Consider the following 144,179-nt stretch of genomic DNA (forward strand, 5'->3'; position numbering starts at 1 on the left):
ACTGAAGTTGACAATGTAAATGAAGCAGGAGCCTGTGTGTGTGTGTGTGTGTGTGTGTGTGTGTTGGGGGGGTGAGAGAGAGAGAGAAAGGTGGTAGTAGTGGTGGTGATGGTGTTACTTAGAAAACATGAATCTTAACAGATGTCCCACTGATCTGCCTTTCACTTTCCGCTCAGCTTTTATGCAGAGGAGCTTTGGCAAATGTGATTATCTACACTTACTTGGTTGAGATCAAATGGTTCAGATAGCCATATAGAACTTCAATAACAAGAGCGTGTAACAAAACCTGAAAACGTGTGTGTGTGTGTGTGTGCGCGCGCGCTCGCGCGCACGTACTTTGTGGGGTGTCCGCTTTACCTTCAATCTGGACTGAGCTGAGGGTGACGGAGAAGGGTAGAGTCCTAAGCGTTACTTAGCCAGATTTCAGCTTTAACAAACTACAAAGATTGAATCGACAGTGAGCCTTTCTCCTTAAAGGAGAGGACTTTTCCCCTGGGGAGACACGGCCTCTCTTTCACTGGGCTTCTGCTTTTCTTCTGAAACACTTTCATAATCAAGTGACTTTCCTTGCGTGGGTGCCTGGGGACAGCTGATTTTTCTCCGAGGATAAAGAAAGTTACATATTGATTGCTGTTGCTCCGGGTATGTTTGCACCAGCTCCGGCTGAAGCGGGCGCGCGAGCGCCCTCGCATTCACACGCACTCGCTGAAATACACATTACATCCCCCCAGAAACACACACACACACACACTCTCCACGCGCGCGAATACACACACACACACACACACACACACATCCCTCTGCACCACATTCAGACAGATCCACAGCAGCCAGAAGATCTGTTCTTCTCTTGTTTGGTGCCTGTGTGTGTGTGTGTGTGTGTGTGTGTACAGAACTCATCGGGAAGACCGCAGCTACCTTATTCTGCAAGCACGCTGCGATTCAGGTTCCTGTATACATGGAGAAAAAAAAAAATAATAAATCGCTATCAAACTTTTTTTTTTCCTTTTCATTCTCCTTTTTCTGGAGGAAGACGGTGGAGAAGCTTCTCCCGTTAGTTAAAGACTCGGGAGACCCGGCTACCAGGCCGTAGGCGCCGCGGTCAAGGCGGAGCGTGGGCCTCGGCTAGCCGAGCTGGTCTCCCATCTAACTGATCTAATCAATGACTCTGAAGAGCTGGGGCTCCTGGCTCCGCCTCCGCCAGTCTCTTTGCCGCCTCCTATTGGATGTGGTCCGAGGAGGCAGGGCCTTGTTCCTCACGCGGATTGGCTGGCAGGGAATCAGTATCAATGTTTAAGCGGCGGCGTGAGGTGAATAGAGTCAGTCAGCAAGAGGCGCTGGGGAGAGAGCTGGGACTGCGAGCCCGGCGGATGCGGCAGCGGCGGAGGGCGGCTGGGGAGACGCTACTCCAACTGTTGAATTTTCACCTTTCATTTCCTCCGATGCTTTGCTTGCGGAGATGGATTTATTTGCTTTGAAATCCGTACGTCTTTCGCAGGCTATGAGCTGATCCTGACAGGCACCAGATTAAAAGCGACCACCCGTGACAGAAAAGGAGGAAAAAAAAAAAAAAAAAAAACCTCCACAACGGACTGCACAATTAACTATGCACACCGGTGCTGGACTTTGTGAATAGAGAACATTGAGAGGAAAATCATGAACTATGATGCGGGGCTAAGCTGTGAACAGTCACTGGAATCCTGATTATTTTTTTCTTTTTCTTTTCTTTTTTTTTTCAAGACTCTGAAAGATTTGGGGGTTCCTCACGCCTCGTCAAAAGGAAAGGTGTTTTTTTTTTCTTAAACAAATAAATTAAAAAATAAATACACCTAGCAAAACAGACGCCTTGTTTTCCAGACCCTCGGACCCCGGCAGAAAGAGGTAGAGTAAAAGTGCTGCTGGATTCAGCTACACCTTCTTCCCTCCCTCCCTTTCCTCTCGCTTTTTCTTTTCCTCCAAGACATGAATCTGGCTTTTCTTTCTATAGAGTGAGTCAGAGAGAAAGCGTTAGGAAGAAGCCGCAACTAATGTCTGTGAAGGGAGGACCATGAGGCGAGAGTGAATTCGATTCGTTCCACTGCTTCTGACTCATCGGGCAGATCGGAACACCTGCATTTCTGGATGTGTCATTCCCGTATGTCGAGGCGCCTCGAGAACCCGAAATAATGTGTAGACAGACCTGTGCCTAACATCCCCTCGGAGGTCGCTCTCGGGGGTGGGGTGGGCGCCCCTGGCTGGACCGCCGCGGCCGCAGCTCCTCACCCCTGCCCTCCTCGAGTCGCCCAGAGAGACTGTGTGAGAACGAGACTGCAGAATGCATCACGCCAAACCTTGATGTGTTTCTTTCATCCAGCCCACTCCTACTATTAAAAAAAAAAAAAAATTGACGGGAGAGGGGGAGGGAAACAAACAAACAAAAAAACCGCACTTTATTCGCTTCAGATATTCACCACTTTTATTCCTCGCCAAGGTTTTCCTTTCTAGATGAAGAGGACTGGGAGGCAGGGCCATTGGAAGGAGATGCTGAATAGAAAGAAAAGAGAGGCACTTGACAGCCCAGCCCTGTGAATGCAGAGACTGTTTCCCTTCTAGCGAGAGACAGGGAGAGTGTGTGTGCGAGGACTGGGAGGGTGGCTCCCCCTTCCTTTTTATTCCGCCTCCCCCTCCCCCCTTCAAATCTGCACATCCAACCATGAGTTGCCTGTTGATTTCCTTTCGCCTGGGAAGAAAAGCAAACTGGAATTAAACTGCATCGAGAGAAGTCCTTGCTCTCGCGGAGAGAAGGGGATGGTAGCGGCGGTTACTGGCTTGGCACAGAGGAATCACACAGAGTGTGTGTTCTACGAACAGAGGCGGAGAGAGCTATATACGCCCCCCCCCCCCCATAGACTCACGCCGCAAACGCTGATCTGGCTGTGGCTTTCCTGACTTCGGGGGAGAGCCTTTTCCGAGGAAGAGAGGGAGGAGCCTGGTGGAGGGAGGAAACTACAAATCGGGACACTAGTTCTTTGCGCTGCATTTCCTCCCCTCCCTTTGCTCGGAAAGGAGAGAGAGGGAAAAAAAAAAAAAAATACGCTTGGCTAGGAGATGCAGTCCGCGGCCGCCTCTGCCTCAGCCAGCAATGCAAGATTAGATCTCTAAATGCAGCAAAACACTGCCTGAAAACCGAACAGCCCGCGAAGCCAGCAGACATTTCACCGGGCTCCGGCGAAGCTTCAAAATATATCGGATTCTCTCTCCGTTGCTCCTCGTCCCCATCAATTTCATCACTGGAGACGGGAAACAAGTAAGGATTCCACTTTCCCATCTGCCTCAAGACACACCTCCCCGCTCCCTCCCCCACCCGATGTGAAGAGTATTCCGGTGGCTACCGCGGGAGTGGATTTGCAGCGCCCTAGCGGGAGCCAGGAAAATCTACCGATTCTTCACCACCCCCTTCTAGACGCGATTTCCATCTTATCGCTGGCCTCATCGCTCAACTTTGAGTCGCCCCTAGTCCCGGCGGAAGAGACAAAGCCCCGGGCTCGCCCCTAGCCGCAGGGAGCCGCCGCCTTGCTCCGTGCCCCTGCAGCTTCGCTGCGCCGCCGCTTCTCGCCCAGTGCGGATGCTGTAGATCAACAGGTTCGGGGAACTTGAGCGGAATAAGGAGACCGCCGGGTGCCGCAGCCCAGGAGCAGAGGGAAGGAAGGACCCACGGACTTGTGGCTCGTGTCGCGCGCGCACGCTGCGCCCGAGCCCCAGGCTGGCGCGCTCCCACTCGCTCGCCCCTCCAGTCCGGCTGCTCCTGCCCCCACCCCACCGGTCTGGGATGTACCTTTCCATCTGTTGCTGTTTCCTCCTCTGGGCCCCTGCCCTGACGCTCAAAAACCTCAACTACTCGGTGCCGGAGGAGCAAGGGGCCGGCACGGTGATCGGCAACATCGGCAAGGATGCTCGACTGCAGCCGGGGCTTCCGCCCGCAGAGCGCGGTGGCGGTGGCGGCGGCGGGCGAAGCAAGTCGGGTAGCTACCGGGTGCTGGAGAACTCAGCGCCGCACCTGCTGGACGTGGACGCGGACAGCGGGCTCCTCTACACCAAGCAGCGCATCGACCGTGAGTCCCTGTGCCGCCACAACGCCAAGTGCCAGCTGTCCCTCGAGGTGTTCGCCAACGACAAGGAAATCTGCATGATCAAGGTGGAGATCCAGGACATCAACGACAATGCCCCCTCCTTCCCCTCGGACCAGATTGAGATGGACATCTCGGAGAACGCAGCGCCTGGCACCCGCTTCCCTCTCACCAGTGCACATGACCCGGACGCCGGCGAGAATGGGCTCCGCACCTATCTGCTGACGCGCGACGACCACGGGCTCTTCGCGCTGGACGTCAAGTCCCGCGGCGACGGCACCAAGTTCCCAGAGCTGGTAATCCAGAAGGCGCTGGACCGCGAGCAGCAGAACCACCACACGCTTGTACTGACCGCCCTAGACGGCGGCGAGCCGCCGCGATCCGCCACTGTGCAAATCAACGTGAAGGTGATAGACTCTAACGACAACAGCCCGGTCTTCGAGGCGCCCTCCTACCTGGTGGAGCTGCCAGAGAATGCCCCACTGGGCACCGTGGTCATTGATCTGAACGCCACCGACGCCGACGAGGGTCCCAATGGTGAAGTACTCTATTCCTTCAGCAGCTATGTGCCTGACCGCGTAAGGGAGCTCTTCTCCATCGACCCGAAGACCGGCCTGATTCGTGTCAAGGGCAACCTGGACTATGAGGAGAATGGGATGCTGGAGATCGACGTACAGGCCCGAGACTTGGGGCCCAACCCCATCCCGGCCCACTGCAAGGTCACTGTCAAGCTCATCGACCGCAACGACAACGCGCCGTCCATCGGTTTCGTCTCCGTGCGCCAGGGGGCGCTGAGCGAGGCCGCCCCGCCCGGCACCGTCATAGCCCTAGTGCGGGTCACTGACCGGGACTCGGGCAAGAACGGGCAGCTGCAGTGCAGGGTGCTGGGCGGAGGGGGGACCGGCGGCGGCGGCGGCGGCCTGGGCGGGCCCGGAGGTTCTGTGCCTTTCAAGCTAGAGGAGAACTATGACAACTTCTACACGGTGGTGACTGACCGCCCGCTGGACCGCGAGACCCAGGACGAGTACAACGTGACAATCGTGGCTCGGGACGGGGGCTCGCCTCCTCTCAACTCCACCAAGTCGTTCGCTGTCAAGATTCTGGACGAGAACGACAACCCTCCTCGTTTCACCAAGGGACTCTATGTGCTGCAGGTGCACGAAAACAACATCCCAGGAGAGTATCTGGGCTCCGTGCTTGCCCAGGATCCCGACCTGGGCCAAAACGGCACAGTGTCCTACTCCATCCTGCCCTCGCACATCGGCGACGTGTCCATTTATACCTATGTGTCTGTGAACCCCACCAACGGGGCCATCTACGCCCTGCGCTCCTTTAACTACGAGCAGACCAAGGCTTTCGAGTTCAAGGTGCTTGCTAAGGACTCGGGGGCGCCCGCGCACTTGGAGAGCAACGCGACTGTGAGGGTGACAGTGCTAGACGTGAATGACAACGCGCCGGTGATCGTGCTGCCCACGCTGCAGAACGACACGGCCGAGCTGCAGGTCCCGCGCAACGCTGGCCTGGGCTACCTGGTGAGCACCGTACGCGCCCTAGACAGTGACTTCGGCGAGAGTGGGCGCCTCACCTACGAGATCGTAGACGGAAACGACGACCACCTGTTTGAAATCGATCCCTCCAGCGGCGAGATCCGCACGCTGCACCCCTTCTGGGAGGACGTGACGCCAGTGGTGGAGCTGGTAGTGAAGGTGACTGACCACGGGAAGCCCACCCTGTCGGCGGTGGCCAAGCTCATCATCCGCTCGGTGAGCGGCTCCTTGCCCGAAGGCGTTCCCCGGGTAAACGGCGAGCAGCACCACTGGGACATGTCGCTGCCGCTCATCGTGACTCTAAGCACTATCTCCATCATTCTCCTAGCGGCCATGATCACCATTGCCGTCAAGTGCAAGCGCGAGAACAAGGAGATTCGCACTTACAACTGCCGCATCGCCGAGTACAGCCACCCGCAGCTGGGCGGGGGCAAGGGCAAGAAGAAAAAGATCAACAAAAACGATATTATGCTGGTGCAGAGCGAGGTGGAAGAGAGGAACGCCATGAACGTCATGAATGTGGTGAGCAGCCCCTCCCTGGCCACCTCCCCTATGTACTTCGACTACCAGACCCGCCTGCCCCTTAGCTCGCCCCGGTCAGAGGTGATGTATCTCAAACCGGCCTCCAACAACCTGACTGTTCCTCAGGGGCACGCGGGCTGCCACACGAGCTTCACCGGACAAGGGACTAATGCGAGCGAGACCCCTGCCACTCGGATGTCCATAATTCAGGTAAGAGACTTTTAGCCTAACTGGGACTTGACTTTATTGCTGGTTTTTGGAGCTGTCCTGAAACCTTTGGAGCAGGACAAAGCCACACTGCTAGCAGCAGTGAGTGGAAAACATTTTTAAGTGAACATGGTTTACACTTTTGCCACCACGTGTACAACATATTCGATACATAACCCCTCCCATGTAAATAGTCTAAAATCTAGAAGGTGTGAATGTCTTACTTTTGTTGCATTTTAAAGTTTATTTTTGTAGGCTTTAAATGTTAGCGGTGTTCACTATTTGGAGTTTATTTTACATTAGTTTTATTCATGAGTCTACATTTCTCTCCATAACAAAGGATTCCCAGAGTAGGAAAGAAAACATTTTAGTTAAATTTGCTTTTTAGTTCTGTTTAAAAAACCTGATGCCAGAAAGGAAAGAAATGTATACTCAAATACTCAGAAGTTAACTTTTTCAAGAACAAAAACAGCAACTAGTCAGAATTCCAGAGCCTGAATCTGAGCTAAGTTTTCAGTCCTCCACCAGAAAAGTAAGTTTTATATTTTAAAAAGCGTTTTAAAGAATATGAATCTGATTTATTTTTTACAGCAGAAACTGCATCATGATGTCTTAGCATAGTTTAAACTTTTAATATGTGAATTATGCTCTGGAGCTCTTTCAAAAGTTTGAATGAATGTGGGCTCTGGACCATTACCTAAGACAAGTTTATATTTATTTTGTCCTGATCTGTTTCTTGGAGTCATTGAGGAAAGAAAAGAGTGCACCAGAAGGTCACAGACTCACTTTATATGGTTGAAAACAGGAAGCAAAGTTGGCAGTAAAGGCACCTGATGCACCAAAAAGAATTTCAGGATGCATTTAGTTTGTATACCGTGTATTTTCAGTATGTCTATGTGGTATTTAATATATTTTGGATAGTATAATGCAAAGTTATTGACATATTTAAAAAAAAATCCTAGATGACTGACCCATCATGGACATAGATTCTAACAATAGTTGGTGACTGTACTTTGTGTAGTCACTCCCTAGCTTCTTTTATCCACTATTAAGTTGTGTCACAGAAAAACTTAATTCTTGCTTATTATTAATGCATGTTGCTACAAATTACTCTGGATGAGCACTACTTGAAATTCAAAATTGAGTTTAACTAAAAGTGACACTTTGGGAGGAAGATTAGTTTGGGGCAAATGAAGATAATTGGTTCATAATTTTATGCTTTGAAAAGCAAATACCTTTTAATGACACTTGACTCAGTAATGTTTTTATTATTAAAATGAAGAGTAAAATTTCATAACCTTATCCTTTCTAACATAAGGATAGCAAATGCTAAAAAGTTAGTAAAACGTATTTTCTTATAATAGTATAATGTCCTTGTAAAACAGAGTCTTCTACTTGATGCTACTGAATACTTAAGTATCGATTGTAATATTAAATCCCACTTTTAATGGTGTCTACTGTATACCAGTAATCATGATTTTTTTGATGTCTATAAAAGACTGAGCAAGAAATATATCCCTTGAAAAATATTGTGGTTTCTGTGAAAGTCTTTCTGTGACTGCATACTGGCATTTATGATAATCTCTTTAGGGAGGTATGTTGAAGTATGTATTTATAGATCTTTTGCAGTCATTTTATATATATACATATGTTAAATACCTTCTTTCTATTTTCACCATTGACAGTTACAAATATATAACAGAGTTAATGTTTAATCTTCCATTTCAAGTGCTTTCAGTTGAATTCTTATTTAGGTTCCAATAAAAATGAAGTTGGTACAGTAGAATGTCAGCAAGCCTGGTTCCTCGGCCAGATTAGTGAGGAACAAATTTGAACGGAAGTACCCAGAAGGTTTCAAGGGACAGGGGTGCCTATATTGTATTTACACCATGCTGTTCTTTAAGCTCTTCGTTGCTGGAGGAATGGATGATGGTGTTGGTGATGATGGTGATGATGATGATAATGATGATGATGATGATGATGATGATTCCTCTCAGCAGTGAAACCTAAGCCAAAGCGAATCTTACACGTGCAGGGAAAGAGACAGAAAATTTTAAAAGAAAACAAGACAAACTTCCTTGTCATTCCCTTTCTTCTAGAATCTTAATCCATGCCATAAAAACACAGAAGAACTTTCAGTTTTAAGTTCTTGACATTTTTTCCAAGGTGACTCAATGTTGCATATTGTTCCTGCCCTAGAAATATCCTTGATTTAAACTATCAAAACAGGCACTCCTCTTCCTCTTCTTTTTTTTTCCTACTGAATTTTTGCAGTCTTATAAAGAATGCTTTGTAAATTCCTAATATGTTAATTTCCTCTTAAATATATATCAGGTTCTTCTCAGTACCCATTGTTGAGAACAGAATAAATTAACTATAGTGACCCTCCTTTCCTCTTTCTCTTTAAACTAGCATGCTGCAAACACTTTGTGCTGAAGTGACATGCTTAAATTCAAGTGCTCAGGTATCCATAAGCGTGTTTTGAAGTGCATGTATTAGTGTGTATATTTAACACAGCCTGCTAAGGAAACACACTACTAATCTCACTTGTACTTCTGAAAGTAGTATTTTAATCCATGGAGTGCACTTGCACTTGCACCTACTAAGTCTGCTTTAGCTTTATTTTCCAGCATGTTTGTGCTGTTTAGAAGGTGCACAGTGTATTTCTATTGATGGAGTGAAACATATTTCGTCATTGTTTTGATATACACTGGTATGAAATTTAAGAATTTCAGGATGTAGAAAACTCATATTGCAGCTTAAATTAAGATTTTTTTTAAAGTATCAAATGATATTGTGTGAGTCACAGGGTCTAAATTTTAAGGTTAAAATCTAGTTTCTTGAGAATAAGAGTATTTTTATTAAGTGAATTCAGAATAATCATGTAAGCTGGTTACACATGTAATCAGTATGTAGAAATAGTGGTTTGTGAGAAGAGATTTTATTTCAGGGTTTCTTCAAGTTTCTCAGATGACGTAAAGTCAGTCTGCGATGTGTTTAAATAATAGACTAGTGATTAAAATATCTTCAATAGTGTGAGTCATAATACATTGTTATAATTAAACATTTTATTCATTTTAAAGCTATAACACCGAAATTGAAAAGTAGGATCACAGATTTTGTGGTAGGTAAGGGAAATAGAGAATTATACAAATTTATAACAGAACTTTTCATGGGAGTAATTTTCATGTGAATTATTTCGTATGTTAACATGAGAATCTAAAATCAAGTAGAGATCATTACTAATTGTCACAAGTTACTGCATATCAAGGCTTATCAAGAAATATTTGTTCAGTCTCGGAGTAACTTCTCAACAGGTGTTTTCAACGAAGGCCTGGCTGAGAAGAGGCTGGGGACTTCTTCACTGTTGGGAGAATTTCCAGTTTTGTTTGAACATCTGTGTTTTCAGATTTTTTTGTAGCATTACTGCAAGTCATTTTAATATGAACTCATAGAAGAAAATATATTGAGCCAGCAGAATAAGATCTACTAAAATAAATTTAAAAAAAGAACACATTCTCATGCGGTGTTTTATAGTTCAATTTCAAAAGATTCACTTTAGGATTGACTTTAGACTTTTTATACTACAAAGAGAAAATCCTTTTGATATATGTGCATGGCCTTTTCAATAAAAAGGAATTAAATGCATGGTAAATACAGTCAATCCAAATATATAAAAATGAGATTGCAGCATAGAGGACCAAAGTAGCATAGCATAGAAAATAAACTCAGTATTTTAGAATGTAAAGGTGAAAGAAAAAGTATATCTTTACTAGCAACATTATCCGTTGTGTGTCTTTAGTCCCACATCTCTAACGCAAGAGATTCTTGATGATAGGGACTCTGATGAGCTCCCAAGATCGTGAACTTTAAAACTTCATATTCTAGCATGTTAGGATTTCAGTAACAAATATAAAATGTGTGAACATTTTCTTTCTTCATATATAATTTTGAGGTTAATTTTCTGCAATGTTGTTCTAAGATAGCACATTTTGATTAGTTACATGCTCTTATTTTCATAAACACTATATACATCTCTTCTTATAAGGGGAATGATGGGCTAACTAAGGAAGGGGATGTCTCCTATAGCAGGCCTCCAAGAGTGTCTTCTCCACTTGTCTTTTTTTTTAATTTTTAAAAGATGGAAGGATTAATTTCTGCTTTAACATGAGTACATAACCATAGCACGTTTTTTGTTTAACCATATATTAAAAATAGTATAAATAAGGTACAATAAAGCTGAATTAAAAGATAATCAGCCTCAAGGTGTTTTGAGTGTCTTTGAAGAAGAGTTTAAAATTCAAATTATTATCATCATTTTTAATGCGCTGTTACTTTTATTCTTAGTTTTGTGTGCACCTATGAAAATCTCAGCTCCAATGTGAATTTGGATGTATTTGCTTATTTTGCAATAAATGAAAACACAAAAGTATATATTTTTTAGAAACCTGAGAACCTTATTTTTATGATTAGTTGATACACCTACTCAGAGGTAATAACCTCTACATCCATTAGTTTTTAGTTTTCAACAAAATTTTCAAAATGCCAGCCAGGTAAAATATTTCATCATCCTTTCACCAAGATGATAATTCATCAGTCTTTTAAAAATGTAGGAGTAGGATAATTTAAAAAATTTTCTGAGCGCATAAGTGAGTTTATAATTTTACTTAAGTTCTATGAGTGAATTTTATAATTTCAATAAATATTATCATATCCAAGTCTAAATGGAGGATTTTGGAATTTTAATCTCGTCATCTTCATTTTATCTAAGGTTGTATGTGATCATGGAAACTATCACATCATAGAAAAGCATGTCCTAAAATTCCAGTCTTAATTGCTTGAACATATTTTTTAGTCAGGAAAAAAATTTCCATGTTCTAAAACATTATCAATCACCTGTGACCATATTGTTCAAAACACATTCAAAAAATTAAAAAACAAACAAACAAACATAATTTCCAGAAATTTTGCTTAATGAAGTTGAGGTTACATATTATTCACTTTTTTACAATGCATATAGATTTATATATGAGGTTAAAATAAATTGGTTCCCTGAAAATAATCTCAAATACCTCATTAAAGGATTAAGAAATGCACGTATTTTAAAATTTAAAAAAACTTAAAAATCTACAGATAAGTATTTAATACTATTTACAGATATAATATTTATATTTTTTAATGTTTCATTACCACTATCAGGCTTCAAAGTTTTTACTGTCAGTGCTGCTTATGTAATACAATGTAATAGAAATATATCTATAAAAATAAAAGTTATAAATTAAGAAAATATTTTGTTAAAATTATTAAAGGGTTTATGTATTTATTGCAGTGAAAGTTGGCTCTGCATATATTTATGAAAATGTGAATCATAAAACTTCTTGGCAAAGTTAAAGTATGTGTATTCGTGCATCTATCTCTTTTCATATCATGTATATAAATACTCAAGCACAGATATTAGCCCATTTTATACTTGTTTAGTTCCAAGGCAGTGCTCTTCTTTTAAAAGATGAAGTAAGACCTTCCTTTTTTCTCTGAAATATGGTAAAACTTGATGATTGTGCTGTTTTCAAACTTCACACATTTTCAAATTCCTTGAAGTAGAGCCAGTCATTCTAGAGCAGAGAAGAAGTTGAGCAATGACTGGCCTTCAGTGGACTATTGGCTGGAGTTTAGGTAGATGAAGAGAAAAAATTTTCATCCAAGTTTCTGATTCTTTTGGAAGGATGGTGGGATGGTTGGAGATACTGTAAGAATATACATCTTGATCCTGGTGACAAAACAACCTCAGGAAAAAGATGAGGCCGCTAGAACCGTGTTCATGCCAGATTAGGAAGAAAAACTTAACTCCCTTATGCTGAGAAGCCTTGCAATATACTCAATAGTGGGTAAATTCTTACAAATGCACCTGCTAATTATGATATTAGTCATTGCTCCAGAATGTATTCCCCTCAGTGATACTTCTGTTTAATAAATCCCACAGGGCATTATCTTAAAGTCATATTTTAGTAAAGTCATTAGGGAAGGCTTTTTTTTTTTCTCATGTACTGAATTCCTTTAACCAATGACTGTATATTTGTTAGAGAATGGCATGAAGTTCATTTTGCCCATCAATTTGAAGATACTGTGACTTCTGCCACCCACCTACAATACACTTTTAAAGATCATCAGGCCTACACTAATCTATTGTCGACCTATGTTAGCAAAGGAGACGTGACAAGAGTTTCCTTCAGTGGCACACAGTATTTTACGGTTAGTCATAGCTTTCACCACCAGCTTTGACAGTGATATATTGCTATCCTCTGGTCTCCTGAAATAAATTATCTATAATAAAGAAGTCCTTAATGACATCAACATTCCCAGCTGTGACTAAGCAGAAGTTTGCCTGTGCTTCCTTGCTACTGTAGAAATTCAATATTTTTAAGGTAAAGCCAAAAAAAAAAAAAAAAAGACAAAAATACAGATGCAAAATTGTGGCTGTGTGGGTGGCAGCTTTCCCTTGTATGCACAAAGTTCTTCCAGTGATAGACTGTAAAATTGGTTTCAGACAGTGTTTGAGAGAATCTATTGATATACATGTGACACACTTCTTTCCGTTCTGGTCTTAGTGACATTCTGATTACTGGTATTTCTAGGCCCTGCCCTGGATCTATTCCAGGCAGTTTTATTGTAGTGAAATGGCTCTTACAGTTCATTGAGCATCTAGCATAACTGTGCTGAATATGATTGGCGCGTTTGCATATATTTATTCAAAAAATAAGGCAGTTAAACAGCATAATTATGGGAAAATGAATCATAACAATAAAAGACCATTTAAGTTAACAAGCTTTGTGATCAAAGGATAAATACAGGTTGGATAAATGAGACTTTAGATGTAACTAATCTACATAAATAGACTTTGGTTTGATTAGAGGAATGGAATATATTAAAATAATTTAATAGTATTAGAAATGCATTTTGTTTTAGTCATTTTGAAATATTTAGAGACATGTTATTTTCTTTATATTTCTACTCAATAATATATTCAAGAACCATATCTATATTGGAAGCAAAATGGGCAAGGTACAGATTCAATATAATCATGTAAGCTTTTTTGGCTCTGGAATCCACCCTGTCTGAACAATATTTATTATTTTTTAAACTTGTGTTTTTGATTGATTTTTAATTAGTGGAACACATTAAAAGAAGCATATAAAGGACAATTCTTGTTTACTTTCTTTATCAGGTGAAAGCAGCCTTTGTAGAATTTGAAAGTGAGAACATTAAAACTCTATTTCAAGTTTTCAAAGCTGTACCTTTATAATTGTTTTTGTAGATACATATTGTTTTTAAGAGACACTGGCTACATGTTTGTAAATTATATTAATACATAATGTAGATAATGACTTTATATTCAGAAAAATTTTATTGTTATTTTAGTGGCATATATATTTTTTTAAATAACATATTTAACTTATAAGGTGACTAAATAATTTCTTTCTAACAAGTATGGTTCTTTAGAGATGTTTTCTTCAGTTTCTTTTGGTGGTTACTTTTAAAAAATGTAATTTAGGCATAAGTGAGCAATTGATATACCTCTTAGAGTATTTCTGCCTGAATCATTAATAAACCCTCTGAACAGTGATTGGATTACAATTACACCTAGGATTTTCATGCCATGCAATTCAATAAAACTCAAGTTGAAATATACACATATTTCCTAAATTCCAATAGCTTCCTTTTATAAAGTGACAATGCAACAGGTATTTTATTATAGGCAGAAATGACCACAGTGGCTTAAATAGCTTTCTTATTTCTATTGCCTAATTTTATACTGTCTGCGTCTTAGACAAATTCCTCAATATTTTATTTGCAGGATGAACACTTTCATCAGTTTTGAAACCTAAAATGATAGTTTTTACCTTCAAGATATATTTCTTTTCTTTTCAATTCACAGACCCTAGTATAAAAGACTTTGCTTAAAGCCGTTTATTTTATTTTTCACACAGCATAATTTATCAGAGTAAACTGAGATTTTTTTATGACTGAATATTCAATAGATTTTTTGCTATTTCACCAGAGCAATTCTTATATGCAGAACTGATATCTATAAAAGAAATTCACCTATAATTACCATGAGAAGCATTTTCTTACCAGAGTTTACATTGGACAGTATGTGCTTTTTTGCCAATATCTCCTTTTCAGTAGATGATATGACAATAAGAAATTAGAATGTCTGATATAAAAAGTACTTAAAGTCTCAGCAAAAATTACTAAGGAAAAAATGTTACCATTTAGTATTGGGGAGGGGAAAAAGAGAGTTAGTTCCAAAAGGGGTTATTTTCCATCTCAGACCTGATAATTGCTTAATGACATATCTTTGTATAAAGAGTTGTCATAAAAACTTTCCAAACAACCTTAAAGATAACTTGCTTTGATTTCCATGGTTCTGTCAGCAAAAAATGGAATATTTTCTAAACATTGGTAAATTTATTGTGGTGTCTTCTTGGAACACAAAAGTCTTGCTTTCTATGTTGTTTTTGCAGTTTTGCATCTATTTCAAAATAGTTCATCCCAAATCAACTTACTGCATTAAGAATGTAAATAAGGGGCATTATAAGTCAAGAAAAATAAAAGAGAATTCAATCATTTATCTTTATTATTATTATCATTAAGATGGAATTAAAGACTACATACAAACTTACCCTCATGTAATTTCAAGGCAAGACACTTGATTGATTTATTTTTATTATTATTTTAAGCTTTGTGTGACCTCCTGTTACATTAATGAATTTTGTTTTGTTTTGTATTAAGTCAGTGCTTAATATCTAATTTTAATCTTGGTTGATTAAATCCGAATTTCCTGATTAAGAAAGTTTGGAGTCACACTTGACAATTGGAATCTTATTTGGCATGGTATGCCCGGAATACGTTTGCAGTTTTTAAAAACAATGGTATATGTTGATGCTAATGCATGAATCTAACTGTAGAGAAAGATAAAGTGTTATTGAAAACGTGTGTGTGTGTGTGTGAAAAATAACAAACATTTTAACACAACACATAGATTGAAATAAAAAGTTTATAACTTTGCACTTTTAGCATTGGCAGATACACGGATAATAGTAATTATTAGCTACATTTCCAGATCCTGACCTTCTAGGAAAGCTACTATTTATGTCTAGATGATAATAAGGCAGGAAATAAGTGAATTATCCTATTACACAAATCCCACTCAGAGCAATTTCTAAGGGTTATTGGCAAAAGCCTATTCTACGGTGTGGCCCTGATACCAGATGGGCCAATACCAACAAATGAAGCTATATGCCTAAGTGGAGAGAAACTAAAAACTAAAAGACAAGAAATACATTTAAGGAGAATTTCTTTTTTCTGATTTTGAGCAATAGACTTTCTGCATTTTTTTTTTTATAATCAAGACAATTACATAGTAATTTGGGTTAGAATGCATGCCCAGTTCCCCATCTCAAAACCCAATTTGTTACCACCTGTGGCTATTTCTATTAAAAAAAAAAAAAAGAAACATAATTACTATGAGTCTCAGCAGTCTTAGAGTAAATTTTTGCAATTACAATACCTCCCTCGGGCAGATGTGTGAAAATGGCAGATTAATTCCTGCCAGGATCTTTCTGTTCCTCGTACATTTTTAGGTTTGGTGTTGCCTGCTTATTAGAGTGGCTCTGTTTGCTCTGGTTAAAGGTTATGTCAGTGTTTCCACAGTAAATCTCTAGAAATGAAGATCCACAAGTCAGCCATTAAATTTTGCCTTAGGCGAAAGTTGACATGTAACGTTTTAGCAAAGGGGTAGATAATATTTTCCATCACACTCCTCTGTTGCCTGCTTAAGTTTGAAGTACATGGTAGTAGGACCACTTGGCCGTGTCTAAGAAAGCAGGACAGACTGGAAGTAAAAAGAAAAGTGCAGTCATTTGAACCATAAAATAATATTTAATCAGCAGAAGTCAGTGCAAGTATTTTTTCTTCTATGCTTGAACCTAAGGCTACTTAATGCATAGGAATTTTAAAAAGCCATGATAAAGATATTGAGACTGGATGAGAGGAGATTTAACACCCATTTCCATTCATTCTTTCTTTGATTGTGGTACATAGACTTTGTTCCCTTAAAGAACAAATTGATCTACACACAAAATAATGAATATTATTAAATCTCAACAGTTTTAAAACTCTGGATCAATGTTATAACTATCGGCAAAGCTAATTTGTCAGTTAGCAACTTAAGTAGCTGAATATTGGAGGACAGAGACCATATCCATCTTGTTTGTCGCTGTCATTGAGAGAACTTAGCATGTTTTCTAATACATAGTAAGGACCTAAAAATATGGATTCTTTGTAATCCTATGATCACCAATCAGTTATGAGCTGGAGTTTAGATTCAAACCTAGAAATTACAGAGGTTAAAATCTAAGATATTATTTATATATAAAAATGCTGGTAAACAATTTATTTGAAGGTGGCATGTTTTGATAATTTTTATTTATAATTGTTACCTTCTTAGTAACTACAATGAAAATTCTTATACAATTCTATTGATACTATTACAAGTTCATGGGAAAAAAGTGATCAAAGTTCACAATTATGAGTATCAAGCTTTCAGTGAATTCGTTTATATATATATGTACACATGTATATGTATATATACACACATATGTATATATGTGTGTGCATGTGTATATTATATATACACACAGTATATTTAGAGCAAATGGTGTTGGTAAGAGTATTTGTCTTTTGTCCTATTCCTTAATATGCTTTATAAAGTATTAAAACCATAGAATTCAAACGTTATGTCTCTTTGTTAAGGTTTTAAGAATTATACAGTTCTAGTAAATTATTACCAAAAAATGTGATTATTTTATCTATGGGACTTTTTTAATGAAATGAAATTACAGATAAAGCATAAATAGTAATTTTTGGATTATTTTTATTTGTATTTAATAATATATAATTTTATGATTTAATCACTTTCATATCAACAATTCACCATCTGATAATGGGAAAAGGATATCACTAAGGGCAATGATCAATGTGTATAATACTAGTAATCCAACCTACAAAATTTTTCTCAAAATTTCAGAATTTATTTCATGTAGGTGGTATGACATTTTTATGCACATATTGAGGAAACATAAGCTAAGCATTTACATAAGCAGTATGTTACCCATTTCAGTATTGTTATTTAAAACACATATACAACCTGCAGGGTTGTTCAGTCCATAATCAATTCAGTTAATAAATAACAAAATAATTTTAAAAATTCTTAATTGAAATAATTTACTACCTTTAAGCTATTCTGGGACTTAATTACTATTTATCTGAATTTTAAACTTTAACTGCAAAATCCATATCAAACAATAAGGAGGTCTGATAAAGTTTTCAAGCAGAATGAACTTTCAAACCATATTAAAAATTTAATTATCTCCACTGCCAGATAGTTGAGATACAGAGTGAAAGAAAAAATAATAGGAAGGAACATTGAAATGCAAATTTAAGTTTAGGATTTATTGTCAGTTAACACTCAAAAATAAGAGAAAGGCTTTCTGAAAGATTATAGTGTTAAATGTTATATAAGATAAACCAATAAATAGCAAGTTCTCAGAGGGGACATTTATACCCACATTTATCCAAGCATTATAGTTTGAGCCCATCCATATATTTACTATGAAATACTTGGCATTTTGGGGAAAGAAGGCATAGCAGCAATGGGTGCTGCTGTCTCCAGATGGGTCTTGCTTTCCTGTCACTAAGAAAAGCCTGAGTACTGGGAGCAGATAACCTCTCAGTAGATCAGAAACTGGGCCTATAATCATCCATAATCTGTCTGAATTTTACTCATTTCTCTGAATGTTCTTTCCTTGACCTATCATACATGCTTTCTTTTAAAAGGATACAGCTTAGAAATCTATTGGAAATGTGACTTCTAAACAATGTTGGAAAAGCTGTAAATGTCCTACAAATATACCAGGATTTGTGCATTTATATTAGTCTTCACATAAAACCATAGAATCTGAAAACGTATTATTTGTTTAGAAATTTCAAAAAGCTGTTTAGATATTTAAAAATGATCAAAGTACATAGTTTGAAGCAAAAGGAAGGGAATTATTATTTGTGTCTTATGCTGGCTTGTTCTACTTGTTTTCTTCTTATTCATTTCATCTGGTCTCTTTTCTGTGATATCCATTCAGAAAATATATTTTTACAGGGATACCTTAAGAACGTTGTACATTTACATCTAATGTGAATATTTTTAAATAATGCAGACATATATATATATAGATAGATAGACAGATATAGATATAGATATAGATGAGCCCGTGGTGTTGTTTATCACCTTAAGCTATTTAACATATTTAACTATATATATGTACATTCAGACCTCAGATGCCCATAGTTGATTCCTATAGTGGAGCTATAGCGGGGTGAGTTGAATTTGAGAAGCGTTGGATTAAATAATATTACCTTTAGCATTATTAAAATGCATTTAATACATGAGAAACTTTTGTTTGTTAAAATAAAAAGCTTTTTGGATTTTCTTTCATCTAGACTTTAAGAGATAACATATTGATTTCTTTTATATAAAAGCAATGAAATAAACATTATCATAATTCCTTACTTTTGTTCTTGGGACAAGAATGTGCTCTACTGAGATATAGTAGAGATAAAATCCTCCATCTGCCATTCCTGTAAATAAAACATTTATTTATTTATTTTAAGTAAACTCTGTGCCCAATTTGGGCCTTGAACTCACAACCCTGAGATCAAAAGTCTAACACTCTACCAACTAAGCCAGCCAGGTGCTCCTAGAGCATACTGTTTTTTTTTAAACTACTTGATAAACCCTCCTTATATATTAAGCCTATGCAGGTCAGAGAAATAGACTAATGTATCAGTTTATAACATAAGGAAAGGAAATTTATAGTTAAACTTATTCAACAAATACCTTTGAACTAACAAGTTTCTCAGTGAGCCTCAGTAAAGTTGGGCTTCATTTTAAGTACTCGTCATTTGACTAGAGATGTCAAATCTCCCAGGACACATCTGTTATTTAATGATATTAGAGTTTGGGTTTTGTTTGGTGTTAAGTGTAGGATGGTGATGGAAAGGCACTAAGGGTGGGAAAGGAAAGGAGCACTGATTCAATATCCCCAGGTAATATGATATGAATAATTGGAAAATGGAGATATCATTTCAGTTGGTTAATTGTAATAAACCTATTATCTTGTTAGAGCATTAAGGTAGAATCAACATGTTGGGAAACAGATAAAAGGTGCATGAAAGCATTTAAAATTCAATCATTAGGTTTCATTGCACCCATCTGCTCCCAGGAAATATAATTGGAAATTTGATTCATTGACCTTTAGCTGCCATTTTGAACCACAGTTTCAAAATCTATGTTTTCAAGTTGGACATTTGAAGTTAATTTGATAAGAGCCATATTCAGTACATTTTTAACCCAATTACCTCTTTGAACAAAATTTGAAAAACATAAAATCAGCCCTAATGGGCTGGTGTATATTTGACAAAGAGTCAGCATAGTTATTTAATCCTGGATCTGGTTAAACCAACTGATGTTCAAATTCATTAAGGTTTCGATTAACTGGAGGGACTGCTGAACTTTTTTACTGTTATTTTATGCACGAACTCCTGCTTCTCATTAATTATTCTCTGGGTCCATATTATACTACTTTATGCTTACCACATCCAATTACTCTAGAACTATATACCATGACCCAAGGAAAGAAAGCAATATTTAGTACTTCAGGTGGTTTTCCTGCATTTAAAAAATTGTTGCACCTCTCTCGAGCTCTTCTGCCAAAATAAATGTGATGCCACAGAACCTTCCCAAAATATTTCTTATGTCTTAACTCAGATGAGTGATACATAATACAATTATATGCCTAACATGAGAAATACATCATGTAAATTGATCATTATTTCTTGTCAGCATTTGTGTACTGCTCTGCTCGCTGAAGTTCATGTAACTTGGAAAAGAGTCCTGATTAGACAGGTGTTTCTTCAGCCTATGGGATCAAATTTCCGAAATATTTATATAGTGATGAGCCAGATGTACACAGCTTAACCTTATAATCCCATTTCATAGCTTTTCCAAATACTTGGAAACTTGTTAAGGAGGGAGCTGATTATTTTGGCAGCATATCTCCATTAATAGGATTCAGATCTTCCTTGTTTACAAATCAGTGCTGCTAATATAATCTAGTATATTAAATCAACAGGGAAACTGAAAAAGTAGAATCCATCCAAGGGCTAATTGACAGGGAAGTCTTTTCTAAAGCTTGTTAATGTGTTTTTTATTGACTTTCTAATATCAGAACACACATAGCACAGGTGAATGATGTAACTGTTTGGGATACTGTGCTACTATCAGTTTGGAATGAAGTAGTTATATCTCCAACTCTTTGTGCTTTTATTGTAGTCTTGATATAAGCCACATAAGACCATGCATCTGCCCTTTACAAATATTCCTTTCAATATCATCTCAACTGGAAGGCTTAGTGTCATTTGACATGTGAAATTATTTTAAATGCACTCATCTTTTTTTTTAATGAATAGAGGCAATACAGAGTAATGTAATAATGTGTCATGATTTTCATTATGCTTATTTATTGGTTCTGCAATAATAGACGGAGAGCTTATTGTTATGCTTTCAGCCTGAGCTATTTATGTACTGTGCTACTAGGTGCACCATTTCATATTGTGATGTTCTGTCCTCTTAAGAAAGGGGGTATCGGGAACCTTAAATCAAATTAGACTACAGGAAGAGTTTTATACCTTGCCTTTTTTATATTAAGTATATGGCTTTTATAAACTACCTAACTCTGCTTGAATAAACCCATGCTCCTTCACAGACAGGAAAAACCTATTTTTCAAACTATATGTGACAACCTGATTCGGTTTTCAAAAGAAGGGAGGAGGAGGCAAGCTATCAGAAAAAAGAAAAATTCTTTTTTTTTCACTTCTTTCTTGGGAAAAGCTATCTACTTTGTGTTTTATATTAATACAAAAATGTGTCTAATGTACATACAAGCAGGGCACATAATACTTTTTTCAAAAAACGTAGAATTAAGTAATGTATAAAGAAGAGTTTCTCAAGGACAATTGAAAGGTAAATATATGAGATTTTTGGACACTTGGTTTTGTGCTCCATGACAGATATCCTAAAGATGAAGCTACTCCACTGGGACTGTGCTTCTAGACCTGTATAGTTGAGATTCTGGCTCTGCTAGTCTATTGCCTTTTGGATTTCAGCTCCTCTAACATTGAACTGGAATTTGTAGTCAGCCTCTAGGGTTGAATTGGCTACATTTGATTGCAAGGCCAGTTACTTCTTTCCTATTTGATTTTCACCAAGTCAATAGTTTCCCTTGAAGAGATTTTACTCTTGGGAATAACAGCCATTATTATAAAACTCTTATATGCAAAAAATCAAAATTTTTGCATTAAAATAACTTCAGATCTGCAATAATAGACGGTTGGTTGGTTCAGTAGGTGTGTCTTTGAGTTTCTTTCTTTTTTAAATTTTATTTCCCAAAATTAAATGATTATGTTTTTATTTATTTATAGTCACTATAGTCATTTATCATATTTTTAGCCATATTTTGCATTTTAATAATTTTTACTGCAAAACCTCTGCTAAAAAAACATACCTAAAACAGCACCTGGTGCATTGTAAGAACTCATTACATATCTGTAGTCTGAAAATAGAGAAAGTTACATTTATTTTTTTATTTTTAAATTTTTTATTTTTTATTAACATATAATGTATTATTAACCCCAAGGGTACAGGTCTGTGAATTGCCAGGTTTACACACAGAAAGTTGCATTTAAAAAGTTATAATTGCTGGGCACCTGGGTGGCTCAGTTGGTTAAGCAACTGCCTTCCACTCAGGTCATGATCCCGGTCTGGGATGGTGTCCCACGTGCGGCTCCCAGCTCCATAAGGAGTCTGCTTCTCCCTTTGACCTTCTCCCCTCTCATGCTCTCTCTCACTGTCACTCTCTCAAATAAATAAATAAAATCTTTAAAAAGTTATAATTGCTTATGATTAAGTACTCAGAGGTAGCTATTGCTGACCTTTTGTTGTTCAGATCCACAGTCCCTTCTCTAAATACAGATCCAAAAGACTCAGACCTGAACTGATTTAAGACTATTTTTAACCTTTACTAGTTCCACTTAGTGTTAATATGAACATTTTTTTATTGAAGACATATTAAAATGTTTAAATTTGAGGTATTGTACCATTCTCTGCTGGGATAGGTAATACATGACATGTACAACAAAATGTCATTCTGAAATATGAAAGAGTTTGGGATTACAAAACGTGTCTTCTAAGTGCCAGGGTTTTGAATAAGGGTTCATAAACTGCTCTGTCTTCCCATGCTGTTAGGTACACACATAAACATGACACACAACTAGATTTTTTACAGGTATATATTAAACATAATATCTTAAGCTGCTTTTTGCCTAAAATTATATAAATATATCACAGGTAGACATCATCCCATGCCAATGATGGAGTTTCATACTACCTTAACAATGCTGGAATTCTGGGCCAATTAATGGGTAATTCATTTAATCAGTTACTCCCTGATTGACAGTTTGATGCTTTACACTGAGATTCAATTCCCAAGGTTCTTGGTCTAAAAAGAAAATATATCTATCTGTAGATATCTATCTATCTATCTATCTATCTATAGATAGATAGCTTTTCTATATATCTATATCTGTATCTATATCCATATATATCTATATATATATAGCTTTTCAGTCCAGAACAGGTTGCTTAACTTTTTTTTCCTGTTTTCTTATTAAGTGTAATATTATTTTGCTACTCATAGAGCTGTCATAATCAAAATTCAAGATGCAATATGATTATGCATAAAAAGGATATAATCAATACTAAATGTTGAATAAATATTAACACATAGTTATTGTTGTTAATAGCAAATGACATAAAGCACTGAAGCAGTTAGGGTACTGATTTGCAGGCATATTTTCCATAAAAACAATATTTCAGTTGGCCCAAATGTTAGCAGTTGTTTAAGAGTACAATTTTATTCCATAATATGTACAATATTAAAAATTAATTTTACTAGGATGCTAATTTATTTTATCATAAATTTCCACTTTGACCTCTCTAAACCAGGACTGGTCACCTTTGCTTTAAATGTTAAGTAGAAAAAAAAAAATAAATGTTAAGTAGACATTTCAAAAAATGACCAATTTTTGGTAGACTGTCTTTTTTTTTTTTTTTTGGTAGACTGTCTTCTGAAGAAATAATTTACAGATATTTTAAACTTCTTATACTACCAAAGTAAACTCTGAAGTGGAAAGATGTTATTGAACTGTGCTTTTTATGCACGGAGACCTTATGGGAAGAAAACTCACACCAGGTAGAAACTGAAGAAAAGTTTGCACAAAAGAACTGTTGTAATGAATGCCAGAAATGTAGAGACATATGATAACATCTGATTTCATTTACACTTCTTTTCATGTGAGAAAACTGAAGCACAGAAATGTTACTCACATATATACAGCTAGCTAGGAATAGAGAATTAGTGTCATCTGACTCAGAGTTTAGGATTTCTGTTCCTATACCAGTTGGGATATCATGTTTGACATACATTTCTACTGAAGTATCTATGGAGTATGAAAACATTGTATAGCATGAATAATCGCTACTCCGAGTTACTGCAACTTACTTCCTAGAATGCAGGTCAATTTGGAAAAATAATTCTTTAGGCCTCTGTATACTAAGCTTCAGGAACTGTGCTGGGACCTGTGTACGTATGGCACATTGCCTCAGGGTCTTTCAAAGTGACAATCGGCAGAAGCTTCAAGAAGTTCTATAAGTTGATCCTATAGAGTGAAAATATTTCCAAATTTTGGAGACTCCAGAAGCAGCCCAGGATCATCAGATTTAATTATAGAACTGGCTTTGATTCTTTTATTTGAATCAAAGTTGACCAGTAGAGCTAATTGCTTTTATCTTTGTTTAAAATGATTCAGAGCTGAACAATTATAGGAACAAAGCCATTCAAGGGGGTGTGACCTGGTATCAGTACTCAGTAGGGAGCATTGATTAACAAGCAGTATTAGAATGAAAGTAATAAATCTGTAAAATACATCAGACAGTGATAAATAGGCTAGAAAGCAAAGCATAATACATACAAAAGGAAGATGGATCATTATAGAACTTGCAGGTTTTTTATTTGAAATAGTGCAAAATTTTGAGTGAAAAGAAACTTCTTCCTCTTACTTACTCATATTGGGACCTCCGTCTAACCTTTCATGAATTCCACAGGCCTCAGTTTCTCTATCTGTAAAATAGAAATTACAATGGTTCTAGCTGGTGAGGTTGAAAGGAAGGAATAGATTTGGAGGGGTTGAGAAACAATGACAAAAATCACCCTGTAAAATACATAAGGAAGCACAGGAGATAAAGGACCAAGAACAGAAGTGTTCTTTTTTTCTGGGAAGGAACAGGTTACTTACTCTTATTCTAAGTACACTCTAGAGGAACTTGTAATACACTTCAGGAAACTTAATGTGTTTAAGTGCATTTTGTTTTCAGGTGTTCCCGTGATGGTACTGTTTCCATAGTTTTAAGTAGTTTGGAATTGAATATAAACATGCTACAAATCACCTAATACTGAAAACCACTTGAAAAAAAGATATAAACAGTTTTTCAATCGGGCACCTTCAAAATGCAAACTCTGTGAGAGAAGTCTGTCCCACAGAGGATGAAAATGAATTTTGGGTTTTGTTTTTTCCCCCTAAACTATGACCTAATAAAACAGAGTGTATATGTGAAAATGCCTCATTAGTATTTTATCTGCAGGAGTGAATAGAGTAAAAATTGTAATTAAAAGGTTAAGAACTGAGAGTTTTTCTAAGCCAGGAGCCTGCAACTTTTTCTGTTAAGAGTCATATAGTAAATATTTTGGGGTTTATGGGCCATACAGTCTCTGTCACAACTACTCAACTCTGCCATTGAAGCATGAAAGTGGCCATAGACAACATATAAATGAAAGGGCATGGCTGAATTCCAATACAGCTTGATTTTCAAAAACAGATAGCGGGCCAGAGGCCAGGGTTCACCAACTATTTTTGTAAGGCATTACTAACTGTTAACATCTCTTAATTTCTTTCCATTTGTGTATCTTTTAAAAAAACTATACCATGTAAATTATAAAGTCTCTAACAAGATCAAGGTATTTGTCCGTTATTTCAAAATTAGATATGAAAGAATGAAAGCCTATTATCTCTGAAATGATTGTGTAGGTAAGACTGCTGCTTTTACCCAACGAGAAAAAATTCTTAGAATTGAAGTCTCCAAGCAAAGAAAGCTGGGGATACTTGAATTAGGTATTAAGTGTCAGTCTGATAAAGAGTAGAGATAGTTCATTTCATTTTGTGCTAATGTTTAATTAAAAATCTGTTAACATTAGTAAAGACACTTGGCTTTATTCTAATTTCAGGAATGAATGCCAACCTAAAATAGACTCTTCCCATTGAATCATACATTTTGAATGTGCTACTTCTTCCTATATTTCAGTAGGAAAATGATAAATATTCTAGTATTCTAATACTCAAAATTTGATTAATAATTAATTTTTTCTTCAAATTTAGGAATGCCTTTTACTTTCTAATAGTCCTTTCTGAGGACAGGTCTTGCAAATTTCTTGTATATTATCTCCTAAATTTTCATAATTGTATTCTCACATTACTCTTGTTTTTCAAGCCAGAAATTCAAATACAATGAATAATTTTTTTGAAAATTTATAATTGTATATGATTTTTGTAATTTTGGAAAACATAATAAATTATCTTTGAAACCCATGCAAAAGACCGGGGACTTCAAAATTCCTCCAAAGTATTTACTAATTACTGTAAAATATATGGGTTGGTTAGCTGGTTGCCTGCATCATTGTCCCTAAAGAGTTAAAAATTCCCTATCGAGACTTAGAAGAAGGAAAAAAATGAGAAAGGTGTTGCATCACTCAATTTCACCTTGAATTCCTTCTATTTTTTTAAATCCTATTAGGACCTGGAATATACCTATACAGGTGATTATTTGAAAGGTAGATGCAAAATCAGACAGGAACCTGATCTTATTGATAATTTTTTCATTAGCAAAATGAGTTACCTGAATAATTGACTTTATCTTATGATTAAAAATTTAATATTTGGGGGAGCAATCTGGTGAACTTTGTGTATCAAAATCAATTCATTCATAATGTTTTTAATTTGAGTGTATTTTGAAAAAATAAGCTGATGAAGTGGATAACAGGCATACAGTTTGGTTCACCTTTTAAATTAGTTCTTGTTTTTTGGTATTTACATAATGATAGACTATAAGTAATACCTTGAATTTCTTTTGCACTTTAAAAGGTAAGTGTGCGGAAGTGCCTATTTTGGCAATTTATATATCTGTCATGATGGTAAGTAATCATACAGTTAAGCCTACTGCATGCATTAGAATATTTGGTAATAAATGGCCATAATTACCTTTTTGTGTTATTGGCCAAAGGAAAAGAAATCTGGTTATTGGAGTTATATAAAATGTTCAGCTATTCAAATAATTTAACATGCAAGTCTAGAAAGTAGAAGTGCTGACTTTTTCAATGAGTTGTCTTATTATTAGGGGTGTTAGTAGAATTTTTCTTTCTTAGTATGTAACAGTAATTTTTCAATTAGCAATAATCGCGCCTCGGATAAACCTTATTGGCTACGATACTGCCACTGCATAACAGTAATTTTTAAAAGCACTTCAAGGCACGTTACATTAATTTCTCATTAACAATTCTGAAAATATTGGGATGGAGCCTTATTTTTCTCTGTTTTTAAGAGAGGCAGTGCAGCAATTGACTGGTCCTAGCAGTCACCAGCAAGGGTTATTGTTCTGCAATGGATTGGTTATATGATGGGTAACTTTATGAAAGTTAGTTAGCTGTAGTTTATCTGTTAAAGAAACCATGTAGACAGTAACACTATTATGTCTTCTAGGTCAGTTGGAAAGAATGAATAATAAATATCACTAATACTGTTTTGTAGGTCCTAATATAAGACAGAATACTCCAAGCCTTGTATCACAGAAAGTGCACAATAACACAAATTACATAAATTTAGATTCAGGGCAGTATGATTGTCCATATTAGCTAAATGAATTGGACTGAAAACTGGTTTGAATCTAAATAAATCAATTTATGAAAACTTCCTTTTATTTGTTAGCAAGTTCTTTAACCCTAATAAGATTTTAAGGAAATGCATCTTGCAGAAGACTCAGCATTCATGGGGATAGTAAGTAAAATCATGAGTCACCAATCTGTTTCCCTCCCTTTCCTCTCTTTCTCTTCGTATGTCAGAGTTCTAGAAGTTCATACTTCTTTTTTTTTTTCCAATTTATTTATTTTCAGAAAAACAGTATTCATTATTTTTTCACCACACCCAGTGCTCCATGCAATCCGTGCCCTCTATAATATCCACCACCTGGTACCCCAACTTCCCACCACCCCCCCCCGCCACTTCAAACCCCTCAGATTGTTTTTCAGAGTCCATAGTCTCTCATGGTTCACCTCCCCTTCGAATTTACCCAAAAGCACATACCCTCCCCAATGTCCATAACCCTACCCCCCTTCTCCCAACCTAGAAGTTCAGACTTCTAATGAATGTTCATTCATTGGCTACATAGACCTTTGACCGTTCAGAGAATCCAGTTGTAGGTATTCCCTCCAGTGGGATAATCCTTCCATATTCTTTTTTTGTTTTTAAGATTTTATTTATGACAGAGAGAGATAGTAAGAGAGGGAACATAAGCACAGGTGATCTGGAGAGAGAGAAGCAGACTTCCTGCGGAGCAGAGGGGCCCTATATGGGGCTAGATCCCAGGACACTGGGCTCATGAGCTAAGCCAAAGGCAGATGCTTAAAGACTGAGCCACCCAGGCACCCTTCCTTCCATATTCTTAATAAAGATAGAAAAAAAAAGCATGATAGGAGGAAAGCAGAGGAGAGTCTTCTAAGACAACATATCTGGCTGAGTACTAGCAAAAACCAACCAAAATAAGAAGCAGAAAGGAATTAACTCCCGACCTCCCTCCCCCCTCCACCATTATGACCACTACCATCACTGGAAGAAAAAGAAAAAGATTGAGTATTAGTTAGCATTGAAATGGAGAGGCTGATTGTACTGAAGAGAATGGGTTAATTGGAGATGTTGAAGTTAGCAACTCAAATTTTGGATTTTTTTCTCCCTAAGACATCAACTCATGGCATAACTCTATGCCATTGCCAGTGAGAAAGCATATCTAAGATTCAGTGGCAACTTGGTGGCCTATGGCCTCCAGGCTTTAGCAAATATGAAAAAGAATGTACAGTATTCTTTATTTTGTGTGCTTTTGTAGATAACAAATAGCAACTCCTCTTACCTTTTGATTATTTCAATTTTCTTCTTTCTTGTCAAAGATGATTTTCTTTAAAATTCAAAATGACATAATTAAATTCTGGCACACAAGTTATTATTGAAGTTATCAGTATCCTTTACAAAAGAGTTAACATTTGCAAGAGCTTTTAATATGTAGCCACATAACTTTAAAAAAATCATCTCAGTCATCCTAATTGAGCTGTAGACTTAAAATGTTCTCTTTACAGGATGTGGCTGTTCTTGTCCTCTCATTTTTAATTTAAAGTAATGCTAGTTTTTGCTAAATGTGGTAAGAATTTCTCATGTTTTTATTATGCCTTTGGTTGCAAAACACAAATGTCGATCATACTATACTTATATAAAATATATTATTTTGAAAATCATTGATAAGTACAGTTATTGCCATACCTCATGCTCTTTGAAAATTCCAAAGCCATAGGTGCTATCAGATAACTTTATAAGTGGTGGCTTAAAATGCTGTTGCCTACTTCAGCAATGTAGAAAGAACCACACCATATATTCTGTTGAAGGCAAAGCTATCAGAAGCAATGTCGGTATGAAAAGGCTTAAAGTGAATTATTCACCTCTTAACTCTCAGTTGTGTTTAGTGTGCTGCAAAGAGAATGCTCCCTATCAATGTGAAAAGCAGTGCCTTTGAAATAAGGAAAAAGTTCAACTTGTTTGACTTTGTTTTCAACCCAATGGCATCAATATATGCAGTGAACTTTATGTGCCCAATTGAAAAGAATTTTGAAAATTCCACTCCCCTGTACTTCTGAAACAGGATAACACAGATCATCTTAGTATAGCTGAAGCTATAATGATATGATTTAACAGCATACTACACATCTAAACCCAAATTTGTTTGTGAGAAGTAAATTCTCTCTTAATGAGGACTTCAAAGAGTTAAGGACATACTTTCGTTTTTCTTTAACAATTCCTATTCTAAATCAACATTTCTAGAATTAAAACTTTCTTCATTTTTGTATTGCAATCTTTGGGAGATCCTTCTGGTATTTGACATACCTGTCTCTGCTTTCTAGTATATTACAAATTTAAAAATATAATGTTGACACAAATATGTAAAACTTGTACAAACACAAAGTATAAATATAACATTATATATATTTATACTTTGTGTTTGTGGGGTTTTTTAAGATTTTATTTATTTATTTGAGAGAGAGAGAGAGATCACAAGTAGGCAGAGAGGTAGGCAGAGAGAGGGAAGCAGTCTCCCTGTGAGCAGAGAGCTTCATGTGGGGCTTGATCCCAGGACCCTAAGATCATGACCTGAGCCGAATGCAGAGGCTTAAGCCACTGAGCCACCCAGGTGCCCCGTGTGTCTGTTAAATATATATATACATGCACTCTGTCAGTAGAGTATACAACTCTTGATTTCAGAGTCACAAGTTCAAGTTGTACATTTGGCATGGGGCCTACTTGAAAGAAGAAAAAAAAAACTGTTCCTTTGCAATAAATGCAATAATGCAAACTTCATTTGAAGTATTTATGTTATGGCTGGGAATTGTGTGTGTGTGTGTGTGTGTGTGTGTACACACACACACACACACACACACACACACACACACACAATTATTGAGGTAAATGCTTTTAGAACCCGGTACAAAATGCTGCATCTTTTCTTCTTCAAGTGTCTAATCTGCTGTCAGTCCTATTTAATGTATTTTTCATTTCAAATATTGTAGTTTTCACTTTTAGAATTTCCATTTGGGTGTTTTTTTTGTATCATCTATTTCTCTCCTTCAGGCCTAAGATGAAGATGATACAAAGGGAGGTACTGAGGGCTCAAAATTTAAGGAGACACTTATTCTCAGGTTCATGCTTTCATGTTCTTGACCATATTTTTAATATTTGAACATATTTTTAAGATTCTTTTTGGTTAATTTCATCATATTTTTCATGCCTGGATCTGTTTTTTTGATGTTCCCCTAGCCATGGATTATATTTTCCTAGTTTATTGCATACCTTATCATTCCTGATCAGATGTCAGATGTTGTGAACTTTACATTGTTGAAAGCTGGATTTTTAAAATATTGCCTAGGGTCCAAGCTAAATGTACATTTGTGGAGTGAATTCACCCACTGATGAGACTCAAAGGTCTCATCTTTGATAAACGGGCACAGAAAGGTGAAAGGATATCAAGGATACCAGTGTTTCCACGCCAAGGATTCTGGAAATGCCAGAGCTGTTTGGTTTGTCAAGAATTTTCTCCATAGGAAATTTCCTGACTGCCCCATAACTCTGTAATGGGATATATAAGAGAATACTGGAAATTAGCACCAAGGTATTTTGTATGTATTTATCACAGTGATTGCCCTAATCACAGATTGAATTCTAGAATCTACTGAAATAGCATCTAGGACGGTGAAAACTAACCATACGATCCATTTTCCTAATGCTTGAATTTTTTTCCTCTCTTCCTTTTGCAGGAATACTTTGGGAAATAGAATTCTGGTATTTTTTTCTTAGAAATTAATTAGAAATGAGACTCAGAGTGATGAGGTCTTTATTTTTCTCATCCCACAGTTTTCTCATTTTTTAGAAATCCAAATATTGTTTAAAATTGCTCAGACTTAACACCCACTTATCATTATTTCATGATTATTACAGTGCTGCATGGAAGATTTTTTCTAATGCAAAAGTTATAACAAGAATTATATTTGATAACTGAGAAATTTTCATATATTGTCTCATATAAAATATAAAACCACACATTTTAAATAGTATATCCTAATTTTGCCACCAAAGTTGCAAAACCACTTTGAAGATATTTTGCATATACTTTGGTACATCTTAGACACCAACCATTTCCTATTAAAATGTCTTCAGAGTTTTTACAAAGGTACTCTGTTCATTTCCAAATGCAGAATCAATTCACAAGGCATTTTCTGAATTTAGAAACTCACGGTTTCTGAGGATGGATCCCAGTTCTTCACAATGTAGCCATGTTTCTTTCCTGCACTGAAATTTAAAACAACAACAACAAACTGTTCCTTTGTTGGGGTGCTTGGCTGGCTCTGTCTGTAGAGCATGCAACTCTTGATATCAGGATGACAAGTTCAAGTTGCACATTGGGCAGGGGGCCTACTTAAAAGAAGGAAAAAAAAAAAGCTGTTCCTTTGCAATAAATGCAGTCTGCAAACTTCATTTGAAGTATTTATGTATGGCTGGGAAAATGGGAACTGCACACACAAAAAAATCTTCGAAATAAACGAAAATTTAGCTAAATAATTCATATTAAGGTGGATGTCTTAGACAACTTTTGCTTGGGTTTGCTAGTGTGGCTAAATAGATCTTTATATCTTGAATCCATTTGTAGTCTGTCCAAATTTCTACATAGATTTTAAAGTTGGCTTTATATCATTTTAAAAGACAAAGTTCAGAAACAGTGTTTATTGAAGATACTTAATAAAAGAACTTGTAGTTTTATAATATTCTTTGAGATGGAAGAATCTTCAGTATATATGACACTCAGATATCACTTTAGTGTAATTTGCCATTACCTTTTATTAGAATATAGTAATGAAACTTTTTTTGAGTGTAGAGTTCTGTGTATTTTTAATCATGTACATATAAAAGCTTCATGAAACCACCACCATAATCAGGATATTAAACAGTTCTATCACCCCAGAAAACTTCCTTATGCTATATCTATAGTCAACTTTAAACCTTGGCATCTCCTGATCTTTTCTTTGTCATCATTTTTGCTATTTTCTTTTTTGAAAAGTTTTATAAATAGAATCATCCTCTATGTGATTTTTCGAGCCTGGCTTCTTTCACTCACCAAAATGCTTTTGAGATTCATCCATTTTATTACATAAGTGGTTTGTTTTTTTATTGCTAAATAGTTTTCTATTACGTGCATGTACCATAGTCTGTTTATCTGTTCATCTATTGAAAGAAATCTGGGCTGACTCCCGTTTTGACAAAGAGAGCTCCTGTAAATATTTATGTACAAATCTTTCATGTGAGTCTAGTTTACATTTCTTTAAAGTAAATACCAAATTGCTGTGTCAGTTTGGTTCTTTTTTTTTTTTTTTCTATGGATTATGCTTTTTTGGTATCATGTCTAAGAACTCTGCCAAATGTCAGGTCACAAAGATTTTTTGCTAAGTTTTCTTCTATAGTTTTATAGTTTTACATTTACATTCAGATATATGATCCATTTTCACACACACACACACACATACACACACACACATGTTTATATATAAATGTGAGGTGTAGGTTAAGGTTCATTTCTATTGAATTGCCTTTGCAACTTTGTCAAAAATCAATTGGCCTTATTTCTGTGGGCTACTTATGGGCAGTCTCTTCTCTTCTATTGATCTCTGTGTCTTTTCTGTCTACAATACTATACTGTCTTGATTAGTGTGGCTTCTTAGTAAGTCTCAAAATAGTGTGATTCCTTCAACTTTATTCTCCTTCAAAATTATTTTGCCTTTTATAGTCACTTTGCTTATTGTTATAAATTTTAGAATCTCATCTATATTTACATAAAATCATACTGTAAATATGAATATTATTATTTTAGGTGTATAGATTGTTTGAGGACCATTAACATCTTTACCATGTTGAGTTTCCACTCCATTGACACAATATATCTCTTCATCTATTTAGGTCTTCTTTGATTCATTTCATAATTTGTGCCATGTTCAGGGTATAGATGCTGTACTTATCATTTGAAAATATTTATTTGCTAAGCGTTTGAATCTTAGGGAACTATGCTAAATATATTATTTTTGAAATTTTGATTTTCTATAGTTCGTTGCTAGTAAATAGAAATATTGATTTTTGTGTTATGACCTTGAATATGGCAACCTTAGCTTACTTATTGTTTCTAAGAAATTTTGTTTGTGATTCGTTTTGATTGCTTTTTATTTTTTGCCTAAACAATATTATTTGTGAATACAATTACTGAAAATTTTCTCCTTCCTTTTTAATTTACCCTTCATTTCTTTTTCTTGCCTTATTGAACTTACTGGGTCTTTTCATACAATGGTGAATAAAAGTGGTGAAAGCAAGGGTGAAAACTTTTAGTGTTTCACTAGTAAGTTTGGTGTTAGTTTTATAAATATATATATATATATATATATATATATATATATATATGTATTTCCCCCCCCTTTGGTAGATGCTTTTTATACAGTTGAGGAAGTTTCCTTCTCAGATTTTGCTATGAATTTTTATCATTAATAAGTGTTGACTTTTGTCAAATGCTTTATGTATTTTTAAAATTTCTATTTTTACTATTTTAATGATACAAAAATCTATTTTGTCTCCTTTTACTATTCATTTTCAACTCAACTTCCTTAGCCACTTGTAAGTGGTCATATCAAATTAATCAACTTCCACAAATAAAGAACTTACCCAATTTCAGCCAATATGGTTCAGTTTCAGTAGGTGCTTCCTTTTGGTCTTCCTCATGGATGTTTATATTTTTTAGATCATAATTTGTTTTCTAGAGTTACAATAGGATGAGCCAATTGTAGGATATATAAATATATATTCTGATGTACTTTAGGAATAGTTTATTATTGATTACTGCTGACAAAAAATTCTGATTTTGAATATCACTTATAAATTGACTATAGTCTGCTGAGTACTTTTGGAGATATACACGAAGGCAAATAATCAAAGAAACCCTTCATATCATGCAGACCCACTTTGTGTGTCTCTCTAAGTGATTACTTGCTTATTCATGTTTTCAGTACAAAGGAAAGTAAGGAAAATCTAAGTTTTCTGTTCAGCAAACAAAATAACAATAAAACAAAAAGTCAAACTAGGAAGGTAGACTCAGTTTGATAAGATACTTTAGATCTGTTTTGTTATGAGTGAATAGTACTAAAAAATCCCACAGCCTTTGTCTTTTATCTTGACTGAAATAGATTAAAAAGGTCATCACATTAGTTTTTAACGTGTTTGTTTTGGAACTTTCTGTAATGACCTACCAACTCCAGGTACTTTGAAAAAAAATAATAAACAAATTATATGTTTTCAAGGTAAAAGTTACTGCCTTCAAATTGAGTTTGAAGGGAAAACATTAGTTTGTACTATTAGTTTGTATGGAAGAGGATAGTTTTCAAGAATTACAAATACTCACATTTAATTACTCTGCTGAAACCTAAAATGCCACAAGTGTCTGACCTCAAATTTTACTTTCTTCCTAGATTTAAAAGTTAAGATTTAGGGCCGCCTGGGTAGCTCAGTGGGTTGGGGGCTCTGCCTTCGGCTCAGGTCATGATCCCAGGGTCCTGGAATCAAGCCCCACTTTGGGCTCTCTGCTGAGCAGGGAGCCTGCTTCTCCCTCTCTCTCTCTGTCTGCTCTCTACCTACTTGTGATCTCTGTCTGTCAAATAAATAAATAAAATCTTAAAAAAAAAGTTAAGATTTAGATATGTGCAAGCTAGAAATAAATTTTTGAGTACATTATTGGAAAATATCTTAAAACCCTTCTATTTCTAAATTAAATGATGCTGTGGTACATATGGCTTTTGTTTTGGGTCTATTTTCATTTTTCTATGCAAATACATTTATTTTATATTCAGATTAGTTTAAATGAGTTTTCTGACACCCTTGGAGCCTGGATAATGAAAATGTTATTTTCTATATTAAAACCAGTGTGGTTTTTATAGTGAGTTAGTTATATGTTTATTAAAGGCCAAATGGCTATTTCATTATGATAATTATAAACACACAGAACCTCTCACATTTCTACCTATTTTACTGGATAAATTCAGGCATTATTAGTAAACTTCTGCTATTCTGCTACTGATTAAGGTACAAATTTTTAAAAGTTGTACTTTGTGAAATTCTACAATAATAAACCAACCTTTCTTCTTTTTTTTTTCAATTCCTTTTTACCTCTCTTCACCCTCATTCCTCCACAGTATATATACCTTTTTCTCTCTTTCTCCTTTCTATTTTTCTTTTACCTTTCTCCCTGCTTTATTTTTATCATCTTTCTTTTCATCTAAAATCCTTTTTTTAACGACTTCCTCTTGCTCAGTATTCATCAAGCACCCCGATTCATTCATGCAAACACACATATACACGTGCACATGCACACACACACATAATTTAAAAACAGCTCTTCATTCAGTGGGGAAATGTATTGTATTTCTCAGTTTAAGTCCTGTATTTCATCAGAGCTGTTTAGAACTTTAGCAATAGGCAAACACTTTCAGATACTGTCCCTATTAGAACAGAGGAAGGAAAGTTTCCCGGTCTGTCTTCATATGTCTAAATGAATAGGGATCCATAGCCTGTGATGCTCCACCTAATTAAAGCCATTAAAGTCACAAGGTTACTTACAATAGCACTTATAAAAACTAGAGTTTCCACTTTCACTTTACATTTTACTCTCTCCTTAATACCCAGGATTCTGTTTTTCTGAAGTATTCTTTTTTTTTTTTTAAAGATTTTATTTATTTGACAGAGAGAAATCACAAGTAGGCAGAGAGGCAGGCAGAGAGAGAGGAGAAAGCAGGTTCCCTGCGGAGCAGAGAGCCCAACGCGGGGCTCGATCCCAGGACCCTGGGATCATGACCTGAGCTGAAGGCAGAGGCTTTAACCCACTGAGCCACCCAGGCGCCCCTGTTTTTCTGAAGTATTCTAAGATATTCATGGCTTGGTCTTCAACTGACAACAATAATCGGTTACATGCATGTTTTTGACCAATTTAGCAGATCTTATTAAGTTAAAATGCAGAGTTTTTAAGTAATTGTAGTTTTTTTTTAAGATTTGAGAAAATCTTCATTTATAAAAGCATAATATTAAGCATAGAAGAAAGACAGGTGGCAATATACACATCTCAAACTCGTACAAGAGCAATCAAAGTTCCTTTGAGAGTTGTTACCAATAATTGTAACATAATGTTTAATTTAAACCCAAACTATATTTTAGAGTGCCTGGTTTGGCATTTGACATGGCCATGAGACAAGGAATGCCTACAGTCCCAATGGCTAAGAATGACCCTAAGCCTACAGCAACAAGAACATTGAGACCTCAGCTTTAAACACAACAGACTAATGTCTGCTAACAATCTGAAATAACAGGAAAACAGAAAGAAACAGATCCTCTCTTAGATACCCCAGCCAGTATCTTGACTTCCCTGGTGAGACTCAGAGCAGAGTAACTAGCTGAGCCCACCTAACTTCTGACCTATTAAAACAGTGAGATAATAAATTTGTGGGTTTTTTTTGGTCACTAAATTTGTGGTAATTTGCTGTAGCACCAACAGAAAACTAATACAGGTCTAATGGAGAATTCAGACAATTACACATTTCTATACTTTTTATTTGCTTTCTTTCAGATCCTTCCAATATGAAAACAGAAATACATTAATAGCTTTGTACCTTTCTAAGTCAACAAAAAGAAAATTCTGGTGTAAATATGTAGTTTTAAAAATTGGAAAAATTCTTTTGCAAACATTTTGCCCCAGTATTTTTTTGCTACTATTATTTAATTTAGTTTAATTCAATTTATTTTATTTTTTTTTTTAAGTACGCTCCACGTCCAGCATGGAGCCCAACATGTGGCTTGAACTCATGACCCTGAGATTAAGACCTGAGCTGATATCAAGTGGCACTTAACTGACTGAGCCACCCAGGTGTTCCCCCAAGCCCCCGCCGCCACTACTGTGTTTACTAGAATATCGTTATCCTTAAGAATTGGTAGTTTGCCATTATGAAAAGAAAAATGAAGGTGCTTCACAGAATCTAAAAATTAGTAAAACATGTTAATGAAACATGTCTACATGTAGTTGCTACAAACTACTAGTTAAGGTGGATTAGAAGTGAGACATGTATTGACCTTATTTACCTTCATCTTCACACTTTGATAAAGGTCAGTTGAACAACAACAGAAAAAGATTATAGATTAAGAAATTCATGAGGATACTTCCTGTCCCCAAACTTTTAACAGTGAAACTTAGATAGTACTTTAAGCTATTACTCTTAACATATCTTTTTTTTTCTCCTTCCAGTAATATTTCAAGAAAGCCGCAAAATCAAATTATTACATGGGAAGAAAAAAGGGTCCTGTTAGTTTAAATAAGCTTTATTTATAAGGAAAATACATACTGTACTAATTAAGCCTTACCTTGGGCCCTCTTCTTCATGAATTGCATGCTCCCGTGTCACTGATACTTGCATGGTAGATGATGTTGTATGAATCCGTGGCTGCTTCAGAGCACAATGGTGTGATATGAAGTGATGCAGAAAACAGGAGAACCTTTGTCGCTGAGTCAGCTGCAAGAAGAAGTGATGTGTATGAATGTACAGTATAGGGAGATCTATGAAAGATCTAGTATCTTTCTCCCAAAAGACTCTGTTCCGTGATACAAGGAGAATTCAGTTCTTTTTGGCAGACCTCCACATCAGTTTGGAAGCAGTAAAACCACCACAAAAACAAGCCTGGTTTCTCAATGTCTTTACTCTCAATATTTTAAGTAACATTTTATTTCTTGCTTTCATTTTACTTTGTTTTTAATAACCAGAAGTAATACCCATTTCCACTGCCTGCTTTGAGTTCAATGCCGTAGTAAGAATGTAGATGAGAATGAATTATAGAGATGAGTTCAGCCATATGTGCCGTGCTTGTAATTGTTATTGGCAAAATTTGAAGTAAATGCCCTGTATCTCTTAATTGAGGAGTGGATGACTTTAAGTGATATTACATCAAGGAGGGCATAGAATCCCAGCAGATGATGTAATTATGTTTAAAAATGAGTATTATTAAATAATTCACTCTTTTAATATGGAGAAATTAGGTCATTTTTCCACTCCTCCCACAAATGTTCGATCTTAATATCTAAGTAATGAAACAACACAGACTGTGTTATCCATCCTCGTGGTAACAGAGAATGCCAGTTATGACAGGCTCATTGTTTACTTTAACAGGTAATTTGTGGACCGGAATCATTTAATTGTTCTGAGTACATAATTACATGTCAGCAATTTCCAATTTAATTAAAATGTACAAATCTGAAGATTAAGGGAATTTTTGAATTATTAATCATTTTTCCACTAGGAAATCTTGTTGCTCTGCAGGAGATTTGTCCAGTGTACAACTATACGTATTTTTTTCCTTCTCTTTCGCAGACAGACAATTTTCCCGCAGAGCCCAATTACATGGGCAGCAGGCAGCAGTTTGTTCAAAGGTAAGGCCTATTAAATAACTTTCTCGGCTTCCCCATTTGCATTCATGTCAAAATTGCTTTGCAAGAGACTACATTTCAGATTCAGACTCCTAGAGACAACACTTTCTCTTCTTTTTCTTTATATGTATTTCAGTAGCTCCACGTTTAAGGACCCAGAAAGAGCCAGCCTGAGAGACAGTGGGCACGGGGACAGTGATCAGGCTGACAGTGACCAAGACACTAACAAAGGCTCCTGCTGTGACATGTCTGTTAGGGAGGCACTCAAGATGAAAACTACTTCAACTAAAAGCCAACCACTTGAACAAGGTGAGTGAAGCCTTCCAATGCTTACAAAGTGTAAAGCTTAAGCAATCATTATAAACCTATTAGTACTGGAGTTGCAGTTTATCACGCTGGAATGGACCATTGATAATAAATCAAAAGAAACAGCAAATCCAGATCTTGTCCCAGACAGAAAGCAGCTATTCAATTCCTCAGTAATAACAGAAAAAGGAAGACCATGGATATTAGTCTGTAATCTTAAAATGAGAACTTGACCAAAGTCACTAGATTGTTCTTATCTTTATGGACATTTCCTAACCTTTTCCATTTTGTGTTTATCAACAAGGAAAATAGGGCATATTTAATTAGGTATGCACATCTTAATATACTAGTTTACAAGATAAAATTTAGTAAATTCACCACATTTAGGTAAAATGAAAACCTGATTGGAATTTTATAGCTCTTAGCAAGGTTTATTTTTAGCTTGAATTTTAGCCTCAAAGTTGTTATTCAAGAGTCAAATTACAGCGGAGCCAAAGTTTTGGCTCCTTTTTTGGATTTACATCTAAATCTGCAGGGATGTCAAATAAACACGTACTTGTTGGCCCTGATAGCGATATAATAAAGAAACACTTCTTAATAAATACATATATTTTTTTCTAAAAGTCTATCTTCAATTTTTTTTGTTTTATTAGTTTTGATTTTTATCGTTTCAAATACAAAGAAATATTTGCTAATGATTCACCCAAAGAATGTAAGACTTAGACCCTGTGATTGTGAATAGGTTTTTGTGTCTTATCATTATAAAAAAGGAAAAGAAAAACTGGATAAATCAATTTCAGAATTACAAATGCATTTATATTTGTTAATACTAGTTCTCAAAATACTAATAGTATTTAAATATTCTAATGTTTATTATTTCAGTTTTTTAATGAGAAACTACTTGTCTTAAGATATTTATTGGTTGACAATTCAGAGAAAATACATTTTGCCTGTAGTGCAGTCTGTCATATCATACATACTTCAACACATATCATGTCTATTGATTTCTCAGATCATATTGAAATTTTAATACACACATTCACACATACATAAATTCAATGCAGACATAAATGCATATGTTCAGTTTAATACATATTTAAATTTCTGTACTACAGTTATGCTGTTTTTTAAAAGTTGGCCTCCCAAAAGGCCTTCTTTTGATAAGTTTTAACTGCCAAATATACCATAGCAACTTTTTGTCTAATAATGCAACATTATGTTTTAAATTTTCAATAAAAGGTATTTGAATGCTTATGGAATATTTATAATTCCTATAAATTTGAATATTTACTTGAAGTAACTTAAGTGATCATGATGGGTTTTGATTATGTCATATTTAATATGTTAATTTTTTAGACAAAGTTTAAATAATGGGTTGTTGGATCTTAATATGTGAATACAGAACCTAACATAGATTCATCTATGTGTGTAATAAAGTGACTGACGGATAATGCACTGGCTACTTTTTGTAAAGCCGCATAGAGTAAGTAAAGAGTTTTGCCTTTATTATATTTTCGTGAGAAACTCTGTTAACCAAAAAAAGTTTATATGCTGTTCACATTAACTCTTTAAATTTTTTTAACCACGTGAGTGATGTATTTGATGTGAAGGGATAAGGATCCTTATAGAAAAAGAAAGGGGTTTTATTCATGTCTGAGATGTACTTTATACTGAAAGTCTGTTTTTTTCAATTTCGGTATCAGAAAATAATACCTTAAGAAGGTGGCTGTTGTTCTTAGAAGAAAGTACATTTGGCATATATTTTAGTTAATGTTACACATGAAACCATTGCTAGTGTAAGAGTGGGAATGCTAATGCAAATGTCTCCTCTAAAATGAGTAGTTTCCACACATCCTTATTAATAAATATGGGAAAGCTATTAGGAATCTGAAAGCCACACTTAGACAATCTGTAATAATGAATTACAGGAGAGATATTAACTTCTACTTTAAAACATGATTTTGGAGGATTAACTAAAGTAGTATTTCATTGATTTGTTGACTGTTTATTAATTCATTTATTTAATAAATATCTATAAATCCTTATAGTACATGAGGAGAGTTAGATTCTTTAGGAACATCAAAAATAAATTTGAGTAAAATTTATCTCCAAAAATAAATTTGGAGTGTGCCTTCAAAAACTGTATGTAACAAGTAGAGATGAGAGATCTCTTTCCTTCTCCTCTTTCTCTGTCTCTTGTCTCTCTCCCTCGCCCCCTCTCTCATCCCTCTTCTCTCTCATTTACCTCTGTCTGTCATCTTCTCTATCTCGATGTCCATCATCTATATCAACTTTTTTCTTTTCCTTCCTTCCTCTCTTTCTTCCTCCTCTTTTTTCCTCTTTTCTTTCTTTCTTATCTATGTTTATATCAATATCCATTTACCTATCTAGATTGGAGGAGGACATTAGCATTTACTGAGTTTTTACTATCTACTGTAAACAGTGCTAGCTGCATTTCTTTCTTTTTTTTTTTTCCCAATTTATTTATTTTCAGAAAAACAGTATTCATTATTTTTTCACCACACCCAGTGCTCCATGCAAGCTGTGCCCTCTATAATACCCACCACCTGGTACCCCAACCTCCCACCCACCCGCCACTTCAAACCCCTCAGATTGTTTTTCAGAGTCCATAGTCTCTCATGGTTCATCTCCCCTTCCAATTCACCCAAAAGCACATACCCTCCCCAATGTCCATAACCCTACCCCCCTTCTCCCAACCCCCTCCCCCCAGCAACCCACAGTTTGTTTCGTGAGATTAAGAGTCACTTATGGTTTGTCTCCCTCCCTATCCCATCTTGTTTCATGGATTCTTCTCCTACCCACTTAAGCCCCCATGTTGCATCACCACTTCCTCATATCAGGGAGATCATATGATAGTTGTCTTTCTCCGCTTGACTTATTTCGCTAAGCATGATACGCTCTAGTTCCATCCATGTTGTCGCAAATGGCAAGATTTCGTTTCTTTTGATGGCTGCATAGTATTCCATTGTGTATATATACCACCTCTTCTTTATCCATTCATATGTTGATGGACATCTAGGTTCTTTCCATAGTTTGGCTATTGTGGACATTGCTGCTATAAACATTCGGGTGCACGTGCCCCTTTGGATCACTACGTTTGTATCTTTAGGGTAAATTCCCAGTAGTGCAATTGCTGGGTCATAGGGCAGTTCTATTTTCAACATTTTGAGGAACCTCCATGCTGTTTTCCAGAGTGGTTGCACCAGCTTGCATTCCCACCAACAGTGTAGGAGGGTTCCCCTTTCTCCGCATCCTCGCCAGCATCTGTCATTTCCTGACTTGTTGATTTTAGCCATTCTGACTGGTGTGAGGTGATATCTCATTGTGGTTTTGATTTGTATTTCCCTGATGCTGAGTGATATGGAGCACTTTTTCATGTGTCTGTTGGCCATCTGGATGTCTTCTTTGCAGAAACGTCTGTTCATGTCCTCTGCCCATTTCTTGATTGGATTATTTGTTCTTTGGGTGTTGAGTTTGTTAAGTTCTTTATAGATTTTGGACACTAGTCCTTTATCTGATATGTCGTTTGCAAATATCTTCTCCCATTCTGTCATCAAAAAAGAGAGCTATAGACCAATATCCTTGATGAACACAGATGCAAAAATTCTCACCAAAATACTAGCCAATAGGATTCAACAGTACATTAAAAGGATTATTCACCACGACCAAGTGGGATTTATCCCAGGGCTAGCTGCATTTCAATGTTAGCTTATTTAACCTCCAAACTCTAAAATACTTACCATTTTTATCTTGCATTTAAGAAAACTGAGCTTATGGGAAATTTATTAATTTGCTCAGCAGGTTGGAATATTTTCCTCGCTCTAGATATAGCCAAACCTTGTGTCTTTTCTACACAACTTTGTCTCCAAATGGTAAAATTTGTTCAAAGAGACAATCTGATCCACTTCTATGACTAGATACCAAATAAATATTGAAGAGTAAGTTAAAACCCGAGTTCATGTATGCAAACCTTAGGGGAGAACATCAAAATAGCTCATATGCATTGAATGAATTATTCAGCACTTAAAACTTATTATCCTATTTATTTTTCATTGCATTTATAAATAGGTAAGTAATGTTACTCTCACATTTAGTAGATATTAAGAAATTTTCTCAATATTCTATAGCTGTAAGTAGTGAAATCAACATTAGAAATAAAATGGCATGCCTTCAGATACCCCCTTCACTTACCCAGGGGTGTATACTATTCACATAATGAACAGTTTACTCAGAAATAATTTTAAAATGTTTGAAGAAGCAATCAGACATTGTCTTGGTCAATATACGCTGTTATTTTATTTGAAAAGCATCATGAGAAGCAATGCCAAACTAATTCAATGCACACTTATAAAAAATAATTTTCTTTACAGATGAAGGATGATGACAGCCGTCTTTAAGCAATTATCTCATGTCAGATTTCAAATATTAAACCCATTTTTAATACCTTTAAAATCTCCTAAGAAACAAAAGTAAATTTCCTCTTAGCAGAAAGAAACCAAAAACTAAACAAAAAGAAACCTGCTTATGAGTCTTTTTCTCTTCTAAAAATTTGTAGTAGTGCCTTGACACATTTCAATTTAAAAAAAATCAGTAGCATATTATAGTTTACATTTTTATATTAATTTAGTTGGCTTCTTTCTTTGTTTAAATTTTTTCTATTAAGAAAGATAATGTTCTATTTCTAAATCAAAATATTTCTTTAACTTAGAAATTAGAATCAATTGCAAGAATAATCTTCACATTTTCAATGGAAATTTCTGTGCTTATAATGGTTTTCCTTTGCAAAAGACTTAGGCCTTTGAGATTTTATATTATTAGTTTAAATATTACTTTTTTCTTCTCTTTTGCACAGATTTTTCCCATTAGTTCTGTTCCTGATTACTGCGTTTTTTGCTTCTATCAGCTTAATCATCCCAAATATACAATATTAGTATATGTTACTCATTATTTTAACAAAAATATTTGAAAGGGTTCAGTAGTTAATTGAAAGAGTGATATAGGGCACTACAGCTGGGGATAGATTTAAGGATTTTATATTAATAAATCCTCTAATAGAAAGAGGTTATTTTAGTTTCTCTTAGTGGAATTTAAAAGATTCTTAAAGAATGTTTTTAGTTTCTTTCTATTTGATTGCATTTTTGTACCCTTCTTCTCTATTTGTCAATTAGATTTTCTTCATGCTCCCTTTGTCAAATATTAGGTAGGTAGGTAGGTAAAACAACCCACTCTGACTTCTTTAAAGAAGTGCCTGTATCTCTGAATTTCTGTCCACTACAGAAATCTGGTAAAGTATTTTGCTTGTTAGCAATAACTTCTTCTTCTTTAAAAAGATTTAGTAAGCCTTCCCTAAAATTCAGTAGTCTGTACTGTAGTCTGTACCATTTCCCAAATAATACATGTGCAGTGTTCAAAATGCTGTCTGATGATTTCTCTGAACTCTCTAATGCTGGCTTAGGGCTGTTCTCAATTTTTTCAAGGATAATCAGTCTTCTGCTGTCTTTATAGTTGACTGAAACCAAGTTCTTGAATTGAAGCCAGACACTAGTGGAATAGCATCGCACATTTTAAGTGTTGACAGCCTTTGCTGCCACGGCAGGGGAAGCATCACCATCCGGGAGTCTGAAGCCCCTTCTAGGTAGCCAGCTTTTAGTCCCTTCCTCTGTAACTGGATTCCAGGACTTTCTGATCCTCAGGAGTTGCTTCCTTCAAATTCTTTCTCATTTCTCCTTTTATTTAATTGCCTTATAATTTCTTTCTTTCCTTTTTTTTTTTTTTTTTCCTATTCATTTCTGTGCCTCTGCAGTCCTACTCTTCCACTAGAAAATCTGACTTCTTAAATTACATTCTGGGTTAAAAACGTTTCACGATGGAATCCCTGATTAAAATCTAATAAAAATAAAATCAATGGAAAGTTGAGAATAATAGAAATACTAAATAAGCCAGGTTTGCTCCAGTGAATTCAGTTTTAAAGCTAAATTACATTCTTAAGGGTTGCCTTCCCACTTCCCAGAGGACATTCTGCAAAACTACAAAAACTAAAGCTAATGGATTTTTGTTGTTGTTGTTGCTCTTTTTTTTTTTTTCAAGTCAGTGCTTGAATTTTGCTTGTGGACCCCATATTCAAACAGGATTAGGCTAGTTTAAAGGACTGCTGCAGTATTTGTTATGTGATTTCACTTTGGTGAGGCTCTGAGCCCCACTCTTTCACATCTCCCTCCCTAATTTACTGCATAATGACTGCAATTTCACCATATTTCTAATTATGCCTGGAAAGGAAACAGTTTAAAGTTTCCACACCCTATACTTTGCTGTGAAGGAATGACTTAAAAAAGAAGTAGTAGGGAAATGGGGAAATAAAAGGTGAAGCGCTTGTCCACCAAAATGGGGGTGAAACCATGCAGATAGGATTTGGGAAGGGCTTATTGAGGCAGGATTAGGAACACCGAACACAAGCTTGACCTACTTTGAAATTTCACCTAGAACTGACCAGGAGTAGGAAAGTAACAGGATGGTACTTTTATGTTCAAGCTTCCAGTCTGTTTTTTTTTTTTTTTTTAAATTATTATTTATTTATTTATTTTCAGAAAAACAGTATTCATTATTTTTTCACCACACCCAGTGCTCCATGCAAGCTGTGCCCTCTATAATACCCACCACCTGGTACCCCAACCTCCCACCCCCCCGCCACTTCAAACCCCTCAGATTGTTTTTCAGAGTCCATAGTCTCTCATGGTTCACCTCCCCTTCCAATTTACCCAAATTCCCTACTCCTCTCTAACACCCCTTGTCCAGTCTGTTTTCTATGCTGCACTACAGTTACTGCAGCTCTGACCCTTCCAATACATCAGTGTCTTTCCCCAGACCTTCCCATAACAGGCAATAGCAAATTGCTTCTTCGAAAGTATGGACATTGACGTGATGGCGACATCCATCCTCTCAGCAGCCATCTCGCAATCTCTGAAAATAATTTTTAAAAGAAATGCTGCTGTAAACTTAATTAATAGTCAATTTGTCTTAGGAAGGAAATGGAAAATTACTTCCATATACGGGGCGGCTGAAAAGGAACTGTTGAATATTTAATGCCAGGAAGAAATCATTTACAAATTTTTAAAGACACTGCTGCTTTATGATTCAAATATATGGCATTTAAGAAATTGTATTATTTGCCAAGAATTATTCTTTTCAAGCCCAATAAGTTTTTATTGGACTGCATTTATTTGAGAGTACCTTAATACCAACTTTTACACTCTCTTGTGCTGTTTTAGAACTTGAAGAATTCATCTGGCTTTACATTTGACTGGATAAAATATTCCCCAAACTCTGAGCCACTTCAGTTTATTTTTGATTACCAAACTTTGCAAATGTACCATAGTTCACCTAACTTTAAAGTTTCAATGACATCTCTTTTTCTCGTATGCAAACATCTGCTTCTAGAATTCAGCAGCTGCTATCATGAAAATAGAGAGATTTTATCACCCTCACATTTGTTCTCATCGTAAAGCCTCCCTAACAAGTGTTGCATGATTTACTATAGACTCAATGTGATTTTGAGATTCTCTTGCTTTTAGTAAGCACAGCAATGACTTTTGCTAAAACACTCCAATTTGGGAATGTTGGGGCAGTATTTCCCAAACTTTTAAAAACTCATTTTGCCTTGGGGGCAGGGACACCCTTCCCAGCCTTAGAATTACTTTATCTTTCAAACACTTGAATACAGCTGGAGGTTTTTCCTTTAATGGTTTTTTAGAAGGACAGTATTTTTTTCACTTTTACAAGTAAAACTCTGTAGTAATATTATGAACACTTCTATGAAAATTAGTGTATGCCCGTAACCTGTGACAATCTAGAATGGTTATCAGTTCATCTGTTAATTAAGAACTTTGAGAAAATAATGTTAATAGGTCTTAAGCGTCTTCCAAATATTTTCCATTATTTCACTTGAAACTCATGCTCTACTATTGCAGGTTCTCTGTTCTTTTGAAAGCTATATTCAAAACCCTAGAGTAGAAAGATTCCTGAAGTGTAATTCCCATTTTGTAAGAAAACAGACAGATTCAATGACTTTTTAATCAAGTCTTCAGTTAGAGGCAGAGGTAGCACTAATTCTAGGTTTATAATCTGCTGGACTGGAGCTCTTTGCATTTTTTCATACCATTCCTCTAACACATAATAGAGAGACTTTCGTGTCTCCAAAAAGGTATTCCAGATTTGTCATCACACTTCGTTGCCTTATGAACCTAAAGATGTAAGCACTTTATGCTTGATTCTTTCATATATATTGAATAGATAATTAATATATTTATATGTTATATATATTGAATAGATATATTGAATAGAAGCTCCAAAAGGTGAAAAAAAAAAAAAAGTTTCATACCAAATATAGGCATTGACACTACTGTGTTATTTGTCCCCAAGTCCAAGAATGCATCTGTTTCTTGTCTGGGGACAAGATCTACACTAACTGTGTGTCTCATAGCTCTGGAAGAGATTTTCATTCACTCATTTATTTAATCACTTATTTTTCCTTTTAATGAACAACTGTGCCAGGGGTAGAAGATGAGCTAATGCACAGGCTGGGTTCTCAAGGAGCTCACACTAGAGTAAGAGAACTTGACATATAAACCACGAGGTTGGTGCAGTGAGAGATAGACCCTGAGTATTCATGGAGACATGAGAAGGAAAATCCAGCCAGGATTTGGGGGAACAAAGAAAATTCTTGGCGAAGGAGACATTGGAGCTGATTGTTCCTTCAGAAAATGTGTATCTCACCTGGCACAATGACCTTTGGGGAAGGAGGATGACAAGGCTCTCTCAGAAACACAAACGAAGTGAAGCAACATGTTGGGTGCATGGGAGTAGGAAGGTGTGAGACTCAGAATGGGGCATGTAAGACTGAGGCTCTGAGAAGCTCAGTGATGGGACCGCCCATAAAGTAATAAAGAAGTAGCAGGAATGGAACTAAATGAAAGATTAGAAATTCCTTTTAGTGGGGCGCCTGGGTGGCTCAGTGGGTTAAGCCGCTGCCTTCGGCTCAGGTCATGATCTCAGGGTCCTGGGATTGAGTCCCGCATCGGGCTCTCTGCTCAGCAGGGAGCCTGCTTCCTCCTCTCTCTCTGCCTGCCTCTCTGCCTACTTGTGATCTCTCTCTCTGTCAAATAAATAAATAAATAAATCTTTAAAAAAACAAATAAATAATAAATAAATAAATAAAGTTGAATAATACTGCTTTTGTTAAAAACAATAGTTCAGATACTGAGATAGTTATAATTTATGATTCAAAAAACTAGTTTAGTGTAAAGTCCCATATATGTGACCTGGCACCATGGGCATAAATAAATAACTTCCAGAGCTCATTCACTTTGAAGGAAGAACATTCACTTGGACCCAAATGTTTTGAATTTTTAATGTAATTCAATAACACTTTGTATAGTATCATTATGTATCATCATATATCTTAGGTGCTATGTTGTACATTTATTCAGCAAATATTCTTTGGGTTTCTGTTATATACCAAGTACTCTTCCAAGTGTTGAGGATTGAATAGTAAGCAAAACGTACATTCCCATTTACATTGAGCTTACATTCAAATGAAATTCTCAAATGAACCCTTTTGAAACTCACAAAACCCATTTTCACAGAACTAGTAATCTAATAATGGAAGTAAAACATACACCAAAAATATAGTAAGATGTAGAAAATAATGGGCTATCGATTAGGTATATACAAAAGGGCCTGAGAATTTCAAAAGGAGGAGTAGAATACTGATAATTATTTAATGAAGACTTCATACAAGAGATGAAATTTGAGCTAAGATTTAAGGGATGAAGAAGCTTTTTACTTTCAGAGGTAGAAGAAACACCCAAGTACATAAATACATATGTGGGACATGGAAAGTGTATATAATAATCTAGGGGATAATGAATAGTCCAATGTATCCGGAGGAGAAGGGACAAAAGGAAGAAATGCCAATGAAAACAGGAAAGAGGTGGTCAGTAAGGGAAGGAGGAAGTAGGAAAGCCGTATCACCATGGTAGCCAGAGATAGATAAGAACAAATATTTTGATTCTTTAGAGAAATCCAAGAAAATGAGGCTCAAGGAATAGTTATGGAATCTGATAACTGACAGATCACTCTTGATTTCCATGGCAGAAGTTATAATGGAGTAATAAAAGAAAAAGAAATAGGATAAAATAAAAAGAAAATGGATTTCAAGATAGACCATGAAGTAAGGTCAGAAATTGGAAACAATAATTTCTCTGTTATTTCAAAACCAGCAAATAATGAAATAAGGGAAAGAAAGGGGAAATAGTAGGTAAGAAAGATCGTATTATGAATGGAAATGCTTTAATTATTTAGGGTAACTAATTCTTAATATACTGATGCAGAGGATCCAATTAAAAGGAAATACTGGAGGGTTGGGCTAGATACAGAATATTCATTGGAGTGTAATGGAGATGCTAGCTTTAAAGTAAAGATCAACTCTTTTTCTGTAAAAGAAAGAAAAGAGAATTAAATGAAAAAGATAAACAGCAATGTAAAGGTAAAGGGGAATTCATAATAGGTGGATCCAATCTTCTCTATGAAGTATAAGGCAAGTTCATCAATTATTTCACATAGGCATTTATATTATATAAATGACCTCAACTTTGTGAAAGCCAGAGGAGATCAGGAAATACCAAAATATTCTACTCCAAGGTACACATCTGTCAAAAACAGATACACTGTTATTTTATATTTATAATTATTAAAAAAACAAGAAATAGGAATGTCATACCATAGAATAAATGTATATATTTGTATTTCATAACTGTATAGCCAAATATATTAACATATTCAAATTTGCTTCTCCTATATTTTCTAGTCTCATAGCTCGAGTAAATTTTTGAAAGCAGATGTTTTGTTATGTATGCTTAAAATTCTTAGAACAAGATGCTTTCCAGAATTAAGAATTTTTCAGATTTTGGAAAGGTGATGTAATACATAAATCATATATAACGTAATCTCCCCACTGAAATCTATGGCAGTACTCACAATCAAACACATTACATTTTGTAGTAAAGAAGGCTGAATATTTACACAAAACGGACAAAAAGAAATAGTTCATGCCAGTTCAAGTCAGTTTTTACCACCAGATGAGTAACCACCATTTCCAGATCTGAAATATTTTTGGATTTCTAAATCATGGACAAGGAATTGTAGACTTGTACTTAATTTGCATGTTGGGGCTTTTGCTTCCTTACATTCTTGACAACCAGTTATACTGCTGATGACTCAAGTAGTAAGAATGAAAAAAATTATTGTCTACCACCTGGAGAAATTATTTAATCCAGTTTCCTATTAAATCATAAGAGAAATGTACAGTTGGGGTCTTGCTTCAGACCAAATATAGAATAAAAAAGTCTATCACCCCTGTAACAGTTTTAATGTGATAAATATTTACTTTGGGAAGCTAAAAGATAATCTGGAACATGAAAATATTACTGCTTCATAAGCTCCTTTCAAGTAGTATTTTCAGAATTTGCAGACTGATAACAAATGCACCCCACTTCTGATACAGGATATATTTTTGAAACAAAATACATATTTCATGGAGATTGATTTGTCTGCCCTGGTTTTTATTGTCTTTGAAGTTTTGAAAATTCATATTGAGGAATGAAATTATTTTATTTTGGTTTTGTCCTAGTCATTTCCTCCCTAATATTAATTACTGTGTTTATTACATAATTTCCTTTATAGAGACATATGATCTTTTGTCCCTACAAAGTAACATTATTTAAGTATTTAAGGGAATGTTGGCAAGAAAACTTTAGAAAATTTTAATACATGCAGAATGACTTTGTGATATACATAAGCATTGTTCCACACTGTTGGAAAACAATAGACAATAGTTTGAATCTTAAGCAAATCTATCTGATAATTTTTTTTTTTTTAACTCACAGAGTTGTATTGTGATTGTTTCTCAGGAGTGGACTTCATAACCATTAATTAAAATATGAGTACATTAATTCAACAAATATTATTTTAGCACTCATGTATTTGACACTCTGCCTTCAAGATGTTTAGACTTGAGAGATGTCAGTCTTCCATCCATCTAGCTGTAATTCCATTAATTAAAAACAATGATACAGGGGTGCCTGGGTGGCTCAGTGGGTCAAGCCTCCGCCTTAGACTCAGGTCATGATCTCAGGGTCCTGGGTCCGAGCCCCACATCGGGCTCTCTGCTCAGCAGGGAGCCTGCTTCCCCACCCCTCTCTGCCTGCTTCTCTGCCTGCTTGTGATCTCTCTTTGTCAAATAAATAAATAATTTTTTAAAAGATTTTATTTATTTATTTGACAGACAGATCGCAAGTAGGCAGAGAGGCAGGCAGAGAGAGAGGGAGGAAGCAGGCTCCCTGCTGAGCAGAAAGCCAGATGTGGAGCTCAATCCCAGCTGGGACCATGACCTGAGCGGAAGGCGGAGGCTTTAACCCACTGAGCCACCCAGGTGCCCCGAAGGAGAGGATTTTAAGCAGATTCCAAAGCCCAGCACAGAGCCTCATGCAGACTAGATCTCACAACCCTGATGTGCTGACAGGAGCTGAAATCAAAGTCCAATGCTTAACCAACTGCCCCACCCAGGTGTTCCTGCACCAAGCACTTCTAAACAAATTTCTCCTAATGGCAAGCTGATGAGATGCTCTCTTATCTCCTGCAGTAAATGAAAAGCCTATGTGTCTGACAACCAAAGGAACTTGCCCACGGTTGAGGCCCTTAGCAGTGTAGCAGTTGTCTGGCTGATGTCATGTCTTTCCACTCCAGTCCCTCCTGCTTATTTAGTCTTCAGTAATTATGTGCAAAGACTTCCCAAGGCAGTTATGTTGCGTGTATTAAGCTCTAGGATCCGTGTTACTTTTAGAATTATGACAGACGACTCAGAGATATCAACGTTACATTCACAAATTTAATTCCACTTTATTAATGATCTACAATTTGTAAGACACTATAGTCGCTATGTAGTAAGACATTTCACAGTTCTCTAGGAATTTGATCAAAGGTTTTGCTCCATTAAAACAGAGCAAATAAAGCTCGAATAAATTCCATTCACTTCATTCTTTTTCCTCCATCCCAAACCTGCCAATATTTTCTTTCTATTTTCATAATCTCTTCTCAGCCATCTCCCTTCTAGTCACCATAAGGGCTATCACCCTGTACTTACTCACCCTAGTCAGAAACAGGTAAAGAGACTCCTCTCCTTTCTCTCCAGCATCCCACTAGATGTCACTAAGTCCTGTTGTTGCACCTCCCAACCCTACTTCCAGGGTATTTCCCCAGTCTAGGCTGCCTCCCTTTTTAAGATCACCCTCCTAGGCACGTGCTCTTGGGCTTCTTTTGTGGTCCAGGAGTAAACTACCAGTCATTAGCAAGACAGTGATTTCCTTGAGATGTAAATTTCAGCCTTGCATTCCTCCTGCTGTAATTAAGATCCTGCAAGTGATTTCTGTAGAGTACTAGGGAAACAACAACAACAAAAGAAACAAAATTTTAAAAATGCCCAAGTTACACTTTTAACCTTGGCCTATAAACCTTAACCTGGTGTCACTCTCTCCTGCTAGTTTATTATACACCAGCCAGTGAAGTCTTTCAGTTTCTTCTTTTATTTCTCAATAAAGCGACCTCTGGTGCTGAGACCTTTTTGGCACTAATTTGTCTTCCCCAGGAGTCTGCAAATTCTGTGTTGCTAAGGACACACTTCTCTTATTCTTGATGTATTCTCAATATATCCCCAATGTTTATTTAAACACACACACACACACACACACACACACACACAGTTTATGGAGGATTAAAACAAGATCAGGGAGAAGATTTTAAAGACTTGAAGTCACAGGGTAAATATTAAAGTTCTTGATCTGGTAAATGACATGATAGTGAATTAATCTTTAGGGAAGCCAATTCTGTTGCAGATAGAAACAGACCCAACAAACATTTAATGACTTCAAAGAACTGAATTATGCACATTTACTTAAATTATCTCATTTACCATACACAATTTTGAATAATTTTATAAAATAGTTATAGGATGACTTTAGAGTATATAATTGCCTTTCCATTTCGAATAGAGAAATAACCAGTCTAAGGTCATCAAGCTTTTATGTGGCTCTCTGATTATAATTTCATGGGTCTGTTCATTATCGCACAATGGCAATTGCCTATGTGAGAAGTAATGAAGTTCTCACTAGTCTAGGTGATATTGAAAATGAGAGGCAGTCGTGGGGGTTACCAATATTTGGAGACTAAAAGCCTCAACATCTTGGTAGGGAGTAAGAGAGGGTCATGAAGTTTTTTTTTCAAAATTAAAAACTTCCACCAGGTCATAACGATATTGTTAGGTGATTGTATAATATTGGCTGGCTAAAACGATGTGCAAAGAAAGCAAATGATGCAATAGCAATGAGTACAAGAGAAATGGGACAGTGCAAAAAGGAAGCACAATCTATTTGAAATATATGATGCTCTACTTGAAATATTTGACTACAGGCTTAAAGATTAGTCTGTAATGTTGAAGGAAAGGTGGATAAATTTGGGTTATCTTTTGAGTGTCTATTAATGATATTGGACTCTAAAGTATATACAAAAATTAAGGCATGTGGATAAACTGACACGTTCAGGAATATAGTAAAGTGAATTGTCCCTGGGAAACACAGGAGACAAATTAGTAAAATGAAAACTTGTCTTGAACTTTAGATGAGTCAGGTAAATATTCCTCAGAGCTCAGAAGTAGTTCTTCCTGTATTACTAGATGCAGAAGCCATATTTGCAATAAAATTATTAGATTTGAATACCCGGGAAAATGGTATTCATTTATTTGTGAGCAATACTGATACAGTCGGCCATATCCATGTACTGATTTTTAAAAAATCATTAATTAGATAAGTCTATTTAGAGGAAAGAGGAGTGGGGAATAATGGTTAATTTGTCAAAAGGAATAATAGACAACACTAAGAAAAGGAAGAGCAGGAAAGTACTCTATGGAAGAGTTTCCAAAGAGAGGTTTAAGTGATCTCTTCAGAACATGATGTGAAATCCTCTTGAGTTTACACTTTAATAAGACCATATATTTAAAATAGTAAGGATTAAAGAAACAACCCTCTAGAAGCCAGAGTTTTCCAGATTTCTTCCTTGCATTTTACCGAGGATACCAATACTATTTCTGCTCCTCTTTACTTCTATAAAATACGGAGATTTTTAAAAACTAGGCTACAGAGAACTTCATAGTTTAGAAAATAAATCTCCTAGATTTGTTTTAATTAGGTATTTTGCTTTTCTGTATGTTTGATTGCTAAACTTATTTTCTGTTTTCTACCCACACATATATGTATGGAAACATATATGAGTTTACATATATATATTACTTATCTTCAAAATTTGAATGGTAAAGCTTTAAATTTTTTTCAATTACACTTCTCCTACATCTATCAGAATATCATTAACTTCTGATATGCGTTGTAACTGTGTTTGGAAATTCTACCAGGTTACTAGATACTTTCCCTTAAAGTTACAAAATGTTTAAACAATATATAATAATATATTTTCACATAGATTTATTAGCCTAAGAATATTCAAAACCCATTAACAACCTAATAATTTTCATGTTCACATGACAGTATTTTATTAAAGATTATTTACAAATTTTTTGAATGTTGAAAAGAGTGAAAGAAACAGCATTGTAAAAGCTATAAGGAAACTTACTTGTTTTAGATTATGAGCAACATGTTTTATAAACAGAGGTTACATATTTTGTCTAATTTGTTTTTTGGAACTATGGTGTTAATGAATATAAATACGTACATTCATTTCAATCTATGTATTACTTACATGTCATCAGTTCATTTAAACACTGGATACATTTATTAATACTCAGTGTTTGAGTGATATGCTATCATTTTCTTCAGATGTAACCTGTCTTTCTCTGATACCAGTTCAATAACGTTAAACTATTTAAATTCACTTTAATAATGCAGCACAGTCATTAATTCTATCCTGGAGGACCTATCTACGTCATAAATTACTTTAAAAAGAAGTCAGATTTCTATTTTGGTTTGATTCAAAGACAACGGAAATTCAAATTGAGCCAATAGTATGTTGCCGAATAAATCCTTATTGAAATCTTCACTGATGAAGAGGTAATACAGATAGTTATTAGTATGTTAACTATAATTTGCTTCTAATTTATTTGACAAAGACTAAAAGTAGTTTATTCCCTTGGTGTTGTAAGTATCCCCTTGTAATTACGCTTGTGCTCTTAATGTGCAGTGTCTGTTAAAAATATTGGAAAAGGTAAAAAATCTAACTAGTAATAATTATACTGATGTATAAAGCATTAGTGATATTTCAAAGTGTCATAAATTCTTTTTTATCTTATCAAATATAGTTTGAAATAGATGATTCAATGTTTATTTGTCCTAGACACTATATTAGGCACTAAGGAATAAAATTATATACAAAACAAATCTAAGTCCTGATCTCTGGTAGTTTAACCCAGTAAATGTTTATGCCAGTCAGTCGAAGCTCTTGGAACAACATCTAGTTTGACTTCTTGTTCTCGAAGAGTACAAGTCTGAAAAACACACCTTAGCTCTACCATGTGAAATCAACAAATATATGAGAGTTGACTTTAAAAATTGGGAGGAGTAAAAGTTTATCTTATCTGCAGCTGTGAAAGCTGTAGATTAGAATTTTTATCTCTTTCCTGTAGATAAAAATATTGAGGAACAATTTCCTGCATGGAATTCTTGAACAGAATAAGGACATACAGTGAAAACTCAGGAAATTTTAATATAATATGGACTTCAATCAACAATAATGCGTCAATATTGGTTCATTAACTGTGACAAATGCACTTTATGGATAGAAGATGTTAATATAGGGCCAGTTGGATGTGAGGTTCAAGGGACTCTGTATTAGCAATTTTTCTGTAAATTTAAAATGATTCTAAAATTGAACCATTTATTTAAAATGTTAACTTTGCTAGAAAAAATTGAGAAGACAAAATCGTGCAGAATGTTAGATGTTAAACAAAGAATGTGGGCATTTTTTGTTTTGTTTTGTTTTGTTTAAGATTTATTTATTTATTTGGGTGCCTGGGTGGCACAGTAGGTTAAACCGCTTCCTTCGGCTCAGGTCGTGATCTCAGGGTCCTGGGATCAAGTCCCTCATCAGGCTCTCTGCTCAGCAGGGAGCCTGCTTCCCTCTCTCTCTCTCTCTCTCTCTCTGCCTACCTCTCTGTCTACTTGTGATCTCTCTCTGTCAAATAAATAAATAAAATCTTCTTTAAAAAAATAAATAAATAAATAAATAAAGATTTATTTTAAATAAATAAAGATTTGTTTATTTATTTATTTATTTTAAATAAAGATTTATTTTATTTATTTATTTATTTGACAGACAGTGATCACAAGTAGGCAGAGAGAGAGAGAGAGAGAGGAGGAGGAGGAAGCAGGCCCTCTGCTGAGCAGAGAGCCTGATGCAGGGCTCGATGGATCCCAGGACTGTGGGATCATGACCTGAACCGACACAGAGGTCTCAACCCACTGAGCCACCCAGGAGCCCTGAATTTGGGCATTTTTAATGATCTATAGGAGCCATTAAAAATACAAAAGTAATGCAGCTATGTAGGGAAACTTTCTCTGTGACCGCACAAACTCTAGAAAGGGAAAGGCGGCATCCAGGAGACCTATCAGGTTAAGTACTTTCAAAGTGATAAAGACCAGAACTCATATGGTGGTCAGTGTGAATGAAAGGATAAAATTTTGACACAGTACAGATAAAGTAATTAACAGTATTTGGCAACTTATTGAGTATGAAGTCTATCAGAGAAACACAATCTGGGTGATTTCGAAAAGAGATTTATAACATAATAAACTGGATATAGAATAGGAAAGTAACATAAAATTTTAAACTTAAAAACTACATAACATAAAATTTTAAACTTAGAAACTACCCTAGGTAGGGTAAAAGAAGATATATTTCAGTTCCCAAGGCTAAATGAAAGTTTAATCATTTCCTCCAGGAATGTCCTGTGTTTAAATAATTTGAAACCTCTTGAACAGTGAACAAGGAATGTTTGGCATTTTTGAGCCTAGAATGTCACTGTGGTCTGTTTCCCAATCTTTGTAATGGTAATTGTATTCTTATTTAAAATATTAATATTGTCTCATAAGTGCACAGTGAATCATACTCTCAATGCATAAACCAAGAATTGGGAGTAAAATAGGAAAATTTCTAGCTGCCAGGCTATCACTTAATCAGTAATCTCTAATATGTATTCAGAATATTAATTAATAGTCCTAATAGAAGTCTAAAAATGGCACATGGCTACAATTCCAAATTCACTTGATAAAATGAAATTTTAGGTAGTTAACTTTTATTTTATTCTCATTTACATTTCTACTTTTGATTATTAAAAGTAATTTTATGTTCCATATCTCACATGTGCAAAATAAATTACGTCTGAAACTTTTAAAAGGTAAATGGTTGAAATTATCAAATTTGAAAGTGACCCACAAAACAGCAGTAATGAGAGAGAGCTGAATTTATTCCCATTGTGTGGAACAGTCCCCTTGATGTCAATGGATTTTCCAAAGAAAGTTTTTGTAGTCAATTTGAAGTGTTCAAATTAGAAGTAACTATTAGATTAAACACAATCTCAATTGGAGTTAAATTTTCATTTTATAGATGTGATCAGCTCTTTAGGCTAATTTTTATTAAAGAAACTACCTTTTCATTAAAAAAAAAAAACTAACATTGCATCATCAAATGAATAGCTATGAAATAGTTTCTGGTTGGGGAGAGGGAACTCACATTCATTGTTGATTTGTACAGTGCTTTTCATTGGGTTCAGTAAAGTGTGACTTATAATTTTGTGATTAAAATAGAAAAAGATGTATATATTTGACCACCAATTTGCCATGGGTACCAGAAAATGATAATGGAGTTTTTGTCACACAAGGGAACAGATACCACAAACTCTCCTTTGATGAACTGTTCTCTCAAATCCCACTGCCTTGCTGTCTAAGGCTGACATGGAGGAGGGAGCTCCCTCAGGGGTATAAAGTCCTGAGACTTGATGGATTTATTTTTTCCCATCAGGTACAATATTTTCAGGGTGGTTGGAATCCTGTGAGAGTATTTTGGTCAGGATAAACTGTGTAGAGGTTGACTGGTCATTGAGATTACCCATACTGCAATGAAGTACAAACATCTTTGGAAATTTTTTCTCTGCTGAGAAAAGCTTAATACAATCATCCCCCATTTCCAATCCATTTTTTCTGAGATTTTCAGAAGTCATGAGCTTTTCTCTTTGGATCATTAAATAATGCATTTAAAATTCTTTAGGAAAAATTGTGCTTACATATAGCAAGTATAATAAAACTTTATACTAATCAACCCATATATTTTTTATTTTTGCTTTGCACTTTTTATTTTGTTTTATTTTTTGGTGAGGAAAAAAAACAGGGCTAGTGACTATTATATATAGGCTGATCTGTCTTTAATACAAGATTTCTTTTTGTTTTGTTGTTTCACAAATACCTACTGACATTTAAGTATCAGAGGTGTTTGCATGAGTATTTATAGAAATGTTGTATATTATAAGGTTATTTTCATGTATCATCAAATACACGGAAGAAGACTTGAAACTTTTTCCATCATTGTAATGCATGTCATATCTGGAGTTAGTAGATTCATTTCTGGTATTGGCTCAGTAATACCAGTTGCTTATCTCTGTCTTTCACTAGGACCTTGGCCCTAACTTGCTAGGTCTTTAGTACCTTACCTGTAAATGAAAGGAACCAGTTAGGTTTTCTCTATCTTGTCTTATCCTTTACAATGCTATATGTATACAGAAATATGGACTCTGAAAAGTTTTGCCACTGTAAGATTGATTTTTGAGCCTCTACTCAAATTTTACCAATTATTTCCTCAGTATAGAAATATGATTAATTCTATACATGTAATATCAATAACTAAAAATTCATCAAGAGGGAATTCGTTTGCACTGTCCCAAATTTTCAGCAGTCCTGTTGTTGCTCATAATAAGGATGGATGATGATGTATCAATAATTAAAAATATTTCTGGGCAATAACATTCATTCACTTAGTACTTTTTCACTATCTATACTAAGACAGATATATTGTAGAAGGTGGAGACAGGAGTCCTCGTGGAGAAATACACATTCTAGTCAACATGCAAGTCATGAGTAGGGGGGAAGGTAGTGAGAGAGTACAGCCAGATTGCTCTCTGGGGAAGAGAGTTCTAAGCAGTGAATGACCAGTTCTACTTGCTTATCTGACATATTGAATGAAAAGCACAAAGACTCTGGACTCTGGGAACCAAACCGAGGGTTACAGAAGGGAGGGGGAAGGGGGCGATAGGGTAAACAGATGATGGGTATTAAGGAGGGTATGTGTGGTGATGAGCCCTGGGTGTTAATACATAACTAATGAATTGTTGAACACTACGTTGAAAACTAATGATGTGTACTATTTGCTGTCTAACTGAACATAATAAAAACAAACAAACAAATAAATGAATGAATGGCATGGAAATATAGTGGGGGGGGGGCACAATGTCCAGCATGGCCGGGGCAGAGGAGGTGAGTTTGAGGTAGAAGGAGGCATTAGGGAAGAGAAAAGGGGTAGATAGATAGTATAGCACCATTCATGGAAAGTGGAAAGGACACAATTTCTGGTTATTTATCTTACTGATGATGCTTGTGATCTATTAGGGAGGGCACATATTGCATGGAGCACCGGGTGTGGTGCATAAACAATGAATCTTGGAACACTGAAAAAAAGACAAAATAAAATTGAGTGACCTAAAACAAAACAAAACAAAACAAAAGAAAGAAAATCATCTAAATTGGATTCTTTTACATTAAAATATCCAACTCTGTGGGAATTCTGTAATTCCCTGGAGACAACCTTTGTAAAACATGTTTGTATGTTTCTTTAGTGTCTCTGGATGTATTGTGCGTGTGTGTGTGTGTGTGTGTGTGCACGCGCGTATATGGGTGTATACACACACACACACACACAATGCTATGACACATAGCATTATATCTTGAGCAAATCCCCAGCCTAGAAGTCTTCAAAAGCCTTAGTTGCATTCAACTCAGTATTCAAACTCAGTGTTCAAAACTGTGGTTGAATAAGTCTTTATTGATGCATGCCTCTATTTGGGGAAAATTATGTATCATAAACATATACATATACTTTATAATTACTTTTATAAATAATGGGCTATTTTACTTTACTCTTATAAATAATGTACTGTTGAATTTACAATAATATCTCTTATTTCTTTAAGAATTGATCCTAGAAGCAAATTACTGTCTCAAAGAAAATGAATTTTTTTCAGGTACCCAATAAAAACTAAAACTCCATAAGAATTTTTTTAAGTTTTTATTTAAATTCCAGTTAGTTAACATTAGTTAGTGTGTAATTAGTTTCAGGTGTGCAATATAGTGATTCAACATTTCATACAACACTCAGTGCTCCTCACATGGGCCCTCTAATCCCCATCACCTATTTAACCCATTCCCCCCTCCTACTTCGTACCCTTTGGTAACCAGTAGTTTGTTCTCTACAGTTAGAAGTCAGTTTCTTGGTTTCTCTCTCTCTCTCTCTCTCTCTCTTTTACTTTTTGCTCATTTGTTTTCTTTCTTAAATTCCACGTAAGATTGAAATCATATGGTATTTTTCTTTCTGTACTGACTTATTTCACGTAGCGTATTACTCTCTGGCTTTATCCACATCGTTTCAAATAGACATTTTTCCAAAGAAGACATACAGATCTCCATAGGAATTTTTAAAAATTAACAGACTCTAGATTCCTCAAAATTTTCACATGGATAACTAATCCTGTATCTATAAAGGGGATATTCTTAAGAAGGAAATATAATTGGTTTTTCATATTCCATACTTAGGTTTCAGAAATCACACATGAAAAAATAATTATTTTAATTTTTAGACCAACACCCTAACCATATTCATACTAGGTTTTTCTTATACTGTTGGCATTATTTGGGCAAAAATGTTTTCACAGTTTTAAGAATTACTGTAATGTCAGTTTAATGCAATAAAGAGTTTAGGGGATTGTGCTCAAAGATTCTTTATCCAATTAGAATGTAAGATCGTTTAACAAAGTAAGAGAGTTCAGGTTTTAGATACAGCAGTTTAGAAAACCTAAAATTATTACCATAATATTCACACAGGAATATACCTTGTTTTATCAAATTATGCAACTGAAACTGAATGGAAAGAACAAAAATGAGTAAAATCATGAATTTTTAGTAGGTGAAATAATATATTTAGTATGTAGCTACAATCAGAGAATATGACTTCTGAATAAAAGTGAAAATTCTCATGGGTTAAAAAAAAATGATTCAGTGCATGAGCCACAGTACAAATTCTTTATAGTATCATTTATGTTTGATGATGTGTGATCTGTAAATTGTGTAGTCTTTACTTTGTGCCAGATAAAATTTTCAAAAAAATCTAACCACAGCATGTTCACTAATTGCATTACTCTAACTAGTTATGTTGTATGCCCTTCATTTGACAATATAACGATATAACCTTTGAAAATGGTATCCCTTGTGATTTTTAAATGCAGCATCAACATTTTGGCAGAATCATTTTGCAAGTTATGCATTTGAGTTAAAAATTATATCTTCTGAAAAATGTCTGCATTATACTGTTTTTTCTTTTGCTTTTGCTCACTGGAAGCATAAGGTGTTAATTCTTTCGTGATTATTTACCAATTCATTAATCAAAAGTGTTTCCCAAAATTGGATATGAAGAAATTATAGATATTTAATTATTTTAACCAGAATTCTATTACAAATATATAGAGAGTAATGCAATAAATTTTTTGTTCATTTTAAATTAACTTCATTCAAAAAATAAATTAACTTCATTCACTCATTAACTCATAACCATCTTAATACCACTTAGTGACAATTTATTCTAATAACCATATGATTTATTATCCAAGTGGCTCATTTTTTTAGGGTAAAAACCTTTACTACTTTCTCTGAGACTGGTGTTTGAGGGCAAATCAAAGCTTACTATAAAGGGCTTTTTAATGTAATAAGATAAACAGTGATTGTGCAGGAAAACTGAAATATAAGAACAATGGAGAGAAAAGTGAAACAAAGTAAAGCAAAACCTAAAAATTAATATTGTTCCAGTTGGCTCCTCTGTGATTATTTTTTAATGTTAAAGCTTTTAACATTTGCATTTTAATTTTTAAAAAAGAATACAAGCTATTTTTATTACTCATAGATGGAGTGTGTACACATCAATTAAAAGTTTAATAGCTTTACAAATAGCTTTACTCACCTCCCTTGTGTATTTGAAGTGGAAACGCTTAGTTTGAAGGAGAATCCATGAGAAAGAAAATTATTTAAAATGTAATTCATAGATAAGACAGCCAATCTAGAATAATTTTAGTTCCTCCAAAGTGAAATATATCACCCTTACATATTTTACTTTTTCCTAAGTCAACAAACATGTTAATATTATGCCAACTAACAAAGGTATTTATTTTTAAATTAAAGGCAAATCTATATTTGAATGCATATGAGACTATGACTTTCTATTTTGAATGTATACTAGAGCTTATTAAATTTTAATGCAAGTAAACCAATTTAAGGTGACTTATGGTTTAATAAATGCCAGTGAGAACAGGAAGTTAAAAGGCTTATAAAATTCAGGAAGATAATTTCAACTTGATAATATTTCATGGTGCAGACTGATAAAAATTTCTGTTACTATTTCTTTTCATCCTCTATTTTCTGGTATCCAGACATTGATATTTAGCATTTTCATGCTTTGAATAACAGTTCTATGCTTATTATTAAATTGTCTGCAATTTTATGGATAAATAAATGAGAAATTCTCCTTTTCTCAGCCATGCCCAGGGAGCACACTGCCAGCTTTCATTTCTGTACAAAGACTGTATGTTACTTTGACTACCTGCTCTCTTCATTTATATCTGTATTAGTTTACTTTTATTTTTCACTTTTGTAATATTGTTAATATGTTTTGAAGTTAACTAGGCTGATATTTGGCAATCTTATTTACAATGAAATAAAACTTTCAAGGCCTTTTATTAAAATGAGTTAAGATGTACCATAAATTAGTCCACCTAGTTTCTTCCATGATAATTTAAATATTTTATTTAATATAAAATAGTTACATCTGGAAATTCTACAATGCTGTATGTATTTCATCTCCCTTTATTAGATTGCATCTCTAAAAGTGACAATGCTCAATGAATTAATATAATCTAGAACAGAAGGGAAGAACAAAAATCAATTTGTATTTTCACATTCACTTATTCTACATTAGTACTTTGTTTCTCTTTTTTCTTTTTCTTCTTTTTTTTTTTTTTAAGTCTTCTGTTCATGCTGTTCCTTTCAAAGGGGAGGGAAAATAATGCTTATTTAGTTTTTCTAGCTCATTTTGAAAAGCTCACTTTCCAAATTACCATTCCAATTAAAAAGCAAACATTATGTATATATAAACATGCATATTCATCAGGAAGATAATCTATATGATACAATATCTGATTTTATATTTATTTGAACTTGTTTTACAATCAAAGCATTTCATGTCCATTTCTCTAATAAATAAACTTTTAAGAGGTTTAAGAGGTTTAAGGATTTCTTCAATTAAAGAAGCAGAGACAGTGGAATTTCCTAGCTTTCCCATAGCTAAAAGAAAACCATGACACAGTTTAGATTAGAGGATACAGTTCCTGATTCTTCATTTCAAGAGATATAACTATTATCAGTACTTCCACTTTAAGATATGTCCACAATTTTCAAATACCAAGGAAACTAACCGCTGTTTTAAGGAAAAGGGAGCACTTGAATACAGATCAACATTTTTTCTGTTTCAGTGTTACAAACTCATTGTGAATTAAAATAGTATTTGAGGAAAAAAATTTTTTTAAGGAAGCTGATATGTTCACTTACTTTGATAAGTATATCAAGGAGTTAGGACACAAAATATATTTTCTCAAATAATACTCAAATTTTCAAATTCGGGTAAAGTAAAAAATTTTGCATTGCACTTTCATATTTTATCTTTTTAAAGTTTAAGCATATTATTAGAGGAATTACAGGTTGATCAAAGTAGGGATGGATCCTATATATTTTGTATGGTAATGATAAATTAATTGCTTAAAATATTCTGTATCCTACTATTTCAAATATGATTGTGGTAATGCAATAATTTAACACTAATTATTTTTTAATGTTTATAAATATGCTTTATACAAACATGCTTTATATAAATATGCTAAATATGCTTTATTTTTTAAATTTTCAACTACTGAGAAATATCTTTTATAAGATGGATTGAATTATTACACAGCCCTTCACTTCAAATAATCATTTTGTTAATTATGTACATCTTTTTATTCTACTTTCTCACACTTTATGATCTTTTATTATGTTTGGAAAATATACATATTGCAAAAAAAAAAGACCACAGTTTTATAAATCCCTGATTTAAGAAGAAAATCTAAAAACCTATTATGTTTTTATGGTTTCATATTCTGTATTCTCTTACAGTAATTTAAGCCATGTCTTCAGAGACCAATTAAAGTCAAAAGAGTTTGTAAAAATACTTCCAATTTATAAACTGTGGATACATAAATTTTAGAGACCATATTGCAGGACTCAGTGAAGTATATTTTTTAGTCAATCTATGCAAAGAATGGCATATCAGGAAGGTGCAGATAATCAATGGCAACGTGTCCTGGATATTTCGTAGCCAAGTTCTATATATTTTTTCTGGGTCAAGTTAGATGCAAATGGGATCAGTCCTACTTTGATGTTTCAAAAGTTGGATCTTGATTCGGTTATTAAGATGTAAAGGCTAGAAGTAGGTAAACCAGTCCAAATATATAACTCTACATGCTGTTTTCTCAGTCAAAGGTGTTTATTGCTCAAAATGCCTGTTGGAGAAGGGTTCTTTCTGCAATATTTTTGGAGCACAGTGTAATTCCTCCATTATAATAGCTACTTTTTTATGTGTAAAATTATGTTCAGCAAGGCCTTGCATACTTACCATCCTAGAAAGCAGTTGTTGAAATTCAAAAAGTAATGAATATGAAGAGGTTTCAATGAGAATGAAGGACTATCCTGGGGTCAGTCTTCCTCTTCTAGGCAGTGATTCCTTGAGGAACTGAATGTCCTGTATTATTAAGAAAAATGTCACGAGACATTAGCTAATTCAGATGTTAAAAACAGATTTATGATCTTCAAAATGAAGTCTGTGTGAATTTATTTATTGTTGCATAAACACACTAAGTAGTAGTTTTAGTCTCTATGATAAACAATATAAACGTAAATTTTATTTTGTTTTATAGTATCCTGAAGTCTCCTGAAATCCACATGTGATTATTTTAAGGTTTTTAGCCTTTTCTTGTTTCATTTTGTTTTGCTGCAAACCAAAATACAGTCATAGTATTTGGTAGTATAATTGTTCCATTTTAATAGGGTCTATTTTTTCCCTAGTCCTGAGAGAGAACCTATGTAGGCCATTGCCAGATGTATCATTCTAGAGTATATTAATCAAGGATCTGAATCAGGATGGCAACTCCTGTGTGTCCAGAGAGCTGGGTCAGGATGTTTCTATAATTCCCTGATGAAGAGTAGAAAGATATTGGCCTTTGTGCCATATAGACTTTAGTGTTTTGTATGTTATTAACCAGTTAATTGCTGCTTAGCATGCCTGCTAAGTAGGACACACTCTTATTCTTGTAAGTGAAAGCCTCAATTATCCAGTTGACTATAATTTTTAGAAGAGGTTCTTACTGCCAGCAAGAAATGAAATAAACTGGTTTTTCTTTTCCAAATAACTTAAAATTGAGTATATGCAGAAGAGAAAATTGAATTGCCTTTTCTCTGTTGTGAGGTACCCAGTATAAAACAATGCCTCTGGGGTGTCTGGGTGGCAAAGTGGGTTAAGCAGTGGACTCCTGGTCTCAGCTCAGGTCATGATCTCAGGGTCCTAAGATTGAGCCCTGTATCTTGCTCTGGGCTCAGCCCAGAGTCTGCTTAAAACTCTCCCTTTGCCCCTTCCCTCTCTCTCATATGTGCCCTCTCTTTCTTTCAAAATAAATAAATAAATCTTAGGGGAAAAAATGGCTCCAAATATATTGATAATGTACACCTTAAAAAATTCAGTAGTTCTCAAAAAGGAAGGGCATGATCACATTCAGTTTGCAAATTGTCACCTCTTAATATCAATACTAGCTTAGCTTCTTGGTTTTGAGATCTGTCAGAATCGTGTTTGTCATATAAAAGCATACAAGATAAAAGGAAGATTGCAAATGAGAAAGAAAAAAAAACAAAGGAAAGAAGGAAAGAGGGAAGGAAGGAAGGGAAAATACTGGTTTCTGAAGAAAGGTTATGTCTTCAGGGGAAATTGTATTTACTCCTATCATTTCAGAAAAATCAACCCATTTTTAAGGTATAACCTGCTGATTATCAGTCCCCTCCCCCAATTAAGCTTTTCTGAAGTAAATTTGATTTTGGATAGGAAAACTGGGCCAAATTTAAGAATTATGGACCAGTGTAGTAGAATACCTCTTTGCCATGTATCACATAACTCTTTACATATATCATCACTGTCCTCACAGACAGTAATTTAGTAATTTAGATGTCATTCCCACATTACTAAAAAAGGGATTATGACTTTGAAATTATTCTTGTACTTTAAGTCTGATCAGGATATCTTGGTTCATGTGGAAGTAAACAGTGAAGAAGAAAACCTGGATTCTGGTTTATTTTTGCCATTTGTCCCTTTAATGCCAGATTTCAGGATCCTGTTGAAGGAATAGCAATGCCCGTCTTCTTTAGAGATGAAGTTCAAGTATATTGGTAAATGTGAACACAGCTTGTAAACTCTGTACTTATGTGATATTATAACAGTTGTTCTTACCAAGAAATAAGAATAGATGGTTGATCTTTATATTTTATTTGTATCTATTACCTTGGTTTTCTAAACCAGTTACTTTTAACTTTCAATAGACCACATCTTGTGAGAATACTATTTCATTCCAGAACACAAAAAGAAAACTGCAGATGGCATAAAATTATTTAAATCCTCCATTTTCGAGGAATGAATTCTTCTTATTTTGTAAATTTTCAGTAATTTCATGTAAACTAATTTATTTAGCCCTAACACTGTAAGAAAGAAAATCACATTAAATAGAAGAACCGAAAATAGAATAGCATTAGAAAATGTCAGTGTTACTTCAAATAGATTATTTGAACAGAAGAAAATACAGGTTTTTACTTTTTTGCAAACAAAAAAATAAGGGAAATAATTTGACTGTTTTTAAAGTTAGAATTAATTCTTGCACTCAGTCTTAAACAGTATCATGCAAAATATATTACATATTTCAAAGCACTCATTGTGAAATTTAAATGTACTATTATCATTTACATTAGATGAAGGAAGTTAGTGGTTCTTTTTTTTAAGCAAGATATAAGATTTTATGCATTTTGAGTATTAACAATAGAGATTAGAAAAGAATTATAAATTGAAATTCACAGTGAGAAAAAAAAAATGTTTTCCTTCTAAATGGCAGTGAAACTACCCAAGTTTTTATCTGTGTTAGTAGAAGAAAGGAGTCAAATATGAAGGTTGGCAGTGCTCTCATCTATTTAAATTCCTCCCACGTCCATAGTTGATTGACACTCTCAACAAACTGATAATTGCCCACTTGATTTGTTTTAAATAATTCTCGATTTTTCTGGATTTTTAAGTAGACTTAAATCATTAGGAAATACTTGTGATCATTGTGTGTCGCTTTTTTCTTTTTTATCCTTTATTTATTTACTGATTATTAATACTACACTTTTTTTAGAGCAATCACTTGCTTTATTTATGGTAGAAGATCCATTTTTTCTGGAGACAATTTTCCATTCCTTTCGACACCTGCTGCCATTTTTAGAGCCCCTCCCTTTTTGAGGGACATGCGCTTGTTTTCATTAAGTTTAAAACCCCTGAATTCAGGTTGGTTTTCTGCTCTTCCTAGATTTCATGGCTAGGCAGAGTAGTTCTTATTTATTCATAAAATAAAATTATTTTTATGCATATTAGCCATGTTGCAGAACAGCAATTTAGCAAATTTTTGCATGAGTGTTTCGTGCTAGAAATCTAAGATGACTTTCTTTATTCCTGATGGAATATTAGTTTTATAAGCTATCTTTACAGATTTATGTTAATGTAACATGTACTATATACAACTCATACAGAAAAAAAAAAATGCAAAGATTTTGCCAAATAAGCAGAATAGAGAAAATGTTGTTAAGAAGCCAACCATTTCTTATATCCAACATGAATAGCTCTGTTACCATGTTATTTGCTATTTATGTTTATTATAAACACATTTCTACCAAAAGTGAGCTATGAACCAATTGTTACCAAATCGCAGTGCTTGGATATAAATGACCACCTTTATATGTTCTCTACGTAGAATTGAAAGTCAAGGGGTATACCTGGGTAGCTCAGTGGGTTGAGCCTCTGCCTTCAGCCAAGGTCATGATCTCAGGGTCCTGGGATCGAGCCCCGTGTCGTGCTCTCTGCCGGGTGTGGAGCCTGCTTCCCCTCTCTCTCTCTCTGCCTGCCTCTCTGGCTACTTGTGGTCTCTCTCTCTCTTTTGAATGAATGAATAAAATTTAAAAAAAAAAAAGAATCAAAAGTCAAATATCCTAGAATGTTTTTTAAGATCATAGAATACTGATAATAAAATAAAACAGAGTCTATATGTTTAGCATCCTCATCCTACAGCTCAAAACAAAGGTGAATTTTTTTAAGGTTGCCAAGAAAGTTGGAAAGGGGGTCAGAAACAAAATAGAACCAAGACTACAAGTCTGCCGCACTTCACATTACATGAATTAAGTTGTCTTCGTTATATGAAATCAAATAGATCATAATCCTACATCTCTTTCCATCATTATTTCAAATGTATTAAAACATACTTTAGTATTCCAGATATTCTTCAGTTTCTTTCATGAATAATAAAGTCATAACAGTGGGGCATCTAAATTCCACGACAGTGAACATCCATAACCTTGAGAAAGCAATAAAATGTATATTTTGGTGTTAACAGGAATTTCATCAAGTGGATTTTTACTTTAACCTGATGTACTTTGTGGCATCATTGGTCTATAAAATGTTCTGAATTGATTGAATTGGTTATATTTTTATATATATGCATAAATATGGAAAGTATATAAAAATACATATAAGAAGAGAGGATTTTGGGGTTTTTTTTTGTTTGTTTTGCTTATTCTTTTTAATAACATAGGATCAGGAGCGCCTGGGTGGCTCAGTGGGTTAAAGCCTCTGCCTTCGGCTCAGGTCATGGTCCCAGTGTCCTGGGATCGAGCCCCGCATCTGGCTCTCTGCTCTGTGGGGAGCCTGCTTCCTCCTCTCTCTCTGCCTGTCTCCCTGCCTACTTGTGATCTCTGTCTGTCAAATAAATAAAATCTTAAAAAAAAAATTAAAAAAAATTTTTAATAACATAGGATCATTCATATGCTTATTTTAATTACCATTACGGGGAGATTCTCATGGGAACCAACTTTTCTTGTTGACCTTATAGAGAAATTGAGGTTACAAAACATTTACCTGTGCAGGGGCACAGTTGTGAAGGAAAATCCGGTTCCGACATTGGTCTTTCCTGTTTTGTAAAGATCATATTGGTTTCTCTTAATCTTCCAGGGAAACAGCAGGCAATTATTTCTGCTTATGTTACTGAAAACACCAAAGAACACCATATTGTGTTTTGAACAGTTTACAATTTCACTATCTAGTGAAATGAATTCACCTGATTTACAGAAATCATTAATGTGATCCCCTCAAAAAATATGCTAACATATTGTCTCTCACTCTGAAGCTGATTCATTCAGGTCACAGAGATATAATAATCAGAGATGTTGCCTTGTAAAATGGCCTTGAGTACTGCCAAAGCCAGTTTTCAGAGCTGAAGGACTCAAATGAGCAGTCACCTTCACGTTATGCAGCATATATTTATGAGGGGAAAAAAAGTGATCTTTGGCACCATGTGGAAAGTCAGAATACAATGTACCAGCTAATCATTTCATGTCAACCACTGAAAGGAAAAAAAGTAGAAAAGCCTTGACATCTTTATTTCCTCACTCTGATTCAGTTCTATGTAAACAGAGCTCCATTTTGACAACTGTTTAGCTCAAGGCGCAGATTTGAAGTATTAAAGATAATGGCAGATTTATTAGATTAACTTTTGCCAGGATCTTTTAGTGTCCTAGATAATTACTAGCCATGGTACATTTGAATGGTTTCGGCGTGTATTATTGTAATGTGTACATTCCCTTGTAGGCATTGATGTTGTGTCAAAAGAGATATTAGAGAGTCTTTATTTAGTTATGTTTCATTGATTTGTGTTTTTAAAGTTTGTATGTGTGTGAAATAATTCATATCCCTGGTTTATTTCTTTCCCAAATTAAAGAAAGAGGTGAGGTTTCCTTTCTATTAATTTCCTGAATTTTAAAGAGACTATTCTTTCAGTTATCTTTCTAATTTTAATTATTGATCTGTCATTCTTTGATTACTCAAGTGAGCACCACCAGAATTGCTTCATCAAATTTGCACATTATATTTCTCCCTTCTGTTTTGTATGATTAATTCATACAGTCTCTTTGCATATTGGATTTTTATTCGAGATCTAATGCCCTTTCATCCTTCTTTTATTTTTATATTTGTTTTTACAACAAATATATATTTATATTTGTTTTATATTTTTATTTTTATATTTGTTTTTTACTGTTTTACTTATTAGATTTTTTTACAAAGCATGTTTTTATCACTACATTTTATAACTTTTAATTTTCTTTAAAGGTTTTTGATTTAAAAAATAAAGGTTTTTGATTAGCTTAATATTTTGTATGGATTTTCCTAAGAGTCCCTTATTTTTGTTTGTGGCTGTGTAGATTTTTCTCCCAAAAGAAATTAAAATTTTCTTTCTTTCATTTTTCTTTTTCTCTTCTTTTCTTTCTTTCTTTCTTTCTTTCTTTCTTTCTTTCTTTTTTTTTTTAAAGGGGAATGGGGCAGAAGGAGAGGGAGAAAGGGAGAATCTTAAGCAGGTGCCATACCCAACACGGAGCCCAACACAGGGCTCCATCTCACGTCCCTAAGATCGTGAGCTGAGCTAAAATCAAGAGTCAGACACGCAACTAAATGATCCACCCAGGTGCCCCAAGCAGTAAAGATTTTCTACTGCGTTTTTCTATGTATGTAGATGAAACAGCTTTTAATTCAGTCAATAAATATATGGTTGTTTTCCAGGTTTAAAGAATAAAAAGTCGTATTAGTCTCTAGAAGAAAAGTTAACATTACTGATCCCAAATAAGATTTTCATTTGTTTTATTTTTTTTAAATCACTTTTTCAGAGACAAATCACAGGCTGTTAACCTTGATCTTTCTTTACTTTCTGGGTAGATTATCATTTGTCATGATTTACCCAGAAAAATCTCTATCAGCACCTGTTGTCCAGGCATAGTCATTAATAGTGGTCTCTATCATTTTCAAAAAATACCCTTGCTTAGACAGTATGTCATATGGTCACCTGTTATTTATGGGTGACTGCTACAAAAATGCAACATAAAAAGAAAAATGTAGAGATACACAGAGTGAGGAAAAATAACTATACTTGGGATCAGGAGAGTAATTTTAATTTTGCTACTAACTATTCTGAATTCCAATTTTCTCACCTGGAAAATAAAGACATTTTATTGCATGATCTCTAAACCTCTCATCCTTAAAGTATAAATTATGACACATAATTACATTTCCCTTGAGATTGAAATTACACAAAGACTGTGGATGTATATAAACAATAGTTGCAAAGAAGGAAGTTTAGATGCCTGGTTTAAGAGATGGCCTGAGTGTGGGAGGGAATACTTGCTTTCTTTTGTTTGAGGTTATACTGAAGTTGTCCAAATATCTTTGGAAAAATATAAATGAAGTGTGTCAATGTGATTATTATTCTGTATGTGAGCAGTTAAGTCATATACATGGAGACCAGAAAAAGGCTCTAAGAAAAGTTCAGGCAAACAATTCTGAAAATAAGGTTCTTTCCACAATGTTCAATAAAGAGCTAAATAAGGCAGTGAGTTAAAGCCTCTGCCTTCAGCTCAGGTCATGATCCTAGGGTCCTGGGATTGAGCCCCTTATCCAGCTCTCTGCTCAGTGGAGGAGCCTGCTTCCTCCTCTCTCTCTCTGCCTGCCTCTCTGAAAAAAAAATCTAAAAAAGATGTATTTTTTTGAGTCGTGATTTCTTTGAATGGTAATAAACCATAGGTAAATAATGAATAGAAGGCCAAACAGGGGCACCTGGCTGATTCAGTTGGTGGAGTAGGTGACTTTTTATCTCAGTCGGGGTTGTGAATTTAAGTAGAAATTACTAAAAAAATTAACTCTTAAAAAAAAAAAAGAAGAAGATCAAACAAAAACTAAACTTTCTTCATTATTTTCTCCCCATATTTAGATATGGCAGAAAGAGTTGTTAAAAATGGAACTTAATTGGGGCGCCTGGGTGGCTCAGTGGGTTAAGCCGCTGCCTTCGGCTCAGGTCATGATCTCAGGGTGCTGGGATCGAGTCCCACATCGGGCTCTCTGCTGAGCAGGGAGCCTGCTTCCTCCTCTGTCTCTCTCTCTGCCTGCCTCTCTGCCTACTTGTGATCTCTCTCTGTCAAATAAGTAAGTAAAATCGTTAAAAAAAAAAAATGGAACTTAATTGATTTTAAAAAAATCAAAGAAAAACAAAAACTAACTTCACTTTTCATAGTTTATCCGATTAGTTTGTGATGGTAGTACTTTGAATCCCTGATTTTGTTTATTTATTTATGTGCATAATTGAATAGAAGTAGAGCATGGGAAAAAACCTGTATGGTAGCCATGGAACATCATTCTAACCTTGAATCTGCTTCAGGTTTGTGTGGCCCAGGTCAAATCCTTTGCCTTTCTGGTATTTCTGAGATTTTTCTACTAAAGAATCCCTAAAGGCAAAGGACAGGAAATGCATACGTACCTCACAACTGCTAGAGGTATTAGATTCTCATGTTCTAGTTTAAAAATACCCAGCATTTTGCTTTCTGCTTTAAAATGTTTGTTTTAACAGGGAATTCGTGATTTAAATTGCTTTCCATCTAGTCATCTTATTCTTCAGGAAAATGGATCTTCTCTATTTTTGTGTATCTTGAATACATTTTCCTCTTAGAGAAGCATAGGGACAGAACATCAGTGTTTCTGGAATTTTGACTCCATTCATTCCAAAAATGCCCTAGAGGGAAAGAATCATGTATTTATGGCTTTTTCACCACCACTGTGTAAATTAATACCACCCACCCTAAGATTATGTGTATTACTCCTTATATGCTTTAATTTGGGCTGAGAAGTATTATATTGAGCATATTAAAAGCAAAAGCGACAACAGGAATGGTATGTTTTGCTCTGTAATGCTCAAACATTGAGTCCCAAGACAAGTGGCTTTGACTTCAGCAGACTCCACATTCACACGGAGTTTATGTGCAAATTTTGCTGTACTTTCTTTGACTTGCCAGCACTACCCTGCCATTATAACTTCACGGCAGCCTTCACTGAGTGGTTTCTGTGAACTCTTCTAAGCGCTTGGCATGCATGTGCGTGTTTCCTCCCGATAAGGGCCCAATGAGGATATCCCCATTTTGCAGATGAGGAAGGGAAAGAATGTAGAAGTTCAGAACAAAGGCGGTAAGATGTTAGATCCAGCTATGGGGTGTGCCAAATTTGATCTCAGCCCTTCTTCCTTATTCTAACTGCCAAGTATTATTTATAGCTGAGAATGCAGTTTTAAAGATTGAAATTTTCAACTCCCCACCCCGAGCAGAGACCTAGAGTCGGAGCTGGTAGGCCTCTCGTAGATAGCCTGCATTGTGCTCTCCGGGTAGTGAAAGAGCTCAGCGGTGTCACATGCAGCTGCATGGAGCAAGACAGGCAGCGCCTGATTTATAAATGACCCACATACACAGAAGCACACTCTCCCTTCCCCATTGTCTTTGCCACATTCTGAACCCCTGCTGCTGACTGTGCCTTCAAAAAGTGGGAAAAGGAAATAGCTATTAGAAGCAGGCACAGCCAGGGATGCTGGCAGGCTCCCATGCGACACTGGCCTTTCTGTCTCTCTGTGAAAGTGTGTATGCATCTGTGTGAATGCAGGTGCACATGTGCATTGGTGTGCCCCTCCCTGGCCGTGTTTTTAGGTCCCCAGTTTACTTTGATCAATTTCCACATATGAGACAGTTAACTAGTTTTGGAAATGTTACTATTTTTGTAGAGACATGGACTCCTTGGCCAAGAAATTCATTAAAAAGGTCATAAAAGGTGCTTTCTTTTTTCTCTAAGTTTTGAGGTTTGGGGGTTTATTAAGTCACATGAATTTGGGTAAATTTAATCGGGTCGTTTTCATGTTTGTATGTGCAACCTGTACCAGATATGCATGTGTGGCAGGAAAGAGAATTTTCTTGAGGGAGGAAAAAATCTTTAGGTAATTTGGGAGCATAGCAAACTTATTGAGGGAGTAAATAAACCCGGTGGGATATTTCTCGATTGGGAGCACAAAGGAAGTCTAATAAATTGAAGGGGGGAGAAAGTGTGTTCAATGGAGGGAAAATACAGAAGAGAGAAAAAAGGAGATTGGAAGAAAACAAACTCTTACTCATCTGGCCTCCTAGAATCACTCCAGTGTCTGGGAATGAGCTCTGTTCCTCCTCCACTTCCTACTACGTTTTATTGTTCCTTGTTGCTAGGACTTCAAATTAAAGCCAAAATTAGTATTCTTAGTACTATAGTTAGCCACCCTACAAGTTAAGCAGGTTTTTGTAAACTAAACTAAGAATCTATTTCACTCTGGCTTTTTTATGTAATAAAATAATTTTGAATCCCAAAGTCAGAAGAAGGAGTAAACTCTCAGAATAGAACTCATTTGTACCTGTGGCATGTATCTAAGCTCAGTAATTTTGCTTGCACTGTCCTCTAGTGATGTTTGCTTTCCATCATAAGAAGAATGTTGACTTGCCTTTTTTTTTTTTTTAACTGTTTTTTTGTTATTGAAGTAAGGAAATTCACAGAGAATTTTCTGGTAAGATTTTCTCCTGACTTAGTTGGATGTTTTAATATTCTTAGATACCTGTCCTCTGACTTCAAGACTAAAATGACTGAGAATTCAGCTACATAGGTTTGAAATCCCTGAAATTTTATCATAATCCAGCCTGTACCTCTTAGTGTACCATTTTGTTTTTGACATCAAAGTAACATGGATTAAATTATTTTCTCCTCTCTGTAGCCATCGTCAAAGATAATGATGATTACATGGCCTATTATGCCTTCATGGCTTTTGGTAAGCATTACAGATTGTAAAATCTGCTCACTAAAGCAGTCTAAGAATCAGCTGAACTTTTGTAGAAAACCCAAAGTGTATCAAGCATTGTTTCCTTTTGATTATAGCTGTGATAGTATAAATCAGTTTTTAAAATTTAATTTTGCATTCTTTTTCTAGGTTGTCATAATGATTGAGATCCAAATAGCAAGGAAAGATTAATTTAATAGCTCTTTGCTATTGTGAAGCCCAGCTCAGTGACTCAAATCCCTACCAAGAATCCACAGAAAGCTAAGATACAGGCACGGTACTTGAAGACATTATTTGAAAAAAAGTAGCAGTGTGTAATTTGCTCTGCTGCAACAAAGCATGCATTGATTTTTCATTTAAAGAAACTGAAATAACATGGCAGAAATATTCTACTGTGAACAGTATAACAAAACAACATGAGATAAATTTCTTGCATTTATGTGTAAGATACTAATGTCAGTTTTTACATACCATTAGATTCAATCACTTGGAGAGATATATAACCTGGGTCCATGCTTAGGCTTTGCATTTGCAAAGGGCACGTGAATACCCAGTAACTGATGTTACATCTTTGTATATATACTTGAATATCTATACACACACATTTTTTCATTTTTGGGTAGTTCCAAATAGAACAGTTATGAGATTTTGTTCCATTTTTTTGTAGACCTATTTGATATTTAGTTATTTAGTCTTTTCCCCTCCCACAGCATTTGTTTCCTTTTGTGAAGTAGGGTGCTGCTATAGACTGAAGGTATGTGTCCTTCCAAAGTTCATATGCTGAAACCTAATCCTCAGTATGATGCTTTAGGGAGATTAGGTCATGAGGACGAAGCCCTCAAGAATGAGATTCATAACCTATAAAAGAGGCCCCCTTCCGCCATGAGGACAGAGCGAAAAGACAGCTTTCCACTAACCGAAAGCTTTCCACTAAGCCCTCCAAACACTGAGTCTGTAGGTGGCTGGGTTTTAGACTTTTTCTTAGCCTCCAGAACTGTGAAAAATCAAATTTCTGTTGTTTATAATCACCCAGTCTATGGTGGTTTGTTATAATAGCCCAAAAGGACTACAGTAAGTGTTTACAGAAAAAAAGATGACTTAATATGCTGGGACATAAAACCCTAAAGAAACACAATGATTGTATGTGTATATACTAAACTAACTTAAAAAGAAATGCTTTTGCTAATAATGTATATAACTTTGCTAATGTACAGTATATTTTGGTGAAATTAAGTATCATATTTTTTTAAGATTTTATTTATTTATTTGGCAAAGAGAGAGTATAAGCAGGGGCGAGATGCAGAGGGAGAAGAGGCAGAGGAGAAGCAGACTCCCCACTGAGCAGGGAGCCTGATGTGGGGCTTTATCCCAGCACCCTGAGATAATGACCTGAGCAGAAGGCAGATGCTTATCTGAGCCACCCAGGCTCATATTTCTTAAGGGAAATATATTTCTGCCTTATTTTTTTCCACTTAAGTGAAAAATTAAATCAAATGCTGTCCATACAAGCATAAAAAGTGACTATTTTAATGTTTATTCACTCATTTCCAAAAAAGTGGAAAAATTTATTAATATATGCCTTCAGATAATGGCTAAGTGAGTTTCTGACTAAAAATATACATGTATTTGAAGCCATATTTAATATATGAAAATGTGTTTTTCTCCTTATAAGATACTTTTTTATTTGTTAATCCAAATTCCCACGCACATATGTGTACATACCTACAGTCACATTTTGTTTAAGAGCCTACTAGGATGCGTGGAATTTTAAGTGAAGTTTCCATACACATGGTACTGAAAATGTGATTAGTGTACAGAAAAATCAAAAGTAATAGAAACTAAAGAGAGAAGTCTTAGCAATCTTAGAAAAGCAGCACAGAGAGCTATTAATTTACAGGCATTTAAAGAAAATACTCTATTTCGAAACTTCATGGGATTTGGATAATCTTACACATACACATGCACACAAATATATTTTTCCTGGGTGATTTCAGTTAAGCCTTATACTCAGCAGCATCAATTTTACTAGCACATGGACCCGTCTCTTATGCCAAATTTAATTTATTTATGAACCATAATATAGAAGACAACATTTTAATTCATTCATATCAATCTTGTTTTACTTTTCTGGAATCTACTTTTTAATTTGCCCCATTGTCATTCTCCATAGCAATTTTTTGCCATCTGGGCATTTTACATTTTGAAGGTTGTTTGTTTTTATTTTTGATTGTTTTGTTTTGTTTTTTGATAATCTGTATTAGTTTCCTAGGGCTGCTGTAACAAAATACTGCTAATTGGATGGCTTAAAAAACCAGAAATTTATTTTCTCACAGTTCTAGAGACTAGAAGTTCAAAATTAAAGTATTAGCAGAGCTATACTCTCTCACAGTTCTAGACAAGAATTCTTCCCTGCCTGTCCCTAGCTTTTGGTGGTTGCCAGCACTTGTAGACAAATCACTCCCAAGACTGCTTCCATGGACCTATGGTGTTCTCCTTGTATGACTGTCTCAATGTCTCTTGTTTCTCTTCTTAAAAGGAGGGCAGTCAATAGGATTTAAACACACCCTAATATTAACTTAACTGACTTCATCTTACATAATTATGTCTGCAAAAACCCTATTTCTAAATGAGGTCACATTCTGATTTTCTAGGTGGACATGGATTTTGGAGGAGAAGTATTCAACCCAGTCTACTCTCTTGACCCTGATATTCACTTCTGCCCCATCAAAATCCAAAATCCAAAATCCAAAATTACAAAATCCATCAACTCCCTCCCAGTATCATTCAAACATCTTAACTCTTTCTAGCCTAACTCTAAGTCCCATATCTTATCTAAATATCAACTAAAAGAGTCTAACATCTCAGCATCTAAATCAGGTGTCAGTGGGACTCTGGTGGGGTCCCTCATGAGCAACTTTCCTCTTCTTCCACAGACCTATCAAACTGGAAAAGAAATTACTTGTTTCCAAAACACAATGGTGGAACAAGCATTGAGTAGACATTCTCCTTCTAAATGGGAGAAAATGGAAGGAATAAAGGGATTACTAATCTAAAAGAAGTTGGCAATATAGAAAGGCAAATTCTACTAGATTTCAAGGCCTGAGAGTAGTTCTCTGTGTTCTGGTGCTCGACGCCCTTAGTCCTGACCCTCTGGGACAGTAACCCACCCTTCCTGGTCCCCGTATCTGTGGCTGTACTTTAGCATAATTTTTCCTTGATTTTGTCTCATCTCTGTCCACATTAGCAGTGGTACATAAAATTCTCAAAGACTGTTTGTCTTCTGTGGAGGTTGAAGGGATCCACACCATTAGACAAGCATGTTCTCCACAGATCTTTCCTCAGTGACCTTATCTCTAATCCTGACTTCTCTTATGATGATGGTTGATTGGATCCATAAATCACACCTTAATCTCTATAGCAAATGGCTGTCAAGCCACACCCTTGCCCTTGTTTCCTGAGCACATTATCTGGATAGGCAGAGAATTTTCCAAATCAGGTGTTGGTTCCTTTTTGCTTGGAAGTTCATTCCTTGATTGAGCTCTTTGTTCTCACATTTACTATAGCCAGAAAGGAGATATCAGGCTGCATCTACTACACTTTGCTCAGAAAGCTCTTTAGCTAAACATACAAATTCATCAGTTATAATTTCTTCCTTTCAACCAGCATTTTGTCCAGGTTTCCTGCCAATTTATAACAAGGATTGCTTTCTACTGTCCAATAAACTTTCCATCTGAGACCTTATGAGAAATACCTTTAACATTCATATTTCTATGTACTTTCTGTTCTTGATGGTAAAGCCACATGTTATCCTCAAAGATGATAGAAACTTTCTCTCTAGCTGATCTCACTTCTGACTGAGCTCTGAGCAGAATTATTGAGTTTTTCCCAATAAGTTATTTCCCAGTAGGTCTATATTTTTTCCAGTAGTCTCCTCAAGGCAATCTAGGCTTCTAAAAATCACGCATCTCAAAACTCTTCTAGCTTATTACCATTACCCACTTCCACCTTTTTAGGTATTTGTTCCAACAGCACATCACTTCCAGACACCAGAATCAGTACTGGAGGGCTGCCGTAACAAAATAATATACTGGGTGGCTTAAAATAACAGAAATTTATTCTCTCCCAGTACTAGAGGTCAGAAGTCCAAAATCGGGGTATCATTAGGCGTCTCTAATGACTCTAGAGGAGGGTCCTCCCTTGCCTCAAGCTACTTCTGGTGGTTGCAGCAATGCCAGGCTTAATACACTAATCTCTCCTATCCTCACATGACATTTTCTCTGTATGACTGTCTCTGTGTCTCAGTTTTCTTTTAAGAACATCATACTTTGGATTAGGGCCCACTCTAATCCAGTATGACTTCATCTTAAGTAATTACATTTGCAAGGACCCTCTTTCCAAATAAGGTCATATTCTAATGTTCCTGGTGGACATGACTGCTGGGGGACAATATCCAACCCTATACTCTCTAATTTCAATGAAATATATTTTTCTGAACAAAAGAGTTCTATACTTATATGATTCTTATTATATTATTTTAAAAAATAAATGCTATACCTTGAACATATCTAAAATATGTTAGATATTGATTACTAAATTATTATCAAGTGAATGTAAAGTGACTTTTGCATAGTAAAATGGTCAGTGGATAGAAAAAAAAAGTCCAATTTATGGTAGGATTGAAAACTTAAGAGAATTGTGTCAAATGCAAAAAAGGCAAATGAGTCTGGTAACAAAATAAGAATAAATGAGGGTTGTAGACTATAAACTTTTCCTCATATGTCTTTAGTAAAAACCAGGTTATCGTTTCAGAATTTTAAATTGAACATAGTAAGAAGGTGGCTTACAGATAAATTATATTTTTCTGTAAACCAATATTCTGTATATTCTGTATTTTCTTTTCTGTGTTAAATATCACAATAGGCATCATTAAACATGTGCATGAGGGAAACTTATTTTCAGGTGTTTCCATCTGTTGTGGGAATATACTTTAAGAATAGGAGAGAAACATACACAAATTAAACACAAAGCCAGGGGAGAAAAGAAAAAAAAATGAAAGAAAACATCGGCAGGGCAACAGTGTGGAAAAATGTTTGAGCTGCCTGTTATTAACTACTCAACCTGTTTTACATTGGAATCCTGCATAATTACATTCCAGGGGAGGGGCAAGCAACAGATGTTGAATAAAGGTTGAAAATAAGAAAATGAGACTATTTAAAAAATAAAGCTACTTTGCTCACCAACAGGCTTTTTTTTTTTTTTTTTGGCAGGACTTTTAGATGCAATCGATTTCATATATTCACTGTGCATTTAGATGCAAACAAAATGTTCTCTTTTTTTGCCTAAGAAACTGATAAATTATACATCCATATATACCTAAGTTAGAGGTTCTTAAAAAGCAAAACAAAAACAAAATGCAGCATTTCTTTGAATTTTGTAAAAATAACATTTATATGTTGGGTAAAAAAAGAAAAGAGTTGAGATTGTTACAGAAATATATGTTTATCTCTTTACTGAAGTCAGTATGCTTTTAAAAATTGAGGGTTTCTAAGTGACTGAATAAAGAGCTAAGTTTCAAACAAGTTCCAGACAATACACATCGAAATTTTACTAGCAGTGAACATTTTTATTAAAGCCTTATTCTCTAGAGATATTAAAGAACAGACAGTCTGCAACAGATTTGGTGGCCTGCTTCCTTACATCTTCTAGCCAGTATTACAGAAAAGTTTTCATTTTGTGTAGGATAAATAAGTCCATCATCACAAGCATATTTTTCACATTGACCTAGGCGTTCATATAGTTACTTTGCATTGTTTCTCTCTCATCTAAACTGAAATACTCTCCTGAAGTAATTTTCTTCCAATAACACTAAGTTTTATCTGGGGAAATACCAATGACCATATCTTTTAGGGATTGATCAGTTGAACAGATTTTAATATAAAAATTGCAATCAATAGAGAAGGATTCGTGATTCAATTGGCCCTTTTTTCCCACTTGGTTTTTCTATTTGTTAACTAAAAATATTTTATTTTTCAAGCATTCCCGACTTTGCTTTCCTTTGCTATCCTCACCCTACACACCATCACAACTAGACTTCAGTCTGTTGATCTGCTTCCTCCAGGTGAGCAATTTCTTCATCTGCTAGCTTTCTGCTCTGTGATCCGAATTTTACTTGTTAGATGATGGCACTCGTAAGATGATACACACATAAATGCAGAACTTGTAGACTTTATTTCTTTAAAGAACAGTAGCATAGTGAATAAGTAAGTTATTCTATTATCTCTGCATCAGTACTATTAGGATTTCAGGAAAAGCTGTGTAACATTAAGGATTGAAAAGAGAATCTAACTGTTCATCTAGATCAAGGTTTTTCATGTTTCACGTTTATTGTTGTTCTTCAGTGAGTTTAAGTGCTCCAGTTCTTAATTACTTAATGTAAAAAAAAAAAATCACCACTTACACAAATTTCACTTTGGAGTGAGTGTTAGGAAATGCTAGGGAAGAAATTGGTGGACTGGAGAGAGAGCTGGTATAGGAAAGAGGTTTGGTTATTTTTCTTGGATGTTGGTTTTGGATATAGAACAAGCCATGTGACTGTTGTAGCCTGAAGAAGAATCTGTGTTTCACCTGAGAAACTGGGTCCACAAATTCTTCTTTCACTTTGGACAAGCAATGACACTCCATATTAGAAGTGTTATTTTATGGAAATATATCTAAGTCTTCTTTACACATTACTTTGTAAAATCTGTACACATCACTCTGATACAGAAAACACATTGAAATTTGAAATAAGTAGATGGATTAAGTGAAAGACAGAAAGAAGTATCTATCTCAGGTGAAATTTTAGTTCATCACATTATATTTTTCTGTGTCTGAAGTGTATATTGTCCAAGCCTGACTCATTTGAATGCTTTTGAGAGATCTGATTGGTTTCTGCGCAGTTTAATTTCTACACAATGGGCACGAGCCAGGGGAGAAAATTATTTTATTAGGATTTTGTGGTGCTTGAAAAATATACATGTATGTTATAGCAATCTAACAATTACTGTCATATTTATGTGTGTTGCTTTACTTCATGCCAGAAAAAGAGAACAGGTTGCATTATTTCTGTATGGAAATGAATGGAAATGGAGAGAAAATACAAGTAAAGTCCTTAAACAGATGGTGTTACAGTGAGGGGAGTTTTACTTATTTCTGATTTGGGGCGTGAGGGGGAAAGTTTGACAACGTGAGTGCATGTGCATATACGTATACTGACACATCTATATAAAGTCATCCCTGTTAGTGATTTCACATTCGTTAAATTAAAATCAGTTGGGAAAAAGTTTTATTTCTCAATTCTGCAAAAATTAAAATTAAAGTTAAGGATAACATTTATACCAAAGAAACATTTTGGCTTTTAGAATGTAAATTTCCTCACATTGTTTTATGTGTTCTTGAAAATCTCTTTCTTTAATCTGACATTGATTCTCTGCTCATGTGCACATACATGCTTCTGGTGCATGTATAAGTGTGTGCACATAAACACCTGGGCACACACTTGGACTTCACCATGACTGTCTACTAATGGGAAACACAGGGTCATCTGGGAGCTAGGGCTGAATATAGGAAACCCAAAGATTGTTGTAAAGTGGATTAGGCCTTTATTTTTACATCCACTAAATAACTCCAGAAGATTTTTGTCCTTAGGTAAGGCTCTTTCCATTCATTTCCATTTGATATGGCAATGTGTTTTTTCATCATGGGTACAAAGGGTGCATATATAAGGATATGTATGCTTGCCTTTTTAGTAGTATTCCTTTATTGATAAAGTTACCTGACATATTACAATTTATCTTATCATTTCAAGAATTTTTTTTCACTTAATGTATTAAGATAGTGAAGCTCATGAATATTTTCCATCCACATATATACTACAGTAAAACTCTTCAGTTTAAAACAGTTACTGGAGTCCACTGATTATAATCTTTTCCTACCTTTGCACATATATATTTCTTTGACTTTTAACATACTAGAATGATCATATGTAATATAATCATTTTGTGTGTGTTATAAAATAATCATACTTTTTTTGTTTAAATCACTATTATCTCTCAAATATGTGGTTCACAGATACCATCTTTATGTTTATGGATAATAAGTAGATCAATGAGTTATATGCTAGACTGTGAAATTTTAAAATAAATGATTAATCTTACGATGAATCATTTATATCTGGAATTTTATGTAAAATTATGTGCAGATATATATGTTTTTAATCGTAAAAGCATCATTCCCAATAGATAAGAAGTTTTTATTTGCCAAGTACTTCTCACTTAATAGTTTTTCTATTTTGCTGTACTTATTACAATGACCTTGTTTACCATAATAATTAACTAGGTAGTTTTCTTTTGTGATCATGTATCTTTTTATCAATTCAGTGATAAACACTAAAATACCTCTTTTATTAGAAATTTGCCAAATCAAATAGTTAAATTTTATTCCATTTTTTATTGGACTTGGATTTTAATACTAATTAATTTTAGATGAAGAAACATACTCATCTGAACCAGTAAAATTAAAATAAGTCATGTAAAAATTTAAGCTTAGGGTGACACTCTCTCAAATTCAAGTTGTTCTCTCTTTTTGTGATCCCAACTCTGTGGCCACTAGCAGGTTTCACATTCTCCAATCGACTCAAGTAATTACACCATTCTAAAGGAATTTTAGGGTCCAGTTAGAAGGTTGCTGTCATTTTCCTAAAGATTCCTATGAAAAAAAGTGTACAAATTGACTTGTTCAAATTGAAGTTCATTAATTTTTTTTATGCCAGAACTGCCTAAAAAATTTATTTGGACCAGATTATGGAGGGTTTTGAAAACCAAATTGAGTAGTTCTGATTACAACAGTGCCCCTTATCCACAGTTTTATTTTTCATGGTTTTGATTTCCTGAAGTCAACAACGTGATCTGGAAACAGATGATTTCCCTCTGACTTATCACCAGGTGGTCAATAGTAGCCTTACATTACATCATAGCATCTATGTCCCTCACCTCACTTCTCATCACATAGGTATTTTCTCATCTCACATTATTAGAAGAAGGATGCGCACAACACAAAATGTTTTGGGAGACCTCATTTCTTGTAATTTTTTATTACAATATATTGTTATAATTGGATTATATTGTTAGCAAATATTATTGTTAATCTCTTAAACTACCTAATTTACAAAATAATTTTTTTAAAAAATAAATTTTATTGAAGGTATGTATGTATAGGAAAAAAACAGTGTATAATATATAGGGTTGGTACTATCCATGGTTTCTGGCATCCACTGGAGGTCTTTGAATGTATCCCTGTAGAAAAGGGAGGACTTCTGTATAACCTTTTTCAGTAATGACCATGGAAATTGTTAGGCAGCTACTCAAAAATAGCTTTGGCAGCACAAAGGATCACTTCTTCTAAGATTGAGCATACATATTTTTAGGGGGAAAAATTCAAATATAGCATGCCTGAAATTTAAAAAGACTGTCTCAATGAATTCTCCTTGTGATGTCAATATGAATTTCCTCTTAGATTGGATTTAGAGTACAAGTCCGAAGATAAGCTTTCATATATTTATCTTAATATTATCATGGGGAACACACTTCATTTTTATCATCTGTTCTTTGCTCCAGGTATGGTTGATTATCAATTAAATCACAGAGAGTAGTCTCCAAGATAAGAAAGAATTTAAAACATCACTGTAGACACCTTTTGATGTTTATACTGCATTATGTATGGATAAGCTTTCATATCCTTTAGAAACACATTTTTATCTTTGCTCTGATTCAAGGGTTGCATTCTCCAATAGCGTTTTGACTCTGGTTTGATTACATAGCAGGGTGATACAGAGGAACATATCTCCTCTTTTTCTATATATGAATTTCCTGATCTCTTTTCCCAATTTCCCCGTTGCTTCAGTGAGCTTTAATGATTACAAAATATTAAAGCTGTTACATAAAAAATGGCTTGTCATTGCCAGTAAAATCCATTACAAGAAACACTTCTGTATATTTACTCTAGAACATGATATTGAGTGTATTGATTTTGCTTAAATTTTCATTCTTAGGATGACCCAATCATATGGGATAAAAAACATCAGCTTCCAATAAATTTATAACACACTAAAGGTGATACGAACAGAATGGTTTTAGAGAAGTAATTCCAAGAACAGACTTTCTTTAAAATGTCAGTTATCTTTCTTTTCCTACTCCTTGTGTGTTTTAAAACCATCTATAATAATAGCAGCAATAATTGTGACGGTATTATCACTGTGGAAATTGTTTTAGTAAGATCAAGGTCAAATTGTATAGGTTCAAACTATCTGTGTTTCATTCTAAAGTTACCTTTGGGACACTGTCAATTTTAATAACTCTTTAAGGAAAACTTCATCTCACAGAGGCATTTTTGATAAAAGTATATGTTTATTGTCATTTGTGTGTTTGCATATAATACATTTCCATAAATTTATTTTGTATTGCTTCTTTCTTTAAAAACATGATGTTTTAAAAATACTGATCAGAGCGAGGTACCCCTCTGTTCTTTCGGAACCATGTCCATATAATTTAAGGTAACTGAATTGAAACTTAGATCTATCTGTAGAGTAGGGTTCTATGAATTTAACAAAAAGGTTTTGGAGAGTAGAATGTCATTGAAAATAAAAAAATATAAAAATCTTTCTGGAAAATCTGTCTTTTGGGACTCCCAAATCCTACTGGCAGGTGTTGATTACTAAATAATAAGCAAGAGAGGATTAGTTGCATCTGAATTAACTCTATTTTCTGAGAATGTTAAAAATGACACCCGATTCTGTGTACTTGTATCTAGCAATTGAAAACAAACAAGAGCAGGAAATAAGATGAACAATGGGATTTAAACCGGTAAATAGTTATACATCCCAATAGAAATCAGATAGCAAGTCTGAGAGAAAAACGCTAATAAGACTATCTTGCTCGCTTCTTGCAAAGAGTTCGGCTTAATAGGCATGTTTTCATTGACCTTCCTTACAGGATTACCACTTTGCTGGGAGGATGACTTGAATTTTAGATGTATTCATCCATGTCATCAAAAATGGTGTCATTATCTGAGATGGGGTTAGCTAACACAGGCAATAAAAGCCTAAGAAAACATCCTCTTTAAAGATGAAGAATAGTAGCATACTTAAATAGTCTTGGGCCTGAAATTCAGAGTATTTTTTTAAGTTGCTATAATTTTAAATTTGTCCTTGTAAACCAAACAGCTTTCTCTATGCATACCAGAGCATAAGTTTATCGCTGCATATAAATCAGGTTCTTTTGGAAGCTGAATTAACCCTTTCAAGACTCAAACATTATAAGGACTGATTAATTAATTCATATGTGATGATGGCTATCAGATAAAGAATGAGACACACCTGACTTAAACTAAGAGAGAAACTGGCACATTTGACACAATGCAGTAGAATAAAAAAAAAAGACAAAAGGATAAACGTAGGAGTGAAGTAGATGCTGAGTAGGCTTAGTTTTTTAGGGCACTCACTGTTTTCCGTAATTTAAAAGTATAAAGAGGTGATTATTTAAATATAGACTTTAATTTCAATAAAGGTGTCGCTGATTTTAAAAAGTCCCCAAGGGGAAAATATTCTGACCTCTGTGCTTCAGTGGATGTATTCCAGGCAGATGCTTATCTTATTAAAAATTATAATAAATAAATAATAAATATAGAACTTTGTAAGTTCTCAAGAGTAAGTAGAGAACTTTGAATTTTTATGTGAGTGTGGTACTTAACAGATAAATGAGATGTGACTTTATTATTATTTTTTTTTAAGTAAGCTCTAGGCCCAAAGTGGAATTTGAACTCTAGACCCTGTGATCAAGAGTCACATGCTCTACCAACTGAGCCAGCCAGGTGCCCCAGAGCTGATGTGACTTTAAATCCTATATATCTCATAGCAAAAGAGAGCCACTATATATAACTTTGTTTACATCCTGGGATCCTTGTGAAAGTCGACATCACAGCTTCATAAATGAAGGGGTTTTTTATTGCTTGGTTTGGTTTTGGGGTTTGGTTTCAAGTTTTTATTTACAAGTCTAGTTTCAGTGGTTTTGAAATATGTAGTTTGTAAGGTGTGGTCTTGCTTATTATAGATTATCAATAGTATTTGGTGTCTTTTTAATGTAGTCTTCCTTTACATCAATGACAGCATTAGGGTGTGAATAATGAGTGTATTCTGTGTGCTCAAGGAATGGAGCATGAAAGAAAATACCATGGTATCAGTATCTTGATCCTCAAGGGGTATAAGGATCTCATTGAGGCAGACAGATTAAAAAAGAAAAAGAATAAGAATTAGGGAGCTAATGCAAGAATACATAATTCTGTGAGAAAATGGTGGCATTATCTTCATCCAAAATAGAAATACTTATTTTGGACAATGTTTTCTGGAATTTTCTTTAGTAATTTATTCTTCATGATATCCAGAATCAACTTTGAAAAGTTTCTGAGATCTACCTTATTTGTGGCTCTTCTCCTTGTAGGAGTATTTATTACTTCTTTCCTAGTTACCAAAAGGATTTTCTTTCTTCCAAATCTTTCCTCTTCTGGCCTTCTCAAAGAATCATTTAATCTTTCAGATATGTGATTATATGCAATTTTATGGTTGGTTAATAATAATAGCAAATTAGAGGAAGAATGAAGAGAGATAAATAGATGTAGGAAGAAGAAATATTTTTCTAATGCAGAATTATAAAATACAAGATTTATATAGTTAATAGAAAATAACAGTTGAATCAACATACCTTAAGACTTTCTTTAGTTTAGGAGGCGTAGGATGAGATGTGAGCACAATGGGGTCACAATGAGGTCAGAATGACTATGCCAGTGATTAATGTCATATCCTATTGTGCTCCACCAGAGATATCCTGGTTGGGGCCCAAACTCTAGCTGTCTGTTTACAGAAATAATGCTGATTTGAATGCTGCTTGCCCTGTGGCTCATCTCAGTTTTGTATGTTAATAAATGTTGTCTAATATCTTTTCAATCAAGCACCTAAATATTTCAAGAATCTTCTGAGACATACCATACATTGCTCAGGTATCTGTAACAGTGGTCCGTGGCCTGCTTCATTACATTTGTTTTTATTCAGAGAGTTTTCACTGTCTTTTAAATCCTAGTGAATTTTCAGTAAATTATTTTTTTATGTTTTGGCATGCAACGTATGTTCTTTGACTTATAAAGCTGGTCTTTTACTACCCTGTGAAATGCACAATCCTGTGTGGGTATTATTTCACTTTCTAATCCCTTTACCTGGATCATCCTGTTCCTGCTCTCCACTATTTATTGAAACCCCGATCATCCTTTGAATTGCCATCAAGCACCACTTCTTGTACCAAGCCTTTCACAATATTATAGTCTACATTTCCCCTATATTTCTGTTGCTTGACACTCGTATGACATAATTCAAAATGTAATTGATCATGAATTATTTCCCCTAGATGGTTTTAAACCTATTTTCTAATTTGTAGTCAAAATGCAAATGCCTTAGTGGGGAGATAAAATCTTACAGGTTGGAGAATTTTAGAAGTGGATAGACATAGGTTTACTTACTACAAACCTTTTCTTGACACAACCTTATTATTCTACAACATTCCATTCAAGATGCCTTTGCTCAAAAACTTCCAATGCCTGAAGCACAAAGTTGGTGTTTTATTCATTCTTACCTTCTGAATGCTTGACCATAACTTCTTTAAACTAACTACTGAGCTGTACATCTAATATTGTCACTGAGTTTGAGCTGTCTTTCCTCTGGTGGCTCACTGGAGTTGTACTGTTTTTCCTTGAGACGCCCTGTAAAGTCCTTTTCTCAAAACAAAAACAAAAACAAAACAAAAAAAAAAAAAAAAAAAAAAGTTTGTTTCATTACTATAGTAAGCTTCAGAGCCAGTCCTCCTCAGCATATCAGTTAAGAAAGTGATGGCGCCATTTATCTGTGCCTTCACTTCCAAGCATCTGATGCTGCCCCGGGTGACGGCTGCACATACAGTATGGGATTGGGGGAAGGGGACAGCTAAAAATTGAATGTTAACTCCAGAGCAGTATACCAGGGTACATAATTATATTTTTGCTATAGATTCCCAATGCATGGTTTGGATTCTCATTCTCATTTTTTTTTAATATTCTTCTTGTGTGCACATCAAATCTCCTTATATTCTTTTGCTTTCATTCCTTAACATAAGCTTCCATTTAATTTATGTTTTCTTCGTCTCAGAGCATTATCTATGGGTTGTTCATATATATGCCAGAAAATTCACTCTGGTAGACATGGGTCACAAACACTTAAAACCGTCCCTGAAGGCGTGCAGGTGCACTGAATAGTAAGTGCAAATGCTCCAAGTGCTCCAAATACCCAGCTGCAATTGGATGCAGTTGAATATGATATAGGCCAGTGGTCTCTGTGTCTGAATGCAGCCGTGGCAGTACATTGGAAAGCATTGTGCAATGCAGGTGCACGCTAGAGGATTGCTACTTCAAAGCTACCACGGTTTGACTATTTGATGGTATTATAATAACTTCCTCTTCAAAATGTGCTGTCCACCTATCAAAAGCAGACAGAACGGTATTTCACAACTGAGGTAAAATCTGAAAGCCTGATTGGCAGTGGATCAACCTAAAAAATACATACACATTTCTCTCAGAGTTTTTTACTACGGGAACTGTGTTTCCAATTTCTGATTCCTTATGGCCAATTTTTAAGAAGTAATTTTAAGTTTCTGGATTTGTATATGTAGTGTTTAATCGTTGTATTGCTGCCCATGTAAACAGGCATCCTCATAAGATGAGCACATCAGCATATTATAAAAAGAGACATGGTCCCCTTTATAGTAAAAGAATAAAAGAAACAAAAACATCCTATATGCGTGTGTATTGGCATATCAGTTATTCGATTAGTGAAACAAGAGCTTCCTGTGCACAAGCAGCATGGGAAATACAAAGCAACAGACAAAAGATCACTTAGCTGAAGTAAAGTGGTTGGTTTTCTGATGCCGCATTTTCCCCAACCCTTTCCTTTTTCTTCTCTGCACGAGGGATGCACCAAGCTTATTAAAAATTGTGCTAAAATTAAGCCTGGCAGTCATGTGAACACTAGCACGAAAAAAAAATGTGATAAAATTGTAATGTGCTCCTTTCTTTCTTATTCTGACACAGGGGAAAAAAAAAAAAGTTTTGAGACAACTTTCCAACACTGTCTCTAGAAGTAATATTGAAAGTGAAATTTTTACTCCTCTCCTAGTCAGAGCGAAATCAGAAGGTTTATTTTTAACTAATGGGCTAGTAAATGGGACATAGAGACCATAAATGGAAATAATTTGAATGAATATAGATTAAGGTGCAGTTTATATGGAATGATTCACCTTCTCATCATAACAAGTACAAGGAGTTTATAAAATGGTAAAGTAAAGCAAGTGAATAATAATCAACCACCAAAAAAAGAAAGAATTGTTTATGTTAGAAAAGTGTCAGCTCCCAGGATCGTGTGAATTATGTCAATTCACTGCAAGGAAAATTTTATTAGAGATCTGTTGGACTGTATTCTGATGAGATTTCTCTTTTAGCATTGATACTTTTTATCTGATATGTTCAAATATATTTGGTTAAATTGTAATTTGTCGCAATCATGAGGGAGAGTGTTTACATGCATGAAACGGAGAGTGTGTGCTGAAGAACAGAAAAAGACAGCAAAAACAAGCTGGTCTTATACCAGTAAAATCTTTCAGTAGAAAACTGGTACCCAGAAACTTCCAGTTGAAGGTCTTGGCTTGTCATTATTTGCTGGTGGGTAATCTGATGGGTCCCTAGTTTAGCTTCTATAGAGTTTATCTCCAAAATACCAGTGCCAGCCATAAATAGAGATGGGTGCCTGCTCTTTGCTTTTCCAGACAGCTAATTAGGTGTTATGAAAGCTTATGCTGGTGAAAGGAGGTAAATTAGAAATAAAAAAGAAAAATGAGAACAAATAAAAAATGGACTTCCATTTATAGAGTTGTCTACTTGGAAACAACTCTAATTTTAAGATGCTGTTAGAAACAGTAGCAACCACCACACTAAAAGAACAAAACTATTCCTATTTAAAGCTGTTTACAAAGCATAAATAAAACCATTTTGTTGACAGTCAAAAAGCAGAGCAAATTCCCTCTCTCTCAAATGCCCTTACCCCACAGCCATAGCATTTTAGAACCTCCTCATTGATGCCCCGACTTGTGGATTTTGGTTTTCGGATTTCTATGGCACAGATGTTTATTTCTTCATTATAAAAAATGAAATCAGATGCATATGTGAAGCTCTTAAGCTAGAAACTATAAGCATGTTTTTGTACAAATATGTGGGCTCTGGAGGCAGCAAGCAAGTGAAACTAAGGGGAGGAAATCCTTTTATGTTTTCTAATAGCTCCCTAAGTAGTAACAAATTAGTTGCCAAGTATCTTTCTTTGGGTAGTGTGGTAAAGCACTTTGAAGACAGGGAAAATAAGCTTCAATTCTGATTTGTGATAAATTCCTGCCTGACAGTGAGAGAGACTAGAATAAATAGGTAGTTTTACTCTGGACTAAGAAATTTTACGGAGGCTGGCTCCTTGACACATTCCCTTTGTAGTGAACACCACTGAGTCATAACGCACAAGGATTGTTTCTCCTGACTTTTCCCAAAATAAACATGTTTAGCTAAGGCTCCCTTAATCTTTAGTAGTCCTTGCTGATTTAAACAGTGCTTTGGCTTCAAGTTTTAATCTTATGCATAGTACTCTTTGGCTCTTCTTACCCATTGTAGAAATGGCTGTGCATCCCTAATGATACGGTGACGTTACAATGTGAAAATCACATGGTAAACATTGAGTTATGGACACCTTTGTGAAAGCTTGCTAAAACCCAATAATGTAAGGGCAGGTAGTTTGATGTCTTACCTAAATATTTTCTTTCCTCACAGAAGTGTAACTTCCACAATGACAGTTCCTTTGAAGGAGTATTTTGGCACCAAATGATTGCTTGCCTCATATCGCCAAGATTAAGTTATTAAACTGCTTAGTCTAGGTTAAAAAGACAGAGCTTTCCTATATGTCAGCAAATAGGCCTATGCAGATTTCAGACATCTTTATGTCTAAATCAATTTGAATTACATAGAATTCTAAAGTCAGGGGTAGTCAAGTTGTTGATCCAGTCATGGATTTCATACCTACGGTAGGGCAAAGGGAAAGATGAAAATGTCCTTGGAGATTTGAAATAAAAAATATTTATACCTGCATATGTACATTATATGTAATGTTTTATATATAAAATGTGTGTAGATATATGTGTGTGTTTCATATGTATTTATGTTATCTCCTAAACTGTGAATGTAGAACTTTCTTGTGCGTTTGATTTATCTGTATTTCTCTTATGACAATTACTGATAGTTAGTTTTCAGGAATTCATTGGTTATACATTTGAGTTTTAAAATTTTGTTTGGTCTATATCCTGTAGAAAGCTCAATTTTTTTTTTAAGATTTTATTTATCGGACAGAGAGAGAGAGCATAAATAAGGGGGAGCAGCAGAGGGAGAGGGAAAGCAGGCTTCCTGCTGAGCAGGGAGCCAGATGCTGGGCTCCTTCTTGGGACCCTGGGATCATGACCTGAGCTGAAGGCAGAAGCCAGACACTCAATCGACTGGCCACCCAGGTGCCTGAAAGCTCATTTTTTACACACATACACACACATATAAACGTTTATATATGTATGTGTATGTGTTTGTGTGGTTTATTGTACAGCTGAATTGCAAGTACTAGAGTCATTTGAGTGACTTTATGTCTTTTGTAAAAATATAATATAAATTAGGATAAAAATTAAAATAATTAAGATGAGTGTGTTTAGATCCCTCTCTTTGAGAGCTTGTGTAATAGATGTGACTATAGGTATATAGAAAATTCTTAATACTAAACAAGTATTTAAATTTATCAGATTGTCACATAGTCCTTCAAGGAATCATATCTTTTAAAACTGAGACACTGTAAACTTTCCCTGTAGGCAGAACAAATCCCAGCTGTTGGCCTTCAGAATTGTTTTCTCTGTGCAGTAGAAGTATGCTTATCTCTCAGTTTCTCATCCGCATACCATTTGGATTATGCTATCTTTTTTTGGCAAAGGGTGCATGCTATGAAAAGGGTCATCATGTTATATTGAGGAAAGGGTGAAAATGGGCATAAATAATCTCTTTGTAACCTCAGATTGGTCCAGAAGAAAAAAAGTGAATCTTGGATCCATTATGTTTGCCTTGATTTGTTCTATCCAGGGTCTCTGAATTTGTTTTCTGATACAAATATCCAATCTATGCTAATAGCTGCTGTCTACATAATTTGCTTCTTTTTCATTTCTGTGGCATATAATTCAACATACCTGTTCTGAGATCTGTTGTCCCTAAGGCACAGGAAAGAGTTTGACCTTGTAGCTCCAGGTCTGGAGAAAATATTCCACACTATTATTTTTATGATACATATTTAGTTTATTGAGGGGATCTTAAAAATATATAACAAAAGATACACATGATAGAAATCCTCCTGCACAACTGTCCCTCCCACCTTTGTCCCTCCCTTCACTTAGCTTTCCTTCTCCCCTCTTTTTTCTTCTACATTTCTCATTCTGTTAATGTTTATGTCTGGATAGTCATTCATTATATACTACCTCTTTTTTTTTTTTAAGATATTATTTATTTATTTGACAGACAGAGATCACAAGTAGGCAGAGAGGCAGGCAGAGAGAGAATGGGGGAAGCAGGCTCCCCACCAAGCAGAGAGCCCGATGCGGGACTCGATCCCAGGACACTGAGATCATGACCTGAGCCGAAGGCAGAGGCTTAACCACTGAACCACCCAGGCGCTCCACTACCTCTTTTTTGTACCTACCTATTCCCTTTTTTGTACCTACCTATTCATCTATTTATTTATGTTCCTTCAGAAATAATTTTACTTTCTCATAAATTCTTATTTGACCCTTGGCAGTAATAGTTCACTTTTTGGTCACAGTTTCTGCTGCTTGTGCAAAAGTATCCATTAGATTATCTTCACTGTCTGGGAACCGCTACCATCAAAATTACAGTCTAATCAGAAGGTGAACAGCTTATAATGTGTCATGATCAATACTTAGAATTTGCTCCCTAGGTTGTGACATAAAGGAGTCAAGTAAAAAGCTGTAGATTTTCAGCTGTTAAATGCAAACAATCATTTCATGTTGATGGTTTCAAATTATACTTTCATACATCTGCATTATTTTGTTTCTTTCACTCTCTTCTTAAATTCGTATTGAATTCATGCAGTGTCAGGCTACCCAAATTGCTGAAATTGAAGGCTAGTCAATATTGGAATATAAAACTATGTTAGCATATTTCAAAAAGAATATGTGGGGTATAAATATTTTTTTTAAAGTTGTGACTCTAAAAGGCACAGAAGTATTATCAAGTGAAACAGATAGTGAAATTTTCTACTGTGTTTTTGGAGGATAAAATTGGTTGAATGAAATGATATATATTTCTTTTCTAACACAGACTGACACAGTTGTAGAGGTTATATATGATCCCCATTCAGAATAGGTAAAGAAAACAAATACCTGATGTTAAAATTTTCTGATATCTGTTTGTTTTTTAAATGTCTCCTTGACTTTAAATCCATACAGGAAGTCTTCCAAGAAAATTTCTATGTCTAGATTTTTCTGCTGCTCTTTATGTCCATCTGCCTAACAATCTTCCAAGGCACAGATAGTATTTGAGTCTCTGGGGTATGAGTTTTTGAATTCAGTTTGAGACTGCCTTTTACCATTCTTATCTGTAGTGCATAATAAACTGAACATATTTCATTCATTCATCTGTAAATATATTTTTTGAAAACATGACAAAATTAAAAAAGAGGCAAGCCACTTGAAATCATTTTTAACATTTCACAGGTATGAATGACACATGGGATGAAATACCACAGTATTTTTGTTCTGTCAAGACACTTTTCTGACTCCTTTCTAAAAAAGTTTAATTTCATAAGAAATGATTTTATTCTAAAACCTTTTGAAATAAATCAAGTTGTGGTTTATTTTTTTCCTTTTTTGGATAAGGAATTATTTATGTGTTTTAAATAGGAACTCAGATTTTATATATGACTTTACAAAGTAACTGTATAAATTTACCAGTGCTGTTAAATTCAGTGCCTTCTATTTTAAATACCTCTCACGTATTTGTGGCTGGGGTCGGGGGGGGGGGGATTGTGCCCTGCATAGGACACTATGAACTTGTAGGGATCCTCTCACATCAATTAAATGGCTATCCCAAGTGTTCCTAGATGTGTAGGGAATTCTATTCCCATCACACAGAGGTGAACTGTAAATATCCTCTCCTGGAAAAAAAAAAAAAAGTCCCTGATTTAAAAAGAACCATTAAACATAAAGGGAAACAATCATTTGTAGATGAAAGGGACAAGTGGGAAGATGCAGTTCAAAGTTATAGTTTAAAATATTGGGATGGTGGAATTACACAGCTGTTGTCATAATGAAGGAATTTTCTTTCATATTTTCTGTTCAGCATCTTTGAAATAGGGATCATTAAAGAATGCTTTATTTAGATTTTCTCTATGCCTATTGGCAAAAGAGAGAAGCAAACATTCTCACAGAAAACATTATCCTTTAAATAGGAAATCATGAGTTGTCATTCATCTGAACTATATCTGTTGACTAAATCCATTTTCACCTACTTACACCAAAAACAAAAAGCTGGAGTGAAGAAAACTGATTATATGATCTATATCCATATCTAATAAAATAGGAATGTGCACTTTTTTGACAAGTTTATTCATAACACATTCTGATAGAAAATTCCATTTTCTCCTCTCAGTAGGAAAAGTAGGCTTTTAAAGGAAACCTTTTATTTCATGACTGTCACCAAAATAACAATTACAAGCAAAATAGGGATAAATCATGGGGGAAAAAAAAAAAAAAAGCAGCAGCTTAGGACTTGGAAGTACGCGATCTAGTTTTTACCCCATTATTTGATTTGAAAAATTAATCCTGGTAATCCTTTTTGAAGTTCACTGTTTCCAGGATGGGTTATACAGAACAAAGACTAACTGATATCCCCAGGAGATTAGTTTACAGTGATGTTCTATTCTACTGAGAATGATTCTCCAATGGCCACTTTTTACTTCTTCCCAGGCTATGGGAATTCATTAATATCTAGAGAAAAGACTTAAATAAAACCATTGTCTCAACCAGCAGGTTTATGCAACCATCCTGAAATGTTTTAATTATTGTTTTCTTTCCCTTTTTAATTAAGAGACCAGAGGTCAAACAAGCCCACTGAGAGCTGATCACAGCCTCAGTAGAAATTTAAAAGCAACCCTAATGATTGGATTTGCTGTTTTCTTTTTTTGTTTTGCAGAACCAGAAGAGTGTGTTAATTGCACAGATGAATGCCGAGTGCTTGGTCATTCTGACAGGTGTTGGATGCCACAGTTCCCTGCAGCCAATCAGGCTGAAAATGCAGATTACCGCACAAATCTCTTTGTACCCACAGTTGAAGCTAACGTTGAGACTGAGACTTACGAAACTGTGAATCCCACTGGGAAAAAGACTTTTTGTACATTTGGAAAAGACAAGCGAGAGCACACTATTCTCATTGCCAATGTTAAACCTTATTTAAAAGCCAAACGTGCCCTGAGCCCTCTCCTCCAGGAGGTCCCCTCAGCATCAAGCAGCCCAACCAAGGCATGCGTCGAGCCTTGCACCTCAACAAAAGGCTCTCTGGATGGCTGTGAAGCAAAACCAGGAGCCCTGGCCGAAGCAAGCGGCCACTACTTGCCCACTGACAGTCAGTATCTGTCACCCAGCAAGCAACCAAGAGACCCTCCGTTCATGGCTTCCGAGCAGATGGCAAGGGTCTTTGCAGATGTGCATTCTAGAGCCAGCCGGGATTCCAGCGAGATGGGAGCTGTTCTCGAGCAGCTCGACCACCCGACCAGGGATCTGGGCAGAGAATCGGTGGATGCGGAGGAAGTCGTGAGAGAAATCGATAAGCTTTTGCAGGACTGCCGGGGAAACGACCCTGTGGCTGTGAGAAAGTGAAAAAAAAAAAAAAAAAAAAGCATTGGCATTTTCTTGTCTCTCCTGTTGATTTCAAAATGATCCCTCCTGGTGACAACCCGTTTTACAGGGATGAAGAAAGACCAATGCTGCTTTAAGGCTTTTAGTGAACATCTGAAGTGCCCACAAGTATGTTCTTTTCACTGCTGTTTCTTTTTCAGAGATAACAATGGTTTTGTTTTGACCAAACTTATATTAGGACAGAATTAACGATGCTGAAAGAGAAAAGAAAAAAGAGGAAGAGAAAAGAAAGAAGAAAAAGGAGGATGAGGAAGCGAGTTACCTTTTGACAATCTGTTAGGAAGGTATGCAGTGTGAGAATTGAAGTATTTCTGATCACTCTTAAGACTGTCCTCCGTGATTTATGCTGACTTAACTGTTTACCTATAAACCCCATACAAAGCAGGGTCATAATTTGTGATCTGTGGTGGATTTCTAGCAGTCACCACAGGCTTCTACTTAAAGTCCCGAAAAGACCTTGCAGTAGTCCAAGCTACACCAAACATTAACGCATATTTGTGGTAAACATTTCTGTATAAAGTTACCTGCCACACATACAAACACAAAGAACATTCCATATCATTAGTCGAAAAAAAATTAAAAAAAAAAAAACGAAAAAAAAAACAAACAAAAAAAACCTTGGTCATTTGTAAGACACTTCATGTCGTATAAAAGTTAAATGTAAAAAGATATAGTCCATTTGTCCTGCACACACATAGACTAATTCACTTCATTAATGGAGAAGAAATTTTAAAAGGTTTAAAATGCCTCTTCAGCATTTTAGTGTCCAACAAACCTATAAATAATGATGGATATGTTTTAAATTTGACCTGAAAAATAGTTACCATTGAATGATAATATGCAGAGGAAATTAACATGATTAATACATTTTTTTCATTTGTGGACACTAAAATAGCTCAGGAAAGTGAAACTGTCTTAGGCATACACCAATCACATGACCATTTAAATGTGCAAATGTAAGAAGATTCAATGTGTTTACATCAAATGACATATTTTTATTGATTTATTGCAGATTCAGTGCATATGAGCCAAATTGTTGAGTGTATAAGAGCTATATTGTGTATTTTATTAAATTAATATATAGTTGTGTTGCAAAAATATTTGGGCTTATATTGTAAATGGCAAGTGTTGCCTCGGTAGCTGTCGAACTCTATGAGTTTTGTTTTTTCCTGCTTCCTTTTCCCCATGGAGTGTGGGAAGCAGTGCCTCAGAGCAGAGTCTCTTGTTTAATGTATAGTCTACCAAGTACTACAGTACATAATCTGTTCAAAATGTGTTTGAGTGAGCCAATGGAGCTAACTGAAAGGTCAAAAAAGACATCCGTCAGTCATGGTTATGTGCAAGTCCTTGTAGAAGCTTTTATTAAAGTCACGCTAAATCACAAGAGTTACATTTGTACCGATACCTGAAACTTGTTCACGTTTTTTCAATAACATCCAGCTTCTGCCTATGTAGATATCATAACGTTGATTGGTTTCTCAAAAGTATCTTAAGTGGTTCAAGATGTGTGTTCCCATTATATTTCAAAACCATGAGAAATGCTTTAATGCATGTGTGGTACCAGCACTGGTTCCTTGCATTGTGTAGTGTGTTTCAAGAGGTCTGGGTCTTAACAAAATGTTTTTCCTTTTTCTCAATACTCTTCTGCCTCTTTTTATTGGTGTCCTTTGAGAACAATACACCTTCTCTTCCTTCATCTGGTTACACCTTTTCTTGTGACATTTAGCAAGTTTCAAACTTACTTCCATATGAGGCTAGGAAACCTCAAATTTCAGGAATTGGGAAAAACAAAATTAGCACTTGCAGAAGTAGCAGCAGATGGGAAAATGCCTTGATTGACATTTTCCTTCAGCGTTTAAAATTTTTGGCATTTTACAGCTTCATGACAAACAGTTTCCAGCCCATACCTTAGAAAATGTGGTGCTGAGTTAAATAAAGGCTGTTTGTGCACTGGAGCAGAAAAATGCGTTATTTGCAAACTGGTGGAGAATTCTGTGCCTTCTTTTCTGGCCACCAAGCCAGTGTAGAAACAGCATAAATGTCATAAAATCATTATATTAAAAACAAAAGCAAAAGCAAAAACAAACATTGAACTGAATTAAGTTTTGTAATTTTAAACCTCAAAAAATTCAACTGAAAATATTTCTGTCAAATGTCGTCAAGATTTTAGACTGTACCTCGTTTGCAAAACAGCTCTGAAAGGGAAGAGTGGACAACTCCCATCAGCCTTATTCTCTCGAGAACTGTATTTGGTTCCTAGTAACAGCCTTTCCAAAGCTCTACTCTTGGTTTTTATTACTCATAAATGTTTAAATTAGAAAAGAAGGGATCTTGTACATGTGAAACCTAATTGACTCTCTATATTTTGGACAATTTATGTATCTGAAATGTGTTGTCTCTGTTACATGATGTTATTTTTTTGCCAGGAGACTACAGGTTGATTTAGCTTGATAGCTGAAATTTGATGGAAAACTAATTTCCATTTAGTCTTACCAAGTGTTTCCTCTCTCTGACTAGACAGATAGCCACGTAGTACAATCTAAGGCAGTGTATAAATGAAATCAACAAAGAGAGTAGGCTTTATTTTTTAAAACATTCTTAACGCTGAGTAACCAGTTGTTCAATTTATTATATGTGTCTGAAGACATTAAAACACTATAAAATTTTAAGAATTGGTTGTGCCAATGTGTGAGGGATTTACCTTTAGGCTCTCTGTCACTGGTGATTTACTAGCGTTAGCTGTTTAACACATTACCTGTAATTAGTAGTGATTATTTATTTACAAGTTGGTGGTAATTCAGCAGTCAGGACTCTGAGCTTTTATAGTTGAGTTGAGGGAATCTCGTGTTTGTTCATTTGGCTGACGACTGCCTTTATCACAGACCTCTGGTGCTTGGCTTCCATGGAAGTCTATGAGATGCCAAAATCACCCCTGTAGAGAGGAACTTGCTCTGAGGGGTGATGCATGATCAAACAGTGATATTTCAAACAGTTTTGGCATAATTCAGAATACGGAAAAATTGTCTTAATTCACATCTTTCAAATACTAACCCCTCAAAAAATTCCCACACATTCAAAAAAATAATAATAATTTGATAATACTTTGTCTTTTAGGTCTTTCAGTAACTGAAGTCAAGCACAGAATACGAATTTATAGAAATTTTTGTAAGAAAGTCAAAAAGTTCTAAAAACTGTTCACTGGTGAACTAAAAACAATCAGTAACACAACAATCTTTTCATTAAATGTTAATGAAAGATCTTTTCATCAAAGTTAAAAGTAGTGAGAATCAGTGTTAGTTATACCTATACCAAAGTAAACATTAAAGAGACATATCATGCAATTTTAAAGAATGCTTTCTTATTATTTCTTAACCTTACATACTTATCCTTATTGCAGGCCATATATAAGGATTGGCTCACCACCCCCATGAATTAATTGAATTCCTGGTTGGGAAATTGACTTTGTTTCATTTTCCCGAGATCTTGTAAAACATGACTTCCCTTTAAGTATATAGGCAGTGCTCGATATAAAAAATGACACCATAAAAAAAAAAGTCATGTAGTAATAGAGCAGTATGCTTTATTTGAACTAGGTTAAAAGCTGTTTGTTGCCTAATGGAGTAGAAGTTGCTGAGGTCAACAAGTAGACTAAGGTCTGGCATAATATATGCCCACTCATTATTGTCTAATTATATTCTTTTGACAACAGACAGCATTTATCACAGCATTAATTCAAATGAGAGTTTTGGCTATCAAGATGTGTTGATTTGAAACATAATTGAATGAGACCTGATTAAAGTCTGACTTTCCTGGCCCCAGTGTTTTGCAGGTTGGCTATTCCCATGTATCAACCCCATCACTCCATAAGGTTCTTAGCTGCACCAAGCAATTGGTGAACAAGGACAACAACAACAAAAGCAGCATACATTGTATGGATTTATCTCAACGCTATTGTTTAATGGCTGTGTTTAATGTGACCTATCTGGAAAATGAGGACTCCGAATAAAAAGCTATTACTAATAGTGGCGTTTCCTTCCCTTGAATTCATTAACACAGAAGTGGTGTATTATAGACACTGTGTACCACAGGGACGCTCCATCACAACTGTTCTGCTAGTTATTTGTTTACCAGTAAAATAAGATTTGTTAAAAATTTATTTAACAATAATATCCCTACGTCTCATCAAGTTAACAGTCTTTCAGATAGCTTTGATAAGGTGACTGGTCAAATGATTACCATGGAGTCAAGACCAAGACACTTGTGGCTTTTCATAGCTACAGTTTGTTTGAAAATAATTTAGTATGAGAATCAAAAGGACTTCAGAAAAGTCCTTTTTTAAATCTTTCTCATACATGATTGACGAAAACACATATTTATAAATTAAAATTTTAAAGTCAATACATATTTATCATGGTATCTTAAAATAATAAGCCTCTCCCTCTACTCATTCAACAAACATCTACTGAATTGCTAATGTGTGTTTGCCCTTGGCTACTATGCCCCAGAAGTAGAGAGTAAACAGAGGAGTGGTCCCTGGGTCACAGTCTTGTGGGAGAAACAAACAGGTAAGTTCTAATATACCTTGCTCTTTATATAAATTGGATTGGGTTGTTTGCATCTTTCCTTAGTTTCTCCACATACCCCTTATTTCTACTTTCTCATTCTCAGTGAATGGCATTTCCTAAATATAAAAAAAAAAAAGAAAAGAAAAGAAAAAAAAGAACAATTTGCCCATTTGGATTTTTCTTTATCTTAATTTTCTTTTAATAGCACGTTACATATCAAAGAAGTGTGCATGACTTTTACACATTACAGAAGATCTTTACAGTTTAGGTTTTTGGGATAGACTAACTGGCATATATATTCATTCTTTTACTCATTTATTTGCTGAATTCTGTTTCTTTTTTATTTTTTTTTTAAAGATTTTATTTATTTATTTGACAGAGAGAAATCACAAGTAGATGGAGAGGCAGGCAGAGAGAGAGAGGAAGGGAAGCAGGCTCCCTGCTGAGCAGAGAGCCCGATGCGGGACTCGATCCCAGGACCCCAAGATCATGACCTGAGCCGAAGGCAGCAGCCTAACCCACTGAGCCACCCGGGCGCCCTGTTTCTTTTTTATTGAACTGACTTAGTGCTATACAAGGATCCTAAGTTCAAAGAACTAAGCAGAAGACAATGATTTTGCCCTCAGAGTACCTGTAGTTTGTGATATACACTAACATAGGAATGTAACTTATGTTGCCTTGACACTACTTATTTTTCAAAATGAAAATAAGTTCTTGTTTAAGAATAACAAAAACCATATGTCTACCATGTCATTCCTCACTTTCAAGGGTGAGGGTAGAGCAAGCTGTTAATTGGTTCTCCTGAACCATCTGACCAAGGTTGAGGGAAACCCTCACCCAAATGAGGAACCCTAATGGCAATGCTGCAGTTAGAAGGAAGTCATGAATGGAACACATATTACAGGTTTACATCATGTCAATAAGCTATTAAGTCCCTTAGATTACATCTTTTTAAGTAAATATGCCCACAAAATACAATTATTTGACAAGGATACAGAACAATTCTTTGTAGGATATAATGAGAATGAATTCTTAAAGGTCACTATAGCATCAATATAGTACACAGAAATTGATCAGCAGGTTAATGGACCATCCTCAAACTCTTTATTACGTGCTTTTGGAGAAGATTGCACATGGTTCACTAAGGAAATATATCATTTTCTGTTCGTTTTAGACACTAATAGTACTAAACCACCCATTGTACACTAGGACTTAAATTCTCAGTATTCTTAAAAGAGGGTGCAGCCTCTGTTATTGTATCAGAAAGAATTACCAAATATTTCAGAAAGAGTTGTCAAAAAATAACTTTATTTTTTCAAACTACTTTAAATGGTAATGAGTATCTTACAAGCACTGATTGAAAGAGGGAAGATTTTAGTGAGATTTTACAAATGTTGTATCACAGAGTTTGATTTACCACCCATTAGGTCAAGAGAAGTATTTTGGGTTTTGTCTTACAAGTAAAACATTTCACTTTGAGAGGACCAAGTTATTACTTGTTCCACTCCTTTTTTTTGGATACATATTACATTATTGATATCATTTTATAAACTACATTTTGATTATGATTTATATTTTTAAAATCTACTTTCATAATATTTTTCAAAGATCACTAATAACAAAACCAAATTTGGAAGTCTTTGTTTACCTTATACAGATAATCATTGTATATATATATATATATATATATATATATATATATATATAAATATTGATTTTCAGTAATTGTATGAAAATTGTGCTTGCTTCCCTAAGGGTTTACAGGATAAGGCCAACCAAATAAAAGAACGATTACACAAGCCTTAATTAATACTGATAAGTTCTGTTTGTCAAGAACTTTCCAATTCACAGCACTTTCACAAATTTACAAGATATTAAAGAATTAAGGATTCTGAAACTCAAAATGGTAAAAGGACTTACCCAAGGGCAATTAGCTAGGAAGCCCTAAAACCACACTTAAACTTAAAAGTTCTTCTTCTTAAAAGATGGTGCAGTGCTTCTTCTTGCTCCAGATTTTGTGAATTCTGCAGTCTTGCCCTATTTAATACCTTGTGTCTTTAGTATCTTAAATTCATTATCTGAAAAAATTAAACTATTTCAGTGATATACATTTCCCTTTAAGTAGACAGGCATATAATTTAGATAGTCTTTATGTTAATAGTTCATAACAGTATTAAATGATTAGTAGATAATAGGAATTGTAGTCTCCAAGAAAATGAAAAGACATCAGAAGAAATATGCCTTTCTTAAGATTGCTCTCAAGTTTTTGTTGCTATCTATAAAACTGGTTCACAACATTGGCGGTAAGTTCTCCAAACTATTCTAAATGAATATTATGGGATATTAGTTTTTCTGTGAACTTGGTATATAGAAAAAATGATAAGACTGCATTGAATTCCTTTAATCATGAATTTTGGCACATAGTAAACTAATAAATAATTGCTTTCTTTTAAATAGTCACATAAACTCTAGTAATACTAAGGAAACATTTAAAATATTACATTTATATATATATATATATATATATATATGGGATTAATATGTACATAGACAAGCATGAGAGTTGACTACTTTCAAAAGCTAGTGTCACAAAATATAGGTGAGAAGGAATTTAAGCAGTAGCAATATGGCTAAGTGATGAACAACACATTTTTTTTTCAAAATCTATGACTTGCCACATCCACAATGGATAAAATGTTGTATCATTGGCTCCTTCAATGATCAGATGAAAAGAGACACTGCAGGTGTTATCTGAGTCATTTTCAGTTAATCAAAAGAAGTTCATTTTCAGTTAATCAAAAGTGAAGTTCTATTCTGCCTGAATTTAACTTACTAAAAGGTTTACTATTCCTCTACAATTTACAGAGAACCAACTTTATTTTCAAGAGGTCCAGAAATAAATTTTAATAGCCTATTAACACTAATCAACTAGTTTATATCTTGAAAACCTAAATTCAAATAGGTGGGATATAATATTCATTCATTTTATTGATCTGCTGAATATCTCCATATATCTCTTTAGCAATATTAAATCATATTTTTATATTATTCTTTCATACACTGCAGTTGAGAGACTGTCTTCAATATAATAATTTGTTTTCAGATAAGATTTTTAAACTGTTATCCTTTCCCTTTTAAAATTTGATTTTTGTCTCTATTTGTAGTATCAAACATTATAGTATCAAATAGCTGGCTTGCATGTGGCTATTCTCTTAAACTCATTCTTATTTCATAATTTTATCTCAAAATCATCTATTATTATTTTCCCATTTTAAAATTATATATGTATATATATCTTCATGGCTATGGATCAATAATGGAGATAGTGTTGTGTTTCCTAATAATTACATCAATGTGGAAAATGTCCAAGTTGCTTTTATTAACCTATAAGTAAACCGAAAATATTTTTAGATGTAACCTACATGGAATGTTAAAATGGACAAAATGCATAGTAAAATATAATAGAAATATGTAAAGCAGTGAATAGGTTAGGATGCAAGATCTTAGCTAAAAATCTTTATGTGAGACTGCCTAGCTATTTCATTGAAAGGTTGAAAAAGAGAAAGTGAATCATCTTACTCTATTATTACTAATTCCTATATGCTAAGGAATCCTCATTTTAATATCTCATGTGAAATGGTTGGCTTTGATTGAAGATAAGAAAAGACCCTTCCCTCTGAGATTGTGTACTTATGATTTCTCAATCTGCATTTATTCCCCAAACACCTCTGAAATTCAACCACTATACATATTTCATCATTTCTTTCATTTTGGATAACTACTAAAATTTACTTTGTGTTCATAGTCCAGAGGAGGAAAAAAAAAAAAAAATGAATGGGTCAAATGTGGTCTCTCTAGTGATTTTCCTCCTTAGAATGTGACATCCCAATTCAACATTAATTTGTGGAGCATATATACAGTGTTTTTGAATACAATGGAGCATACAGATTTTAATAAAATATGGTCTCTGTCTCTATAGAATTTAAAATACACTGGGAAATGAAGAGGTTTTCCCGAATACAGATTATAGTTGGTACTATGAGAGAAGTGCAAGTTGCAGTAGACAAAAAAGGAGAGAGAGAGGGAGAGAAAACAAGCACTTTCAGCTGAGGAAAAGAGAGATGGGAGAGGGAATCGTTGCAGCTTCTGGAAGAAAGCAGTGTTTGGATTGAGCGTGTAAGGTGGGACAGGATTTTGGCAATGGAGATGTACAGGAAATGCATTCTGGAAGAAGACAGGCAGTGTGTGCAAAAACATTTAAATGGAGTCAGAATATTTTCTGATTAGAAAGTTAGAAAGTGTTAGAAAGCTGAGTTAGGTCAAGCCAGGAATCGCAGTGAATGCTGAGCTTAGGCGATATCACTCGAATGCCTAGTCCAGGGAAGAGGAGGGTCGAGGACACCTGAATTAGGTTCACAAGCTGGGAGAGCTCTGTGAAAATTTTGCCAAGTGGAATGCGAATTTAGGAAAATAACACTGGGACAGCTTGCTGCGGCCTGGTGATCCATTCTTTATAAGATGCTGCCTAATAGCACCTTGTTCTTGGGGCAGATCCAACTATCTAGAGGCAATGCCAACTTTGCTGAATCTTGCAATTCTCAGCTTCAAGCCCTCAGCAGAGTATTTATGTGTATATTTCCAACTTCCCAGAAATAATTCTCCCTTTGAAATCTGCAATCATGTTGGAAATTTGGGGAGACAAAGAGAGACAGGAGAGAAAGACAAAGATCAAGAACATGGATGAATTTCATCCCCAGAAAAGTGTTGTTGGTTTTTTTTTTTTTAAGATTTCCAGATTCTCCAAGCATCCCCTCATTATCTGCAGTGTGAATTCTGCCGAGCAGAATCATTCTATTCCTAAGAACTTTTGTCTATGTCTGCTGTCCCAAGAACCCTCAGGCTGATAGAGGTATCCTGTCTTATTGCTTTCATGATGTTCTATGCATATCAGTAGAGGAGCTTATAATTATTGGTTATTTAGACACCAAATAGGGAATAATGACTTCAATTAGTGATTTCCAACTGGGGGGCAGTTTTGCCTCCCAGAGTTATTTGGCAGTATCTAGAGACAATTTTAGTTTTCAAGAGGTAAGGGAGTTGGTTTGCTACTGGCATCTAGCAAGCCACCAAACGTCCTGTAATGCACAGTTCAGACCCCTACAACAAAGATTCACCCCATCAAAAATGTCCAAAATGCCCAGGTTGAGAAATCCTGCCTTGGAGAGAGAGGATGGAGTTAAGAAAAGAAGAGTGAACAACATTGGGCTTTGAATAATGGGCATTAAGTACTAAGTGGGTTGACATGTCTTCTCCATAGTTTTGAGAAAAATCCTGGAAAGTCTTCTAAATTCCTTAGCATAGGGCTTATGTTCAACTTCTTGCAGGTATAGTCTGCTTGGGAGGTAGTCAGGGCCAGTGTCTTTCTGCAGCTGCAAATATTATCTTAGACTGTAATCAGTACCAGTAATACAGATAATTGGAGGAATCTCCATCGAATGAAAAGAAAAGGTGTTGCTTGGGATGGTCGTTTGCTTTACTCCTCCCGAAGTAGTCTGAAACTGATTTCCTAAGAAGGGCAGGTAAAACAAAATCCTCCAGCTGTAAAGGGAGGGGAAAGAGTCGGCCTCCGGGGCCATCTTGAGTCTACTGTGTCTTATAGGCAATTGGCATGATCAACTTATCCTCCAACCTCAAGTTATCTGTCCTCAGTGTGTATGTAGAATCTGTCTCTGCAATGACACTGGGAATGTGGGCAAGTCAAATACTAGAAAATGTGATGATGGTGGAGACAGATCAAGGAATGGCAATGTTTACGCAAAAGCTAGGTGACCATAAATGTGCCCAGACGCTGTAGAATGAATGCCTCCATCGATCTCTTAGGCATCCTCCTACCATAAATACTGATTTTAATTCTTTCAAAGTAATATGTGGAATGCCAAAAAATGTCAGATTGACTTTCTAAATGAGGTGAGGGGAAGGTTAGTGCAAATGGTTCCTTAAAAGTTTTATTTCTCTTGACACATTCTGTTTTACCCATCTGTAATGCAAGGTGGGCGGTTCCAATGCACATTTTATGAATTTGAACTTGAAATGACTCTGGTTTAAAAATAATAATGATAATGTGTTAAAAGGGTGACAGGAACTCCAGTGGCAAAGTTGAAAGTCTGCACACTGACAGGCCAATTAATATAAATAGTAATTACCATAGCCAATCCACATTTGAGATTTTATTTGGTCTAGATGTGCATTAAGCATGTTAAAAATGGTTATTATACAGTGTAGTGAGTGCTGGTGTTACCAACAGACCAGGAAGATGTTGAAAATCACAGCCTCCCACCTCAGGGGGCTTCCTTCCAGTAAAGACTCAGTCACCGACCCAGCTCACATACAAACCTGCTGGGTTTTATTTATGCTGGAATTTCTCCATATTAAAAAGCAATATAATTGCTGAAATACCACTACTGTTCAAGCTAATTTACTTCCTAATGGTCTATTTGCATAGTGGAATTTGCATTTTATTTCACAGCAAATGTAATAACTCCACCTGCCCTATTTTAGATAAAACACCGAAACTAAGAGAGAAAACTGAAATGGTTAAAGAAGAGAATGAATATAGGAACCATCTTGCTCCTCTATCTTTACTTGGCGACACTGAACCCAGTAGCCGGGAGAGGACAGGAAGAATCCTGGTATTTTCTACCCTCACAACCAGTGTTCTGACTTCTTGTTTCAGTCTTCTCTGAGTCTCTGCTGTTGCAGTTCAATAAAGGTAATTTCCACAGGTGACGCTGAGCCACACAAAGTTCATTGTGAGGGTATATTCATTTTGAGAAATGTTAAAGACAAGTGAGGAGTTACAAGCAGACATCGAATGTCTTACCGAACTTCGACATCACTCCTTCTTGCCTGACTTTTATTGGCCTCAGACAGACGGGGGATGGAAACTGTACATCACAGACTAATACAACAAAGCCCTGCTTTCTGACCTCCTTCTGTGTTCAAGAGCATGAAATTTGGGAATATATTTTCCTTTTTCATTAAAGCACATGCATCTTTATATATAAATACCTTATTATTTTTTTCTTGCTTCAAGGTTCACATCCTAGGGTGACAGCTGCCATTTTTAAGGTGACTCATTACAGTCATTTAGAGAGTCCCCTAACAGATGGATAGGACTTTGTTTCCCAGGGAACACTGACAGGTTACAATTCTCCACAGCTTTTAATCATTTCAACAAACTATACACATCTGTCAATTACCCTATTTGGTAATGTTAATAATACGGCAATCTGAGGGTGACAAAGTGCTGAATTCAAAAAAGAAATTATTCCATAACGGTTTTGCATAAAGAAAAGAAAATGTAGGTCAAAATACATTTGATAGCTTATTTTCTTAATCTGTAGGAAAGAACTACTTTTATTTTCTGTAATACATTTCATGTGTAGGTTATTATTCAGAAGCATTCTTAAGTGCTTCATAAATAAAAGCATTAGGGAGAAAACAATGAACATAGAGAATAAAACAAAAAAATATTTTAAAGTACATAATTGAGCAAAGTTGTTTTTTCCTCTTTGAAAACTTTAATCATTGCATAATAAAGGGTCCTGCATGAATGGAATTGGAAGTATTTCCAGTTACAAAGGTACGGACAGAAATAGAGGATGTTAGTGTAAAGTCATAGGGTGAGCAGCTGAACTGCCTCAATTAGAACTATAATTGTCTCCTACCACTCTAGCTTTGTGACCTTATATCAGGAGTGGGCCAACTATAGCCTTTCGGCCAAATCCATCTCTCCAGCTTATTTTCATAAATAAAGATTTATTGGAAGCCAGGCATACCAATTCATTTCTGTATTGTCTGTGGCTGTTTTTCAGGATAGCAGCAGAGCTGAGTAGTTAGGGCAAAACCGTATGCTCTGCAAAGCAGAAAAAGCCTTTACTATTTGGTCTTAAAGAGGAAATTTGCCAGCCCATGAATTATGTAAGTACCGTATATTTCATCTCTCCATCTGTAAAATGGGAATAAATGAGGCAATTGTAAAGAAATTGTAAGAAATAAGTGAGATATTCCATAGCAAGTTTAGAAACACTCTGGACACATAGTAAACTCTCCATGAACACCATCCATTGTTGCAATCCACTCCTCTGGGTAATATAAATCTATCCATATGTAACCATAATACAGAGTCTGAAAATCTTGTTGATGGTCTTTGTCAGACAAATTATTCTAAAACAAAACACAACTAAACAACAATAATGACAAAAAGGTTCAAAGGGTTACTCGGTTTATTGTAGTTTCCCAGCTGTTACCAGCAACTATATTTCTTGCACTTTAATAGCAAATAAGTCACATAACCACTTACCACTATTTCACCAGAACCCTGGACTCCTTTACCTTGTTTGCTACTGGCTTTTAGAAGTATGTAGTCCATGGTCAAATGCTTCTCAGTAAAGTTAAACAAGTGGCAGCTGGCACCATACAGCTCTGTTATAATGAAAACATGAGGTGGCTGCCATTACACAGTCCTGCACTAATGAGAACAGTGGGAGGCTAGCATTACAATGGTCTAATGAAAACAGGAAATGGCTGGCATTAAATTGGTATAATAAAAACAGGAGGTGGCTAGCATTACACTGGTAGAATAAATAAATTAAGAGATGTCAGGCCTCCCCAATCTCATCTCTGTTATATATGACCATGGTACCCACAATTTAGACCAGAGCCACTCAAAGTCAAGCCAGTGTTGGATGAAAATAAGATTTTTTTCATACTGTGCTTCAGAAGTTTCTTCTGTTTCAATTTGTGTTTCCCTTAGGCCAATGCAAGCATGTTGTAAAATAACGATATAATTTACATTGAAACCTTTTTTTTCCTCTTAATTCAAAAAAAAAAAAAAAGTAACATTTCTGACTCAGAGAAGATGGCTAGAATAAAAGGCAACGAATTCAAAAGGAGTTTCTAATTTAGTCCTTGCCTTTTCTTCTCCTTTCCCTTCTAAGTATCCAATGGTGACTAAAGACTCAGAGTTGCATAAAATACACTAAAAAGAAACACAGAAACAAAATAAAATGCTGAGGAGGAAAAAAAAAATTAAGCACAAAATCAATCATTTAACTAATGGACTCTTTCCCCTGAACAAAAGTCAGGATTTCTCATCCACAGGGTGATTTAAAAAAAATTATTAGTATAGACAGAAGACTTGCGTATAGCTCTCACACAATAGATTTACAAGAATCTTATGTTTTATTGTAACTCACAGAGCCAGCTGTATCTGATTCATCCTGGTCTTTTTAATCTGGGTTGAAAACAGAGCAAGTTGGCACAGTTCAAGGTCAGCACATTAAGACAACATATCTATCCTATCTATCACTCCCTGGCTCCAACTCCCTTAAAAATATCTACGTTAGAAACTTTAAAAAAATGTTTACATGTAAAAATACATTCATGTATATATACTTACAAATTATTCAGACAAGAACAATGCCAGACATACTCCTAAGAAGAAAAAGGGTGGTATATCTCTGCAGGTCCACATACACTGAAAGTTTTCGATTGCCAGTGCAGAAAACAAAAAGAAATATGCTGGTAAGATAGCCAGGTGATAGAAGAGCAGGGTGATTCAAAGAAGGTGGAAATATTATAATAAAATAAAACCTCTTCATCCAGTTTTATACATTGACATTTAGTTTTTTTGCTCCATAATTTTTATTAGACTTCTCTAGGACTTCTGCATTAGCTTAATGAAAAAATCCAAATTCATGATCTAACATATACTAAAGAAGCAAGTGAGTGGAAGGGGAAAATAATCTTCTGTTATTCTTACCATATTTTTGCATTTATGTAAGATGAGTTCTTTCTTCTTGAATACACCTTTATAAGAAACGACCAAAATTGATATTATTCAGTTTTAAATAATCATGGACAAAAAAAAGTCAATTAACATCCCTTGCTTTTTTTTCCCCCAAAGAGGTGGAATTTATAATGTAAAAGAAGTAATTTCTGTCACATGTTTAAAGCCAGAATGAAATCTATGATGCGCTGAACACTAATACATGGGTTGCATAAAATCTGTTGCCGGGCTTGCATGGGATTCACAGACATGGCTTAATCGAGACACAAAGTGATGTGTGCCATGCATTCAAAATTAGCATCTGGCCCAGGGCCACTAAATTTGGCATCCCAAGAACTGATTCTATCCTCTGCCAAGTTTCTGCAGAGACTAGACTCACTGAATTCTGAATCACAGCCTCTAATTTCCCCTTCAACAGACTCTCTTTGAATTGTGGGACCAGAGAAACTTGCAAGTGAACATAAAAATTGAATGTGAAATATAGAACTCTCCAAAGAAGAACATTCTAGATAAAAGATGGATACAGAACATGAAATATTCCCAATTAATCAATCGTAATGTGGACTGCTTACTCGCCAGCTCACCCCCCATTCAATTTGTTTGTTTCTTACACAAACAGAGCATCCTGCAGGCTGTCCAGACTGCCAAACTCCAAAGAAATACTTGAGAGCTTATGAATTTTGCATACCATAAATTTACTTGACAGGTCTCATCACATTGTAAGCAATATTTTTTATTAGCCAACTTTGTGGAAGAAATGGCATTTTGCCCTAATATCAAACTAACCAATTCTGTCATGGTTGGCATCTTTATTACATTATTAAATACATCAGTCAATACCACCTGGTGTATTTGAGTCTTGTTATGTAACTCAGATGGTTGTAAAAACTGTGGGATTTTTTTTTTAAGTCAAATCAACAGGCAGACAAAAATATTGTTTTATTGAAATTTCAGAAAAATACGTATCACCACTGCAGCTATTTCTGACTTAAAGTAATGAATAGACTTTTTCTCAGATAATACTCAAAATCATTTATAGTTGTGTTCCAGTGAAAGTACTATGTTAAGCAATTGATTATACCTGATTTCAGCTTTGTGCAACATATGCAAGCCATGAAAGTGAGTGCCAGGAAATTACAAGGGGATCACAAATGAATGAGGTGACAAATGTGAGAAGAACTTGAAAAGACTTGCTTCGAATTGAAAAGGAGGAAGGGTAAAAACACTTAAGAGACAATAGAAAAAAAGAAATCGTCCTTTATTTTTTATTTAAAAAAAAATTCCAAAGAAAGAGCTTTGTGTAACTTTTCTCAGAAGTCAGGAAAATTATTTTTACATAAGTAGAAATAGTGTGAAGGGTGGGAAAATTCAAGGAAAAAGAATTGCAAGTGTTTAGTTTCCTTTTCTCTCAAAGCTCATGAAAACAGCTTTAATGCCTATGTAAATCAATGGCATAGGATTAAGTTAAATTTCCCTAGGCAAAGTCAGCATTATTTTTAAAAATATCAGTATCTAATCTGGAAAAAGCAATTTAATTTCTGATTTCCCCCAAATCATGAAACCTAACACCTGTTCCATTGTGTTTTTCGAAGGGAAGTAAAATATTCTTATATTCTCATCCAGAAAGAGCAAAATTCCCATGAGAAATTTCTTGTATTTTTAGCACACCTGAACTTTTAGGATTTCACAAGAAGAAATCTTGGTAATAGCCCACACTGGAGCAATTTATATGTGACTCCCTTTAAATAAAAATGAAAAGTTAATGAAAGATTCTTTAATCCAGACATAATGCATAATATAGCCATGCACTTTTGATAGTATTTTATAAAAGTATATCAAGTATAAAATGCAATCTTCTGAAAATATAAAATATAATTTAGGTTTAAGAGATACACATTTTAATAATACTTCTACTCAATAAAAATGGTCTTTTTAATTTCTTTTAAGATCAAATTATCCTTTAAAAAAAAATCTCAATGTATATGAACTTGCAAGACCAATCCTAAAGTCAAAAATTTTTTTAAATGACTACTTGAGAAATGAATATTCCTGGAAATATTCCCCTTTAATTCATACAATGCTCTCATCCCTGCCAACAGAAAAACACTACTGAACATCGGGGGAGTGGAAGAGAGGGTTATGTCACAAAGTAAAATCAGAGCTCCCACACCTTACCAAACAAAAACAGACCCTACATGTTACTGTACTTTTAAATATACACTGATAGACTCTACTGAATCCTCTGACAACATGAGTCATTTATCGGAAAGCCCATATACTAGATCTCATTGTACGTTAGATTTTTGTTGTTTTCCTTTATCTCATTTCAGTTTCTTGGCTTAGGCTGTTCTTAGGAAACTATGACTGTTCAGTGGTCATTACTGTTTCATTTCAGAGATCTCAAGAAATTATGACTAAATCTGACATACACTTCACAACTTAATATTCAGCACTTGAGAACTTATGAAATCTAACTTTGGGAGATCAGTTGAAGGTGTGAACATACATTTAGTGCTGGACCTCCCATTAATTAGATTATATGTATGCTAAGAACACAGTAAAATGAGGGTCTAGAAAAAAAAAGAAAAGGTTTTAAAGTGGTTTTTATGTTTTTAATTTTGATGTTTGTTAAAGGATCAAATTAGAGGCACCTGGGTGGTTCAAATGGTTAAGCATCTGCCTTTGGCTTGGGTCATGACCCCAGGTCTCTGGGGTCATGACCCCAGGCTCAGGAGCCCTGAGCCCAGCTTCCTGCTCAGTGAGGAGACTGCTTCTCCCTCTCCTTCCGACCCCTTACTCGTGCTCTTTCTCTCTCTCTCAAATTAATAAAGTCTTAAAAAAAAATAAAGGATCAAATTGATTATGAGGACAAGAAGATAATTATTGGATCTTCTCACAAATATGTTTCTCACCAATGTGTTTTGCGTTCATAATATTTTTATTTTGAATGACATACGAAGGAGTGCGATGTTTAATTTCATGTGTCAATTCCATGTAATATCTTTCTATCATGTATCTATCACCTGTCTATCTATATCTTATTGGTCCTGTTTCTCTAGAGAACCCTATCTAATGCAAGTGCTGTACCATATTATCAGTCCTTAGGACAATTTGTTTAATAGTAGTTTTGGTTTCGGCCAGTTGAAGAACACATTGGGAAATATTACATGAATTAATTTTGTGTCCAAGGCATGTATGAGTTGATCTTCCCAAACATCTTCATTGAAAGAGTTACCACAGAAAGTAACTGCCTAGCTGTTTCAAAGTTTAAGCAAATGTCTGTAAGTTTAAGTAAAAGTCTGTAAGTGAATGGAGGGATAGAGAAATTGGTGGAAAGAAGGGAATTCTAGAAAAAGGAAGCAGTACATACAAAACCATGATGTGAGAGATCATGACTTGTTTACAAAATTATATTAGTAGGAAACTATGCTACGATGACTGATAGCTGCCAAAACATATCGGCCCATTAAATGACTTCTTGGCAAGTAGAGGAAGATTTTTCAATACTTCCTTGGAACATCTCTACTTCCTTAAAGTAGAACATATCTGAAAGTCTTCAGTTATTAATAAATCTTTTTGTATTATTATGCTAGTTAATTGTGTATAAGAACAAATGCAAAACTAAATATGACTTTCATACACTGATAGTTCTTGACTGAAAAAAATAAGAAATCTACAAATCATTTACAAACAGGGATACAACTCTAATAAAATTCAAATTACCCACAATTAATTTAAGATGGTAAATGACTGTTTTGTTGAAACTAAATTGCTATTTGAAACATGAACACGAGTATGGCACAATGTTCTGTTTAGGGACTGATTACAGGTGGTTTTCAGTTAGGCATTGCTAAACTAGTGTGCATCTTATAATGACACAAATCTACCACTTTCCTCTTTTAGACCTATTGTAAAACATTCATTAGTACACATACCCTGATGTCTTTTTTTAATGAATGCTTTATTTACATATTAATTGTCTCTATTCTTTTCTTTTTAGCCTACTGCCGTATAGTGTTATATACGTCTTAATTTAATAACTAAAACTTTCTATGATTTAAAAAATGAAAACCTATACTTTGAAAGCTCTAGTAGAAAATATTCTGATACTCAAGGATATGTTTATATATCAGAGAACATCTGGGCCCCGATTAAGGAAAACTACAACAGAAAGATTTTTTATGTGGATTATTTATTATTCTAAGATCTTTCTAGTCCAAATTCTTTTTGTTCTCCTTATCCCACTCCTCATTATTTTTTCACTTTAGAATATAAGCTTTAAATTTGAGATGACAATAGGGTATGCCATGGAAACGTAATGATATACGTGCTCCACCATTAGTAGTTGTATTTGATTTCATGAATATAAGTAGAGTTTATGTCCTTATTTACAACTCAGTTATGAAAGCTAATCATTGCCATCCAGGGAAACTCCATAACATGGCAACAAGTTTAGGTGAAGTGATAATCTTCCAAATGAAGAAAGGTCAATGAGATAAAGCACCGTTTAACAAATCTTTAAATTTCTCCATTTTGGCAAAGTTCCTAACAAGGAAGCAAGAAATGGCATTGAAGTGTCTCATTCTCACCTTGATGAGCCCTTAAAATGTAATTTACTGTTGCTCTCAATTACTATATATTCCACAAGTGTTGACTATTTTTGGCTTACAGCAGCCTCACAGTCAAATGATGATGAATGAATGTAATGATCTGTTATGTTTTAACAGAAATCTAGTGTTAATGCAAAATAAGATATTTAGACGAATCTGTATGACTCCCACTTGGAGTTTTAATAAACTGCCAAAACAACGTGCTAAAACCAGAGTGAAAAAGTTACTCCAAGGAGACAGATATATATTTTCCCAAGGAAAACAAGTGATTTCCTTCAAAAGGAAGTGATAATTTGGTACGTTTCCAAATGTGTTCTTTGTATTAATTATCTAGATTCTAGGTCTCCCTTCACTTTGTTAAGAAACTTTGTGACTAGTGAAGAATTCAAATGTTCTGATTATGACAAGCATTCCCTAATATACTTTGATTGAAACCATGTTTTTCTGAAGTTATATCATCTGTGTCATATATATTTCATAATATATATGTGTGTGTGTACACATATTGGTTGTTTAAGGTCTACATGGTGGCCAAAAGTGAAACAACAAAACAAAGCAAAAACTAACTAAAAAACATTGGCAGGGAAGATGGCACATACGGATGTGGGTGGCAGTGTTTGAACAACAGATCTGGTCGTCCCTAAGGGAACATTTTAGGGGAAAAAAAAATATTTATACCAAACTAGTGCATTGTGTTACACTGAGTGAGGTTTTCTACCAAATATTTGTATGCTATCAAAATTATAACCCCTGCCATTTTGGGCTAGGCGCCCTTGGCTCTTATTTGTGAATTTGAATTTGAGAATTTGAGATGTTGCCTTGTTCTGTCTCTGCCCTACACATTTAAAATTTCATTTCTCTTGTACAGAATTAGTTTAAAAATATTGAGCTTGTATTATTTATGTATATTGAACAACCTGAATAACTCTCTGAATGTATTTCACCAGGTCACAATCACTTGAGCTAGAAGCAAACAAGCAGAACAAGTATATTTAGAACTCATTATATAGTAATATTATTTTTCTTAATTTTTAAACTAAAAAAGACTACTCATAGAGAGAAATATGATATAATTCATAAATCTCTAGTCTCAGTGTTTGCTTGCCTATAGTTATAACTTTTTAGGCAGAAATTCTCAGGAATTGCCATGCTCTACTTTTGTTTTTTTATAGGCCCCTGTTTTGACCCTTCCTCGTTTCAGTTTTTCAAGTCTTTGTATAGTTGTATGGATTTCTTCATTCAGAGGGTCATGCATTTATTCAATCACTGTTTACATTAGGCCTACTAATTGTCAGATACTTCTCTAGGTCTTGGGGATAAAATTGTGAACAACACAAGCAAATCCCTTCTTCATGGAGCTTAGATTTTAATATGCCCAGATAATAATCAAGTAAACAGTGTACATACTTTCCAATAGTGATATAGGCCATGAAGATAATAAAATGAGTAATGTAATGGAGAATAACCTGGGGTATGGAAATTAGATAGCTGATTAAGTCAGCATCTCAGAGAAGGCAGTATTTATTTGAGCTATCATTAGAAGGAAGAGGAAAAAAAAAAAAATAACAAACCCTGAAAGATAATCTGCGACAAGAATGTTTCTTTCAAAGTGAGAACAAGTTGGCAAATTTAGAAAAAAACAAAATATGTCAATGAATTAGAAATTAGTGAGCAAGGAGGCAACTTATAAAACGTATCATTGAAGAAGCAAAATAGTAAGTAACCAGGGGTCAAACCTTAAAAATGATTTGACTTTAATTTAATTTATATTATAGAAAGATAGGGGTGCCAGGGTGGCACAACTGGCTAAGCCACCAATTCTTGGTTTAGGCTCAAGTTGGGACCTCACTGTCTTGAGATCGAGCCTCGCTTTGGGTTCTGCGCACAGCTCAGATTTTGCTTGAGACTCTCTTTCCCTCCCTCCTTCACTCTCTCTGTGTCTCAAATAAATAAATCTTAAAAAAATATATATATATATAAAGGTCATTTGGCTATTAGATGAATGATTTGTTTGGCACTGAGAATATAAACAGGGGCATTACTCTGTTAGGCTACTGGGGATCCACAGGAGAACGATCATGGCCCAGGTTAGAGGAGTGTGGGATAGACTGAGAGACTAGACAGATCCGGAATCTGTTTTGAACATACAACTGATTGACAGAGTGGATGAAAGGAAGAGAAAACCACGAGACAAAGAAAATAAAAAGATTCAAAGATAATTTTCAGGTTTTCAGTTCAATAACTGAGTATATTGTGGTATTTTCTGCAGGGGAAGATAAGGACAGATAGGATTGAGTCAAGGGTAGAAAGAGTTTTCAACATGTTCCTTTTGAATTCCTCCTTGAATTATTAAAGTTAGCCCAGCAGAGACAGATACCAATTTAAACACACCAATTTGTAGTAATGAAGTAGAGACTGTTATCAAAGTGCTACCCCCTCTTCCCGCAAAAGCAGCTGATTTAGGTGGAACAAAACTTCAAATTTCTCATTGCTATTTAATTATAAAAACTTTACACTTCGGAATACTATTTAATCTTTCCTGAAACATTGAGAAAGTGTCTAATTTAAACTGATACCTAAATTTCCCAGCCCCCAAAAGGCTGAATAATTTATTTATATTTATATAATAAAACAGATATATATACAGATATAATATTAATATATACAGATATAACAGACATAATATACAGTGTATTTATACAGTATATATAGTATATAATATAATATACAGATAAAACAGATATAATATTAATTTATACAGATATAACAGATATAATATACAGTATATATATAATATACATATTATATCTGTATATTTATCTTACTCATAAATATACATATAAAAAACTTACAAAGAAAGTTTTAGAAATTAATAAAATAAAAAGTAATGTCATGTTTAAGTGTTTTTTATTCAAGGATTGCAAAGATGGTTCAATATTAGAAGATTATTTAACATAATCTACTATCATAACAGATATGAGAGAAGAAATAGTATCATCTCCTTAAAAACTGAAAATATATTTTCAATAAAATTCAGTATGCATTTCTAATTTTTAAAATGTCAATGCTGATATGATGGATAATCCTTAATATTACAAAACGTTGAGCCACGAAACTTTGCTCCTAAAGTCAAGAACAAACAAAGTCCCAGTATGTCCATTCCTATTTAAAATTCTGTTTGATGTAAAATCAAATAGAATCAGAAAAATAATAATTTAGACATACAAGAATTGAAAGAGAAATGGATGTTAATTGTGTTTGCAGAGGGCATAATACCTAGAGAAGCTAAAAGAGAAGAGAAAAACCTCAAAAACAATAACAAAATTAATATACAAAGTAAAATTATTTAGTAAATATGCATAATATAAAATAAATGAAAATTAGGAGACATAGTGGAAGAGCTCATTTGTAAATGTGGAAAAAAAAAAAAAAGGCTAGAATACGTACCTGGTTGGCTCAGTCAGTTAAGCATCTGACCATCTCTGTTCAGGATCTTAAGGTCCTGAGATCCATGGAGCACCCTCAGCATGGCAGGCTTTGCACTCAGTGGGGAGTCTGCTTATCCTTCTCCCTCTCCCTCTGCCGCTTTCCCTGCTTGTGCTCTCTCTCTCTCAAATAAATAAATTAAACCTAAAAAAAAAAAAAAAAGAATAGAATACTTTAGAAATGTAGGAAAAGTCTAGGAGGGAAAAATAATTGTACTACTTGTAATATTTCCCAATGGACATACTAAGCTCTTTCATGGGACAACTCAGCTTCATAAAAATGTTCACTTTACCAAGTTAATATTAAATGTAATTCAATACCAATACTTTTATTTTTTTCACATGTAAGCCATTAATTCTGTAGGCCAAATGGAAAAAAAGGTATGTTTCTTAACTCTGAGAATTGTAAGAATCTAGAAGCAATGATACTATACTGGGTGCACTGAGATCTCTAGATCTTTGATCTTGGTTTCAAAACACCACTCCTAACTGAAGGAATCAGATTTCTTTTTTTTTTTTTTTTTTAAGATTTTATTTATTTATTTGACAGAGAGAGATCACAAGTAGGCAGAGAGGCAGGCAGAGAGAGAGAGGGGGAAGCAGGCTCCCAGCTGAGCAGAGAGCCTCATGCAGCATTCGATCCCAGGACCCCGAGATCATGACCTGAGCTGAAGACAGCAGCTTAACCCACTGAGCCACCCAGGCGCCCAGGAATCAGGGCTTCTTGATGAAGGATTTAGTCCCACCTAATGTGGTTCCTGTTGGCTACTTTGAGGACAGTTTGCCTTTCCAAACAAATCATGGATTCCAGTTATTAGTGTCATATATTGAATAAACAAAGTCCATGAGACCATGGTGATATGCAAAAAACTAAAGAAATAAGAGAAAAAAAATAGTTACCATTGGAGGTGTTCCTGTCAAACCAACTTTGAAAATAGTAATTATGTTAAAAGAATTAAGCATACCCAGACCAGTAATTTTTAATTATTTATGAGTAACTTTAGTTTATCCTCAAGGTATCAGGGAGGCATTTATCTACAGAAGAATACAAACAGATACAAAAGAAATGATAAAATTGTTTAAAATAATTTTAAAATCTGCAATGAAATGATTTATTCAAGCAAGAATCATTAAAAGATATTTCTTTGATGAAAATGCCATCTCACAGATTAGTTGCTACTTGCAAAGGGGGAAAGTATCTTTTCAATAGAGGTCTTGTGGTCACAACATTAACTGAGTGATCAAACTTGGCATTACTTAGTGAGACAGCATGAAGTCATGGGCCTCCCAATTAAAAAAATATATAAACTGTCCAGAAATTGCATGATATAGTCTTATCCCAGTGTTTTATTTGGATTTAAATAGGATCTCAAGACTAACATTCACTTTACAAAAAATGGCAGGGACAGAGAAACAGATTTAATGAAGCCATAAGAAAAATCAGATAAATTCAGCATGTGGAATATTTAAAGGTAACTAGCTTGATTTCTTTAAAATTCAATATCCTGCTTAAAGAAATTTAGTGAGACTTTCTGTCAAAGAGAAGCCAAAGAGACAAAATAATCAAATGCAGTGTGATTATGTTTGGGATTTAATTTATATTTAGAATTAAATGTTAAGATGTCTGCAATTTATTTTTAAAAAATTCAAGATAGATGCTAGATGGTAGGTAGATATTAAGGAAATAATGTCAAATGCTTATTACTAAATCTAAGGATATGGTGTATAATACATTATTCTTTGAAATTTTTTGTTTCAAAAAATGTAAGATTTGAAGTGGGAGCCAAAAGGACAGTGAGAAAACGGAGATGAGAAATGAGAGGTCAAACAATAAGCAAGCCATGACAGAATTACCAGTTTAGTGCATGAATTCCTATGCACTATGAGAGCTCCCCTAGTACTTATTTCATGAATAAAAAAATGTTTATTTCCCCTTTTCTTTTATAGTAACCAGTAACCTTAAGAACTTCACACCAAGTCAAAAAGGGCTGTCATTTCTGCATCATAAATGGATTTTAGAGAAACAGTGCACTGAGTAAGACAACCTGGTACATAAAAACAAGTAATTATTTAACAAAATACCTATATTATTCATTTTACCTAAAACAACAACAACAACAACAAATCTTTTGAAGAATGTGGAACAATATAAAGGAAGTTTATTTATGCCACTAACGTGGTGACTTAAAAATGTATATTACAGAAAGTGTTAGTGCTTTCCAGGGTCTTGACAATAACTGGTATTTTTTTTTTTAATTTTATTTATTTATTTGACAGACAGAGATCACAAGTAGGCAGAGAAGCAGGGAGAGAGAGAGGGGAGGAAGCAGGCTCCCTGCTGAGCAGAGAGCCCAATGTGGGGCTCGATCCCAGGACCCAGGACCCAGGACCCAGGGATCATGACCTGAACTGAAGGCAGAGGCTTTAACCCCCTGAGCCACCCAGGAGCCCCAATAACTGGTATTTTTGAATAAACTTTTATAGCATTTAATGTTTGATAAAATGATTTTGCACAAACATATTTGTTTGAATAGAAAGAGCAGACATGATGGTGTATATACTTAAAGCCTAATAATATAATAAGAAACATTTGTTCTCATAACCCTCCAGCTGTCCATCATCTCTTTCCTAAACCTTCTATTTCTCTAGTGTTATGACATAAAATGGCAAATGCTAAGTAAAGGTCTACTATGTACTGGGCACTGTTAAAAGTCCTTTATCATTTTCAGTTAATTATTCCTTGCAATGTTCCTATGTAGTTGTGTATTATTATTACCTTAACTGTATCAATGATTAAAATGGAAGTTTAGATATTCTATAACTTGCTCAAGGATGTATGAATAGTAAGGGCAAAACCACAAGTTGAATCTAACCAGTGATACTGAGGAGGCCAGACTCTACATTACTCTGTTTATGGAAAGAGAGGCAATGTAGGATTTGCTTTATGATAACCAGTTTCAACTAAGAGGCCAATATAAGGAGAAATGATAAATAGGATGGCTGGTTTGGGTTTTGGGTCTGGAACAGATTCTGATCAGATTCTCTGCTTGAAGGGACAAAACCAGAGAATTATGGAGAAGAACCCAAGGGCAGCATAACTCAGCCCTCTGAGCTCCAGTTGAAGAGCTGCAAAGCCCAGTGCCATTTTGTTACTGTCTAATGTGATGGACCATAGTGTCATGTACACAAAAAAGGGGATTGTTGTCACTCTTCATCAGAAGACTAAATCTGTCTGACCTTGGAGGCCTGAAGACCTCGGGGGCAGTCTTGAAAGGAAGGAGAGGAGGCGGTAGCCATCTTGCATAATGCAGATTTTAGAAAACAGGATTTTACAGTTCGGGGAGACTTCCAAAAACTTGTATTCCTTACAGCCACTGTATTTTGCACTTGAAGTTGAGATTTAGAGTTGTGGTGGTACTTTAAGATTAGTTGTAAAGTAGGGTTGGACATATTCTTCACTTTACCCTCCCTTTTTTTTTGCCACGTTAAGTATAACACATAATAAAGTTTGTAAAAGGTCAATTAACATTTCTCTGCCTTTAAATATTATGTCTTGAATGTAAAAAGAAAATCTGAGTAGTTCAGGATTATCAGGCTACCTTTCTTCAATAACAGAATGTGTGCTTACTACTCACAATTTTGCAATAATCACTTCATCTCCAGTTTGCCTGTGTAGACACAGCCAGCATTAACTTTTATGGGGTGTGAAATCAAGCAAACTGGAACTAATTGAAGCGTTAGTCAACACTGTACTCAAATTGAATAAAGCAAGATTAATATGGCTCAGGTAATAATTGAAATACACATCTCATTCCAGATAATCTCATCTTCAAAGTAATCAGTGTATTCTATGTCATAAGACATGGTGAGCAAGTATGTTTATGTATACATATATGAATGCAAGTGATCTCCATCTCTCTATAAAAATGTATACTTATGTGTATAAATATATCATCTAAATATCTGATTATACCATAAGCATATAGGACAGTGGAAGAATAGTTTGGCACAATGTTGAATATGACTTTTGAGTCAGATAGCTTTTGGTTTGAATCTTAAAGTTGTGACTTCTGGCAATTCATTTTCTGCAAAATAAAATTGTGATATCCATTTAAGAGCTTACATAATTATTATAAGGCACTTAATACAATGTTCAGAGAGACAATGAACTCAAGAAATGGTGCCACATTAAGAAAATAAGGCAGTGACTCAGTCAAATAAAACATGTAAACCTGTATCTATTAAAATATATTCTGTTATTCTATCTACTGTCATAGGTAGAGGCCAGCATAGTCCGGCCAATCTAGTAGTTCTCAATGGGGGACAATTTTGCCTCCCAGGGGACATTTGGCAATGACATTTTGGATTGTCATGATGTGAGGAAAGAAGGTGCTACTTGAATCTAGTGGCCCAAGATAACACTAACTATACTACAATACAGAGGACAGTTGCACACAAAAAATAATTACCTGGTCCAAAATGTCCATGGAGCAGACATTGGGAAACTGTGGGTCAATCCCATTGTATTTGGAATTGATAATGATCATAGTCATCATCAGTCAATAATTCAACATCTATTGAGTGTCTACCATATGTCAGTTGAGTTGTGAGTTGAGTACTGACGATACAGTGTTTACTAGAAGGTGAGGCTCTGACTTATTTCACTCAGCATAATCTCTTCCAGTCCCGTCCATGCTGCTACAAAAGTTGGGTATTCATCCTTTCTGATGGAGGCATAATATTCCATAGTGTATATGAGTCAAGCAGAGAGAGTCAATTATCATATGGTTTCACTTATTTGTGGAGCATAACAAATAGCATGGAGGACAAGGGGTATTAGAGAGGAGAAGGGAGTTGGGGTAAATTGGAAGGGGAGGTGAACCACGGGAGACTATGGACTCTGAAAAACAATCTGAGGGGTTTGAAGTGGCGGGGTGGTAGGAGGTTGGGGTACCAGGTGGTGGGTATTATAGAGCGCGTGGATTGCAGGGAGCACTGGGTGTGGTGAAAAAATAATGAATACTGTTTTTTTGAAAATAAATTGAAAAAAAAAAAAAAAAGAAGGCGAGGCTCTTTTCCTAATGGTGATTACAGTTAAGTTTCTCTGTTTTTTTGTTTGTTGTTGTTATTGCTTTTCCTCTCCCTCTTCCATCCTCAAATGCTCTTTCAATTTAGATCCATCTTTTCAGAACTTCCAGGAAGCCATTAGTGACCTCTCTAATCCTCACTAACATTCTCTCCTCCAGATGTCCACAGTACTACTGGTTTGTTTCACTTACTTCAGTAGCTACTTATATATCACCGTGGGTTGTCTCACTGAGTGTCTGAGGTACACAAATTTTATCTCTACCAAAAAAAAAAAAAAATCTTAATTAGGAATCACAGCTATTTTCAAAAATCCTCATTTGCTGCTTAATTTACATAGTAAGTATAAATTCTCCATTCATGCACTTAGGTGTGCAAAAATCTTTTTTTTTCCTCTGACTGAAGTCAATTTTTATAATTTGCCATTTTATCTGATAATGAAAAAGAAATAATGTCTCTAATTTAGGATAATTTCAATAGCTTGAGATTTTCCCTACTTATTTCAGGATAAATTTGATCAATGGCAGCTCCACATCTCAGCTTGTCCCTAAGAAGTGGTCTAGATTCTGGGTTATATATATGACCAGGGGGTGGCGGGGGTAGATGTCTGAATGCCTCATGGATTCCTTATCTCAGATGAAAGGACATAGTCTGCTTGTTCAGGCCACATTCAGACAAAGAAAGAGAGGGCTCTCCTTGTTCCCCTTCAAGAGCAGAGAGATTCCATGAGGCCACCCTATGCCCACCTTCTTGTAAACTCTACTCCCCTATGCCATGATTGCCCTTCTCCACAGATGGGTGGGCACACGATCTCTTCTCAGCACCTACCCGTGTTATTTTACTTTCCCCTCCAATTTTGCTTCTATTTCACATGATTTTCAAATGGCTTATTTGTGTATTATGTGTCTGCGGTGGGGTGGGGAGCTGGGGATTGGTAGCAAATATTTGTCCTGCCTATTTCCTAGTCTTTTTCTACATCTGAAGTGCCACTTTTGAAGTGGCAAAAAGCCCCAAAATGTATACATTCACTTTGGGGTCAGCTTTGACAGCCTGCCTCTGAGCAATGGATAGAGCCCAGAATAATCAGAAGGACGGGAAAATCTGATCTTCAAATACTCCACAATGCCCCCTGCATCCTATGCAGCACAATAGAATGACTCAGTAGTATCTACTCCCTCCATGATTCCTCCTCCCTGATTATTCATGCAATTGGTTTCTGTGTTTTACTTCTAGAATCTTCTCTACATCTGGAGTTATCAGTTTGTCTTTCTTCCTTCAAAACTGACTCTAATATACATTCTGATACACAAGAATTTGCACATAAATTATTTCATATCTAATGAAACAACTGATAATTTTCCATTTAAAGTGAAAGCCTCATTTAGTTTCTCTATTTTTTCAAACAGTAAATTTCTAAAATCAGAGCTCTTTATCTAACTACACAGGAGCAGTTAGCAAATTGTGGGAATACAGTAATCAAGGGCCTTTATGGTTATATGTGTAACAGATACAAGCATTTATACTTCTAATATCCTCTATTCTGTGAAATAAGAAAACACTTGAATTAATTTAATATGCAAATGTAATACAGCTTAGGCAATGTAGTAGTTACTTTGTAAATGTCCAGTACAGATATGAAGCTGAATGTGGAGGAAGAGGCATGATGGTAACAGTTCTCTTATTTGCATTTGTACTTGATGGGCATTCCATTTCTGCATTCTCATTACACCCATTGAGGGTGTCATAAATATTTGAGTACTACTCTGAATCTGTCCATCCCTTTGTACAATCAATTTCATTTTCCTTTGCTTCCTGGGATAGTACCAATTGCCCATCTTTGCACCTCCAAACAAACCAATCCAATCTCCCACAATTTTTCACCCAATGCTAGTCATAAGCAGAAAAATGAAATCTTCCTGTTAATGTCATCGTTTGCATAGCTATTAGTATTCCAGTGCATCATGGCATCACAGAATGAGAGAAAAAGTAACATCATATTTTATTCAATCAGGAAACAATCAGTGTCAAAAGCCTGATGTCCAAACCTAACCTTTTAATTATAGCTTTCTTCCATATGGGATTGTACTGTGAGGTACAAAGGCCTATCCTTCAATAAAAACAAAGAGGCCTTGCACTATGCAGGAGAAATCCACAACAGAACCACCTTGGAATACAAGAACAGAAATTATGTGAGTGTTTCTCCAGGGAAGCTTTGGTCCTGCACACTCCGGAAATCAAATATTTCTATGAGTGTTCACTGAGGATGTGATTGCCTGTTTTACTGCTAGATTAGGTCAATGCTGCCATTGCAATCTGCTATCACTTTACCAGCAAGGCAATTTCACACAATTAATTTCTTTCTTTAAAGGAAGCAATAAAGGACAGGCAATTGGAAACCTTACAACTTATAACTAACATCTTTTCCTAACTAGTGCACACATCTGCAAATGCAAATATCATTCTTTCTGTATGCTTACACACGTCCATTCAATTTTTAAATGATGATGGGGTTTTCAGTGATTCATTGTGAACTTCCTATAAAACAAACAAATAAACAATAACAATAATAAAATAGTGTTTGAAAAGCAGAGAGCCCAGATTGACTCATAGATTTCAAACTCCTCTGAAGGTACTTGTGTATTTTGGGGGGATTTAAGAGTAGATTGTAACATATGAAGGTAGGAAAAAAAAAAAAAAAAGCACCCGAAAGTAACATAGTGTGAAGACAGAATCTCATATCTAATTCATGGGTTGGCAAACATTATGTGAATTGATTTCATAATTATTTTTAGTCCTTTTTTTAAGTTAAAAGGCCACTTACAGTTTTTCTAAACTAAAGTTTAAAGTGCTATAAAGTATAACATAAGCTCTCTTTTTTTCTTATGTGGACATACTTTGGTTTTTGGACATCCTTTTACTGTCAATACTTACATCTGTTGTTTAAAAAGCTATTCGTGGTGCAATTGCTTTTTAAATGCAAACCCATATGTGTGATCTCTAGAGGAACTGGTAAATTTCACCAAATGGGCATTCCTAAATTACACGCCATCTGTAGCTAGTGAAGAGAGGACTAAACCTGCTCAGCTGTGATTTTGCACCAATGTTTCCATCATTTTGATTGGCTCTAGGGAAATCATCCGTTTTTGGCATGAACTTTACTAACCCCAACAGGTTATTATGGTCTGCTTGAGTTGCATTGGCTCGAAGGATATTATATTTTCGGCACACGTTAGAACTCATTTGGCTTTTTGCTTTGGTTCCTTTACCACATTTTACCATTATGGTTCAAAATTCTTTTTTTTTTTTTTTTTTTTTAAGGTTTCAAACTAGTAGGGAGATGGTGGTAAAGATAATTCTATTGCCTACATAGGGTTATTTAAACCACTGAAAGAAAAACAAGCCCCCAGATTGCACATTCTAACAGTTGAATTACCTTAGTAAAAATCACTGCATTATACAATAGGCTAAGAGATCATGTTAGAAAAAATATAAAGCAGAAGGTAATCTCTAGTACACATTCATGCCAGGGTTTCCCTGCAAGTAAAGAATACTTTTTTTGTCAAAGATTAGTTGACCATAGAGTTGAGGGTCTATTTCTGGGCTAATCTTCGACAAAGCAGGAAAGAATGTCCAATGGAAAAAAGACAGCCTCTTCAATAAATGGTGTTGGGAAAATTGGACAGCCACCTGCAGAAAAATGAAATTGGACCATTTCCTTACACCACACACAAAAATAGATTCAAAATGGATTAAGGACCTCAATGTGAGAAAGGAATCCATCAAAATCCTTGAGGAGAACACAGGCAGCAACCTCTTCGACCTCAGCCGCAGCAACATCTTCCTAGGAACATCGCCAAAGGCAAGGGAAGCAAGGGCAAAAATGAATTTTTGGGATTTCATCAAAATCAAAAGCTTTTGCACAGCAAAGGAAACAGTTAACAAAACCAAAAGACAACTGACAGAATGGGAGAAGATATTTGCAAACGACATATCAGATAAAGGACTAGTGTCCAAAATCTATAAAGAACTTAACAAACTCAACACCCAAAGAACAAATAATCCAATCAAGAAATGGGCAGAGGACATGAACAGACATTTCTGCAAAGAAGACATCCAGATGGCCAACAGACACATGAAAAAGTGCTCCATATCACTCGGCATCAGGGAAATACAAATCAAAACCACAATGAGATATCACCTCACACCAGTCAGAATGGCTAAAATCAACAAGTCAGGAAATGACAGATGCTGGCGAGGATGCGGAGAAAGGGGAACCCTCCTACACTGTTGGTGGGAATGCAAGCTGGTGCAACCCCTCTGGAAAACAGCATGGAGGTTCCTCAAAATGTTGAAAATAGAACTGCCCTATGACCCAGCAATTGCACTACTGGGAATTTACCCTAAAGATACAAATGTAGTGATCCAAAGGGGCACGTGCACCCGAATGTTTATAGCAGCAATGTCCACAATAGCCAAACTATGGAAAGAACCTAGATGTCCATCAACAGATGAATGGATCAAGAAGATGTGGTATATATACACAATGGAATACTATGCAGCCATCAAAAGAAACGAAATCTTGCCATTTGCGACAACATGGATGGAACTAGAGCGTATCATGCTTAGCGAAATAAGTCAAGCGGAGAAAGACAACTATCATATGATCTCCCTAATATGAGGGAGTGGTGATGCAACATGGGGGCTTAAGTGGGTAGGAGAAGAATCCATGAAACAAGATGGGATAGGGAGGGAGACAAACCATAAGTGACTCTTAATCTCACGAAAAAAACTGTGGGTTGCTGGGGGGAGGGGGGTTGGGAGAAGGGGGGTAGGGTTATGGACATTGGGGAGGGTATGTGCTTTGGGGTAAATTGGAAGGGGAGATGAACCATGAGAGACTATGGACTCTGAAAAACAATCTGAGGGGTTTGAAGTGGTGGGGGGGTGGGAGGTTGGGGTACCAGGTGGTGGGTATTGTAGAGGGCACAGCTTGCATGGAGCACTGGGTGTGGTGAAAAAATAATGAATACTGTTTTTCTGAAAATAAATAAATTGAAAAAAAAAGGAAAAAAAAAAGAATACTTTTTTTTTTTCAGTTTACAAATATAATTTTTCACACTTAGTTTCTTTTCTAGCTAAAGGCTGTTGTGGGTTCATATCTATTAAATGGTATAAAGTCCCCAAACATCAATGTACATTAAAACACTCAACTGAAATTCTAGGTATTCCTTTGATGATTGTTGTTGAATTTTTACCTACAAAAATATTCAGAGTTAAAGATTTCTGTCACATAGGATTCATCCTAACAGTTTCACTTCTTCCCTCTTGCTTTTAATCAATCCTAGTGTTTTCGTAAAGATGTTGAAAATGAACAAAGTCAAAACACGAGCAAAATGTGTATTGTGACTGTGTATCACAACAATATGCAGGATATTTTCCTCCTTTTTGTAGTCATTCCTGATTAGGCCTTCTTAGGTCCTCTCACAACAGAACAGATGACTGATGTGTCTATAGAGGAGAGAAGTGTCCTGTGGCAGAAGATCTGGCAGAAGATCAGGCAGTAGGAAACTTAACATGGATCCCAGTGAGAGATATCAACACCAGAAAAGTGGGAAAGAAACAGATTGAAACATACACGTGTAATTAATATGGCCTGATAGCAGGTAAGAGACAAATAGAGAAGAAAGAAAGGAGACTGCATCAAAAGCCAAGGAATAAAAAACTAGTATAAAGGACCAGGAGAAATGCAAGCATGAGATTCAACACTACTTAGAAGCATGTCATTTATCTGACGTCTTTTTGAAATTCTAGTCTTTGACCTCTCTCTGAATTTCTCAGTTTTCAAAGTATATCTATCCAGGGTCAGTGCTGAAAACTGACCAGGATTACAATAGAGTAATAGAGTATGAAGAAAAATTCTAGAATAAAAAACTTTAAAACTTAAAAAAAAAAATTGTGCCAGAAACACGTATCAAAATATACTTTGATTTTTCCATCTTTATTTTCATCTTTATATAGAGTAGCATCAGTATATGGAATAATACTGCTGTCACCTCTTGTATGATTTTAAAAATTATTGTATAAATTGCATAGGAATACTTTGATGTAATTTTGGTTGAGAACTGGCAGGAAGAGCAAATGAACATTTTCAGGATGTGCAGAAGATAAAGTTTTAATCCATGACCTCTTTCTTTCAGTTACAAGTAATGGGTCAATGACATAAGGTCACTTTTCAATCAGGAAATCCTGGATTTGTAATGTAAGCAAAACCATTGGAATTTGTACTGGAAATTTAAGATCTTATAGCAATAATTAGCAAATCCTGCAATTTTGGCTTTGGTCATTTATTATTAAGTTCACTCATGGAAATCTCACACTTTATATTGACCATATATTAAACAAAAAAGACCTCATGCAGAAAAAATAATGTAGGTTATTTCCAGTTGTTATCATCAAAGGTTTTTGAATTATTTCCCACATAACGTCATTAAGGGTCCAGCCATTTTCTCTAATACACACACCCACGTGTAAGGGAAATATTACAGTATTCTGTCTGACTTAAATCATGTTGAAGCTGGACATGTAGAAGCTAGATATTCATGGCTAAATAGAACACAGAATAGAGAAATATTTAGAACAAGGCTGTAATAGTGAAGAATCTTGTGGGAGAAGTGCTGGAAAGAGAGAGAAGCAGGACCTTGCCCCTTTGAACACAGATCATGTAGCTGACCTCTCAGGAACAGAGCCATGGGCAGGAATGAAAAAGAGGAAAAGAGGGTGATAACAATATTCTGATCTTTTGAAATATGACATTTGTATTCTGTAGCACCAATGACCAGTATTTTGTGTAGGTCTGTTTTATAATCTCTCCTAAACTATAAAGAGCCATTCAAAAATAGTTGCATAGACCTAAATGAGCAGCAAGTGAAAGAAATGCTAGCTAGGATAGAGGAAGTGAAGTCATCCATTTGTTTACTATCTTTCATAAAGGAAATTTTGAGTATAGTAGTAACCACTTAAAATGTGTTTCGCCTCCTTTGGGAAGGATCTCAGAAGATTCAGATTTGAGAAAGTATTATTGAAAAAGCAAAAATCTAGAGGAAAGAACACTCTATTCTTGTTCTTTATAATTATTATTATATATTTTTCTTTTCTGTACCTAGTTTCCATTATTTCTTTGGTTTGATTCTGTTAGAAAGTCCCAAATGTGAGAGAAAAGGGTGTGGTGTACATGCTATCCTAGACATAAAAAACAGAAATATACATTTCTCTGTGTGTGGGGTGTGTGTGTGTGTGTGTGTGTGTGTGTGTATTTTTATGATGAAGGCTTAAAATACATTTTCTAGACTATTAGTTTCCTTTTTTTAAAAAAAGATATTTTATTTATTTTTTTGACAGAGAGAGTGAGAGAGCACAAGTAGAGGGAGCAGCAGAGGGAGAAAGAGAAGGAAGCTCTCCATTGAACAGGAAGCCCAATGTAGGGCTCGATCCCAGGACCCTGAGATCATGACCTGAGCCAAAGGCAGATGCTTAACTGACTGAGCTACACAGGGACCCCTAGTTTCCTGAAATAGAATTGCTAGAAATTGTCGTAGTAAATATATATAAGTCCTTTTCAAATCTCCAGTGGCAGAATCACATCTAGAAAATTATTTTCAGTTCCGGAAACAAATTAATAAAAATAACATGAAAAATTGGAAAGCATTCAGAAAGAAGTAATCAAGATATTAAAAGAATACAAAATTGTCTTTTGTGACTAATGACTGAAGAAAGAGGTTGGGGGGGGTGAAGGACGACTAAACATTAAGCTATTGTCAGTATTTGAAGTATCTAGACCAAGAACATTCTAGTATGCTGCGCTATTGGCTAAACCTAAGAACAAAAGAAAACAATATATGGTGGCCTATTTTAGTTATTGTGTGTGAGACATTTATGACATTGAGACCTATCCAAAGATAAAATATGTTACCAGTCAACAAAGATATTTTAACCCAGAGAAGTTTTGTCGAGTTTATTTAAAAGTAAAATGAAAATATGTAATAAATTAAATTTACAACCTTTTCTAAACCTGAGAAACTATGATTCCATCATGGAGCCACATGAATCAGCATCATTTAGAGGTGTCTTTCTTTGGTTCCTTAAGTCCTACACAAGTAGGACTTACACAAGTGTGTCTTATCATGCAGTAGACACTTTGAGGGAAACAAGTGTGAGAGGGGTATGAAACAAAAGTTTCTAGTTTATTGTTTTATCTCATATATTATACATATTCTGATAGAAATATTTGAAAGATCACACTTGAATCATAGAATTGAAATATGTATATTTTGTAAAAAGTCAAAGCCAGAATTTCATAAACAATGAAGTTTTAAGATTTTAGCAAACAGCACAAATATTTTCTCTTATAAAATGAACTGAGTTCAGTATTAAATTCTTTCCTAAGTGATGTAATTTTTAATCTAGGCCATTCTTAAACATGTTAAGGAAAACATTTGGATTTCTAAGGAATCTCCTTGCCCATATGTTTCCATCATGATATGCATTATGGTTCTCACAGAGATTTTTTTCCCATTATTTTTGCTTATTATACTTATAGAAATATTTATCTTTGATGTCCAGGTTACAGGATTGTTATTATCTACAGCTGCAGGCTCCTAGTGATTGACATTTTAAGGCTATTATATAACAGTAGTACATAAATATACTGAATTTTGCTTTAAAATTAAAACTACATTAGCCTGGAAACAGAAACTTTACAAATGCTTATTCTAAGATTTACAAAAACAGACAATAGTGTTTTGCATCAGGCTCATAATGGCTTGTACCAGGTAGTGAGAGAGCTGATTTTGTACATTTTGTCTCAACTGCATGGTTAGTGACATCGTATTAGAAGCTTTAAATGAGTCACTATGGAAGTATTTACACCATGGAAATTGGCAAATGTCATAAATCAGGGCTTTTTTCTTTGCCTTAAAACCCAGTTATTAAGCATTTATTGACATACTGCTAGTAAAACTTAATCATATGATGAAAGATTTTTATATATTGAAATTTATGTCTCAAGCAATAATATTGTCATATTTTAATTATATGTCTACTTGTTATTAACAACATATCATCTTTATGTAAACTGAACTATAAGGTGACTTATCTAAGTTAATTAAGGACATATGTCTAGTCATTCTTTTCTTTATATGCTAGGATTATACTTATAATGCTTTAAATTGTATACAATGCTATCAGAGAAAATAACTTAAATGTGAGAGAATCCTGAGTAAATCTACTCAGAAGGAATACTACATTTCCCAGTGGAAAGAGTACCTATGTGAAGAGGGATAAATTGCCGTATATTTATTTTAAAAAATGACTATCATCTTTATTTAAGAAATCTCACGGCTCAGCTATATGGAGTAGAGAATCCCAGCTGTACCCACCAAAGCAAGTCCAAAGAATCCATTCATGTCTTGAGAATTTATGGATAAGCTAACAAGAAGTACTTTGGTGTGTCTCCGCCTAGAAGACAAGCTTTCCTCAGAGAAAGAGGTAAGGTAAGAAAGCTAGCAGAAAAACAAAAATAGACTTATCAAAATGGAGTAATTTAAAATACAATATGGTTTTTCTAGCACTCAGATTTTTTTCTAAGCCCAGTGTCGAATCCATCAGTAAGATCTGAGAAAGCAGTTGCTATTGGAATTCTGAAACGATGTTGAGGAAAAGCAGTATAGCTTTAATAATCCTCAGCAGACAAGATAGATAGAAAAGAAAGAGTTCCCCTCTCCTCACCATAATAACAAACAAAACTGAAACCATGAAGATGCACTTGTATTCATCAAAGGGAGAATTCCGTGAACAGGTGACTAGTAAATGTCTTTCTTATAAGCAAATCGAAATCTTTGCTGAATCCCAGTCTGCAAGATCTCACAGAAGGTTAGGTCCTGCAGTAGTTGAAGAGCAAGAAGCAATGAAATCTGGGTCACAGTGGCATGGCAACATGTATCACCAGCTCAGAGAAAATCAGCCAAAAACATTTGTTGGCATGTCTTACCTGTTATCAAATTTTATTGGTTAAAGCAGGGAGTTTCATTTTTATTTGATTAAATCACCGAGTCAGCTGGTCAACAAACTAAAAAACAAAAGTAAAAAAGAAATCAGAAACAAAATATTGAACGTACTGCATTTTTTTCACCTTTAGCAAGTAGGATGCCATGGATCCCAATGAATTAGGCAAATCTTAACTGTTCGCTTTTCAATCAGTCAGATATAGGCAAGGTGACAGTGTCGGGGTGCCTGGGTGGCTCATTTGGTTAAAGTGTCTACTTTTGGCTCAAGTCAGATCTCAGGGTCCTGGGATGAAGCCCCCTGTTAGGCTAGCTGCTCAGTGGCAAACCTGCTTCTCCCTCTTCTTCATCTCCCTCTCCTTCTGGCTCGTGCTGTCTCTCATTATCTCTGTCACTCTCTCTCAAATAAATAAATAATATATTAAAAAAAAAAAAAAAGAATGAGGCTCCATGCTCATAGCTGAAGTTCCAAGAAAACCAACAGCTGTTTTTCTGTATGTGTGTATGTGTTTGTGTGCTCATAGAAATACTGGTTTCATAATACCTTTTGCAATCAATCTTCTATATATGAGTAATTACCACCAACCTTAGTATCATTTTAAATATATATGTCATGGGGCGCCTGGGTGACTCAGTGGGTTAAAGCCTCTGCCTTCGGCTCAGGTCATGATCTCAGGGTCCTGGGATCAAGCCCCGCATCAGGCTCTCTGCTCAATGGGAAGCTTGCTTCCCCCTCTCTCTCTGCCTTCTCTGCCTACTTGTGATCTCTGTCTGTCAAATAAATAAATAAAATCTTTTAAAAAAATAAAATAATAAAATAAAAATACATGTAACATATAAAAGATAAATGCACAAATGTATAAAATAAATATGTAAAATAAAATTTAACATATTATTTTGCAGTAAGTTAACAGGAGACCATCATTTAATACTACTCTGGATAAGGAGAATTTTTCACCTTACTTTTTTTGGTGAAGATTTTCTTTGGAAGGGTCAAAGATGAAAAACTCATATTTCCATCTCTCTGGTTGTCTCTTGAGACAGAGGCAAAAGGAAGCAATAGAAACAGAACATTTATGCTCTACAAAAGAATTTAAAAGCCTTATTTCGTTATCTGGAAAATTGAAAAGACAGCAGGGTGTCAGTGAAAACGAAGAATATAAAGAACAATTATATGAAGGATTTCATGATATGCTTTCCTTTGGTTCTTTTTCCTCTTATTTTTATGTGCTTGTATGTGAGCGGTTGTGTGTGTGTGCATGTGTGTGAGTGTGTGTGTATGTTATTTACTTGCTTTTACATCTTGGGGCATATCAGGTAGAATTAGATGTGTACTACATAGTGTGTACAAATGCAAAGATACATATATAACATATTTTCTCCCTGCTTGTCACTTGCTGAATAAAGGCTATTACTTGGAGACTCGCTCTACCTGGTTTCCTCAGCCTAGTGTCAACAGGGATAATTCTTAAACATATGATGAATTTGAAATCTGTAACCCTGCTAAATTTTGTTTTGCTCTCCTAGACGCTCAGGACCTAAGCAATACCTCCAAGGAGATCTATGGCTTAAAGCTTACTATTGTCTCATACTCATTAAAGTATTACGTGTATGATTAAAATATATATCAAATTTTATTTTTCTCTCTTTTTTCCTTTTTTTTTAGGTCTAGAATATTAAATAATTTTCAATAAGAGGTGACCCAAATTTTATTCGTCCTCAAAATAAAATAAGAAATAATATTTAAAACTTATTTAAAGACTTTGAGATGTTATTGAGCATTTTATCTGTCCTATTAACATGAGAATATATTAAAATATTTCAGAAAAATGACTTGCATTCAATGCAGTTAAAGTTTTCTTAATTAAAACTTAATTTTTAAGAGCAATTTCAGGTTCACAGCAAAATTGAGAGGAAGTTGCAAAGATATCCCCAGTGTTCCCTGTCTCACTCGTGCATAGCCTCTCAACTACCAACATCCCCCACCACAGTGGGTACATTTGCTGAACCGATGAACCTACATTGACACATCATCATCATAGTGTAAATTACATCATAGTGTAATAATAAATTACATCATAGTGTAAATTACAGCTCACTTTCAGTGTTGCACTTTCTATAGGTTTTGCCAAATGTATAATGACATGTATCCATCATTATATTTTCATAGGGAGTATATCACCCTAAAAGTTATCTGTGCTCCTCCTCCCCAACTCCTGGTGACCCTTATCTTCTCACTGTCTCCATAGTTTTTCCTTTTCCAGAATGTCATATTGCTGAAATCATACAGTATGTAACTATTTTTGGATTGGCTTTTTTAACCTAGTAATATGCATTTAACTTTCCTCCAAGTCTTGTCATGGCTTGATAGCTCATTTACTTTTAGCACTGAATAATATTCCATTGTCTAGATGTACCACAATTTATTGGTCCATTCACCTACTGAAGTACATTTTGTTGCAATTATAATTAAATCTGCTAAAATCTGCCGACTGCTGGTTTTTGTGTGGAATATAGTTAACACTGAAATATCAAATAATCAGCCAAGTAGCTTGGTTTTATTATAGCAACCAACCAACATGAATAACATGAATAAAAATGTCTATACATTTAAACTTTTATAATTTTCCTTATTAGTGTCTGTTCAAGGAAAATGATGGGCAAATAACATGGGTTATTTACTTACAGTGTATGTATAAATTCATTAGATTTAGCAAATAGTTATAGGCATTTATTTACTAATTTATTTATTACTAACAAAGAGTGGCTTGAACAGAAATGTTTTGTTAGATTATCAATTTTTAAAAGATCATATGGATTCAATATTAACATTTTCCTGGCTTTTTTTCTTATTTTCAGCTTTCTCTCCTCATTGGTTGTTAGAAGTCTAACAATTTAACAAAAAATAGCAAAATGTGACAAATAGCTTATGACATTTGAATATTTGAACAACCAATGGCACTATTCCAGTTAGTATTTCATGACTCAGTAGAGAGGGTTGAAGGCCATGAGCATATATATTTTTCTCTAGTATGACTGTTTGTGTCCCAACATATATTGAGTGAAATACATGGTTTCTTTTTCATCTTGTTGCACCAGAAAGTCCACGTGAGGGTTGCTAACACATTTATTAGTATCCCTATTACTCCTGATTATAAAAGAATACACATGCATCTGGAAAAATTGACAAAATATAAAAAAATTATGAAAGGATTATCTCTCTATAAAAAATCTAACAGTAAAACAGTGTTATGTGTATTGCTCTGTTCTCTTGATTCCAATTTTCTACTTATTTCTACGTTCCTAGCACTCCTGACCAAGGCACAATTTGATCTGTGTAAAGTATGAGTCCCATCTTATTCTAGTTGAGTTTTGGGGTTAATTTCATTTTTTTAAATTCTAATTTTGACCAAATCCATTAAAATATAATCTTAAAGGAAAGCCACTGCTATCTTGAACTGAAATAAAGAAACTTGTTTGCTCCTGAGGGTTGAAATGCAGGGACGATTCAGTTACAACTGAGGCAACACCTTTGGAAGGTGGTTATCTTTTGGTTTCTGTTGTTATGAGAAGGTATCACAAGGTATACAAGGTTTTTTATAATCTACCTCGGCATTGACATTTCCAGATTCATGTTCCACAGTTTCCAATAAGAACTTTGTAATTCAGTCTTGCTACACTTCTAGAAAATTTTTTTTTTCCAGGATTGCACCCTACACCATTATTTCCCACCTTTTTCTTCTGTGAATCAAGAGAGATACTGTTTGGTCCTGTCCATAGTTATATTCCAGTCTACAGCAAAGTTCCCTGACAAAGAAAAAAGATGACTGTTCACAGAAGAGGAGTCACACCATAAATAGTTATACAATGAATGAAAGTAATAAATACTCTTTTTTTTAAAAGATTTTATTTATTTATTCATCAGAGAGAGAGAGATCACAAGTAGGCAGAGCAGCTGGCAGAGAGAGAGAGGGGGAAGCAAACTCCCAGAGAGCCCAACGTGGGACTCGATTCCAGGACCCCAAGACCATGACCTGAGTCGAAGGCAGAGGCTTAACCCACTAAGCCATCCAGGTGTCCTGAAAGTAGTAAATACTCTTGAAAGGGTTTCCTGATCTCCCCAAGTGAGGTAGATTCCAAATATCTTTCCTTAATATTACTGAGTACAAGTCTTTGTTACAGAATTATTGTACTTTAGGGGCCAGCGTGGCTCAGTCAGTTCGGCATTGTATTCTTGGTTTCAACCCAGGTGGTGATCTCAGGGTTGTGAGATCAAGCCTTCTGTTGGACCCCATGCTCAGCATGGTTTGTTTGAGATTCTCTCTCCCTGTCCCTCTGTCCCTCTTGCTAGTGCTCTCTCTCTCTCTCTCAAATAAATAAATATTTTTTGAAAGAGTTATTATATTTTATCATAATCGCTGATGTTCCTTTTCTCTCTCAAATAATATCCTGAGTTCTTTGGGTTTGAAACTTCAGTGGATGTCAAGGCCATGAAATAGTGCAGTAAGTAACACTCCGCAGAAGCGGAGAAAACAAATCTCTTTAGTTCAGTTTAAAGCAGGTGTGGCTTTCCCTTAAGAAAACACTTTAATACATTTAGTCAGAATGAAAATTTAAAAAAAAAAAAAAGGTAATATTAACCCAAACAATTCAACTGGAATAAAAGTGAGGCTCATACTTTACACATTAACCAGAGATACTTCATTAGTAGAACTGGCATGATCTGATGAGTAATTAGATACAGAGGAAAGAGACTAAGAGAATTCTATGGTTTTTGACCTTCAGTGCATATCAATGAAAGGATAAATTTAGGAAGACAACGTATTTTTAGTGATAGAAATAATCGATTCAATTTGTAGCAATAATGGCTTTTCAATGCCTATTAGGTATTGGATATTTGAGCTCAAAATTCAGTAGGGGAATCTATATTAGAATTTAATATTCATCCAAAGTACAGTTGATTGCCGAGGCCATAAAATTAGAAAAGGTCACTTAGAGAACAGGTAGCATCAGAAGAACCCTGAAGATTTCACCATTTAAAGGAGAGAAAGGAGATAACTCACAAAAGTAGACTTTATTAGAGAAGGCATTATTATTTATGAGCATTTTTTTTAAAATTCTGAAACCAGGTACATGTAAATGGGAATTGATCACGTCTCTGTAAATGACTAGTCTTAACCAGCTGGAATTCCAACCCTACTTTGTGGCTAGGACAGAAAGGCAAGGTATCTGTGTGCAGTATTAATAACTACAAGAGTTCTTCTTTTGTTTACCAGATATTCAGTTCACTCTCATTTCCAAACAAGAATCCTTCTCACCTTTGTTCAAGAAAGACAATCCAAAATTTCCAGCTAGCCATAGCATCAAGCTTAATGTTCAGGATCTGTTAATACTCCTTGATTAGAGATAATGAATGGGAAATTCTGAATAGTTCCCTGTGTGGGTCTTGAGAATTATAAACAAAAAGACAACTTAATCCATGAAACAAGATGGGATTGGGAGGGAGACAAACCATAAGTGACTCTTAATCTCACGAAACAAACTGTGGGTTGCTGGGGGGAGGGGGGTTGGGAGAACGGGGGTAGGGTTATGGACATTGGGGAGGGTATGTGCTTTTGGGTAAATTGAAAGGGGAGGTGAACCATGAGAGACTATGGACTCTGAAAAACAATCTGAGGGGTTTGAAGTGGCGGGGGGGGGTGGGAGGTTGGGGTACCAGGTGGTGGGTATTATAGAGGGCACGGCTTGCATGGAGCACTGGGTATGGTGAAAAAATAATGAATACTGTTTTTCTGAAAATAAATAAATTGGAAAAAAAAACTAATAAAACAAATTTTTAAAAAATGAAAAAAAAAAAGACAACTTATATATCTCCCATTCTCAATTTACAACAGATAAAGAGTTCAGGGTGATCCCAATAAGCACTGACACACAGGAAGGAGAATAGGAGACATATAATAATAATAGCAATTCCAATATCCTTCTTGGCAGACATTGGTGAGGGCATCCCACCCTGGGGAATCAGTGTTTTTTTGACTAGGCTCAATTCTGCTCCCCAGAAAGGGTAGTCCTCAGGTCGTTGTTCTGAGAGGGTTTTCCTTTCTTACTATGTTCCTTGACTATACGGGAATTGAGTATTATGGACTGTATCCTCCTGGAGAACTGAACTGCTTTCTGCCTTTAAAAGATGGAAGACCTGACAATGGCTTGATTCCAAAAAAGTCACAATCTTTTAGTTAAGGCTGGTGCTCCTTTTGGCAGAATGACTCCCTGAAACACTTGGCTTCTCATCTATTTGCTTCTAGTCAGCTTCATGTGCCAACAGCTACATTCTGTTCTTTTATGGATATACTTCTTAAATTTGTTCTATTTCCCTGCATTCTCTCCTTCACCATCCCCAAAGCTCTCACTCTCATGCTCTCAAAATAATTACAGGTGCTTTGTCCTGTTAAGCTTCCATGGGAGAGCCATAGCTTTTCTCTCTTTCCCCAAAGCCATTTTGTCCAAATGAAAAGATTTCCTATGAATCTTTTGAAGAGTTTAAATGATGAGTAAAAGGGCAAACATTGTTTTGGTTCCTGACTCTAAGCAGAATTTTGTAAACTTTTCAATTTTACAGTTCACTGTTTTGCATGGAGATGTAGTTGGATTTTTTTTTTAAACTCCAATTCCAAGTCTTTCTCACTTTTAAAAAGAAAAATTGGAAATGTTTTGTTCTTCTTGAAACTATCTCTTTCTTTTACGATCTTGTAAAGTCCACCCAACGACACCTATTCACATTGTATTTTCCTGCCTTCTCCCTGATGTCAACATTATCTGTCTTCTAAGTTATGATGGGGGACTTGTTAGTAATTATTTCACCACTGCATAAACTAAATCACTTTCTTTCCACATTTACTATCGATTTCCTTGTCATCCACAGCAGGGCTTCTAAGGCAGTGACACATGTTATAGATTTCTGTGTTGATAATACTCCTTATCTGTGTTGTAATTTCTGTATCAGTCACATCAGGCCTGGTTATGCTTTTCTTTTTTTTAATAGATACCTTCAGTATTTGAATAAAACACTGAAAATTTGAGCAGATGACATTGTTCAATTAACCTTTTCTGTAAAGTTACAAACAGAGGGAACAAATTCCATACTAAAAAATTTCTAAAATTTCATGAGCTTAAAACTACAGTGACTCAAATTGAGGGTATGAGTCAAGTGGTTTCTTACTTTTTGCTCTAAACAAAATTAAAGGAAAAAGAAATTAAGGGACCAATGATAAACCATAGAAAAGGTTAATGATAGGTTATTATATACTTTGTAAAATAAAATCCAAAATAGTTTATAGAAGTTGTACTTTATAGGCTAAACTTTTCTTCTAGATTATACATGATTTCAGAGAGGAGGACAACTCCAATAAAGGTCTACACTACAATTGTGACTAAGTTTTTGTATATAGCTAGTGTTATTGCTTTGAGTTCCCTCTAAAATCTACCTCTCTATGCTCTGAGATGTGCAGTTTTGGATGCCCTAAAACTTACCAATCGGTAACTTTATTTTTTCTTAGAAGAGTATTTGCAAACTGAACTTTTACAGGATCAAAAACTTGCTTTATTGAGAACCAGGAATCACCCTATGGCTTTCTTTTGTCTGCCATTTTACATTCTAAAATAGATTAATACCACTAAAACGTTAAGGCTTTAAAAAAATACTGCGGTTTGTAAACACACAGATGAGAATTTTTAAATACATTTCCAGTTTTATTCTCATTTTACTTGCATTTATGCAGTGAGCTTGCATAAAGATAAATGATACCCAAAGATCAATATCATCCCTACATGTGGTATTATATATCTAGCTAGCTCCTTGATAAGCTAATCTGATAGCAAAAGAAGATGCCTTGGTAAATTCATCTGAAATTAGTGTCATACAATATTAGTTAATGTTTGCATGCAATATATACTAAGTAATTACAAATATTCAAATACCATTTATAGGCATGTTTGCAAATCACTTAATGAAGACATCTTACCTTTTCATAGTCATTTAACTTTTCACTGTTGCTTATCATCAGTAATCTTCCTTACACTCACAATAGTCTCATGAGATATAAAAACCATTAGTTATATTACTCATCTGAGTGGTGACAAAGCTGGAGCACAGTGAAGATCATCTACGGAGATGATCCAAGGCCACACAGCTACTTAAAAGAAAATGTCATCCTCTTACCACTTTTTTCTTTATGATAGATTAAGTTTTTCTTTAAATACCTGACTAGTCACAAGTTAAAATACAGTTGTAAAGATACAACATCTGTAAAACATATATATGCATATATCACATAAAATTCTTTTTTTTTTCTTTTTTTTAAAGATTTTATTTATTTATTTGACAGAGAGAAATCACAAGTAGGCAGAGAGGCAGGCAGAGAGAGAGAGAGGGAAGCAGGCTCCCTGCCGAACAGAGAGCCCGATGCGGGACTCGATCCCAGGACTCTGAGATCACGACCCGAGCCGAAGGCAGCGGCCCAACCCACTGAGCCACCCAGGCGC

At 35.1% G+C, this 144,179-nt stretch overlaps 1 protein-coding gene and 1 non-coding gene across 4 annotated transcripts; one reads left to right on the forward strand and one right to left on the reverse strand.

Annotated features, from left to right (window-relative positions):
* The first annotated feature begins 1,318 nt into the window (after window positions 1–1,318).
* Window positions 1,319–102,007, forward strand: PCDH17 (protocadherin 17). 3 transcript variants are annotated; one of them, XM_044249838.1, is made up of 5 exons: window positions 1,319–6,385; window positions 38,959–39,017; window positions 39,151–39,323; window positions 81,869–81,952; window positions 97,264–102,007. In XM_044249838.1, exons 1-5 carry the CDS (start codon window positions 3,809–3,811, stop codon window positions 97,944–97,946), a joined length of 3,576 nt encoding a protein of 1,191 aa, XP_044105773.1. In that variant the 5' UTR covers window positions 1,319–3,808; the 3' UTR covers window positions 97,947–102,007. The 3 variants fall into 3 exon arrangements, with proteins under 3 accessions (XP_044105773.1, XP_044105774.1, XP_044105775.1); XM_044249839.1 differs by having other exon boundaries at window positions 39,154–39,323; XM_044249840.1 differs by lacking the exon at window positions 81,869–81,952.
* Window positions 27,020–27,166, reverse strand: LOC122908000. The gene has a single exon (XR_006384819.1). It is a non-coding gene; the product is annotated as a U4 spliceosomal RNA (small nuclear RNA).
* Window positions 102,008–144,179: the final 42,172 nt, after the last annotated feature.

The sequence above is a fragment of the Neovison vison genome, chromosome 5 (genome assembly GCF_020171115.1).
Source record: "Neovison vison isolate M4711 chromosome 5, ASM_NN_V1, whole genome shotgun sequence".
Classification (NCBI taxonomy): Eukaryota; Metazoa; Chordata; class Mammalia; order Carnivora; family Mustelidae; genus Neogale; species Neogale vison.

Excerpts from the sequence above, each read along its gene's own strand:
- PCDH17 (XM_044249838.1), top strand. The coding sequence starts at position 3,809 with ATGTACCTTTCCATCTGTTGCTGTTTCCTCCTCTGGGCCCCTGCCCTG. Across the intron at positions 39,324-81,868 it reads AAGCCAACCACTTGAACAAG|CATTCCCGACTTTGCTTTCC; the intron begins GTGAGTGAAGCC and ends TTATTTTTCAAG. Across the intron at positions 81,953-97,263 it reads TGTTGATCTGCTTCCTCCAG|AACCAGAAGAGTGTGTTAAT; the intron begins GTGAGCAATTTC and ends TTTGTTTTGCAG.